Source organism: Gouania willdenowi, chromosome 20 (genome assembly GCF_900634775.1).
Source record: "Gouania willdenowi chromosome 20, fGouWil2.1, whole genome shotgun sequence".
Taxonomy (NCBI): Eukaryota; Metazoa; Chordata; class Actinopteri; order Blenniiformes; family Gobiesocidae; genus Gouania; species Gouania willdenowi.
Window position 1 is genome coordinate 18,692,720 of NC_041063.1, and position 123,731 is coordinate 18,816,450.

At 38.0% G+C, this 123,731-nt stretch overlaps 1 protein-coding gene across 1 annotated transcript; it reads left to right on the forward strand.

The window, feature by feature from the left end:
• The first annotated feature begins 9,390 nt into the window (after nucleotides 1-9,390).
• On the forward strand, nucleotides 9,391-120,464 carry kcnb2b (potassium voltage-gated channel subfamily B member 2b). The gene is made up of 3 exons (XM_028435061.1): nucleotides 9,391-9,547; nucleotides 10,620-11,312; nucleotides 115,663-120,464. The coding sequence occupies exons 2-3, from the start codon at nucleotides 10,734-10,736 to the stop codon at nucleotides 117,652-117,654; spliced, it is 2,571 nt and encodes an 856-aa protein (XP_028290862.1). The 5' UTR covers nucleotides 9,391-9,547; nucleotides 10,620-10,733; the 3' UTR covers nucleotides 117,655-120,464.
• The last annotated feature ends 3,267 nt before the right edge of the window (nucleotides 120,465-123,731 follow it).

Sequence of the window (123,731 nt, forward strand, 5' to 3'; positions counted from 1 at the left end):
CGTTATTGGTAACCCTAAAAACAAAATCTATCCACAATAATACAACAAGAAATATCACATTCTAAAACATTCATAAAACTTTATAATTCACTTTACAAAAAATGTATAATTCCGTTTCTATAAAAAGTTCAATTAAGTAAAATAAAATGCAAGATAACTCATGACTATCAGGGCTGATTATTGCAGTTCAAATTATTCAAAAGTTATTTTCTTAGCTGGGTTTTAAATGAATTATATGTGTGAATGTCCCTAATATTTACAGGTAATGCATTCCAGTAATGGGCAGCTTGAAATGCAAAGGACAACGGGCTAAATGCACTCTTTTTTTTTTTTAATTGGGATATTATAATTATAACTTGTTTATAGGTAGTAGATAATATTACTGTATGTACAGGTATATGTATGTACAGTATATATAAGTAGCCCATATATAAATTGGTTATACTGGTTATAAAAGGGGTAGGATCAAATAAGTCAGACTTCTTCCCACTCCTTTTTTGAACATGTAAATGTTTTATTGGAATCTCCTTACTTTGTGTTTTTGACTTGTCTTGTGACATTCCTTTTATTTTATATGTATTGTTTTTGTTTTTACGTTAAAAAACTAAATAAATCAACGTTTATAAGGAAAATGCACAAATAATTCATTATGGTAAGAATTTTATTGGAATAAATTAAAATCAGAGGGTCAAAACACACCGTACAGTGACCTTGTGTCATGTGTCCTAGTAATGAAGGTGATATTGATGTGTCTCTCACGCTGTCGCAGGCGGGAGCTGCAAACTGGAATTGTGTCCGTGGTGTTGTTCAGATGATGGAGTGGATGATGTTTTCTGACAAATTGAGGAGTGAAAATGAAGAAGGCAGTGACAGCTCAGGGAGACACCCTGTGGGCAGTCAGTCAAGTGTTTTTGGTCAGGGACTGATGGAACTACTTCACTTTGGAAAACATGAAGTGATGGTGGCGAGCTGCAGGCTACTGCTTTCTAATGCACATTGTTATTGTTGGACATCACGTTCAATTATGTCCTTAAAACTCTTCAGATGTAATACAGCCACGTTTTACTCATCAAGGTCATTATACCTAGTTACCACACTAGCTTGCTTTACTTAACATACTTAAATTTTCCTTTGTGTTGTTTGACCTCTGATTTGACTCCTTTAGTCAGACTGAACTGGAATAAACTTTGTAGACTTTCGCAAATCACTAGTCGACACATTTGTATGTGTATTTTAGTAATTCCAAACTCAGTTGTATCATTAGAGTAACTAAACCCAGAGGTTTTGTCTGACATGCGTCTTGGCTGGAAACTCAAAAAATGCCTTGATTATGGGTGTGGCTACTGAAGCAGTTAAGACACGCCCAGTTTATACTAAAAAAAAATCTCCAAAGAAGAATCTACGCTCTGCTAACTACTTACTCAATGCTCACTATTCATCTATATTCACAATTCTCTTAATCTTAACTTACTCGCCACAGATTACAGAGTTGACAGGTGCTAGTTCTTATAGAAGGGGCGGGACTAACAGTTGTGGTTTGTGATGTAAGAAGCCACCAACACATCACAAACCACCATTCTCAGCCAATAGTAAAATTCCATTGTAGTAGCAGGGTTTTAACCCATAGAGGGCAGTCATTCTTACATTATTTTTTTTTCCACAAAATACGCCAAATTTGACTATTTTGACTGAAACCAATCAACAACGCTACTTAATGCCCAAATCAAATACATTTGTTGTTTTCAGCTGGAAAAAAAAAGGTTTTTTGGGTTAGGGCTGTATAAATAAAGTTGAATTAAATCTTTAAATATTGAAAGCTACCTGTTGCATCTGACATCATGACCTAGCTGCATTGGGGGACAATAACTTATACAGGGGAAAAAAAGCAATTGAAATGTTTATAATATGTAAAAATAAATTATTGTCCAATAAGAACCGTATTTTCTGTCATAATCAATTAATTTCATGTGACGGAAGAGATTAACACAAACTTTCGAGGGCAATGCCTACGTGGAGGTACAATTATCAATGTTTGTAGATTTCTCAGTCCCTCAAAAAACACCATTTTAAAAACTCTACAGTATTTGCCAGGGCTCACAGCTTATATCCCACGATGAGTCATTTTTTAAGTCACAAATTGTTGCTAGAACTCTTAATTTGTCTAAAATATTGTGATTTTCCACAAATTTTTGACAAAATATTCCTGAATTGAATGAAAATTGGTCACAAAACCTTACTAACGCAGTCATTCAGTTTGTGATTGGTGCAAAAAAGAAGTACAGTCCCTGTCATTGTCCGTGATCAGGTAAATGTGAATAAAATGATTGAAATCTGGTGATATGTGCTTACATATCTTCACTGTTGGATAAACAGAAACACTATAAGTTGACTGACAGTCAACTCAGTCATTCAATCAATACGAAGCTGTTTGTATCGACTCCAACGCTCTCCCTGACCCAAACTGTTCCTTAAGCATCTTGCTACAATTTGGGTTTCTATGGTAACAGCCCACACATGCCCACATGGTGTACAGGATTTTAAAAAGCACCCCACAGCCTCATCTCCATGTCTACAAATAAACATTATACAGTTCTTGCAACCTGCTAGAAACTTAGCAATTATAGATATGAAGCTGGTAACTGGAGTTATTCCGCCCACACGAGGCCATCAACTCCCTGGAGTAGGTATGCATGCAGGTGGTGTTGGTGTAGCATCTCATGCACTTTTTACATCAGTTGGAGCGCAGATGCTCAGTGTTGCTGTGCTTTGCTGAGCCACTTTGAATCAATGTCATCCATTCTGCTGAAGCTTTACTGTTTATTAACCATTGAAATGGACACAGTCAAGTATTTCACTGCACTCCATGTAAAGAAAATTCTATCATCAGCAATTTCATCAACAACTAAAAAATATGATACATCTGACTGCTACTCAGTGTTAAATTTGACAGCGAATGTCAGTGTTTTGACAAAAATGCAACTTAGCTTTAGTCTAGTTTTAGTCATCTAAAAGAGATTAAGACTTTAGTCGACTAAATCCATTCTAGATATAAAGCACAAGAGTTTATCCATTTTTTAAATGTGTATTTATTGATTTTAAATGTTTATCAACCTGAAATGGGATGATATTAATGTTTGGAATTAATTATTAATTAATTAATAATTATTAATCCACAAACACAATCAGCTTATTCCGATTGGATCACTTAAGTTACCAGTTTGTCCCGCCTTCCACGCAACAAGTTTAGATTGGATACCTTCCAAAAATATATATATAATTCTGACTGGATTTCATCCCCTGTGAACATTATTTCATTTTTATAAGTTGACAATGTCATATTTTGAAATAGTTTTTGTTCACACAATGTTTTTGATTAGTCATAGTGTTCAAAATGGCATACAAACGTTATACACATACTAAGTCTGACGTCAAAATTAGTATGTATGAAAAGATTCAGTATGCAAGAAATACCCAGCTGTTTACTATATTGGGATATTTTTTAAGTATGCATGGTGGGCACACTAATTACACTCAACTGCCCCATGATGCATTGCGAGCGGCACATAAAATGGTCCTGGGACTAGCTTCAAGCTAAAAATCAAACATCCCCTTTTCAAAAGAAAAGCATATCTTGTCTTTTATAAGTTTTTTAACACTTTTGTAAATAGGGCTCTTGTTTTGAAGTTAACAGGAAGTTTTGTCAGTAGCACAATGGCGGGTCTCCAGAAATCTCCGAAATATCGGCATAAAATGTGTTTCTGCGAGTGATTATTTACTTGATCACTTTCTCACTTGAAATGTTTTTAGAACTTTCACAGGTGTCGAATCAATAGATATTTAGCCTGTGTGCTTCAGAATGTTTTCATTGTAGGCTATATAGTAGACAGTATATACTCATTGTGTTTGTATAGTACGGAGTGTGGCTTTTGTCACTTGAAAAAAATTAGACAACAAAAACTATGACGGAATTTTTTGGTTAACAAAATGAACATTATTGCTAATGTGCATGTATGTGCAGTTGATTCTATAAATTCCATAAACTAAAAAGTATGACTCTCATTTGGTTGTTTTGCACTCCTTGGTCACACTTGCACCAGTGATTCCTATAAGCTTTTGGTAATGTTGAAATAAATTTTGCATGAAGATGTCATCGTATAGGTGCTGCAGTGTATATGCTGACCACGGATAGAAACTCAGCTACTGTATATCTGCGTATCTTCAGATCTGAATAGAACTTAAGCCTCTGACCTTCGCACTACAGCGACACAGTTAAGACGTAAGCACACGGCCCTGCAGGGGCTTCTTATTTCATCAATGCAGCATTATTGATCACTTGTCACTGGAAGGAAGGGGACATGGCAGAGAAATCAATTACACATATGCAGCGTATAATCAAATTTCTGGAAAGTGCTGAGCTAAGGGGAAATGTTCATCCGACATATATGTAGCAAATGCAGGGGAAATATCATCGCAGACATCAGTGCTATTCATATCAACCGTAGGACAGTATGAGAAAGAGGAGAACAGCAACCTTATGAAAAGTACAGGATTAAAGATTTTTATTAAATTAGGAAACGGATTATGTATTAACAAGTAGGGAAAAAAATATTTTGATCACCTTTAGGTTTGACATTTAAGTGCGTGGATTGAAACAGAAAAGGTCAGACCATCTTCACGTCTGCGGTTTGTTTATATTTGTAACATCATGGCATTCAGGAAGGCTTAATTAACGTCCAATTTCACCAAAAAGTCAAATGTGATATTGCCAATCGAAAAATATGAAACAATCAATATCTTGTTTGTTTGGGTACTTGTTCCTATGTGTTCCATTGTTTGAACTGTCCTTCTCAAAGATGTGTTTTGTTAATCATTTAACTCAATGCTTTTCCACTGAAGCCATTTCTATAAGAGGCTGTTTGCCAAGCTACGTGGATAGAGTTCTAAATGCTCCACAAACTGCTCTAATCAATTACACTTTATCAGCTAAACATTCTACAATAGATTAAATACAACCTCTCTTGACCCCCTCAAGCAAGATACTGTAAGTGTTTAAAAATTAGAATGCGAAGAAAACAAAAATGCCCCATCAAATAAATTCATTTTGTCTAAATATTTTACAGCAAGAACAGAACTCAAAAACAATAGCCACACCTTATGTTGCAGTTTATTTTATTCACATACCATTCATTTATTGTCTGGAAAATTAGGATTAAAAACATTAAAAAAGTTTAATTTTCATTAAATGAGGCCTATAGGACTCAGCTTTGTGTCCCTCTAGTGGCCTTGGGGCTGTAAGTAGTTGAATTGTCTACATATAGCAAGAAATGGCTCTGTTTTCCACAGTTTTAGTGTTGTACAAAAAATGTATTCATTTGCCAAACATTGATAACTATCCTCTGGAATTGAATGCAGTCCTGTCTGGCTCATGTGCACCTAAATAATAGCTGACACAGAAAAATGACTAATAAATGAATAATATTTATGCACATGCAGAGCTGATTTTATTTGCATTAAAAAAAGTTATGTAATCCCTTATTATGGGGAATTTGAATGTGTGTAGCTCATGCAGCCTGGAGCTGCACTTCCATCATAAAGGGTTATTAAAACTTAAAAAATGCATTTGTGCAAAACTTGTTGCAGCTCATGAATAATCATTGGGGCTTTATTAACCCTTTTATTGACTGGATTTTTCTATGAGCTGGATTAAAATTCAGCCAAAGCTTTAGGAGTACTGTATTCATGATATTGTTTAAGCCTTAGTGCATTAAGCTCAGGCTTAAATATGAATACCAATTATGTCTATCAATCAGATTTGTAGGTCTATTCCATTCCACAGATGTTCACTGAAATTGAATTTAGTGGCCAAGTAAAAACCTTAATGAATGCACCACGTGGGTTAGCCTGGATATATATCGGAGTACAACAAATATATCAGTCGATAGCCGATATATGAAATATATGAAAACATTGACAAACACAGGATATATACTGCATATGAACACAAATTATTATTATATTATTATAACAGAAGATGATTCTAGATTTCCAGAAACAATGGAAATATGACGTATACACAAAACCAAAGTTAAGACATAAAACTCGTTTTAAAGAGCAGTTTCAAACAGAACCATACATATCCCTCTGTGCCCAGCTGAGAACTGGCAAACTACCCCTAGCAGTCTAGGTGGGCAGGTTCAAAGGCCTCCCCGAGGAGGAGCGACTCTGTACTGTGTGATTTAGAGGTGGTGGAGGACGAGTCTCATTTTGTCCTGTATTGTCCACTTTATTTTGATTTACAAAACGTGTACATTTGTCGAACCCAGAGGTTTTTTGGATGCCTGAGGGAAAATTACGAGTTGGCTTTATAGGAAAAAGGCTTTTGCTTTTGTTTTTATTTGTAAAGCGTGGGAAAGAAGACAAACAATTTTGTATCCAGTATGAGAAGTTTTGTGCAGGATGTTTGTGAAACTGGCCTGTAACCATTTGTTTTATTACTTATGTTCAGTCGGTGTCTTGTTTGCCCATGTGGTCTGGGCACGCTTGTACATGACACTTAAATAAAATCAATCATCATCACCATCAAAATACCCAAAATATGTTTCAAGACACTATTGCAAACTGTATTTCCGGATTAGAATGTAAAAAAATGTTGTTCAAATTGCAAACGGTAAATATAGATTCATCAAAAATGTAACTGAAGAATGAATTATTGCACTTCTCCCAATGTTGTAATTTTGTAATCATTACTGCTGATTCAAAAGTGCCAACTTAAGGCTCAAACATACTCGGGCGGACTGTTGGCTCTCCTTAGAGTTTACATACTTGAATGTAGTAGTTTCCATTAAAATCCTACATGTCCCATGATTTTAGCGGTTCTCTGTAGTGCTTGTATTCCGGGACGTGTTCTAAAGGTGTCGCTACTATCGTAGCTCGTCTGCCAGTCTCTCCTCTAAGCTCGTGTTAATCTCTCCTGCTCTGTTACACTAGGCGGTGAAATACAGGTCGGTGTTACATTTAATGCAGGTCAATACAATGTTGAGCAGTGTTTTGTGTGACACAACTACACGGAGAAGTCAGCGCGGTAGTGGTCGACTCTGTAAAGGCAGCTATTTATATAACACATGCATTGTGCTAACCTTGAGATCTTTTCTATTTTCTTAAAAGTATACAAACGTTCAAGAGAATGAACTGGCTGAGGCTACAGGACAGAAAGCAAGTCGACTACAGTATGTTGAAGGCCACCAAACACCATTACAGAGGTCACCAACATGGTGCCCATGGGCACCAGGTAGCCCACATGGATCATAAGATGTGCCGTCAGGCTTGTTATCAAGAGAACTATTAGCCAATGAGCTTTGTCTAAAATCTGATTTACTTGCCAGGCTTGAAACTCACAGAGATAAATACAGGTGACATATTTAGTCAGAGCTTCATAGAGTACATTTACTATATTGGCAAGTGTTGCAGAAAGAATTTTGTTAAAGAAACTTCAGATTGTGATAAGATGTGTTTTTAAACAAATGCAGTTAATTTTTGTAAAATATTGCAAAATTGTACAAATGTTACATGTCTGATTAGTTAAAAGTTGCCAGTTAGTGGCTGGTAAAATAGGAACATTAAGATTTCTTCTGAAATGTAATAAAAATCAAACAATTGCATGAAGAAAAAAAAAGTTGCCTGTTGAAACATGTCCTACCTTGTTAAGTAACTGCTAGTTTTGCTTATGATCTTACCCTTTAATCAAAGTGAACATTTAGTAGTTAAGAAGTGTTTATCAAACTGGTAGCCCTTCGGATTATTTAGTACCTTTGAAGTATAGTTTCAGAAAGGTTGGTGATTCTTGCACTAACACATCAAATCCAGGCACTCCAAATAAATAAAGGAGAAATATGGACGATGTATGAAAAAAAAACATGAAAAATCTACGGGATTGGAATATTCGTGTGGCTATACATGCAGAAAATTGCTCCCCAGCACTGCAGTGGGCTATAAAGCATTGCCTGGAAAATGAATGATATAAAATAGCAGAGGTGTAAAGAGTACTGATATATCCTACTCAAGTTGAAGTGCTTTCACTTGAATGAAATTGTACTCAAGTACAAGTAAGTCATACATAAACTACTCAGGTACAAGTAAAAAGTAGCTCAATTAAATAGTACTCAAAGTAAAAGTCACTGGTTACTTTCACTTGAACCAAAGAAAGTGACGGCATTGATCGGAAATGGCCTGACTAGAAACATATGGATTATGTTCAATGTGCCGGAAAAAAAAAAAAAAACAATTTCCACACTTGTCACCAGACTGGCTGAACTGATTACACAGCACAATATGTACAACTATGACATCACATTTCACTCTCACCATAAAACTGTCAACTCTACCCCACCCCTTCCATTTTCCAACCCTGACTCCCTCTTCCCTGTTCCTTTCCACCTCACCTAGGTGTGGCTGTCCTCTTTTTTTTTTTTTTTTTTTTTTTCTTTCATACCCTTTCTTAGAGATGGGCTGGTGAGGGTCACAATTGTGCAATAAAATACATTTATTTAATTAATCGCAATAACAAAACATTCATTGTTGTCTTAAAAAGACAACAATGACATGTGCAGACAAGGCAAAGAAAAAAAAAAGAGACAAATTAAAGGACTAATCACAAAAAAATAATGATTTACTCAGTAATGGTTGAGTGTATAAATGTAATGAATTACTTTACTACTTTTAAAACGTACAAGTAAAATTACTGATTTAGAAATATACTCAAAGTACAAGGACCCATGGAATTAACTCAGTTACAGTAACGTGGGTACTTGTAATCCGTTACTTTCACCTCTGTAGAATTGATATAGATGGTAAATGTTTGGAAAATGAGTTTGATGATAAAATAAAACAATCTAGTGTCAAAAGTCTGGATTCTGTTTGTGTTTCTATTTTGGCATCATTAACTTTCCCTTTCACTTTAAATGAACAGGACTAATTAAAAAGGGGACGTATATGGAATGATTTACTGAATGTAACTCAGTGCAGGTGTCGCATATAAAAGCCCAGCTCTGTGCTGTGGTGCAGCCCGTCCCTGCTGTGCGTCTCTGGGCTGCACCTCATGTAGTGTGCAGCGGGACGCTCCGCAGTTATACTCCGAACCTTCCCGTTTCCTTTTACGCACGACGTCCGCAGCCCTCAGTGATTCAGAGGCTGTCCACAGTCCACACGGTCTGGGATGAACACACAGGACTCACAGTCCCGCAGCACGGAGGACCAAGCGGCTCTGCTTCTGTTCGGTTGATTTTTCAAGTGAAAGAAGACGTTCAACTGTGCTTTCAACGTTTTTGTTTTGTTTTGTTTTTTTTTTTGGTTATTTATTTATTATTTTTTTTTTTTTGTCTTGACTCATTTACAACCAAAAATGTGGGACGCGCGTCCTCCGCGTGGCGCCCGCGGAGAGCTGCACTCAGCCGTGGCCGCTTGACTAACGGGGGATCCCGGCTCACATTCAGCTCCTGGTCCCTCAGGAACAAGAGGACTTTGCATGCAAACGGTGGTTTGTCGCGGCAAGGTAAGAACTCTGTTACTATTCCACGTTATATCATTATTACTTTGAAGAAAGTGTCCATGGTGAATAATATTTGGGCACCCAAAAGCAATAATCATAAGTCACTTGTAGATCATCAGAGTACAGTATATCCACTATGCAGCTCTCAGGACAATGTAGATGGTTGCCAGTTGTGTTTAAAAACTGTTGCATTGTGGCACAATAAAGTTATCATTTACAGTCCTCAAAAAATCCATCTTATTTGCTGCAATTTTATGCAAACATTGTATTCATAAAGGTATTAAAATGCATGTTTTCAGGAAAAATCTAACTTTACCCTTATTCCTGCTATTTTTGTTCATATGAAGTTTACAATAATGAAACTTGTGTGCCAAAGAATGATTTAATACAAATAAACACTATTGCAAACTGTATTTTGATATTACAATATAAAAATAAAGTTGCTCAAATTGCAAACAGTAAACATAAATTAGTCAAAACTGTATCAGTGGAAATTGAACTATTGCACTTCTCCCAGTGTTGTAATTTTGTAATCTTTACATCTGATTCACAAGTGGCAACTTAAAATGGAGAAAGCAGTGATTTGCACGCAGCAAAAAATAATAATTCCGTTCGTTACATATTATTGGCCGGATTATTGACCAACGTCGCTTAATCGTGTGATGCTAATTCCAACTATCTTCATTCATATGAAGTTTACAATAATCAAACTTGTGCCACAGAATAAATAACAAGTGGATTCCTGATGACCCTTGAATACATTTCCAGGTTTTCTGAGCCATTCTGACCAAAAGGCAGCACGAAAAGCTCCAGGCAGGAGTTCACTGTCACACTGAAGCAGTGCCGGAGTGGAGTGCAAAGCAGCCATATTGAATGTTAAAACAAAATCATTGATCGTGCCTAACACCTCCTTAGAAATGTGATGAAAGGGATCAATAACACTGCAGCTGATACTATTTTTGACTGATAAATTAAGTAACAGGTGCTGGTTGTTTTCTCTTTGAAGAGATTGGTTTATCTCACTTTAGTTTGTGCCAGGATAATTAATGCTGAGTTTGTTTGTTTTATATCCTAGCCATGGACGGACTTGCCTAAAGAAGACCCAACATAGCTCAGATTTTTCAGACTTTCCCCCCTTTTTTTGGTCCGTCATCGTACCAACTTCTTGGGAGTCTTGTTTACCATCGTCATGGCTGAGAAACTTGGATCAGCTACGGCCAACAATGCCTGGACGGCTCCCTCAATGTCCCCTGAGCCCATTGATATCATCCGCACCAAAGCTCGATCCCGCAGAGTCCGCCTTAACGTTGGAGGTCTGAACCATGAGGTCCTGTGGCGGACCCTGGATCGGCTACCCAGGACCCGACTTGGCAAGCTCCGAGAGTGCAACACTCATGAGTCGATCATGGAAGTGTGTGACGACTACAGCCTAAATGAGAATGAGTTCTTTTTCGACCGGCACCCGGGTGCCTTCACCTCTATCCTGAACTTTTACCGCACCGGCAAGCTACACATGATGGAGGAGATGTGCGCCCTGTCCTTTGGCCAGGAGTTAGACTACTGGGGAATTGACGAGATCTACCTGGAGTCTTGCTGCCAGGCGCGTTACCATCAGAAAAAAGAGCAGATGAATGAGGAGCTGCGGAGGGAAGCAGAGACAATGAGGGAAAGGGAGGGGGAGGGAGAGTTTGAGAACACCTGCTGTCCGGACAAAAGGAAGAAACTGTGGGATCTCCTGGAGAAGCCTAGCTCCTCACTGGCTGCCAAGGTAAGGATCCAAAACTAGAACTGTGATCACACCACCACCCCCGTCTCACATTTTTTCTTTCAAGGCTGAACATGCTGCCTGGATCATGACACATTGACAGCTTGCTTTAGAAAGGCCTTCTCCCATCTGTAAAAACAAGAGACACAGTTCTTCAGTTTAAACATTTGGAGTGACAACAGTCATTTGGGTTAACTGAAATGTTTCAAAAATTGGAGACTTCTCTAGATGAGAAGGAGTTTGTTTTCCTGCAAGTCATTTGATAAATTGATGGTGGAATCAGAACGGAAGTGATGCATTTCCTTACTTCCGTAGACAAACACAAGATGCAGCACTTATTCATTTTGTTTGAAAAATGTGAACTATTGACTAGATTTGTCAATGACTTGATGCAGGTTTAGAGGAAAGCACTTAAATCCCTTTTCTTTTGCAGCTCTTTAATGTGTCCATCTCATTCATTGATCAGATTTACAGTCCTTGCTATCTACATCTGGCCTAGAATCAAGAACTTCAAATGATGCTGCAGAGTTTTTTTTTTTTTCAAAGCTTTTAAAATAACCTCCGTGGGTCATGTTCTATTTTTATTGAGGCATTTTTATTATGTAGATGATCACAATGCTTCTACTCCTCATCTAAAAGTGTAACACGAGTGTGATTCCCACCCTGAACCAACACGATAAATCCTTCAGACAAAAGATGACAGGGTTTTGATGTCAAAAGCTGTGCCTGACAAAACAAGGACATCTCTATCAATTCCTCCTACTTCATTTTGGCCGTAACTCAAACCTATATTAGATACTTCAGCTTTGATGAAAACCAATCAGTGGTAAAATACATTGGGTGGCAGTGATTTTTATCTCATGATCAAGCAGTTTCATGCAGGATTATGTTTAGAAATGTTCGATTATAGCTTTTTGCAGATGTCCGATTTGCCGATGTTGCTTTACACTTTATTTCTGATATATTGCGTAAGAGTATCAAACACTGAAATCCCAATGTTTGTGTGTATGGCTCAAGACATTTTGCATAAATTACAACATATATATCACGGAATATTCAATTTTAGGTGTTTAGTCAATGCTTCTTTCTGACAAAAATGTGTATTTTAATCCAACATTATTTTGTATAAGTGCCATGTGATTTATAGGTTTCTTGAGTCTTCGTAGCGATGCTATAGATCACATAAATCAATTATAAAGTGACTGCCAATATCTAATTTAAACCCAGGTGACAGCGGTGGGGTCATTTGATACAGTGTTATATTAGAAGTGATTTAGCACTCAATACACTCCCCTTTTTCGCAAGACACACATGTACTGCTGACTTGTACACTATGGTGTTTAGGTGTGTTTGTGTGTACATGTGTGAAGGAAAGCCTGGGCAACCTTAAAGGGAAATTACACCCTAACTCAAATTGCATTGACCTACTGCTGACTGCCCTGCAAGGAACACTTGAGCAAGAGTTTAATGGCTTAGATATGTGATCTCATTGAAGTTATCTACAGCTAAAAGCACATTTGGAAAAAAAAAAGACTACCAGTTGTTTTTCACTTGTCAGCTGGTATCTCCCTGAGGTCAGGGAAGCCTTTTAACCGGAACACATCAGGCAGCTAGTTTCCTTGACAGCACTCGGCCAGGAAAATACCATTGTGTTGCCATTTGAAAGTCACACGTGACGCTCTCATACGGCGATATCCACGCCCTTTGTCAAACGGTTCTGAAATTTCCTGGCAGACAATTTCAGCTCTAGTCTGTTTCCTCTTCTCTAGATTCAGCCCTCAGCAGAAGTCCACGGACGCCCTGTGTTGCTTTTAATAAAGGTTAAGTGTGAGAAGATTGACCTATTCAACAGGACCATTGAAGCCAGAATGTCATTCATCAGCGCTAACTGTGGCGCAGCAAAAGGGAAACACACAGAGGAAACACAGCTGACTCTGCATCAAAACTAATAGAAGTAGAAAGCAATAGTGGAGGGAAGCTTGGTGGCCGAGGAAACCCCCTTCAGGGAGAGGGAGAGGGAGCGATGTAGGAGGTGCAGCTCTGCAAGTAATCCTCAAGATGCTGAGCTGGGCCTCTGCAAACATCCTTCAATGAATTATGAATGAACTGACCAAAACAAAAGTAAAAGGTTTCTGAAAAACAGTGGCTACTTTGTGTTAGAAAATAACTGTTGGTTGTCTTACTTTTTGAAGTGCTGAAAAGTGGAATTAGATGTTATGTTTCTGGTATTATCAGGTGGTTGGCAAGTGAGTAAGCAAGTAGGTGAGAGTCTGGAGGAGTGAAAGTGAGAAGTTTGGATGTTTTTGTTTGTGCTTGACTCTTTGTAGGCATAATATTAGCACCATGCATGTTTAAACTAGCCATATAACTTAAAAACTTGCTTGTAAATCTTTATTTCAAACCAAAGATGGGCAAGAAGAGCTATATTTTGTACTGTTTGCTTTTAATTTTCAATTTAAAAAGAAAGATATATATATATATATATATATATATATATATATATATACAAATCCAAAAGTGGAGAACACTCCAGAAATTTAAATACAGTAAGGCTCTAGTTGTATAAAAATTAACCAAAAGAATAACTATATCCAAGTTAAGATATGTGCTCGGTAATTTTAATAGATTGATTGGATTTTTTCTTTCTTTTTTACCATTCATACCATTATGAGATTAATGTTTTGTCTTTGTGGCAGACAGAAAGCAACAATGACTTTGTCTAAGCGTATTTAAGTGCTGTCATGGCTGGTGCCTCTCAGCCTGCCCATTCTTCTTCCTCTCACAAGGGAACACCTGAGTCCAATTGGTGATCAGGTAGAGAGGGAGGGGAATGGGAATAAAGAGCTGCGGAAACCAGGGAGAAGTTAAAAGCAGAGACCTAGCAACAGTTGTGGGGAGAGGTTCTTCCTCTCTCTCTCTAATGCACCAAACTGACCAGAGGACACTGCTTGTTTTTAATGCACTATTGCTCAAATCGTACAGCAGTCATTAGGCGTGTCCCGATCTGATATTGATATCAGCCTGAAAACCAATATCGGATTCAAATTTCTGAATTTCCAATTTTTCAATCCCCCCCAATTAATTTTTTATTTATTTTATTCAGTTGTAGAATACTGTAGATATTATGTTGAAGGTTAAAATGAATGTAACCAATTGGTTATTAATAAATGGGTCAGTTTTTCACATACCAACTGTTGCTGACTATTGTTCTCTGTTTGTATAACATAACTTGATCAAGCTTTTTCTAACATTCCGCACTACAAAATAAGTTATTTTATTAAAGAAAAAAGATAAAATAAAATAAAAGTATGCATGATTCATGCTGATATTGGATCAATATCGGTATTAGCCAATGCGCAAAGCCGCGATATCGTTATATCGTAAATGAAAAAGTTGTATCGGGACATCCCTAGTATTCATATGATTTTCAGCAGTCGGGTGAACAAGCAAAGCTAAGCAAGTATCTGTCTTTAACCAAAGCTGTAGTCTTGTACTGTTTACTCCTTCCACACCTCAGACAAGGCTGAAGTTGATAATAAAAATGGTGCAGGATGAAGCCAGGATAAGCCACTTCTGAATATCACTATTGTCATAATGTGTTGTCCTAATGTCGATCACAAAACACTTTTCCCTGGATCATTTGCAGCATCATTCACAGAGCGGAAGCGAGCCAACAGAAGTGACAGTATTTAAGCACCGCTTTAAGTGTGACATGTGCAAACTCAATTAGTATGCTGCTGAGCTCTAACTCCATGCCCTTTGGAGCTTCTCTATTGTTTCAGATCACTGCAGACAACCTCTTACTTACCAGCCATCTGTCTCCATCCAGGCTGTTACAGTGCTCAGGCAAGCATTTGGCTGTGTGTGAGTGAGTGCGTGCATGTACAACATTGGCATTTACGCCAGTGGTTAAAGGGGAAGTGGGGTGAAAAGGAAATGAGTGTCACTGTTGGTGTTTATCATTACAATTGTACATCCAGCTGATCAAATCAGCAGGTCCACGACTTGCTGTCTTTCCTTTGCATGGATGCATCTCTATATGATGTCTTGTCCAGCCTTCTTTACTTCCATCAGTCTTATATAGTGTTGTACAGGCTCACTAGAAAGAGATGTTTCCTGCTGGGCTGAATGTGGGGTGAACCCTGGATGTCAGACGGTTAAATCAATGTTTACTTGGATTTTATAGCATTCCTTGGCTTTGTTGGCGCATCTTTTAGACCAACAGTTCGCAAACTTTTCAACCCGCGACCCCCAAAATAAAGGTTCTAGAGACCAGGGACCCCCACTGTACCTGAAGGTGGGAGAGCTTTTTGGGGCCCATCCATAAAGTCAGCAAAATGATGATCCATTTTTATTGATCTGAATAATATTCACTGTTATCCAGGAAGTGTAGTATTATTTGGGCCATACTATATAGTCGTCTTAAATATGTAAATGTTTTGATCAGAAATAAAATGGTTTAAAAGAAGGGGTGTCTCGATCCAATATTGGATATCAGCCAGAAAACGATATCAGCCAGAAAACGAATATTGGATTTTGTCCCCGCCTGCAGTTGTTCCCACCATATACTGAAAAAATAACAAATGGTGGTGAAATGGGATTTTAAAAAACACAGCAACTGGTTAAAAGTTGCAAATTAAAGTGGCCAAAATTGGACAGAAAAAGTGGTAAAAAGGGTCAATATTGGCTTAAAAGTGGCAGAAAAAGTAGGAACAATTAGTTTAAACTGACAAATAATCAATCAAGTTTTATTTTCTAAAGTGCTTTACAACAACCAAAAGTTGACCGAAGCGCTGTACATGATAAAAACTACAATTTAAAAACAGCATAATTTATAATTAAAAACCGACCATTATCACATTTATAACAATTGCCACAGAACTGTGTAACAAACGCCTTTCTAAACAGGTGAGAAACAAATAATGGGCACGACAAACCATTAATGTGGTTAAATTGGCAAAAAAAAGCATGAAATATGGTGAAAAGAGGTTAAAAGTGACAATGGGTCAACATATGCGACATTAGTTGGAAAAATGGTGGAAAGGGTTTATATGTGCGGAAAAGGCATTGAAATTTGATGGTGAAGTGGCAGAAACTGAAGTATTGTAGCAAAAATGCATTAATAGGCGCAAAAATGCCAAGAAGGGATGAAAATAGGTTAAAATGTGGAAAGTTGTGTACCATTACAGAAAACTGGTAAAAATATACAAAAATGAGCTCAAATTGTTCAAAAAAGGTTCTTATTCTCTCAAATATAAAATGTACATCAATGGGTGATGATTAGCACGTGTGATTCATGGACCCTCCATTACTACTCTGTCCAGTGTCTGTAGAAACCTACATTGAGTCATTCTAATGGTAGTAATCATTGAACTGACGTGTCAGTTGGGTAACTGTAATTACCAAAAGTAAACTGATGCCAGCAATTATTCACATGCCTACTAATGCTTGAACAGTTCACAACAATTACTCTGATTTTAAATGCTCTGAAAGTTATGCGTCTGCCAGATTTATTTCTTCCCTGAGGAGGCTGACTTCCTCTCAGCAGAGATATCTGTGAATCACATTTAAAGTTATTGATCTGGGTGATGTGTTGTACCTGTGATTACATCCACGGTGCCTGGACCAGTCACTGAGGTTTCATGTAGACATGGCAGGATATATTTTCACCTTTAGTGTTTTAGCCTTTGTTTGTACGGACATCCAAGGCTTTCCCACAAGTCAGATCTGTAACTTTGGGGTAGGGATTGGCTCTCAGGGCTGGACTTGCGCCCCGGCTACAGTCTATGGGCTGGAGGAGCAGCCGCCCTCCTCTCCCCGCCGCTGGAGTCTCGGCGCTCAGCCTTTCTCGGTGGCACTCCCTCCCACTCCCTGGCCTCGCCGTCGTTGTGAGCCCCCTTCGTTGGGGGTCGGAAGGTACGGCAGACCCGTCGTGCGCGGCAAGGTGGGCTGAGCGCCGGGCTTCCAGCGGCGAGCAGGGGAGGGCGGTGGTGGCGGCTGTTCCTCCAGCCCATAGACTGAAGCAGCAGCGCGACCCAGTCCTTATCCCAAAGTTACAGGACAACTACTGTCTGCATACACTGTCAAAAGACGAAGGAAGGCTGGCCCGAATGTTTGATTTTTGCGACAGTGCTGCGGCGCTTGTGGCCACTAGGGGCACTCGACGTGAAAGTTACTGGTCTAGCGCCCCTAGGGGCCAAAAGTTAGTCTGCCTTTAAACAAGTATTTTAATACAAAATAAGTTACAAAAATATATATCTCAGAACATATAGAAACATTGTAAAGGACACTGTTTGACTGTACTTCATGAATAATATGAAATACTTGTATGTTGTGTTGATTTATACAATCACAATACAAATCACGAGTTAAATAGATATAGGCGATATTGTCATTTTCTATATTGCCAAAATGGAAAACTTGATATATTGCCCAGCTCTACCTCACATGTATGTTTTTTGTCAATATCACACATTTACATGATATTCAGTTGCTTAGTCACTCTTTGTCTGGGGAAAAATGTAAACGAAATGTAACGGAATATTTCAAATTTCGCTCTAAATCTAATTAAAAATCTCACACTATGTAATCACAAGGCTGCACAGAATTTTGTGCAAAATGAACATGTCAGATGGCTCGTGTACAACTTCCATAAATCAAATGAAGCCAGTACAGTAATCTGAATAAGGAAAGACTGAAAAGGACATACAATCATCAACGTGAGAAATTTACGTGGCACAATTTGTCTTTGTTACCCACAAAAGTCAATTAATAAAAAAAAAAGATGCAAGAAACTTTCATCAGAGTATAAACCACGTGTCAAACTCAAGGCCCGGGGGCCAAATCCGGCCCTTTTAGAGCATCAAATTCGGCCCGTTCGAAAATAAAAATGATAGAAAAAACTTAAAACATTTTGTAAACAAGAAACTAATTTGGTTGTAGACATATCAGCACCTCTAAATGCATACAAACTCTACTAAAATACACAATATTAGAGGTCAGTTTTCTAGTTCTTATATCACATCACGACGGCAGTCACTTTTAATCTCAAATTGTTGAAAAAACTCTAAATTTTTCCAAAATCTGGCATATTTTTCTCAAATTAGTCCACGATATTTCTCCAAATTCCCAGAATCAGGGAAATGTAAGTGAAGATCCTGCAGGGACTGATATACTCACATACTTTTGTTATTTATAGATGATTTATACATGGAAGTGAAAACCAGGGCACATTAATGTTGAATTTTTCACACCTAAAATCTGTGGCCCACTTAATCTAATCTTGATCCATATTTGGCCCCTGAACTAAGATGAGCTTGACACCCTTGGCATAAACACTACAGTTTGGACTAAAGGGAAGCCAGATGGTGTGAAGAAAGTTTTTTTTTTTTACTGCTCTTCTTACAAAATAGCTCACATTTACTGGCTTAACAAGGTAGTTCTAATTATCATATCCTAATTGTCTAACGTACCTTCATCATTGTTTATATCGATGTCAGTCTCTCGTTGTTGATGATGTACTTTGATGGGGTAAAGAGGGCACAGTGGTGTCGTGTTTCGTCTCATTACACATTAATAGAGGCACGATGCCTTTATTTCATCACTCATCTGTGACATTCATGGCCCAGTTTCACAAAGGATACACAATAAACATGGACGATTCAATCATTTCAAAGTTGTTTCTTTCAGAATTGTGACAAGCCTTTCAGAATTGCTGCATAGATCTGGGGTTCTCAAACGTTTTTAGCTCAAGAACCACATTCTCCTACTTTTGAATCCAAGTACCCCCTTTGTCAGGTAGCGTTCTTTGTTACCTTCATTTGATTAACACTGGCATAGATGGCTAACCCGCTCACCAAGACGACTACCCAGTTCATCCCAGAGCTGACACTCACAGTCAATGACAGACATAAACACATTCACTCCTAGAGTTAAAATACCCCAATTAACCTATTATTGAAGAAAAGTCATGAATAGTTGGAGACGGAGACAAAAGTTGACAATGAAAGCTCCAGATCTGACCAATGGAGTGGAATGGTTGTATGTAACTTTACACTATGAAGCAGCTATGCTAGCTGATACACCAGTGTGATTGACACTCTAGGTTATGAGTGTAATATGTCCCTTCCTGCTTACATTTCTATAGTTTCCTCCCTACTGGCCTCCGTCTTCCCCTCCTCCCAGGAGGCGTGAGGGAATATCTGGACGTGTAGAAGGAAAGCAGACTTAAAGAAAGTCATCCCTCCACCTTCTCCCTCAGGTCTCGTGCATCAGTAGTTCCTTTTTTTTCTTCAGCTAGTCTTTCACATCGCCGCTCACACAGAATAACTTGCATGCTCTGTGTAAGTCAAACAGTGGGCTCAAAAAATACAAAGGTCTACCCCTGAAATGCCTTCTATTGCTGCTGAATCAGCCGTTTTGTGCTTCAAAGGCTAAATCATGCGTTTTTCCCCTCCTTCCGTGCCATATTTGTTTTAATATTCTTCATTACACACATGTTCTACAAGCTTTAGGCATAGCATCATTTTTGAAAATCTGTTTTCCTACTGTTTTCCTACTAACTTTAATTATTCTTGGACCCTTCAGGAAATCCTTTTTCTTTTTAATGATTTTTTTTTTTTTTTAACCTTTTACTCGAGGATGGTTGTCTTATAGCCGTTCTCTTGCAGAAGCATGTGGGAGTGCGTCTGTATTTCTTGTGGTGTTTTTTTTTTTTACAATGGGCTCTTTATCACTCATGCCAATGATGGAGCACAAGTGGTTAGGGAAGTGCTTCCTGACCACCAGGGCCTTGTATGAGCTTCCTGTGGTCTACCAAGCGCTAGCAAAGGGATGATGGACAGTGGAGAGTGGAACAGGCCTTACTGTTCATAAACATGTTTTCAAGTGGAAAAAAGATGTCTTTTTTTTTTTTTTGTACATATTTTTTATTCAGATAAACATCTAACTATTATATGCATGTTACATAATATTCCATCGGGCAGCTCAGAGTTGGCGATTTGTGCCAATAACTTTTACTAGCAATTAGGGCTGAGTATTGGCACGAATGTTGCAATTACGATACGTATATTTGGGTCACGATACGATATTAAGGTGATATCACGATATATTGCAGTTAACATCAAAATTAAATGTAGAGATGAAAAATCAAGTTGCTGTATATGTTCATCAGAAGATATTGTTCATTCAGAGGACAAATTGAGTCAAAACTATTTACTTCAAAACATCCTATTTATTATTATTATATCTACGGCGTCATCTACCGGAGTGGAGGTGTGGAAGTGGCACAAATTTCAAGGTTTTTATGTAGTTGTCACTTCTCGGTGGAGCAGCCCAATGGCTCCAGCTGTAGAAAACACGTCCACGAAAATGTGAAAAATATATATTATATATATATTTTTTTAAATATATCGTTGAATCGATTTTTTTTTTTACACCCTACTAACAATACCCAGTAGAAAATTGGCGGCTGCTGTAGATATACTAAGTATGATGTACCTTTCCAACGAGATAAAACATAAAGACAGCCAAGAGTTTGCAGCAGCATGGAAACGTCGTCTATAATAGGTACAGTACCATATGAACAAAGCCTCCATTGAAATCTGAGCGCAAAACTAAAGATAAGTCAAGTGCCGGAAGTTATCATCACGCCACATCTATAGGTCAAAGACAACAAGTTACCAGATAGGTTCAAGGAAGACAAGTGAAAGCAAAACGTTGGGGAAAAAAACCTTTGAGAGTAAGAAGAACATAGATTAAAATAATAGCTATGCCACTTTGTTTTTGTTCATAAATCTGATTTATCACCTGTTTTCTTCTCATCTACTCAATTCTCATTTCAGCGATCTTCCTCAACGATTACTTCCCTTCCACCTGCAACTTTCTTTGTTTAGTGTCCATTGATATAAGGTAAAATTTAATTGTTTTTTTTTTTTTTTTTTTGATTACAAGTATTTTTTTTAACATTTACTGTATGGGGCGTACTATGTATAACATGTATTGTCTATAACCAAATATCCAAGATATTTTCAGTTTTAACATTTCGCCAATTCCGTTTGGTATTTTACCCATTTTTATGTCAGTTTATCCGTTTTCGTTTAGTTTCTGTTTCATTGGCTTTCCTTAATCAGATGTCATTACTGGCTTTTAAACTTTCCTACATTTGTGCCAAACATGCTCAATACAGTTAATAACTATTGTTACAAATTTCATATTTCTGTTTGCGCCAAAAACACACGTTGAAATCACTCGAGATTGCACGAGTTTTGACACCTGTGCTTTTGCAAAATATTCTGACACTTTAGGCCACTAGTTTTATAGTGAAGTTTGCATGTAAATGTGTGATATTGTCCAAGTCATATGCTGTAGCTATTTAGCTATTTTCTATTCGGGTGGTGAACTGAAAGAAATTGACTGAGAATTGACATTTCCGTCTCTATGACCACCCTTTAATAGTAAAAAAGAAACAAAATGTCCCAAAACATGAGTATATTCCTGGTTATATTACAATTTGCGCTTAGTTTTTGTTTCGACAATATTATGTAAAAAAAAAAAGCCCAATCTTGCCTTTTCCTTTCAGGAAGTACACTGTATTTTATGCAATCACAGGAAATCTGAGGCCTTATTATCCTATTCACTGTCACATGAGACTTTTATTTCCCAACATTGTTGGAGTACAATACATGCCATATAATGGACAACATTAGTTATTAGGTTTTTAGATGAATAGATGGATGAAACTAGAATCCTTTCAATGCTTACAGTATGCAAACTCTACACAGAAAAAAATGACACATGGACCACAGTGTTTGAACCCACAACCGTGAGACACCAATGCAACCCACTATACTACAGACAGGGATGATATACAGTTTAGTTTTGATAGCATTAGTAAATACATTAAATGAATCAAGGTTCCTCTCTAAAGGCTTTTAATAAATCTTCAATAAAGGGAATTTCCCTTAGAGTCCTCACATTCCTCTTCAAGTGAATAACCAATCAAAAGCTTTCAGAGATTTAAAAAAAAAAAAAAAAATAGAAAGATGACTGTGTAATCACTGTATTTTACACGTTTCCTCAGAAATGCTGTGTTTGCATTGTTTCCATGGTGACCACAGCGTGCCATGGTGACTTACTGACACCCAGGGAGCAATTCATCTTTTTGCAGGCTGTGTGCGAGGCCGAGCAGCTGGTACGTCAGCCCCCACACAGCCGCCTGATGCAAATCTAAAGGAAAACGTGTTTGCTCTGCATTATCAGCCTGCCTCGTGTCTCACTGACTGAAAGTCGCCCTCTGCTTTGACGTTATTCATTCCTCTGCATGAGTGTTTTTACTCGTTTTCTGCCTATTCCGATAAAACTGATATCAGACGTCTCACTGAGACTCTCTAATCGGGCAGCGTGCTGTTCAAACGAGTTCACAGTGGCTTTATAAGCAATACGCGCTATGAAATATTATTCGCTTGCACTGAGCTGTAATTATTGACCTCCCTGTGATATAAACAATGAGACTAGAAGGAAACAGGCAGGGAGTTAGACCTTTAGGCCAGCCTGCACATAAAGTGTCTTTACAGCATCAGCAACAGAACAGAGTTATGATTTCAGAATAAAACAGAAATCTGTTAGTCAACTTTACTCAATGAAATTGGTTTTAATTTTACAGAATGTAAAGAGTCTTATTCCTTGGATACAGAGATACAAACCTATAGTGATTGTGATTGGTGAAACTGGAATCTCTCACCCCCACCTGGGTAACACTGCCAGCTGTTTGCTGCTTCCCTGCACTGCGGGAATAGACAAAAGAAATAATTATATCTCACTGTCTTTGTGTGTATATGTGTGTGTGTGTGTGCCTCTAGTTTCCATCTTCAGCTGCACCACCACTTTCTAGCCCGTCTCCCTACATAAGAGTGAATTTTTGTAAAAAGATCAACAACTTTGGAAATATTAGGCACATATAAAACACCGACCAGTAATATACTGGAGGGCTGCCACAGTTCTTAGAGGTTATCGAATACTTGGATTACAAAAACTGATGAGTTTTTGTTGGCTCGAAGGCCTTTTAATGTTTTTAAATTCTTTTTTTGTTTTGCTATTCCTACATTTTTCTGTTTGTTTTTGTATATTTTTTCAGTCACACTTATTGGAAGTTTTATACCTAATGCGACATTACACTGTCATTATCTTTCATTAGCATGAATAAGGTGTCATGAAGGCTATCATTAAGTGTTGTTTGCTAAACAATGACACCTTTCGCTAAATTATGACACCTTTGGAGCTATGTTGGCATTTTTTGGGTTAGGTGGAGGGATCTAGTGGACTTAGGTAGAGTTAAAGCTGGGATTTTTTTTTTCAATCAATGCACTGAGCTCCAGCTCAAACTGTGCGACTCGTGCAGAGCCCGAGATGTCCGCAGCTCACGATGCATGTTGTCACACTGTACAGACCGACGCTCCGACACGATCTGACTGCTCACACTGTACGTTCATACACGACACGTTGGGGTCATGTTTCGGGAAATGCAACGTACAAATTAGAAGAAGAACTTGAAGCGTAGCCATTAAAACAAATGAAGAAGAACCCGGAAGTGGAAAGACGCTCTCAAATCTCTGCAAAAGAGCTTTAAAAAAGAAAAGACGGCGATGTGATGGACCAGGAGCTGGATGGACGGACGTGGTCAGTAGAGTCCGTCAATTTTACAGCGGTCCTATGGTGTTCGCGCATGCACAGTGTGAGAGTTTAAGATGAGCGGTCCGTGGCACTGCTTCATCTGTGAGATACCCTCACGAGGAGCGACTGGATTTCAGACATGTTTGTTTTCCTTACGACTTACGATTGCTGATCAGGAGCTGGTCGTGCGGTGTTAAAATGAATGCGTGTATATATAAAACTTGTGCATATTACATATTAAATGTGTATTGTAGAAATAGTAATGTAAGTTTTTAAGTTTTGTGCGTGATATTATCTAGAGAACCTTGTTTTGTTGTGATGGGGTAGGTACATATGTACCGGTATAAGCTTTGCTTCAACCTACAACATTTTGGCTGAAGAAATAGAAAATTGAGGGTTGATTGAATTTTTTTGAGGCAATCATCAGAAAAAACAAAACAAAACGGAACAATTTTCAAATGTTTGAGATTTAGGAAATGTTGACTTGCATCAGTTGAAGATATAAACCTATAAAACGTGATGATAACCATAAAACAATGCACGTATTGAGTTGCGCTTCAATCATGACAACGAGGTTGGCGTCATGCGTCACACCTGAAAAGTTACTTTGCCTTTATTTCATTCCAATGCTTGGTTTAGCATAAAAAGGAACATTATTGCATGGCCTTCTGAGAGACATTACTGAGCTGTTTCCTTCGTTCTTTATGTTGCGCTGATGGAAAACCAAGCCTCTGCCTTTTGCTTGCGAAGGGTCAGAAATTCCTTTTCCTGCATTAAAGTTTTACTACTTCCTTAAAAGTTGGTGCTACTTTTACAGCATATTTTCTTTATGCTTGTTTGCAATTCCTCTGCAGTTTCTTCTCTGTAAAGTTGATTCTCTTTATACCCATCTGTGATTATTCACATCTCTCCTGTGGCATATACTTGCTTTCCTCTATCTTATCTGCACTTCATCATGCCTTAGTGACTTGTAATCATTCACTCCTGCTCCCACATTACTTTTTTTTCCTCTCTGAGTTTTGCAAAGAACGTAAGAAGAATGAGCTTTAGGATGGATTAGGGAGTGATAGCTTTCTTTAAACTTGGCTTTAACTCTACTTTCACCAACTGTTGCATGGGATCATGCATACGTTGCAGTCTCCTTATAAGGTTTATGGTCAAGAAGATGAGAAGAGCAAATAATAGGTGTTTGATGAATAATGTAGCATTTTTCGGAAGCTGAATATTTCATCCTGTTGTTCCTCCGTCCAGGGTGTATTACGTGTTGGGCCTTGGGTCGGCAAAATGAGGTGCATGTGTAGTGTTAACCTTTGGCAACATGTGCAAACCAACTAGATGGGCATTGCAATACTGGATAGCTAATTGTTGATGCATTTCTTTTTAGTAGTCAACTTCAGATGGCCAGGATAGTAACCATAACTACCATTGGAAATGTATTTTAGTTTTATTAATGTGGACGCGATTAAACATATTGCAGGATGGATGGATTAGGACAATACTTAATCAATAAAGGCTACTGGTCAGAATGAGTATAAATCTAATGGATTCAGAGTTTCAAGTCATAAACATATGGTCTGGTCATGTTACAGTGAGGATGGCGGCGGGGCTTAATGCAACTAATAGGCCGATTTGATCTATGGCTCGTCTTGTCTTTATGTGTGAATTGAATTGAATGTATTACCATTGTTGGTATTTTGCATTATGTTCTTGTAGGGGTGTTGAAAAAAATAGATTCTGCGATTATATCGCGATATTACGTCGAGCGATTCTCGAATCGATTCTAAATGCATCCATGTTTTTTATTTATTTTTTAACCTTTATTTAACCAGGAAAGTCTTTTCCACTGCAGGAGACATTATAACTGCACAAAGAAGTGCTGAAACCTGGGCATGTTGACCAGCTTGTTTTTTTAATAAAATCTAAATTTGTTGTTCTAAACATACCTCAGTTAAGTTGCACTAATGTCAAAGGTGGTTTAAAAGCCACAAGCAGATTGTATGTTCTTTTTTTATTTTAAGTTGTTGGCACATGACATGTTAAAGCCAATGTTTTGAGTGTAAATAATGCCAATAAAATATATTTCATACATAATGTTCTCATGAAAGTGTACACATTGACAGATTAGTTGTTTCTTAAGTCATATATTAAAAAAAAAATTAGCAATAGTCACCTTATACTTTAATATCTGGATGTATCGTATCGTATCGTGACCTATGTATCGGGATACGAATCGTATTGCCAGATGCCAGGCAATACACACCCCTATATTCTTGTATATCTTAAGTTACTGATTATTAGTTAGTCAGTTTTTTTTTTTTATTATTATATTAATTATTGTGTATTTCTAGAAGTCCAAACAGGCAGAAGCAATATGATGAAAATTGTAAAATTTAAAATTGGGGGTGGAATTCAAAAGTATTTTTTCTTCCCACTCCTTTTCGAGCAGACATATTATTGCATTCATATGTGTACAATGTACATGTATCGTATATTATTTCAAACATCTCTGATTGTTTTCTTGTACGCAGTTTTTCTTTTGTTTATTTTTGTTATTTTTCTTTCTTGTCCCTGCTTGAAAAATACAAATAAATGAAATGAAATTATATCTATCATAACAGCACGAGAAGAATTAATGGAACAATGTAACAGTTGCATCAAAAGGATTTTCTGTGGAAATCTATTTTAACCTCTCAGAAATAAAGTGAAATATCCAAAATCATCTAAACCAGTCAATAACTACCAGTCTGGAAATGAAAATAAGGTACCAACATTAATATTTTACACCTCTGACTACTAGCTTGCACGCTACAAGTAGCTGTAGTCGTGGATGATAGAACTTTGTATTTCCACATCGAACTCACTTCTACAGCAACAAACACTACAAAGAAAGTTTTTTTTTTTTTTTTTTTTCCTTTCTACCAATAAGCCATTTAAAATATGACCTCTGTTCCTTCTTTCTCAACAATCACTCTGAACACACTTGTGTTGTTGGAATCATTTCGAACGTGTTTTCATTCTGTGTTGCTGCTACAATCAGTCAAACCCGCTGCAGGTCTGCGCAACGTCTTGCACTTGGACCAGTCGGAGCTGGACAGTCTTACTGGCAAAAACCCAAATAAGAATATTTAAAGGATAGTGGTTTTGCAATAAATCCCTGTTAGGTAGCATGACAGTATCTAAAGGCCAGTAAAGGCTGCAAAGAACCCCTATTGTTCTGCTATCAAATAATGATGTGGCTGAAAGCAAATAACGATACTAATGTTGATGGATGATTGTTAATATAAGGCGGAGAAACATTGGCCTTCGTCACATTCTCAGGGATGCTATTCTTGTCCCGTTGAGTGCTTGTTTTTCCAACTACACTGTTGGCACTCCCACTCTGTTTATTTAAAATCACACTAATTCCAACTTAAAACTGCTGTAGTGTTTCCATAAAAGTACTGTTATGCCACAGATGAACATCATAAAGCTTAGCATGTACAGTAAATGCTTTACACTTGCAGGATTTAGCGGCGGATGTGAACACACACATGCTGTCCTCAAAACTTATCAACATAGCTGTCAGCCTCCATGGAGCAATAAAAAACATCAATCTGTACTCTGCACGCGAAGTATAAAACCTGAAAATCGTATTATACTTTTCACTGGTTTTGTGTCGGGGAAAATCTGGCAAGAGATTAAAAGGGTCTCATTTAAAGATATAGCTGCATTATAAATGGGCAGGAACTAATGCGGATTATAACGTGAAACATCAAATCAGGAGGGAAAGTAATTCATCCATCCTTGGAAGCATGATTTAGCTGTTGTCACTTCAATATGTATTTATTCCTTTTCTTCATATGTCACCACTGATGAAACGCCGGCCTTTGGTCTTGACAGAGAATTAAAAGCAGATAAACTCACCTGAAAGGAATAATTTAATATTAGATGGAGAATTACTCATAAAATAGAGATATGGTTAGGGTTAAACCAGACATAGGCAACTGGCGGTGTAATTTTGTGCGGCCCCCAAAACGAATCCCCAAAAAATTGTATTTCAAGAAGTTGGAAGGAATATCAAGTCCAAAATAATGCACAAAATAACTGCCAAAACACACAAATCAACAGCAAATTGCATTAAGTACACAAAAACACAAAAATAAATTCCTAAATGACACAAAATGACTCATAAAATCACTTAAACAAACAAAATGATTACGAAAACACTAAAAAACAACACATTACAGAATAGCTCCAAAGACAGTCAAAAAAATTACACAAAATGACAGGAAAATACAGAAAGTGACCCCAAAAATGCACAGATACACAACATAAATGCAGAAAAATACACAAAATTACAACAAGAACACGGAAAATAGCAAAAAACACTCAAAATGACAAAAAAAAACACAAAGACAAAAAAACGATAACCTCCATCAAATAAGTGTTTTTACTCTTTTACTGCAGACTTCATGAAAACAATTGTTCTCAAAAATGCTAAATGCTAAATATCTGTTTGTTGCGAGAGGCAATGGTTCAAGGTTTGATAAACACGTATTTTGTTGATATTCATGTATGCGGCAGTTTAGTCACGATGCTGTGAAAAAAATCCACAAACAATTTGTTCTCAATTGAAACCCTTTGTCTGGCTTCCTACAAGGATTAGTTGTAGACGTGTAGAGGTATAAAACCCACCACCTCCTGCTCGTCTGACTAAGATACAGGCCCAGCCCCCATCCTGATGCGCTGCTACAATAATCCTCTCCAACACAGTCTATGGATGTAAAATAACAACAGCGCTTCTTGGTTTCAGCCAAGACGTCCCCTCCCACCTGTCACCGCCCCCCCCCAACCACAGAGTCTGGATGATGTTTGAATCAATTAGCATTGCTGACATATATCAGCTTAAGACCAGACGAGGCCAAAGGCGATCTCATTAAAACGGTTTTCTGTTTGGCTTGAATGGCAGAAGGAGTATTATCTCCCTAATACTTTGATTTGGCTTCATAATACCTTTTTTATCCTTAAAATGTCAATATGCAAAAATGATTTTCTCTTATTGTAGAATCTGTATTATAACTGTAGCCAGAAGGTCTAAATGTGGCAGTTAGCACTTAGCGGTGCTACTTCTGTTGCCAAAAAAAGGGTTTAAATCTCCAGTTGTGGAGCACTTTTACCAAGCACATCATACTATGGTATATATCCATTTCAATCTCTGTGGTCAAACCTCCATCTCTTAACTGGCTGGTCTGATGAGGTCTATATTTTCTGGTTTTATTAAAAAAAAATGCACATAGAATTGGGTGCACCATGGCTTAGTGGATAGCACGTCTGCCTCACAGCCAGAAGGTCTAAGGTCAATATATCATTAGGACACATATTGGCAACTGGTGGCCCCAAGTGGCTCTTGTTCTAATTTTGTGCAGCCACCAAAGTAAATGCAGAAAAAGACCAAAAACACACAAAATTACAGGAAAAAAGAGACACAATTTATGCCAAAAATAAACAAGACAACTGCAAAAATTCAGAAAAATTACTCCTTAAACTCAGAATCACAAAAATCTGCACAAATTGACTCCATAAACACAGAAAACAACATAAATTAACAAAGACTTAAAAAAAAAATTACACACAAAATGGCTTCAAAAATCAGAATTAGAATCGGAAGTACTTTATTTATCCCAGGGGCAAATGACTTGAGAAATATTACAAATGAAAAGAAAACGCGCTAAACAAAGAAGGAAAAAGAAAACGTACATAATTAAAGGTCTTATGTCATGCTATTTTTCAGGTTTATTTTCCCAAACTCGCCTGATTTCCAGAGTTTTAGGCTCTGAAAAGTCACTTTCTGAGCAACTCTACACAAACAGGCTGATTTGCGTCCGACTTATGCATATTCATGAGTGGGCGGGTCTATAGACCGGACACTGACTTCCTCCTCCCCACCCGTTGACGTAGGGCCAGAGGACGGCCCGCCCTCCTCCCACCCACTCCATAGCCGAGCTCATGCTGCTTTATAAACAGGAGACAGAGCGTGGGGGCGGGGCGTTCACAGGTACTTACATAGACTGTAGAAAATACATACATAGCACTGCGCGAAGGACGCTGAAATGCTCACCTTTGTGGGCGTGTCTGTTTACATGTCAATCACGGCAGAGAGCTTCCTGGAGGCGCGGCTTCTCCAGCTCAGTGCCACGTAAAATTCGTCATCAAAGTGGGAACGCGTCATCAAATTGGAGCGAGGTGTTTGGGCTCACCCTGTAGTAAGAAAGGAGCAAATCTCCCTCTAACTAATGATTGAGGGAATCAATGAAAAAAACACTTTGGGCATGTGTTTGAAGTCCGATTAGCTTAACATGGGTCCTTTAAGTAGAAGACTGTTAATTAAATAAGGATTAAATACAAGTGCACACATGTACAAATATAATACAGATATATGCAAGAATCAGAAATCTGTCAGGTGAAAGTGAGGAGATGACTACAAAAATAACTGAAAAAATATACAAAATGACAACAAAAATACTTAGGATCAGACGATTAGATTTTAGTTTTTTGTTACAAGGGGCAGCATTTTTATTTTTGCCAAACCAGTATTTATTAGGGGTGTGACGATATCTCGATACGGCGATATATTGCGATATTTTTTTCCGCACGATCGATTATTGATATGCTCGCGCTAAGTATCAATTTTATTTTTTTTAGTTTTTTTTTTTTTTCAAAACCTTTTTTGATTTTTCACTAAAATGTGCAGGTAGGTCTTCACAGAAATGTTGTCACTGCTGAAGCAACCAATATATTGTTTACTGGAATAATGCACTATACTGGTGTCACTGGTAAGAAAGACCCTATTTTTTGTTTACAGAAAGCACTATTGGAGATATTTATTAGTATACATTGGTATGTTGACACTTATTTACAGAAATGTTGCACTAAAATAGTGTCACTGTTCATAGGACACTTTTTCAATTTATTGTCTTTCAGAGATATAAAATCTAAAAAAAAAAAATTCACTTTATTTTTTATTTTTTAGTTATGTCATAGATTATCGTAGATTGATTTCTGACCAATATATCGATAATCGCAGTATCGTCATATGGTGAGCTTTGTATCGTGTATCATATCGTGAGGTACCCAGAGTTTCCCACCCTAGTAGTTATAGCAGTAACAAGAAAAAGGCCATCATCACTTGTTTGAAGTAGCTTTTTCCTCTCAAAAAAAAAAAAAAAAAAATAGAGGGATTGTAATAACTTAAAAAGATGTATTTCCTAACGGTCTATCCTTGTTATGGGCTATTGTGTGTCTTTGTGTGTGTGTTTCATCACACAAGCGCTGCTATTTCTGCTTGAATCCGTCAGTGTGGCCTGATTTCTTGCAGCGAGATGCAACCTAAACCTATTGGCCACTACAGTACTGTACACTGAGAAGACGCCGTGTATACAGGCTACCGATCACATTAATGCACAGAGCGTGCACACGTGTACTATAGTGGATGCGTGACTGTGAAGGAGTGCAAATGCAGCACACTGCAGGGCAGCCATGTAGAACGTTTCATGGGCTGTATCATGCAAAGGATGCTGCAATTTAAACACTTTGCAGAGAGAGCGCAGGTCCATTCACAAGAGTGCATTAAATACAATCTTAGTAGTAAATGTCAAGAAAATTTCCCCTCAGGTGTTTGGTTTTTTAATTCGAGGTTAAACATTAGCTACGGGTGAGTTAACATTTTACTGAGACAGTATTCCCTCTGTTGAAGAGTATAATAATGAATCCTCTGATCCTGTTCCACGGGTGGTTGCACTGTCTTCGTAAAAAGAAAGCACTCATTCATATTTGGTGGCTGTTTTTCTAAAGGAAGAGACAGAGAGGAGGAAGTACTTCGATATAAAATATTAATAGACATTTCCTCAAATTGCAACAAAGTGCTTGCAGAAACACTAAGTTTGGATCAGAAACAGAAAAACGAGAAAACACGGGTAAACGTAGCATTGAGCTAGTCTGATATAGTAAACATCTGCACCAGTTAAACTAATCATGTTTAATTCTTATGTTTTCATTTGATTTCTACAAAGCAGAAAAATAGACTGAACTAGGTAGATACACTGAGGTGCTGAGTTTTAATCAATAGCTGCTAAATATTTCCCCACTCAATGACTTTGTTTGGCAAAATCTAAAGGTTTCATCAATAAGGCTGTCAAGCAAATGTTATTGTAGTCTGAAATGTTTTCAGGGAGAAGCTCTGCTCTCCCTTTGCAAATTGAGGTAAATGTTTAATGCCTGTGTGTAGAGTTTGTGCCTTGAAGTGTTCTGCACTGTGCACTACTCCTGTCCATACTCCTACCTTTCTGTGGAAGCTACAGCTCTAATGGGCTTAAAAAGTCTTTTATCTTGAAATTCTTTGTTATTTCCCAAACTCTATTGAGTGCACAGTACACACACAATGACCCTTTGTTAATGTAATATGATGCCTTTAGACTGCCAGTCTTTCAGGTAGTTGATTGGCTGCTTTTATCAACAGGTTGCTGCTTTGATCTTGGCGTTTCACTTTCATGAAAGACTTGAGTCTTGATTGTCAGAAACTAGCATTGCAACTTATTTTGAGTACAAATATTTGCAGTTTGAATTTTTGTCGACTACATTTTTTTTAAATGACAATAACTATACCATAGATGGGCAACTTTGTGGGGGCCACAAAATGTTGCTTGTTTGACAATATCAGTATTTATATCAGCATTTAGAATAATAATCAATCTGAGCATGAAATCTGGTAAAAACAAAGAGTTTGTTTATTTGGGTTTTTGGATTCATTATGTTGTGATTTTTTTCTCTTGTTTTTGCATGTTTTTTGTTGTTTTGTTTATGTTTGGAATCATTTTGTGTATTTCTGTTTTGTGCTCACATTTTTTGGTCATTAGATATTATGTTTAGCTGTCATTTTTGTGGGTTTTTGTCATTTTGTATACATTTTGTTGTCATTTTTGTGTACTTTGCTCTCGTCTTGTATATTTTTCAGTTATTTTTTGTCGTCATTTTGTGTATTTTTTTGTTTTCCTTCTGTATATTATTGTTGTCCTTTTCCGTATTTTCAGTGTTTTTGTATCACTTTTTTAAGAGTCATTTTGTGTATTTTTGCTGTTAGTTTGCATAGTTTTCTGTCATTTTAATGCGTTTTTAGAGTAATTTTGTATTTTTACTTTGGGGGCTGCACAAAATTACACTGTACATGTGTATGGTAAAAACTGTATACAGTGTAACATTTATAAGCTTCATTTAAAAAAAAAAAAAGCTTCATCAACATGCCATAATGTCATTTGACATCATACTTTAAGCACAGCCTCACCAGCCTCTGACACATTGGGAATGAAAATGGTGAGTCATGTCACAGACTCCCCTGATCAGTTGCTATGAACAGTGTGAACGAATGTATCAACTGTTTACATGGCATTGTGCTGTGTGTACGTCACTACAGTTAGAAATGCCATGGCAACGTGTGTGATTTTGTGTCCTAAAAAGCTGTTTTATGCTACTATATGTAGATTACCCCAGAATTACATGTGGAAATATGATTTTGCTCTTATCTACAAGGGTTTATGAAGTCTGTGATTAGTTAATATTGTATTTTTACAGGATTATACAGTTTTTAAAGTGTTTTTACACTGCTTTGTGTTGAATCTATTTTATATATTATTTATGTGATGTCAATGGGTGCAGCACTTTGTACCCCTGGGTTTATTTCAGATGCTTTATAATAAAATTATAATGCACTGGGTTTTTTTTCAGAATTTTCTGAGTAATTTTAAATTGGATAAGTCATTATGGAGACTGAAATAATGGATTACAGTTTGTTCTGTCTCCACTTTAGTTAACTCTTGACACCGCAGTGTCAAAAGTACAAATCACCTGATTTATTCTGATAGCAAGGTGTAAAAACCTGAGCAAACTGCTGCTAATCTGATTCAAATCTCCAATTGTGCTATTAAAAGTTCTATTTCCACTGGGACAAATTTAGCACAGCCAGAGAAGTGTGTGAATATCACTTTATCATCCTGATAACCTAATCCGTCCTTTGTGTCGTCATGCTTTGGGCGGGGATTTGAAAGGGATGGAGCTCAGCGTTGGATTGGTGTGGGAGTGTTAATAATAAGCTGTGCAAACGCTCGCTTGGACGGAGCAAAAGGAAAACATCACACACAGCTGGTGACTGAGTAGGACTGAAAATGCAGGGGAGCAGCTTGTATTTAGGTTTGTGCTTTAAACAATAAGACAGAATGTGGAAGCCAATGTTGTCTTGGGTCAAAGTAGAAGCAGCTTAAGGAGGCAGAAGGATAGGCTTGTTCAGATAGTGATGTGTTTAAATGTACTCCTACACAACTGCTTCCAAGAATCTGAACAACCTGGCATGTATTTGCATTCTCAGCCTTTGTGTCTATTAGGCCTGGGCAATATATCGAGATTCAAGATACTGTATATATATATTTATTTTATTTTGATTTAAATACTAATTTTAGGAGTCTCTGTTTTCGCTACTTCTCAGAACATGATAAGAACAGTTAGAACTTCCTCTAAACAAGCCACACGTGCTGTTCTTTAAGCCCTATTTGCACAGGATTAGTTTTACCTAAAGACCACATGCAACTTGTAATAATTGCGGAGAATGTCTGTGATGTTAATCTTGTGTGAATTGGCTATGTCAGTAATTTGTAAAGTAAAAATTCCCCCGCAATTGACCTGCTATATTTTGCTGAACTAAGAGGTCCTGTGATAATACTAAACCAATGCGAATAGGCCTCTCTGTGATTTGGACAGAAATGGGCGGGATCTGACGTGTGATTACGCGTTGTTTTGTTTCCGGGATGCATTTTTATTTACTTTTGGTGAATTTTAAGGTTTCTCCCGCCATGTTGAAAACAATGTGAGCGGATGTTACACATCATATCCGGGGGATGTCTGTAAATTTCAGCAAAATCTCAGGCTTCGATTATCCCGTGTGAATGCACCACATAAAAAGCACACGTCGGGGGGTCATTTATTTACTACATGTGGTCCACAGATAATACTTATCCCATGCGAATGGGGCTTTAAAGCAGAAAAACCCTAAAGGGACACATATTGTGCAGCTGTTTAACAAATGTCCTATTGTGTACTTTTTGTCCTCCTTTTGTGTATTTTGTTGTCCTATGTATTTTAGTTGTTCTTTTGTGTATTTTTCCGGTAATTTTGGACGTCTTTCTGAGTCATTTAGTGTATCTTTTTCATGTTCTTGGATATTTGTTGTTTTTTTGTGTATTACTCAGTTTGTTGAATTTTTGTTCTTTTATGTGTTTTTGTCGTCCGTATTTTTTTCTCCTTTTGTGTATGTTGCTGTCCTTTTAAGTATTCCTGTCGTTCTGTTGTGTATTTCTCTGTCATTTTTTGTGTTTTTGTAGTAAATATTGAGATATGAATTTTGGTCTATATCACCCAGCCCTAGTGTTTGAGTTTCTGTTTCTACACACATTATTATCACCATATCACTATTTATAACTCCACTGATAAGCATTCTTTTCCTTTTTTTTTTTTTTTTAATTTCATTTGAATTTAATGAAATGACTTTTATGACCACGTGTGGGCTGTATCAGTGAAGGGTGGAGTGGGTTTAGTGGAGTGCAGAGACGCAAGGGTGGTGGAGAGGTGGAATACGGGACAGAATTGATGAGCTGTAGCGCAGAAGACGAAATGAAATGTGGGAACGTGAGACGTAAATGCAAGGGAGATCAGATAGAACAGGAGGAAGGGAAAGAGAGATGAGAGAAAGGAACAGGAGGTGGTTGGATGAAAGGTGGGGGTGGCGGTGGGGGGGGAGGACAGACTAATGTGTCCTTCATGGGGTGAGGCTGGACAAAAATGGCTCAGCGTGAAGCTAAATTGACTCCATTACAAGAGCAGCGCACTGGAAAGCACCGGTGAATCACCCACCCATACCAGACTGGCCAATCCAGCTCCCAGAGAAAACAATGGAAGCAGCCTATCCACAGGATGAGGCTGACTACTGTTTACCACCATTTTGCATGTTTTACACGTGATATATGACAAGAACAACATGTAATATGAACCACCTACAAATTAGCGTTCACTCTAAGCAGGATCTTCTCTGGCTATTCATTCAGCCGTTCCAAAGTTTGAATGTATTGGCATCAACCACAGTTCAGTAGACAATGAAGCCTGCACTTTGCACTCTAGCTAATACCAAGTACAAATGGTACATCTGTCAAGGCCTGAGGCCCCTTTTGCACAAACAATTACAGGAGCTACAGCCCAACAACAACCAGCTCAATTACTTCTATATTAACTAAAAAATTAGTCCGGCTCCTAAGTGCAACATTACTCTACATCCATCTGAGTTACAACTCTTTATATATTAAGTTGAGTTGTCAACTGCAAATGAATCTCACTGGAACTATTACATGGAAGTCAAGTGAAACTTCAAAGGATACATCAAAGGCGATCAGCAGAACTCCTCTGACAAAGACTGGCAGTTGACAGTCGAAACATGTCAGGAGATAAAAAAAGTGTCTTTAAAAACCTTGTCTGAATAAACAAAACCTCAACTTAACATACTATTCAAAAAGATGCCTTGCCTATAGATATATTATTTACAGCTAGACACAACATCTTGTTTGAGGTGTAGTGGCATTAATCAGGGCTCTTGTTTTAAAAGGGCAATCCTGATTTACAGCCACTTGTTTTTGGTTGAATAAATTAAAGGTGCATAGGGCATGATTTGAGAAAAAATAAACATTAATTTCAAGTTTTTTAATGCTAATGGATGATGAAGCACTCTAAACCAAAGAGAGTCTACACATATTTCTACCTACCTATTGCCTTGAAAAGACTGTGTGATAATTTTGTACTGCTGTTACGGGTACGAACAGCAGTACTAGTAACAAGTGAAAGTGAAACACAAACAAGAGACACGCAAGAGAACCATCAGATTTATTTATACAATCCATGTATCAAAGATAATCCATGTTATTGTGCCGTAAAAGGAATGTTTCAATGGTGTTTACCTTTAAAAATGTCCTCTGCTTCATTCTCCTTTCCCTGTGGATCACAGCTCTCACTGTGCGTTCTTCAGGGCTACATCAGCTGTGACTGCTACTGCACTCACTTCGGACTGTGCGCAAACAACACCATGTGACCGAACCCGACCACCAGTTCTAAATATCTGTCCGAACCCGACCCGTCCGGTGCCGTCAGGGTTCGGTCTGGTGTCCATCCACAGTATCAGCTGTGCTCCCGTGATAAACATACACCTGGATAACAGAGAACTACGATAACATTGGGTTGGGGAACATTACTTTTCATTATTAAATATTCAGTAATTATCAATTAAGTTATAAATAATTTCACTCTTTTGTATTATTTTTTTTAATTAAGTATTTTTCTGTTGTGTTTTATTTTAGTGCAAATACATCTTTATTTAAAAATAGCTTATTGTTTTGATACTTTGTCCCCCCACATTTCAGGGAGAGCAGATTTAGTTTCCGTGCAACACGCTGAGCTATCAACACCTACATTAAAGTCTAACTAAAGTCCAAATTCTGCCTCTAATCCTACCTGCCACACTTGATCAACAGCAACACACTGGAATCCATATCTGTGCTTGTTCAGGGTCAGGTATCTCAGACACCGGCTTAGCAGAAGGTCAAGCCTCAAACACTTCTGTTGAGGTCTTTAGGGGTTTCTCACTTGTGTAGAGTGTTTATTATTATTTATAAGGCTTCCTTATTGATACAGCCACAGCCAGTCTACGGTTTGTGGCAGTCTCTTATGTCTGGATGCTTGACACAGTTTGTGACAGTGGTATTTTTCTGCTTTCAGATGTCATTTCCAACATGTGTCGGTGTATTTTTGCTTCGCGATGCATAGCAGTGTGTTGCAACTGTTGACTCATACCAGTGGGGATTCCTCTGAGTTCTGATCTCTCAGCGTTATAAATAGAGATGGGAAGAAAAAAAAACAAAAAACAAGAAGGAAGATGTAACCAAGACAACAGCGGATACTTTCACACTAAATTGGGCCTGGATGTAAGAGAAACCATACAATTATCTCCCTTTCCTCACTGTTATACATCTGCGTAACTAACTAAGAGGCAAAACATGGGGCGCAACGATGATGCGTACAAATACAATCTATCCCAATTGCTGACAGTAACATTGTGGTTCTTTCAGGCTTTTGTCAAGCAGGGATTTCTACTCAACAAAGTCAAAAACAGTAATGTGAGAAGAGCTACTGTAATATAGAAAACACTGAACAAGGGCAGGGAAATATGGTATACACCAGTGAGCAACTGATTAGAGAAAATTAGGGGAGTCATTTTTCAGTTCTATGGAGAGGTTAATTAAAAGGTACACTTGGCAAATCAAGCAAGTTAGACTCAAAGAGCACAAGAGGAAAGCATCGCCACATCTCCTTCCCAAACAGTGGTGATTGTGCAGCTGTGGGCTTTCTGGCCCCTGTCCCAGGTTTGGGTCGTGCTTCTGTCTTCGCTCGGTCGATCAATACCCGACGTTTCTATGAAGCCAAAATTCCTGGAGATTAGTTTTCATCTTTCATTTATGAAATTTCATTGCACTTGTGTTGTCTACTCATCTTGTATTTCTGGACATTCCTCATTGCTATGTCTTTACCAGAGGCAATTCTACAAATTTTAGCTATCCTGTTTCAAACTATGTGATATATGTATAGATCTTTGGGTCTTTCTTGATGGATTTTTAATTCCCTATTTCATCCTGCTTGGTCTAAGTAAGCTAGGTTGAGATTTGGGTCTTGTGAGCAGTATTTAAAGCATCACTAAGAACTCTGCAAGACATTTGAGTCTTTAAAAATCACTTATCTGCACTAATTGGATTTGTTTTCCTCTTTATGCTCATTAGCAGTGCAATTACCAAGCAGCGCCCCAAGAAACTAAACTAGAGCACAGAATTTGGTGGACAACCACTCTGCCATCGTACCTTGGATTTCTTAAATTTATTTTTTTGTCTCAATAAGATTCCTTTTTATAGCAAAATTGCAAAAGAAAAAGAAGTTATTGTAATCTCATAATACTGAGCAAAGATATTGTGCCATTTCACCTAACAAGTACTTTAAGGTCTAATTCAGACCAATCTGCATCTTGATGCTTCTATAAAACTTACAACACTCTAACTCATCTTGTTGATTTCCGACAAAATCAATATTCCATTGCTCAGCTCTTTCAGGGCATGTCACAGGTTTTGATGAAGTACAATCTTAGCTACAGTCTTCTATAGCTTTCTAAAGCTGTAGGGGTAAAAACTGCCAGTTCAGTGAGATCTGAAGAAGTAGTTCTGAGCTCATCCACTAAGTTGCATTGAGTGCGAAACACTGTTTCTTCCTTGGGAGACAGTTTCTGCGTCCTTTGGCTGGGATTTTCTACAGGTAGTTGAAACCACGGTTACATGATGTTTTTTTTTTTTTTTTTTTAATTTATTTGGAATTAGTTATTCCAAATTAAATCATTCGGAATTCAAGTGTTCTGCTTCGTGTTTACATGGAAATAGCATTTCCCAAATTGAGGTTTTCATGGAAAACGGGTTTATTTGGCTTTATTCAATTCAGCTTTAGGTCTGGGGGTTGGGAAGGCTCTGATTGGACAAGGGGAGAATGTGACATATCACGTGTATCGGGAAAAACACAAACCTTTTATTGTCAACTGTAACAGAAGACCACTCATGAGAACTGCTTTCACTTTTATTTTTATTGTAGTTTTGAAGCAGGAACTAATCACGGTAAATAAAGTCCAGTAAAACTCAGGAAAACAATAACCAGGAATACATACATATTTGCTTTCTGGTAATGATAGTAGCGCTAACAACAACCAGTACAATGATAAACTTAGTGATATTACAGCATGTGCAGCAGTATGGGGATGCAGTTACTCCGTCTCCGGGCCTTAGTATCACCGTCCAATGAAGTCGTTCCGTTTGCTGATGTCCGTGTGTGTAATAAGTCAATATGAATGTCTGCATGTTTATGCTTTTGTCCATCCACTCTTTTCATTATATCAATGTCTTTTAAGGCTCTTATTAAATAGTGTCGGCTCTAGTTCGGGCTGCTGCCATCTTGGATTATGTCGTCACCAGCGCATCATTGCCGCAAGTCGCACGAGCGCAGAATGACCAGAATTAACTTAAAGCGGAATTAAGCAAGTTAAGTGTTTACAAGAAAGAGGAATTATCTAATTTGAAATTAAAATCGGAATAAACCAGCCACCTAATTCGGATTTAATTACTTTTAATACGGAATTAAATTAGCATTAGGAAATAAGTGTTTACAATGTCATGTTAAAGAGGAATTAACTTTTATTCTGCTTTAACACTCCCATGTAAACGTGGCCACTGTTATGAATGAGATGGTAATGAGCCCAATTTCTGGATACGATTTGATTTAGATTATCAAAGCCTCGATTTGATTACAAACCAATTTCCGATTATTATCGATTATCGATTTAATTTTTGAGTATTGCTGATAGTTGATTTTCTATTTAACATCAGTCACCTGCTGAATTATTTGACTTCTCTTTCAAGCAATGCCTCACAGCCCCTTCAATACTGTGTAGTGTAATGATTCGACAAGTACTCGCCTGGTTTGTCTTATTAAGAATATTTTTTTATTATTTGCCCAAAATTTCTCTGATGCAAAAACCTTTGATACACATTTCTACATAAAATCAGTAGTTTGATTCTAGTTTGTTAATGACACAATAATATCAACGAGAGGTGAAAATCTATTCCCTGCAAGGCAGTATTTGAAATTGATTAGTGGCCCCAGCTTAAAGAACTATTTTTGGGAACAAATAGCCTAAATACAATATGTTATGCAACACTACTTTGCACAAAAGGCAAATTCTTTGGAAATTAAAATTATTTTTAAAACACACATTTCTAAAAGTATTCCTTGTCGTTATGATAATGCACACATTGCTTTGAATTATTGCATTTAACAGTTGCAAATATCACATAATAATGTCCTTTTCTATATCTGTGATGCTGGTATGTATTTCAATTCGAAAAATACAAATCGATCTTAGGAAATGTAAGAATCAATTCATAATCGTCAATAACAAACTTGCGATCAATTAATTATTGTTTTTTTCACCACCTCTAATTATGATATTCAAAAGAATCTTGCAAAATGTTGAAAATTTGCTACATTTTTAGAAAATCGCAAGTCCCAGCTAAAATATCTTCAGTTTTTTTCATTCCACTGCTAACTTCTGTTATTATTGATTATGGTTAACTTCTCCTATATGCTTTTTAATGCATTCCTGTAGCCCTGTTGGCTTGTCTGCTTCAAAAATTGATAGAAAGTTTGCCTTTATCGCTTCATTTGCTAATAATATCACAGTGACCCTTCACATCAATGATTCCTGTGACCCCTGTCATTGTGGGGCTATGCTCAATCATCACAATTAAAGCTTTATGTTTCAGGTCAACAGGTCTTCCACTTCAGAGGAGGTGAAATGAAAGACGCTGCATGTGTAAAGGGGCTCATGGGAAAGCATTGGAAGGGAGGAATAGACGGAGGACAGGTTTGCATTTGAAGGTTAGCTGGGATTATCTGTCCTTGCATTTATGCTAATACAGAAGTATTATATATATATATATTATATATATATATATATGTATATATTTGAAGGAATAATTCAGAGGTTATTGTCCATTCTGTGAAAAAAAAAATGGCTGATGAAGGAAAATGGAAAATAAAAAGGAATACATGTTGGTCGATCCTTTGACAATAGAAAAATGGGTTTGAAAAGATAAGAAATCCTATGGAAAATGATAAGAGGTCTTTTGATGTAAAGTTTGAGATCCACAATCATCATTCAGACGCACTTACACCATATCTGAAATGGGCTGTCTGAGAATGCTCTTTGGAGATCCATCCTGCTTTATTCTTTGTTAAAGCGCAGCACGTCTTAGGAACCATGACTGCAAGTCTGGCTCACTGTCTTCCCTGTAAGTGCATTTAAATGAATCTAGCTCTTGTGAAAGGTCGGAGTTTCATGAAATTCCATAGGAAGACTCTCTGACTCAGGGTTCAAACACATTTATTGAGATGCCTGTCATTCACTTCTGCTTTACTTTCAATAAAAGCACCGTATATGACTTTAAAACTCCTGCTTATCCTTACAAACAATAACTTATGTGTCTTGGGTATGCATCATTATGTTAACCTATGAGACATCAATGTCACTGTTGACCATTCAGAGTTATCGTCAGCGCTGTTGAGCGTAGGGGCCCCCCGACGTTGTAATTTTGATCCCCTACAGAGTGATGTCGCCCCCTCTGGTGTGTTTTCAGCAGCGTAGGGAGCTTTTCTGTTTTTCTTTTTTAATCAGTACCGTTGTAATAATTGTTGCACACTTGGACACAAAAGGGACGTCCAGGCTTGCACGAGTTGTTTAAACTCTCTTTTTAATCTGCATTAAAGAGAAACGCATACATCAGCCGCGTATTTAATACAGGCGATCTGCTCGGATGCTCCCGTCTTAAACTGAGGACCCCTGCCGTCACTTAGCTGCCCCCGATGCTGCCTGTGTGCCCATAACATAAACAGTGTGCTTCAACCAGAAGTAGAGTGTAGCACACATGAAGCTGCTCGTCATGTTTATAACTTGCAACGGATCATTCTACATGCGCACGCACAGATCTGAATACGTTTGTGCGTGGGCAGGTCCCACATAATATCTCATTTAAATTTGAAAAGTGTGTCTTGGAATGAGTCTTTCGAATCAAATGTGTCTATACAGTGTCTGAGTATTTAGTGGAGGACCTATATACCAATCAACAACTTTAGCTTTACTTCCTAAATTTGGCCCTCAGAGAGCTATACGTTTCAAAATTTTCCGCAACAGTGGCAGTCGCTCACGTGCAACGCAATCCCCTATGCTGTGAAATATAGCTGGTGAGAAGTCTGTTGTAAAACTTCTACATTTGTGTCCAAATAAATTTGAGCTCCTGCTATTGCAAGCCAAACCGTTCCTACTAGTGTAAATCAGGTTAGCATTCAACTGGCACCCTAGGGTCTAAGTAAAAGTGGATATGCATCTGCCCATCCCTTTTCTATATCAATAAATGTCCTAGCCCAGGTGCAAATCAGGGTACACGTGATAAGAAAACTCCTCCCACTCTCTGTGTTCGTTTTGTGCAAGAACTTTTTTTAAACAAAGCTGAACGATATATTCACTTTTCACAGCCTGCAGTGAGTTTCCTTTACCACATAAAATGGAATTACAAGGATAAAACTGAACACACTTTGAATACCTCAGATGTTTTCTAGGGTGGAAAAAGACAGTCTGTCCTTTTGGGAGCTTCATTTTTATGTATTAAAAGCACGTCTGCTTGACTGTGCTCTACTTGTCCTGTGAATGCGGTCTTTCAGTAATCTCACCCACACAACAGAGAGCCAACGTGGCCGGAGGCGGTTACCCTTTCCACATCACCGAGGATGTACACATGAATAAAAAACGAGACTGGAAGAAGAAAACGGGTGAACAACAGAAAACCCAAACTATAACTTGTGAGCATATTGAAAGAGAAGGAGAGTGAAGAGAGAGACTAAGTGGCTATAAGCTGATATGCAAAGACAGAAAAGGGAGATGAGATGATGGGTTTGAATACAGTAGAGACAGCTGAGTCACTTGACTTCTGTCTGAATAATCAGATATTGTTATTTATATGCATCATGCTGCTCCACACTGCCAAGGGCCATGTGCAAAAGCTGAATGACTGCAAAGAAAGCAATGACAAGCTAATGGACTTGGGTGGGAGTGATAGGGAGCACTCAGAGGAAAGCTGTGTGGACTGTTCGCTGTGTCATTCTTTTCCTTTTGTTTACATTCATAGTGCATCATCATTAATATTAGGTTGTCTGGGTTTCTTTCTTACCTTGAGACCAATTTCTAGAAGACCCACAAGAAGTCAAAAACAATAGGGCCTTGCTATTGTTAACAAGTTGTCTCTCAGACTGTACACACGGTTTGACACAATCCTTAAAAACATGTTCTCTGGTTATTTTTTATATTATATCTGTGGGAGATACTTTTTCAAAAGTCTGATGAAAGACAGTAGTGTGTAATATCTAAGGGTTTAACCTTGGTCACAATAGCATTCTGATTTACAGAATAACATCTGCACTGGTCTGGTCACTAAAAAAGCTGGCAAAGAGTGGAGAGCAAAGGCGAGGCTGCCAAAACATTCCAATAAATCTAGCGTCGAAGTATGAAAGACCATAAAATTAAATGCTAACTTTGACCAGGACTTTATAACATAACAGTTTGAGGTTTGAAAGTTCATTGCTTGTTCGGTGTACAAGCTAGCTAAACGTTGTTGGCTAGTTGTTAGCATCCACCTAAAAAAGGATGTTTAACTCCAAACAAACAAAACAGACTAATTTCTTTTGCTTTAAATGTCACTTTTAAACAGATGTGAAAGTAATAGATGACAAGTACTCACGTTACTGTAATTAGGTTTGCTTTTATGTGTACTTTTTTTAAATTATATTTCTAAATCAGTCATTTTACTTGTACTTAAGTATGTTTTAAAATAAGTAAAAATCAGTACTTTTTACACCTTTGCTTTTAAAGTACATTTGCAACATGTGCACAATGTGGTGTTGAGGACATTGTTGGGAAAACTGGGATTACCAGAAATCAACAACTTCACAATGTGATGCACATTATTATCTGCCCTTAAATTGAGTATCGTTTCCATAGCAATGCCATCATTGGTATTACAATGGTAACCAGGTCACTCTCGTATGAATTTAATACCAAAACCCTCTGTCAGAGTCATTTAGAGATGATGAGTGGCTTGTTATCATTCCCTCAAGGTTATATTTGTGTTTGTGGGATGCAGATTCTTAAGAATTCTGTTGTGCAACCAATGCAGATGCCTTATCAATTCAAAAAGGGCTGCTGTGACAAAGGCTCCAATTCAGCTCTTTTACCCTCTATTAATTCATTCTCCAGGTATGGAGCAACAGTGTAGGGGTTGTTAACAGATGGAATGCCATTCTAACCTGCATTTCCTCCTCACTGAAACCATTTTTCTGTTTCATTTGTCACATGAGGCGTGCAGGACAGCGCTTTGATTAATGAGGCCTTTATGTGCATGTGCAGATCTCTTCTTTTTTACCCTCCATTCCTATCTTTAATACTACCTCTCAACTCTCTCCCGGGCTCCGCAGCTCCTCACTCATTTTTATATTCTCGTTCTTTCTGACAGAAACGACAGAACACTTTGTTAGCGATGAGTCTTTGGCTCTCTTTAGATGACACATAATATGCAAGAATGCTGAAGGCATTTGCGATTGATAGAAATTGGGAGTGTGTGGGAGTGGATGCTATCTTTGCTAAGGTTAGTGACAATGCAGATATCAGCAAATCCTCTCTATATTTTTACATAATTAATCAATAGATTTATTTTCAGGTGAATACCACTGAGCCGAAAGTTTTTGTAGCACTATTTTAATAAAAACCACGAATGATTAATGTGTCCTTGATGAAGCAGTGAGACATTTCTTAGACAGTCAAACTCATTTTAGTTCAGGGGCCAAATATGGAGCAGTTTGATTTCAAGTGGGCCACAGATTTCATGATGGAAAACGAGTAATTTCATCATTGTGCCCTAGTTTGCACTTCTACGTATACATAAAATACAAAATATATAAGAAACCGACAATATCCATGCAATAAATGATAGATATCAGTCCCAACAGGATCTTCATTTTACATTTCCTAGATTTTGTGACCAATTTCTATTTAGTTAAGATAAACATGTCATCATTTGAGGAAAATTAAAAGATTTCATAAAAATGTTCAGGTATTTCCAACTGTTTAACATTATATTTGACCACCGGAAAAAACAGTGAGTCCCTCCAAATATTGTTGAGTTTCATTTACACAATGATTCTTGTTTTATCTGTCATTTTTAATTTCTCCCATGGGCCGATTTGGATGCTCCAAAGGGCTTGATTTGGCCCCCGGGCCATGAGTCTGACACAAATGTCTTAATCCAGTGGTTTTTAACTTAAGGTGCCAGAGAGTGGGGACCCCCACTTTACCTGAAGGTGGTTGAACACAGACATGAACATTGAAGAACAGTCATGTGGAGACAGGTCCATCTGTAAGGGAGAATAAAGGAGAGAGATTTTTGGGGCCCATTCATAAAGTCAACAAAATGATGGTCCATTGTTCTAGAAATCTGTGATAACCACATTTATTTATTAATCTAGGTAATATCCACTGTTATCCAGGAGGTTTAGTGTTAGTTGGGCCTTATTATATAGTTATCTTAAAGATGTAAATCCTTGTTTTATTCAGAAATAAAAATGGTTAAAAGTGACCAAAATGGTGGAAAAAGTGGTGGGATTAAAAAAAAAAACCACAGAAAGTGGTTAACGGTTGCAAAGTAGACTTGGGGTGTCCTGATCTGATATTGATATTGGATATCGGTCTGATATTAACCAGAAAACGAATATTGGATTTTATTGGACTGCATCTAAAATCTCGTATATATAATATTTTAGAATACTGTAGATCAGTGATTCTCAACTGGTGGGTCGGACAGCTGGTCAAAAATAAATAAATGCTTCATGTTTCTCATGTTGGACTTGTCTTTTATTTTGAAAGAAACTTTTCTTTTGATAGGCATGCTGTGAAATGTGTGTTACACAGGACAATGCATAGATTTATGTCTTAAAAAAAGATCATATATGTGTGTGTTTTCAACAGCTATTTTAGAAAAAATAAATTTGGTTGGTTGAATTCTAAAAAAAATAGAACTGGGTCACGATTTAATGACTGTGGCAAAATGTGGGTCCCAGGGTGAGACCTGTTGAGAACCCCTGCTGTAGATATTATGTTGAAGGTAAAATGTATTCAATTCAATTAAAAATGTATGTAACCAATTGGTTAATAATAAATTTGTCAGTTTTTCTCATACCTACTGTAGCTGACTATTGTTCTCTGTTTGAGTAACATCACATGATCAAGCCTTTTGTTACATTCCACGCTACAAAATAAGTAATAAAAGTATGTGTGTGTATATATATATATATATATATATCAAAGTGTCAATATTACAACAATTAGTATGAACAATTAGTTTATACTGGCAAATATTAGGCATGACAAACAGTGAATGTGTTTGACTTTGCAAAAATAAGCATGAAATATGGTGAAGAGGTTAAAAGTGTGACATTTGGTGGATAAGTGGTGGAAAGGATTTATAAGTGCTGAAAATGTCTTGAAAGTGAAAAGAAAATGTGCAGAAAAGGCATTGAAATAGAGAAATGGCAGAAATGGGATTAATGTAGCAAAAATGCATTAAAAGGAGCAAAAACATGGCAAGAAAAAGTGATGACATAAGTTAAAATATTGCAAGTTTGGTGTAGTTGCAGATAATGTAAAAATAAGCAAAAATGGGCTCAAATAGTTAAAAATATATTCTTAGTTACATGAAGGCATCTGGTAACCCCTTCCCAGTGTCTCATGACCCTAAAGGGGGTCCTGAGCCCAAGGTTAAGAACCCCTGGAGAAATACCCGTACTGCTTCTTCTGCCTCTGTGTCACCTTCTTCTATCCATGGGTGCAGAGGATGCCATGAATTAACCACCCCTGCTGAAATTGAATTGACATTAGCCTTAGTCTAATTTGATGCCTGCTAATTATATGACACGCTGATACACCTGAACGGTTTCATTGCGTGATTGAATTACTCAAGTGAGTGTTTGCGATCATGCCATGATGGCCTCAGTGCGAGCGATTCTCTCATGCCAAATACCTGTTAACACTTGCTTGACTTGAACACTAGTACTAGCTGTGAACGAGAGGTGAAGGGATGTAATGAGATTTCGATGTGGAGCTTGAAATTGCCAACACATTATTTGCATACAATTATTTTCACTTGAGAGGTAACATCCACTTCGTTCAAGTCCCTCAATAAAGGAAGTTTGAATGCGTGACGTGTGTATTTGGAAGCCTGGTTAATGGTCAGGATGCCCTGCTGTGATCCCTCTATTACAATCGATTCATGTCATTTGCCGCACTCGACATGAAAGCTGTCATTAATGAAAGCAGCTGAAATAGTGTTTTGTTTGTGATGGCAGGGGAGCGCGATCTGTTGTGTTGTGTCGCAGTTTGAAGGCTTTATATAGATTCACATGGAAGCTCATCCAACACATGCCCCATATGTTCATTAGGTCCCACTGCATGATCACGTTACACGGTCAAACAAAACACACACACACGTACACATACAAAAACTTACCACAGGGATAATATGAGTACGTAGCAAAGGCCTATCCGTGTGCCGTTCGTGTGTGTCTAAGGAAATATTGACTTTATTACTGCACCATTGACGACTCCTCCCACTGTTAACCATCAGCTGCATCAGCCACTGGTCTCAGGCATGTTTCACTTCATTAACAGGACTATTACACCTGACTGTGCATATAGGGATAGCATAAAGACTGATTGTTGAAGGACATTTCTATCATTATTTTGTGTGTTTTTGGTGTCATTTAGTGCATTTTGTTTGTTTATCTGTCTGTTCTTTTTATTATTCAGTATATTTTTGCACGTTGTCGTTTTTGTGTGTTGTTGGTATTATTTCAATTGTTCTGTCTCATTTTGTGTGTTTTTGGTGTCATTTAGTGCATTTTGCTATTTGTCTCTTCTTTTTATTACTCATTATGTTGCCGTTTTTGTGTGTTTGTATGTTTCTCTGTTATTTGTGTGTATTTTGGAGTGATATGTATTTTTCTCTCAATTAGTATGTCTTTTTTTGTCATTTTGTGTGTTGCTGGTAATAGTAAGTATTTTTCTCTCTGACTGCATGTGTTTTTGGTGTTATTTTGTCGTCGTTTGTCTGTTCTTTTTATTATTCAGTATATTTTTCTCTTATTTTGTGTGTTTTTGTTGTCATTTTGTGAGTTGCTGGTAATATTGAGCATGATTATCATTTCTAACTAAAAACAAACATTACAAAACCCTATATTTTCAATGCTTTCAGTTGTTACACGTGTACCCCCATTTGAGAAACACTGATGTAGAGAATGATCTTTTTATCCAATGAGTACTGTACCATGGGTAACTACCCAGCACAGCAGGTGTGGCCCTGCGTGAAAACACGTGTTAACTGAGACAAAGAGTTTGTCCGTTTTTCTCTATCACAAGACATCATCCAAGCGCTGCTCCATTGTCCATCTTCAGCAGCAAATCGCTGCTCCATTCCAGTAGCTGGATCCAGCACGTGACTCATTGAAATCCAATTGTGATTTATTTTTCCCTGTGAAAATGATTCATAGCTCTTCGTTATCCAAACCTGTGCAGCATGCATGGAGCCTGGACTGTTTCTCATATAAGCGGCCTGCATTCATAAATCATTTCTGAACATGCATTGATTTGCTTTTATGGCAGAACTTCATCTGGTTTGTTCATCTCACAGTTCACTGTAACTTCCTTTCCTATTGTGACAGAAATACATTTATGTATTTATTCACCAATATATCACATTGTAAAGCAGCATATTAGAGTAAATCACTCTTCTTTTTTTTTTTTGGTTGGTGTTCAAACCCATTTTAGGAGGTGCATCACACCCAAGCATTAGCATCAGTCACTGGCCATTAGATCATTAATGAGGAATTTAGATATTGCAGAAGGAGGCTGTTAATTGTTTGATGTGGACAGATCTCTAGACTGTTCCGGGAAATAGAGATGGTAAAAGCTCTGAGAGAAAGCTCCCATTACACAGGAAAGCTTTTAATTCCTCGCTATGACTTTATAATGTGTTGTTGTGTGAAATGATTACTTTATACAAAACTGCAGAAAAGATTGTTGCACTTCAGGTCGGAAGCGGAATTAAAATGGACCCAAGTTGTCTAAATTTCTTCTTTTTGCTCAGTCACTTCCCTGAGCATTGATGTGAAGTCATATCCGCTAACTCGATACAAATTGATCACTTTGTATACTGTGAAAGATCTATCCTGGATTACATATTGTAATAATCTTTCAGCGCACTGGCACGTGCACAAGAAGGAATTTAGACATACACTTCTTTTCATTTTTGATTTGGAACCAGTATAAGTGAGGTTATATGCAGTAGTTGGCGTGCACAGCCTTTTCCACCTTTATGCCTTTATATAATGGCTTGGGACATTCATAATTCATTGTTTATTACATTTGTACTGGAGGATACACTCTTTGATTTTTCTCTGCGTATGTGCAAGTGTGTCCAAGACACAAATCAAAAGTTGGATTGTTTGTTGTTTTTTACCCTTTTTAAATCAGTGTTGCATGTTCAAGTGTTGGATTGAGGTTAATTTAATGAAATGGCGCCCTGTGTGTGTGTGTTTTAGCTGAAAGAACAATAACAAACCATGTACACACCATCTGTTGTTGCATGCGTGCCAGAATGTGGTTTGAGAATTAATGTACCTGAAGATAGAAGAAGAAAAAGGGCTTTGCCTAATCCCGTTCATTTGAATGGACGAGTACTTGAACAGTGATAAAAGTTTGTTTCCGTAACCCGTGAAGCATTTAATTGGGTGCTTCTGACTTGTTTGTTAGACAATAAACAGAACCTCTCACCGAACTCGCCTCCTGTGTGAAACATTACTAAAGAGATGCTGCCCTGACTTAATGAAGGGAAATTAGAATAGAGTTTAACCTACTGAGCTACCAGCTCCAACACTGAGACTCAGTAGTATAAGCAAAGCGTTGTTGTCAGGCCGTGAATCCACTTTTTGGCACTGACTTTGACTAACATTATTCAGAAATCTTGGCTCTGTATCTTTTCTGTCTACTTAATGCCAGTTTAAGCAAATTTTGTCAGAGAAAGAAGTTGGATTTGGCAATGTGTGTCAACTTGTCCATTTTTATTTACCTGCTCTGTCTATTCACTTAAAGCTGATATCCAGAGTTTCTGAGAAATCTATGTTTATGTATGATTCTTTTGAAATGCGAAAAAATACCTAATTGGTCTTTTATTATATTTATTTATAAGTCCCGCCTTCATCTATAGACCTCTATACAAATGCAAGAAAGCGCCGACTTCGCCGAGCCAATAGGCTTCGACTTCCTGGAGCGGGCCACTGTCAATCAAAGTGAATGCGCGTGCACCGTCACAACAGCAAACGGGTATCACTCTGAGCAGCGTAGCGTCATGGAGGAGCGCTCCGAAACTCCAGTTACCCATTCCACGATTGCCAACGTATAAAGCTTCTGCTGAAAAGTCAAAGAAAAGTCAGAGTACAAAGCTTGTAGATAAACGTAATCGTGACCGCAACAGAATTTATCTCTGAGCTGCTTTTCAAAGGTGGAGGGACTTTTAAAAGGATTCCGAACCGACCAGGATTTGGCAACATTTCTCATTCACAGGTAATAGACGTGTTTTAATCAAAAGTATTGGCAATCTAACAATATTTGCGTAGGTTTTGTAGTTATGAGACTTTATGTTTTGCAATGCGTGTGCACAAACGTAGAGCTTCTGGTCGAATGGCAGAGGCAGGGGAGGAAGTAGAGTTGTTGAGGGCGCGACATCGAGACGTTTTCTCAGAAACTCCGGATAGCAGCTTAAAGGTCCATCATTATGCTATTTTTCACTCATCTCCATTTGTTCTAAGAAGCCCAACAACATAGTATTTGAGGTTTATTTTCTCAAACTCGCCAGTTTTCCAGAGTTTTAGCCTCTGAAAAGTCAGTTAAATGACGCTTGCATATGCATGAGTGGGCGTGTCTGTAGACTAGACTCCACACCACTGCTGATCACCATAGTGATTGTCTTTTGCTATCCACACACTCATGTTATTGTTTTCAGCCAAAAAACTGCACATTAGAGTAAAACGCATGGCTTTTTAAGTGGCTATGGGTCCGACAAATGCTGCTTCAGCATGTGAGTTCATCACAGCAGCCGCGGTCGCTTTCTTCTCCTCCTCATATCTTTTGACCATAGGAATAGTCCATTTAAGACGATAGTCATTTGTTTTGTTTGATCGCTGCGTAACATTGGGTCACAAACACGTCAGATCATCACATAAAGGTGATACGAGGCGGTATTGGCTGCTAAAAGTGAAAATGATTCTGGGTTATCTATATACTGAACGTAAAGATATTAACTGTGATATTAACCTGTCTTCACCATGTTTGTTTTACCTGTGAGGTAGTTTGAGAGGGAGGAGCTCACATTCTTATGTAGGGTAGGCGGAGCCAGGATTTTCAGGAGAGGGAGTTTCCTTCTTATGAGTCATAAGGGGGCAAAAATCCGACTCGCTCGTTTGGAGCTGACTTTTTACAAAATGTGTAATAACAAGGGAGGCAGGGAACAGAACTTCTTCAACGTTGACCCTCTGATTGAGGGTAAAGGAATCTATATCACTTTAGCAAAACCAATATAAAGTGATTTTTTCATAATACTGCCCCTTTAAAGGAATTAACATTCAAACGTCTGTTAAAAAAAAAAATCTATAGTAGAGTATTATCTAGAGTTAGTTTTATAGATTTTAGAGGATGCTCAAACTTTACTCTGAATGGAAAGACAATCCTGAGAGTAAATGGAAGACCCATCAGTCTTCATATAAGAAGGAAGAAGGATATTGTAAAGAACTGTCTGCCCTTGTCTCAGAGGGACAAATGCTTCGTTTAGCGTGTGATTTTTGTTTTTTTTTTCTGGGGGAAAATGTGGTAGTGAGAATAAAAATGACTTTTTGAGCACAACAACAAAATAATCTTTAGTTTACTCCTTTATCGAACGCTTTGCATTTCTGTAGTATTTCCCTTAAAGCTTAAAGCTAATTATGAACAGTCCAGAAACAGAAATCTAAACTTAGTTACTGACATATACTTAACATCCTAAAATAAAGATGGCGATTTAAAAAAAAAAAAAAAAAAAAAAAAAAGATTATCCCGACTGCGCTGTAACCATATTCAGTGAGGGACAATCAAGGTCACGCTAGTGTTTTAATTGTCATTACATCGTTGGCTTGTTGGCAGAGTCACAAAGACTTCTTGGTGAGTTTTCCGGAAAGCTGCACACCCACATAACAAGAAAGGATTGCACCGGAAGTTTTGAGTGGAAAGAGAGAAACCCACTTGGATTGAATTACTTTGCCATTACTAACCACTTAACAGTGGAGGCTTTAGCTTTCTCTGCACACAGACTGTAGCATTGGGGTTGTGAAAGATTTGATGGTCGACATTCATCCACTTCCTGGAGACTGAGGTCTGAAAGCGAGGAAATCACAGCAAGTCTAGGGCTTAAGAATCACTAATGTAACACAAAAGTTGGATATATTGTACTGTTTAAATGTGATGGAGATTCAGACCAGGGGTGTGGCTGAGGGTGAAAGATGGAAAATATTCAACAAAAATAATTATCTTTTTATAACTATTATTTATGATTTTTAAATGATTTTACTGTTGATTTTAAATGATGTTCTTATAGATTTTAAGCTGTTGAATGTCTTCTTTTGCACACTTTGATCATGTAAACACATTGAGTTGCCTTGTGTATGAAATGCACTATACAAATACATTTGCCTTGCCTTGCCTTAACCAACACATCTTTCCTAAGATGGTATCTCAGTGTAGGTCGAATCCTTGAGAAAAATTGAGAACAAACAAAGGAACTTAATAGTGTTGTTTACTGATGAAGGTTTGGAGCTGTGGTTACAAAAGCATACTAGGCCCTTAGTGCTGTCCTTGTTTCAATTATTGGGAGGATAAGATAACATCAGAACCAGTCATATATTAAGGAGTCAATGTGAAAAAAGCTCTTTAGGCAGTGATTGTCAAACATTGATGGTGATGGACGCCCTCTTACAAGCTGGATGCATTTCTGATGGTTTAAATAATCCAGTAACACAGACATGGGCAAATGTGATTGTGTGATCTGAGGGCCACATTATAAACATTCATGTCAACATTTATAATAATGACCAATCTGAGCATTAATACGGAATGGATAAAGATTATTTGATGTCATTTTGAGCCATTTTGTTCTTGTTTGTGTGTTTTTGATGTAATTTTTTGGTGTTTCTATTGTCATTTTGTGTGGTTTTTGTTTATTTTTCAGGAATTATTTAGTAGATTTGTATAGTTTGTAGTTGGGGAGGCAAAATATTAGACCGAGGACTGCATGTGACACCGGGCCACCAATTGCCAATTTTTGCTGTAACACATGTAAAATGTTTAGGGACTTAAAGAGTGAATGAAAAATACTAACCTGCTTGTTATCTAGATAATATTTGCTGATGTCCTTCATATTTTAAATGTTGCTTTGTGTGCATAAGTTACGTAGTTGCTTTCCAAGTGATGCCACCAAACTTCAATATTAAGACATTTAAGCTTTACTACTCTTAAATAAACTGTTTGCCCTATTGTTAGTCTCACTGGTGCTTTATTGGGCTCTCACGCTTTTCATTCACATTAAATAATCAAGGCCTGAGCCATAAGCGTGTAAGTCATTCAATCCAATATTTGTTTATTAATAACTTTTTTTTTTCTGAAAGCGTGATTTATTATATTTAGCTTTGTCATGGATCTCATGAGTAAAAACAGTAGGTGGTTAGTAAACCTTGGAAAGCCACAGTGCCCAGTGAACCAATCCCATCGGCTTACTGTGTGTAAAAGCTGTTTTCGAGCAACGACTCACACATTGTAACTCCTCTCTGTCTACTTGATATTTATTAAGAGTTGTTTCATTATCTTTCATTATGAATATTAATAAAAGGAGCCCCTTCCATCTGTTTATTTCTTTTATTAACTGAACCTTGTGCTTTTCCTCTGAATCTTTTGATTAATTAGCTGTAATGTTTACAGGCAAAGCTTCCTCACTGCTGTAGAAGAATATCATGTGTTATGAGTGGGCCATGCCTGCTGACCCTTTGCAGGCTTCACCATTGATTGTTCTGCGCACGCGCTCAGTGTTGTTGCTATAGTCGTTCCTTTCAGTCAGGGTCAGCTTGGAGATGCACTTGTTGTATTGGTTATGTAAGTAGTGGATTTGGCGAATGAATATTTGATTGTGGCGCTTAATGCAAAGTGAGCGTTGGGATGAGGAGGCGGTCAGTGGGCGGAGAGCAGCGAGCTGCAGCTCTGTCCACAGGCTGGCAGCGTGCCAACCCTAGGAGAGCTTTCACAGTGCCCACTCTTCCACTCTTCAATCAACTCTGCAATGTTCTTCCGTGTGCGCTCCCTTCCACTCTTCTGTGCTTCCTTTCTCACTGTCCAGTTTGTGTTTGCGGCACACGAGTTGTAGGATGAAGGCAAAAATAAAGTGCATTCAATGCTTCCTGCAAAACAATTGCCTAAAGGGTTACTCAACCCAAATGACAAAGATTATATGTAACCTTTACGAGCACGGTTCTCGCCAGCGCTGTTGAGCGTAGGGGCCCCCGACGTTTTAATTTTGATCCCCTACAGAGTGACGTCGCCCCCTACGGTGCTGAAAACGCATCGTAGGGGGCGACATCACTCCGTAGATTTACTGTTGTTTTTTCCTTTTTAATCGGAACCCGGTACCGTCATAATAATTGGTGCACACGGGGACACAAAAGGGACTTCCAGGCGTACACAGGGTGTTTTAACTCTCTTTTTAACGTGCAAAACTGAGAAACACATACATCAGCCGCACTGTCTATTTAATTTAGGCAATCTGGTCGGATGCTCCCGTCTTAACCTGAGGACCCCTGCTGCCACTTTGCTGCCAGTGTGCATTCTCCGCTTGGAGCGTGAATACCGTCGAGTTGAAACGTGTTGGGCTTAAAGAGACATCAGCTTCATTCAGGTTGAACGGGTTCTGGCCATGTTCTCTCAGGCCGGGTCTTCTTCTTTCGGTTCAATTAAAGCTCTACCGTGTGCATCCTCCGCTTTGTAATACATAATCACCATCCAATATAAACAGTGTGCTATATAGCCTGTGTACATGTGTGAGTATTTATTAGTGGAGGATCTATACCAAACATGAGTAACTCTACGTTCATCATGACCCTTCACCAATTCAACAAATAACTTTTAGCTTTAAAGTCAGGCTGAAACAAAGAAAAAACTACTTTAGCTTTACTTGACTATAAATTTCCAAATTTTCCGCACAAGTGGCGCTCGCTCACACGCAACGCGATCACCCTATACAGTGAAAACTTCCTGGTAAGATACCTGGCTAGTAAGAATAGGAGGTGATTTAGAAGCTGCATATGTAAGAACAATCACTTTAAACACACACTTGTGGAGGTTGACATGTTCGATTAACTGTGATGTAAAGTTTACTCGAGTTAACAAGTGCTCCATTCACTTAACTCTAATCTGAAAAGTGCAATTTCTGATTTCTTGGTACAATTTTGTCCCTGGTGTCCTTAGACGGCTCTATGCTCTTGGCTGTGGTGGAGGTTGGACTCTTAAAAGTTAGGGTGTTCTAAGGGTAGGGCAACTGTCATCTCGTAATTTAATTTATTAAATTAATTTACTAAAACCAGGATGAAGCTCTTATTTAGTCAGTGATACTCTACATGTGGCTATTTGTTTTGATTTTGATTATTATTCCCCCAGAAAACCTTAAAAGACGTAAACTTTTAAACCCTTTTCACCTTTTTCTTTGGCTGTTTTGTAACTTCCTTTGTCCCATTTTTGCCCCTTCTCCAAAAAGTTTGACACTTTGTTTTCTCAGACTTTAACTACCTTTTTCCAATAAACATCCCTTTTTCTTCATTTTTGTCAATTTTTGCAAGTTCTTTTTGACACTTTTATCCAATTTCTGTCGATTCTTTAATTTTTTTGTGCTTAATAAATATCACTTGTTTCCCTTGTTTCCTATTTTTCCCTTCATTTTTGTTCCAATTGTTTGCCCTTTTTCACTATTGTTTGCCACATTTTGGTCATTTAAGCTACCTGTTTCCTTTTTTTTTGTCAAATTTTTTGCCAATTTTTACTGCTTTTGGCCCATTTTAGTCACTTTTCAATCTTTTCTTGTCACATTTCTGCCACTTTTGGACCATTTTTTGCCCCAGTACCTATAGACAGGTGTATTTCATACACATAACGAGTGGAGGATAGAAGAGCTTCTTAAAGAAGAAGAAATATTTTGTATAGTTTTATTGTTTTGTCTTATAGTGTATGCACTCTTGTCGCTTTTGTAAAGCACCTTGTCTCCTTTTTCCTGGGTTTTTAAAGTGCTTTATACAGTATATAATGTTGGATTGGATTGAAGAAGTAACAGGTCTGTAAGAGCCAGAATTCTTGCTTATTTGTAGGTACCAAATACTTATTTCACACAATCATTTACAAGTAAATTCTTTAATTTCTTTAATTATAAACTTGCATTCATGGAAGTTAAAGCAAGCTATTTAAGAGTTTATCATCTGCCTCTGCACTCAAAGTTGTCATATAACGCTAAAAGTAATTGATGTATGGCACTGTTAGAATAGAGTGACGTTACTGTTGTTGTTAAAACCTGAGAAGCATTCAGACAGACAGACAGTCAGAGGTTGTGTTTTGCTCAAATCAATCAATCGTTTTATTAACATATTTTAAACAAACTTTTACATCAACATTAATGTCAAGTCAATAGGGAAACAGGCACTCCTCTAATACACAGCTGTGGTCTGGAGTAAACACCCTTTCTGAATGTGCAAAGACATTGTCCGAGCCAACAGTTTTTCTCATCATTTCACCCACTCGTTGTAGTTTTCTTTCTCACTTTGGCCTGGAACATGGCTTATGCCATGTGTCTCCTTTTTGTTCTGTTACGTTAGACATTTCTGATTGTCAGTCAAAACATTAGCTGTATGTCGCACATCAAGAGATAAAGACATACACATATTTTATTATTTTATTAAAGCCAAACAGGAATTTGATCTAACATTAGTCTTTAATTAGACATTTTTTTACGGGTTTATGGTATATGTTAGGGATGTCCCGAAACACCTTTTTTTATTTCCTATATGATACCGATATTGCAGGCTTGCGTATTGGCCGATACCAATATTGATCCGATATCAGCATGAATCATACATACTTTTTTTTTTTTTTTGTAATTTCTTTTTTTTTCTCTCTCTCTCTCTCTAAAAAAACTAATTACGTATTTTGTTGTGTGGAATATTAGAAAAGGCTTGATCAAGTGATTCAAGTGATTCAAACAGAGAACAATAGTCAGCAACAGTAGGTATAAGAAAAACTGACCCATTTATTATTAACCGATTGGTTACATAAACTTTAACCTTAAACATAATATCTACAGTATTCTACAATTGAATAAAATAAATTTTAAAAAAAATAAAAAATTAGAAAATCCAGAAATTTGAATTCGATATTCATTTTCAGGCTAATATCGGACCGATATCCGATATTGTTATTGGATCGGGACACGCCTAGTATATGTATATGAGCTATTTAATATGTATTAAGGTTAGTATTTAAAAGTGGGGGGAAGACTTTTATTTGTTAATTCATTAGATTTATGCTTAGTTTCAAACTGTCCCTGAGGTTGCTTAATCTGACTTGTCTCATTACTTACGTAAAGCTTGTGTTGTTAGATTTAAATTTAGTTGAATTCAGATGTTTTAAAACGTCTTGGCTTCCCACTCTTGAAAAAGGAAGGACTTCACCAAACTCAGGAGGATTTCACTCGTTCTCACGTTTATTTTCCGAGTGACAAGAAATGTGAAAAACCTATGGACACAAAACACAATATGCAAATAAGTTCATATTTTTTCATCAAACAAGGTAAGGACAAATAAATACAATTTCTGGTGAGCACATTTAATTAGATAAAAGTATATTTTAAACTATTATTTTTGCAAAATCAATGCAGGTAAGTAAACTGTAAAATTAGGCATTGACCAAACCTGAATAATCATTTTAACTTGTATTTCATCTCAATTATAGATAGTACAATTTTCATTTAACAACAGAAGGACTTTTATATTCATACATAAATTGGATACTTTTTCTCAGAATTTAGATTACTAGATTTTAAAGCACATTTTAAACTCTTCATCTTCTCATTTAAACATCCTAATTAACTCAGTAAATTAATTAAGCGAAAGAATTATACTATGATGTCAGATCACATTTTCACAGTCGAGTCATTATAGATTCTCATGCGTTTTTTGTCCTTGTTCCAGAAAATAGGCCTCAAAAAAGTTGGCTGACAAAGGCTATATTTTATTGTGAGGATATATTAATTATAGATAGAGTTGTCACTTTAACGCGTGAATTGTGATTAATTAATTACAGGAAAAAATAACACCCTAAAATAAATAATGCCGTTAATCGTTTTTTTTTTTTTTTAGCACACTCCAAACACTCCGGAACTTTCTAATTTCAAGCTTTCCCGGTATACCCATAATACTTATGCACCGGCTACAATACAAGACGGAAGACTGCCGAGATTCTCAGCTTTGTTTTTGTTAATTTTGGCCAAAATAAAAACGGTCGATGGAAAACACAAACCTAGTTGTGTGCAAATTGAGCAACAAAGAGTTTGCCTTATCACCATCGCTTTGTAGCCCCTGTTAGCACTTCAATGCTAAACATGTAGCAGCTAGCACGGACAGCTAGCCCGGATACTCGGACAGTGCCAACTGCTACATGCTCCAAGCACGCCGTGTTGCCAAAACTGGACAAGATGACAGGGTTCAGAGCCAAAATGAATAAGTCCTGTTTTATTTCATTTGCATTTTCTCTTATTTGGAGATTGACATGACATCAATATTCCTCCTGATGGTCTAAACTAAAGGTGTCAGCAGCACTTGTTATATAATATATAATATAAAAATATAAAGGGTTACACCTGTATCTGTTCAAGTCTGTTAAAAACAATAAATGACTATAAAGACATTTTGTTATACAGGTATATCAATCTTTTGATCTGTCACAATAATGCTGGAGTTGAGTGCTTTTGTCATCAATTTTTAGGTGCGATTAAAAAAGAGATTAGTTAGAATAATCAATTACAGAGCATAATTAATCAATAGCACCAATTTTTTTTTCAAATCTCTTGACAGCACTGATTATTATAGTATGCCAAAAAATAATGAATATGAATTCACATCAACAGCACAACCTTTTATTTATGGAAGAAACAAACAGCTCATGTGTTTAAGAAAGGCGGAAAAATTGTCCAAAAGCCTTCACATTGGATGCAGCTTTTATAACCTCTATTGGTCGATTACATCTCTTTACAGAACACAACCTGCACAAGCGAGTCAGAGGGGAGACCAGGTGGTCAGATTTGCTGCAGCTGGTGCACTAACAAGGGAGGTCAGCTACATTGTAGCTTCTCTATCTGGCCCTTCCTCTTCCTCCTCTATGGATCGTAATTGTGTGATTGGTTCAGACTACAGCTATTTGTCCTCTCTTTTGTTTTCGAGGTTACAGCCTTTGGAAGACGAGGTGCAGCTGTGCACTGGCAGTATTTCAGCTCTCCTCTCCTTCTCCGCTCCGTTCCGTTCCTGTGGGGGAGGTCACAGGGGAAGGGAGGTTGGCTCACCAGTCTAATGCATCCCTAATTGAGGCTCCATGGGTGGTAGAGGCAATGATAGGAGAGGGAGAAAGGAAAACGGAAAAAGACGATAGAAGTGGAGGGTAACGAAGGGACGGCGAGGGCGAGTGCTGCCAATGAGGACACAGTAGCAGCTTGATGGTCAGTTAGGACCATGGAAATGGCCTCTCGCCCTGGAGATCAATAGTGGGCATCCCAGTGCACATACAGCAGTTTAAAGGGTACCTGTTAAGGCTGTGCAATTAATAGAAATATATATATATATATATATATATCATTTATTTGCTAAATAAAAACATCCATTATTTAGGACGAAAAGAATAAGGCTTGGCACACACGAGAAAAAACGATTATTAATAATAACTTTGAGTTGTTTAATGCATGCACATGCAAGCTCCTCCACCTTTGTGTTTACAAAAGCGAACATACTTGAATAATGTTTAATTAGAATTCTGCACCTTTTTATTTGTTTGCATTCAAATGATGTTTAGGTTTTTAATTTTTTTTTTTTTGTTTTGCTCAAAAATGAACGAAGTTGATTTTAGTGTTTGCAAGATTTTATTTACGTTTAAAGACTAACATTTTTTTTGTACAAAGAAAAATCTTGTAATTTCAATAATTGTGATTTCAATTATGACTAAAATATTTGTGATTATTATTTTTTCTATAATCGTGCACCCCTAGTACCTGTAGTGAATAGAATAGAACAGAATAGAAGGCTTTTATTGTCATCATACACGATGTACAACGAAATTAAAGGACAACTCTGGTGGTCCGAGAGTATATAATAAAATAAAAACACAATAAGCTCGTAAAAAATATGAATTGAAATAAAATAAAATAAAATATACAATAGGAGAGCTTTATAGCAGCAATGGGAATAAATATATATATTGCACATTGAAGAGTGACTGAAACAATGGAACAGGGTGTGATTATTGTAGGTTCAGTACCCTGATTGCACTCAGATAAAGTGTTAGTGAATCTGAAAGTGAGGTCCTTGATGGACCTGTATCTCTTCCCTGAGGGTAGCAGTGAGAACAGGGTGTATATAACAAAAAAATGTGTTAAATGTATTACCAATAAACAAAATATGTGCAGCTTTTTATTAAAAAAAACACATTAAAAGGGCTTTTAGTACAATTTTATACCGTCAGACATCGACTATAGAGAGTTGCCATTTTGTACAGGACATGACGCACTTTTGTTGATTACTGTTAGCTGTTGCTAGGCAACAGTGTTCTGTTGGTCTACAGTTTCTCAACATGGCGTGTAAAGCTAAAACCCCCCAAAGACAATTCGTTTGCGCCTCTAAACCAAATAACGACACTAAGTTAGAATTAGCCAGACTTAAAAAAAAAATAATTGGAAATTCAGAAATTGAATCCGATATCCGAAATTCGTTTTCAGGCTGATATCGGACCGATATCGGATCGGGACAGTCCTAGCTTTTACCTTTTCTTTACGGCTCCGTCGGGTGCTGATCCTCGGCGCTTCCTCCCGTCATTGAACCAATAACCTTTCACGCAGCTTTCATCACAATTACTAGCCTTATCTTTGCACTTCCAACACATAACGACACAGCCTTGTTTCTGCTGGGAACAACAACTGTCTGTTAGGAAAATTCTGCATGCTGAGTCGTGTAAGAAGCAGGTAGTTGGTGAGAAAGGTGATGTTAATCCTCTCCTAACATACAACCTGTATGCTGCACTTCTATCACTAAGGGAGAGTTTACGCTGCTTCATGCCAAAAGTGAAGAAAAACTACGCTTCAACACAATGTGAACCGACCTGTTGTGCCTCTACCTCCCAGAATGCAGCATTTATTTAAAGGGACAGGCCGGGCCAATGTGTGTCATATCCTGTCCAAAATGGCGACTCTCCATAGATGATGCAGGGCTGTATAAAATCGCTCTAAAAAAACCCTTTCAATGTGTTTTTTTATATAAAGGTGCATATATTTAATTTATTGGTAATACATTAAATATCTTTTTGTTATATACATTTTCACCACTTTAAGGAAACGGATCAACAAAGGATAAATAATCGCAGAATAACGAAGAATACAGAGAAAGGGGAGAGAGCTTTAGACACAAGTGTAGACAAAGTGACAGATGGCAGAAGGTCATCTTTGCTTACAGGGATTTATGTTTCTCCCACCATGAGCCCACACAGAAGGTAGCTGTTGTTATTCTTTCCCCAACAACAACTCGATGGTTTATAAATGAGCACAAACAATTCAATTCAACTTTATTTATATAGCGCCAATTACAACAATCGTCAACAAATCTTCACTTTTATTAAAATGAACCAGATTTCCAAGATAATGTTTTAAATGTGGTGTAGAGTGAATGAAATGTGTTACTGTGGTATTTAGCTGTTGCCATGCTCGTGCACTGTATTTACAGACACTCTGACTTCTTGACAGCTGTGTGTGTATACATGTGTGTTGTGCTTGTGTTTTCCTCTGTAGCCCTTATGCTCAGCACTGAATGATTCATAAAGTGCGTGAGATATGTGTTTTTTTTTTTTTTTTGCGTGAGTTTAAACTCTTGTTTCTTTGTCTACCCTTACCTCTGCCATAAATTAGAATATTTACATAAAAACAAGGGGGTCAAATTAATTCCTGCTGTTGTAATTAGAAGGGGTTTATTCTCTGCATCTTTGTTATTAGTTTTTTCAGGAATTAATCATTATGTAAATTGAAAGGGCTGCATTACATTAAAGTTAACCATGAGCATGGGAACAGCGGCTCATTAACTGGAACTGCAAAGGTTTCTTATGAATGATTTTTCTTCTCTTGCTCCAAAATTGAGTTATTCTTAGCTTTGTAGCTCCAGGCAACTGTTGCCATGCATACATATCCATAGATACGCTTGGTGGCGCAGCCTTTTTTTCTAGTAGAAGGGAAGCAGGAGTGGTAAGGAGGGTGGAGGGAAGGTGATTGAAAATCAATGGTCCCTTGGGTTCACCTATCACCAAAGAGCGTAAGATAATGCAGTTTGTTTGGTGTGTGAAAGCATGACATCACCAATGTTCAACAAGGATTGATTCATTAATCTTTTATTTTGTTTATTCTATAAAGATAGAGGTTTGAGTAGTTGTTCGTTGTTAATCCTTGTACCCTTCGTTCTATGGTTATGCCATTTTAAAACCAAATCAAAATAACAAATAAATAGTGTGGTTATTTTTGTTTTACTGATTTAAAACCAAAACTGAAACACAGAAAAATCAAAAACCAGAAAGCAGCATTTCTCTCTTTTAAAATTATTATTATTTACTTGTTCTGTTTGTGTGATATTTGGATATTTAAGGGAAACTAGGATGTGAGCTTCATGTTTTAAGCTCACCACACAGAGGGGACCCACAGAGGACTTTTTCTCTCTGGAAAAAAGGAACAATACATACATTTAAAAGAAAATGTTAGAAAAAAAGCATGTACGTGATATGTAATTAAAAGAACCAAAGGTGGTGTTATTAATCTACTGGTGCTCCTTGTTTCTTGTGATCAATTTCCCTGTGTGTTGACGGCTGCCGTCAGACGCTAGCGGTATTATAACGTGCAAAATAGATTTTTTTTACTGCCCTCAAAAAAGCTGTGTAATTGTTTTTGCAAAAAGTGTCAAATCGTAGCAGTTCTAACTCTATTGTTCCTCACACCAACCTCAGAGTCGAAAGTCAGTCACCTGTTTATTTGGATACTATTTGGACTGTAACACCAGAAAACAAAACTTAAATGTGAGCAGCTGTTACGAGCTAAAACATCCACCAACTGCATGAAAACAGGAGCAGGACCAAAAAACTACTGAGATAAATCCTGGTCCAGGACCTGTGGAGGGAAACGAGGTGCAGCGGACTTCAGTTCTTGCTCTAATATTCCTGTAAGTATCCAAATATCTCACAAACAAAACAAGATGTTTTTTTAAACAGGAAAATGCTGCTCATCTGGTTTTTGTTTTTCTGTCTTTCTGTTTTGGTTTTAAGTGTTCAATGTGTGCGTATAATTCACTTGCTGAGCGTGGAAGTACCTCATGCAGCAGCTTAGCTTCCTCACTGTTTCCTCCTGGCTTGGAGTGGGCAGATGTTAGTGAAAAGCTTCCCAGTAAAGAAAGCTTTCTCATGTAAACATTTAAACAATACCTTAAGCTTCTTATAGACTTAAATGTCAATGCTGTGTTTGACCCGCATTTTACTTTTATTGCAATCTTTGCAGCTTTCATTGAAATTCATCCATCTATTTTCCAACCCGCCTGCTGCTTTTTTCTTCTTTCTTCAGGCACTAGGCTGGGGGGTACACCCTGGATGGGGCGCCAGTCCATCGCAGTTCATTGATATCAGTGATGGGGGAAAAACACAGCTTTACAAATGTCTGTGTTTATTGTTCATTAGGATCCCCATTAGCTTTCAACTTTGAGGGTGCTAATCTTCCTGGGGTCCCTAATTAAAAGCAACAAAATATTTACAATATTTATACAATAGCAAAAACAGAATAGAATACAATTATAAATACAATTTAAAAAAAAAAAAAAAAAAAAAAAAACAGTAATACATGCCTCGATCTGACATGTACAACAGGGTTTTTGGTATTTGTTCATTTCCATGCTAATTTGTTGAGTTCCTCAGTTTTCAGGCAGTTTATTCCATAGTTGAGATGATCAGAATTTTTTTTTCCATGAGAGATTTAAGATGCCATTTTTAACACATGAATAGTTTGGGAGGAATCCAAACATGACTTTACATATGGTAAGTACTTAAAAACAATGAAAAAGAACAGCTTAGGGAAAGCAGGGGAACGCCGCTTTGCCAAATTTTAAACAGTTGATTTAATCCTTGAATCCTTAGTTTAGAGGAGTGTAAACTCACCAGATTTTACACATTGTAATACTGAATGGAATCTTTGTTATCCTGCTTTGGTTTTACAAGGAAGATTACATTTTACTAAAAGACAGAGTATGCTTTTACAAAAATAAATTGCTAATTGGCCTCTGGCACTTGTGTCTCATGGGATGCCACATGGGAGTTAAAAGAGCACAAAGCCAAAGTGACAGTGGCTTTGTCCACTTCTTAAATTGAATCACATACATGAGAGGCTTTAATATAATATAACCATATAAGTGTTTTTACAGCAAAGAAAGCACTCTATTTCTCTCTAAAGCTTGTTTGCTTGTGTCAGGAAATATAGAGGTTCATGTGAAACTCACTGTCGAAGTAGTTCATTAATCAAATGATTAATTAATTGTTGTTTGAATAAGCAAATTATCACACTATTACTTAGCTCATGTTATTTATCTCTAACAAAGAAACTACTCAAAAAAAAAAATCTATTTACGGACAGAATAAGATACAGATTGAACCCATTGTGCTAACATCCCAATGTTGAATTGGACCAAATTCATATGTGATATTGTTATTATGTGAGCAACGTTGTTGGTCAAAAATTGAGTTTTAACTTTGTTTAAAAACGGCCTATTTTTCAGCTATAGTTGGTAATGCCTCCTCTAACACATTGAGTGCTTACATTATGTACTGTACCTGTACTCCTAGAAACTGACTATGCACCATATATCTGAGTTGTGGATGGAGAAGATTTATAATGTACCTCCTTTCCAGTGACGTGCCGTGAGCACTAGGGTATGGTAGGCAGGGCGTTGCAAATCGAGACCACGAATGTCAACACCAATGACAATTTCATATGTTTCTGCTGGCAAGTGTTAATTCAATTCAACTGTATTTGTATAGCGCAATTTACAACAAAGTAATCTCAATGCGCTTATCAAAATATAAAATTCATAATAAGAAAGAAAAAACGCAACAAGATCCACATGAACAAGCATTTAGCTATCTAACAAAATCAACATCGTAAAACACCATTAAAGAATCAGGAATATTTATTTAATATAGCCTCCATACTCTCCCAACAAGATATATCTCATGACACGGCAGCGCATTCGTTGTTTGTGTTGGAAAAAGACAACAACTCAGAACAGCATCAGTGAGGAGCATTCACAAAGCCAATCTTTCCTTTTGTACCATTCACTGTGGAAAATTCGAACAATTTTCTGACCTTACCTTGGCTGAAGCTCTGGTAGCTCAGGTGTTGCTCTCCCATCTTTTAAAAGCTGTAATTTTTCCTCAAAAGGAAGTTTCTCTATCATCTCTAGCGCTGTCATCCTTCCTGTAGTGTTATCCCGCCCACTAGCTAGAGAACTTAGCAGCAGCGGCCACTTGATATCAATTCACTAATGCACTGTGAACTTAGGTATAGAATTTAGCATAGCGTGGTTATGTCCAAAGGCAGCGTAGAGAGCTGTAAATGGTTGTCATCTTGGGGAACTGACTGCGCATGCGTAAACACATAAAAACACGCTATGGGAACAGAGGCAGAGCAGCAATGTGCTTTTAGGAGGAGGTGTGGCCTCCTCCTGCCTAACAGCGGAGTGACACTTTCAAACGTATAGGTACTGTAGGCAGAAATGAAAAAATAAATAATTTGTACTTAAATGATAATTAAAACAAATAAAATATCAATTCACCCTTGGGTAGGCACTGCCTACCTTGCCTACCCTGACTGCACGTCACTGCTCCTTTTGTTTCTACTGTTATTATTTCTTATTGCTACTTAGGTTTTTTGGTTACCCTTATATCTTTATACATAATTCGATAGGGGATTTATATAATTTATCAATATATGGTAGATATGTATACATGTAATTGGATGTGTCTTAAAGACTAACTGTAATAATGCCTATTTCTAAAATGTTATTATGTTGTACTTTCTGGTTTACCCTCTTGGGTGTTTGCCAGGTTATTGTTGTTGTTTTGTTTTTTTAGGCATAGGAGATGCTTACTTCCACTATTCCTCATCTCTGTCAAATTTCCATTTTGCTGACTGTCTTGTTCAACACTTCCTCACAGTCGCGTCCCTGACGGCGTAACCTCCTGCGACCTCCCAACTTGCCAATCATTGTTAAGTCTTAGGGTTGATTTGTCCTCTGAGATCCCTCTCCGCAAACTCCCCTCCGATCTGTTTTTTTTTCCTGCAGTCTCCTTATCTTCCAGTCACCGTCTGGCCAATAGCGACATTCGTAAAATAATGTGTTTTTGGTAAAAACTAGTGCATGAGCGAGCAGCCACATTCACACGCACGCAGCACTGTGGGATAACACGTGTATTCCAGTCCCCACCTGCAGCTTGTTTCTATAGAGCAGCAATCTGTTTCTTTGTATTCAACCAGAAAAAAAGACAAGCCTGTTAGCTTTCATCCACCCAACTTCAAAGTTATGTTTCAAACTGGTTTTGTGTTTGCCCCGTGACAGAACTAATGTTTATCCTCTTTTTTTCTTATTTTTCAAACTGTTTTTTGTCAAGCATCTTATTGCCAAACAAGACTGTTTTGGGCTTAATGCTAATGCAGCTGTCATCAAAAGCATTTACTCTCTCTACCTATTTGTTGGCTTATTTATAGAGGCTGTGTATGGCATTTCTAAACACATTTTATTTACTTTAGAGGATATGCCAGCTGAATGAGAAGATGCATTGTTTCATAGGAGATCATGCAATGTTGGCAATAAAGGCATTTATCACCCACCAGTTAAACAATGTATGAGAATTGGTCAGTAGGTGCATTCAGTTGCTGATGCTGACAGAACCAGGAAGGATGATGGATCTTGTTGCTGAGTTCTGGTAATGAAAGCTGTATTGGGGTTTTGTTTGTGAAACAAGGCAGAGTCAAAAGCCTCCCTGTAAAAGTCAGCAAAGCAAGTCAATGCCACTTCCTGTCAAGCTTTAGGTAAATAGGTCGACTTAGCAGAATGCAGCATAACGGGAATCCTAAACTCTGAGAGTGGTCAAGGAATGTTGGCTCCTTGTATTTTTGTGCATTTGTTAATAATGAACATCATGCTTGATAAAGCAATCCATACATCAAGAAAATTAATCACAAAAATATACAAGATAAAAAGTCACTGTTTGGGACTATTTATCAAACTGATATCATAAGAATTGAACCAGACTCTCATTAAGTGGAATAATTTTGTTATAAGAATGAATCATGAGACTGCCAGCAATCTGAGAGGGGTCTAAAGAGCCTGTCACCTCCACTAAAAAAAAATCAGAATCAGAACCAGAAAGGTTTTTATTTGCAAAGTACAAGGAATTTAACTTGGTAGTTGGTGCGAAGAACAAAAAACAAACCAGAAATAATAATATTAATAAATATAATGGATAAAGGAAAAATAAACCAAACTGAGCTTTGTGATTGTTAATATTGCCAATAAAAGTGTGACTCAGACATGAACAGTTTGGATGTAAGCTGATTTCGAATGGTGCAAAGTTTGGCAAAAAGCAAGCGGGTCAACTTGGATCTGTTTGTGATTTTGAGGCAATAAGCTGGTTTTTAGTTTTTGGTAATGTGCTAGTAGGACATGCAAGTTGCAATAAAGCAGCTCCACATTAGACATCTAAGGTTGTAACATGATGCAATAACCACCACTCTACATACCCACAAGGTCGATGAAAAACATACTTAATAAAAAAAGAAAAAAAGCCAGGTTCAGGAGTTTAGAAGGAACAGGTGATTGACTGTAATTGAGTAAATCAGCTCTGGAATGATAATGTGCCACAACAGGTTTTGCCAATGTTATGCAACACATAACCAAAAACACACAAATTAAACAATAAGATGATTAGATCTTTGTTGAGTAGATGATAATTTAGTCCCATAGCTAATAGAAAACAAGTAAGTTTCCTTCTTTCCTATTTTTTTAAGCAAATGTGAAAACCTAAATGCATTAAAATGTGTTTTGTTTTTTTGGAGCTTTGTTTATGCACCCTGCTGCTGGAACTCTTTATCTGTAGTGTGTGTTTTTTTTTTTAATGTTTTATAATTGTAAGGATAAATGAAAAGTAGTCCTCAATGTTCTAAATTACGAAATTAGATTTCTTGTACATGTTGGCATGATGTGCATTGCTATTTATATGTTTTCTGATACTATGTAAAAAAGGCTTATTTTTAGTGATTTTGAGGCTTTCACTTCAGCATTGGCCTGAAAGCAAGAGCCCTAGGTTTGAGACATTAAAGAAAGGAATGAAAGAATGAATGAAATCATGCAGTGGCACTTGTAGCTACAATGAAACCAATTATTTTACTGTTTCACAAAAGCTGCAAGTACATTTAATTTGTGGTCTGCCAATATTGCTTTGACTTGTTTTGATGCTTTGATTCTATGGTCCGTGTTAGTTTATGGGACATCATATCGAATTACCATTTTAGCAAAAAAGTAGGCGATGTATCTTTTCAAATAAATGCGATTTATGTTGGAGGATAAAGCTCTTTGAAGCACAAAACAGCTAATATATCTCCCGCCTATATAACAAGATACTTAAGCTATGACATTTAATTTTATACGTAATAAAAGAAGAAGAAGAAGAGTCCTAACAGTAACCATTCAGCCTAATAAAGAACATAACCACTGAGCTATGCTTTTCCTATCAGCTATATTGAATGGAAAATAAGTATAGCGGGGTTGAATGTGTAAAGAAAAACGCCTATCAGAGCATATACTCCAGCCACTTGGTCGACCTTACGGATTCATAATGTCCAGCCAGCATTTCAGGCAGGACAAATTAGGCTGCTTTACTATGGAAACCTTATCCATCCCAGTGGCTGCGGACAGAGAAACTCGCCTCATTAAAATAATACATGATAAAAAAGAAGAGTTATATCAGAGGAAAGTTACCCGTACCTATAACATCAATACCAGGGTTGGGGTCAATTACATTTTTTTGTTACAATTACATCTTCAATTACCCATTTTCAATTACAACAAAATTACGATTACAGTGACCAGCATTTTTTTCAATTACAATTACATTACAATATTTTGTATCCTCAGAAATTCAATTACAATTATGTTCTCAATTACTAAAGTTCAATTACATTTAATCACAATTACTGAGCCTGAAATAAATTACCTATCCTAATTAAATCTTTTCTTCCTACTTTTCTAAATTCTAGTTGATTCTCAACATAATGAACATGTGAATTTTACTGAAAAGATAAAAATAATTGACAATGTATTATATATATTACAGTATATTTGATTTTTTTAATGGTTACACTGTCATCCTTGTCTTGCCTTTCTTCTGTGTATTTATTGTTTCATAACCCTGTTTTTCATATTGTGTAAACTAAACCTGGCAATAAAACATTTTCTAAGAAAGATATATTTATTAGAGATGAAACACAGAGTTCACAATATAATAATGATGTGTCTTGTGATGTTTTAATATGCAAATATTTCATAGTAATGATACATTTTATTTGTATCGCACTTTATATTTTGAAAATCTGAAAGTGCTACAGAGTTTAAAAGAAGAAAGGAATTGTTAAAACTTAAGAAATATCCAAAAGAGAAATTGATAGAAGGCTTTTTTAAAAAGATGAGTTTTAAGGCTTCGTTTAAAAGCAGCTGTGGGGCCTTCAGGTGGTCAGGGAGGGCATTCCACAGCCTAGGAGCAGCAGCAAAGAAGGTCCTATTGCCAGTGGTGCGTAGCTTAGTGGTAGGTTGTCTGAGGGTGTGTGTGGATGTTGAACGGAGGGTGCGTGAGGTGGTCTGGCGGGTGAGGAGCTCCTGGAGGTACTCAATTCTGAGTTTGACAGGGAGCCAGTGAAAGGATTTGAGGATGGGGGTGGTGTGTTCCTGTTTGCACACCTTCATCAGGATCCTGGGAGCACTGTTTTGAATATGCTGAAGCTTTTGGATGCGCTTGCCAGAGATCCCGATGAGGAGTGCATTACAGTAGTCCAACTTGGAAGAGACAAAGGCGTGAACGAGCTTCTTTGCATCTACCAGGGTGAGTGAAGGGCGGAGTTTGGCAAGATTTTTGAGGTGGTAGAATGCGGTCTTGCGGAGGTGATTGATGTGGGTGTCATAGTTGAGCTGCTGGTTGATTTTAACACCCAGGTTGGTAACAGAAGTAGAGAGGGGGATGTTTTGTCCAGAAAAAGTGATATTGATGATGACGGCGGAGCGGAGCTGATGTGGTGGGCCAATGAGGATGGCTTCAGTTTTTGAGCTTTTTATTTGGAGAAAGTTGAGCTTCATCCACGCCTCTATCTCCTCCAGGCAGGTGGTCAGAGTGGATGTTGGCAGGGGGGAAGAAAAAGTGGGGGTGGTTTTTATGTACTGCTGTGTGCCATCAGTATAACAGTGGTAGTCAAACCCATGCCTGCTAATGACACAGCCCAGGGGGAACATGTAGATAAAGAAAAGGATGGGGCCCAATACCAAGCCCTGGGGGACACCACAGGTGACATGGTGGGTGTGTGATTTTTTTTTTTGCCCAGGGCAACGTACTCTGTTTTGCCGGTGAGGTATGAGGTGAACCAGTTATGTCTATTTACCATGGGTCCAGTGGTGTATTGCAGAAGGTGGAGGAGGATGTCGTGATAGACTGTATCGGAAGCAGCTGTAAGATCTAAGTGGATGAGAAGTGATGGGGTTTTTGTTGCAAGATACTAAAAAAAGTTAATCTTCCTCTTGTGTTAACTTTCTGTTAGCATCTCTCTCAAGTCCTAAATCAGCTATAAAATTGACTAAAAACAAATGTATATAAACAAATTTATTTCCTATCTTTTGGTTACCATGTTAGGTTTTAATATTTTGGGTGTGTGCGTCTGTGCCTTTTGTGTGTGGTAAAATGTGGGAAAGCTTGATATGTTAACTACATATGTGTAGAAATGTACATAGAACTGTAAAATGGTTCCCCAGTTTTGCGTTGAATTATAATATACAATTTTTATTGAATTACAATTACAAAATCAATTGTCTGACATTACAATTTAATTACGATTACAACAGAAACAGAATTAAAAAAAAGAATACAATTACACCGTAATTGTAATTGATTATCAATTATGTGATTACAATTATAATCGACCTACACTTATAAGGTCCCTGAATGTCCATAAATAACTTTTATATTATTAAATGTGTGATATTCAAGCACGTCAGAAAAGATGTCACTGCAGTTTGGGTTCAGCAATATTTCCGCTGGTACTTAAGAGTTTTTTGTGTTAAAGTTTATAATGCCACTGGTGATGCGATCGTATTTGCAGTTTATTGAAATCATACATCCAGACAAGCCTTGACAAAACATTCCAGAGACACTCCTTTTCTCTTCTAACCGTAATGTCCTCGAAAACAAAATGTAGAAAATTCAATACGGATCCTTTTATCACTGTTCCTGGAATAGCCGTGGCTGCATCGATTGAGGTATTCTTTGGGTTTTTGGCAAAGAGTGCAGGCTTTTTTTCTGGAGGACACTGGAACACTTAAAAAAAAGTATTCCCCCTAATATCACCCTTCAGCTTCACCTCACTCTTTTGAAAAAATGGCATTAAAGGATACTATTGCACCATGGGAATGGACCTTTTGGACTGAAGGAGTTATATTTAAAACCATTGATTGTTTTCAGCCAGAAAGAAAGGGAGGTGATGGGTTTTATTTTGTCAATTTTTGTAAAGAAGTAGAAACATTTTTTGTGACTGCAGCACGGTTGCTGCTGAAAGGAAATGTATTTGGGTATAAGTAAAAGTAGTCCTGGAGCCCTGCCCATAATTAAGGCATTTTTTTTAATTTGCAGCCTCGACAAAACCTTGGGGTTTCGTTTCTCTTTCAATAAATAATTGAGGTGATATGGAAAATGAGGACTAGAGACTGTTACATTGATCTCTAAACCTCAATCCCTGTTAAAATAATGCCGTAATTCACTCCCACTAAGAACTTTTTTCATAAGGCAAAGGGACATAATATTAGAAATCTGTACAGAATATATTACAGTGCTGAACTAATTTTACTAATGTCAACTAATTTAACAACATATGTTCTGCCTAGGTGAATTTAGGCACAAAGCAAGCTGCTTTGAAAGGCCCACCACAGGCACACCAACTTTCACTTCAGACATTTAAGGACTTTTTTGGAACCTCATGTTTAATAGATTTTAGTAGCATCTGTTCAGTAGATGAATCAAATATTATGAAAAAGGTGTTAAATGTCCAGTATTAAGCTATTTTTCACCCATCTCCATTTGTTCTAGGAACGACTCGCCTGTTTTCTGGAGTTTTAGCCCTCTGAAAAGTCCCTTTCAGTGCTGTTTATCACAGCAGCAGCAGCAGTAAATCAATAACAGCCTTCCTTCTCCTCCTCACCTCACAGGAATAGTCCATTTTATTGTCCGACCACTGCGTCGCATTGGGTCACAAATACGACAGATCATCACATAAAGGCGATACGAGGCGGTATAACGTCTACTAAAAATGGAACTTATTATAACCGCTCACGCTGTGCCGAAGAGAAGTAAACTCTCAACTATCAGCTGACTCAGCTGTTTCAAACACTCGCATGAGCTGCTATGCGACTTTCTTGTCCTCACCTCCTATGACCACAGGAATTGTCCATTTAAGATGATAGTCAATTGTTTTGTCCAACCGCTGCGTAACATTGGGTCACTAACACGTCAGATTATCCCATAAAGGCGATACAAGATAGTATAACGGCTACTAATAGTGAAAGTGATTGTGAGGGCTCTTTGGTTTATCTATATACTGTGATATTAACTGTAATATCAACATGCCTTTGTTATGATTGTTTAACCTGTGATGTAGTTTGAGAGGGAGGAGCTCAGATTCTTATAGGGTAGGAGGAGCCAGGATTGTCAGAAGGAGGAGTTTCCGCAATGTGATGTCACAACGCGAGAAAAATCCGACTTGCCCGTTTGGAGCTGGTTGAAGGTTGAAGTTGATGCTTGAAAGTTTGTTTTGATATCCACTCTAAAAATTTAAGAAAGACTGTTGGAAAGCATTATGGGATATGGAGTCAGATATGGGATATACATCCGTTCTGTAGATGGATGCATTAGGGTGTCTTCTCTTTGCCCCCGAAAACACTGCCAAGTTAATTTTCCAAAACATTTCTCGTGTTTTCACAGACAAAACCATGTTTATTTTGGGGTTTACATGGAAAGATTGGAATCTGACCGAAGATGAATATCTCGCCAAGTGAGGCATTATCAGGGGGAATACCGGGAACTAATTATAATGGTAAGAATAAAGTCAAAACACTTAAACACTAAACTCTATATCCTACAATCCAATGCAGGAAACTATTCCAAAAAAATTTCAATAAGAACGTTTAGAATTTAGATGAAAACTCACTTTTGAGTAGCAATTTTAACTTTGTACAAAGCAAAATATCTTGGATTTATTGATCTATGAGGCCTACTCTGTCATTGTCTGATGAATCAAAAAATCTCCAGCAGCTTCAAAGGTGTCTCACATTGCTGTTAAATCAGTGATTCCACATCACAAGGGATAGATTTCCATAATTTTCCATCACATTTAAAGAAAAAGTTTTAAAAATTCAACTCAGCAGAACTCATCCCTTCACAGAACCGCTCAAAGGCTTTGATGCTTTGACCTAAATAAGGCGAATTGGTCTCACAGAAAATAAAGCAATAAACAACATGATGCAACTGAAAAGTGATTTATTGCATGGGCAAGCTTATGAGCTGAGTGCTGCTGGACATCAAACTGAATAGTTATTTCCCCCTCCATTCATACTCAATGAATGCTCATCCTGTTTAGGGTCAGAGGGAAGTCAAGGTTGAGCACAACTTTTAAATGTCTCCATTTTGTCTTCAAATGTGGCCACTGGCCATTAAAATATAAACCTTGGATTTGGAAAATCACTTTGCAAACTATTTTTAATCCTAATATTTGGTTGAATTCAGAGTTATTGACCGAATATATACTGCTTCAGATTTCCATGGAAGTGTTTTTGTCATGGGTTTGCATAAACATGAACATGTTTTTAAAATCCCAGGACACGCAGTTATCTCTCCAGTGCTGCGAGTAATTGTAACACCAGTGAAGGTCACCTTGTGTTCGGCCTCGACTGATAAGCCATAATGTTGTCTTTTATGCGATGCAACGCTCTTCAAGGTCCCTCTGCAGTGCAATACATCTGATCAATAGAATGAATCAGACAGTCTCATTAGGAGTGCCATGCAGAATGCACCTTTGCAAAGCATAATGCTTGTGTTGGGTGCATTGGAGATTCAATATTCTTTATGTGACTAGATTTAACAACAATGTCTGGTATTAGTATTGCAAACATTTGTTCACTCATTAGCCTGGCTGATAAATTAGGACAATTAAAGGGAGCTTAGCTGTATTTGTCTCAGTTGGCATTTTGAGATAATTAATGCTTCTAATATGGCATTAAATTTAGATTTTAAGACAAAATGTGATTTTTATCGGCTATGACATTTGGTATTCTTTTAAAGTGCAGCTCGTTAATCAGTAAATATCCGAACTCCGCTGTGAACCGATGACAATCAATTGATTACACGCGTTAAATGTGGTGAAAACGTTGACCTTTTTGCTGAGAGTCCAGGGTCTGTTCTGAGGCGAGAAGTTGTATTTGTTATTTGCTTTTGTGCAACGTGTATGTGTGCGTGTGCACAGATTAAGAGCCAGTAATGGTTACCTCAAAGGTTCACCTTCAAAACTTCAAATTACAAGCAAGAGTACCGTCCTCTCTCTCTTTCCTGTCCTGTTTTCCTTGCTCTTTTTATTCCATTGTTCCTAGTTATTCTGTGTCCCCAGCTCAAATGTATGCAACCTGCCTTATACTGTGTGGAAATGCCACAGAAAGCAGGGGTTTCTCTACTTTGTCCTTGGAATCTCTATTTGTACAAATACATTTTAGACCAGGGGTGTCAAATTTATTTTAGTTCAGGAGCCAAATACGGAGAAATTTGATCTCAAGCGGGCCACAGATTTAATGCGAGAAAACAAGCAATTTGAACTCTGTGCTATAGTTTGCACTTCCACGAATGAATGAGTAAATGATGTAAGGCACCATAAATGAAAGCAGTAAGTGACTGATATCAGACCCTGCAGGATACCTTGATTTTGTGAGCAATTTTTATTACATTTGGGGAAATGTTGGAGGTTTTGAGACAAAAAATTACCTGTCAAATATAAATTGTGAATTTAGAGGGGCTGAGATATTTATAACTGAATTAGTTGATAACTTACAAAAAGATTATTGGTTTTTCTGTCATTTTGGCTTTCTCCTAGAGGCTGAACTGGATGCTCTTAAAGGGGACATATCATGCTAAATCAACTTTTTTAGCCCTTAAATGCATTTTGATGTATATTTAGATTGTTTAGAAGCATAGAAAAGTTCAAATTAATCTCTTCAGGTGCTCCGTTGATATCTTTATATTCTGTTTTGGTCATATTTTTCAATCTGTTTCGATTTTTCGATTCTCTATTACCTTTTTTGAACAATAACGTCAGCGGAACTGCCAAATTAGGACATCGACTCCAGGCACAACAATTCGAGCAATCCGCCATTTTTATTTCTCGCTTTTATTTTGTAGTCCAAGCTCCAGGATGCAGAAGTTACGAGAGGAGAAATCAAAATGTTTGGTTGTTGGATGTAGTAACCCACACGCTTCATTACAACGTCTCCCAGCATCAGAACCTTTTCAAAGTGCCTGGTTGAGTTTTGTTTTTCACGGAAATGTACCCACATCTGTGGGTAAGGTCATTTTTGTGTGCGCCAGCACTTCAAGGATGACTGCTTCAGCAACCTCCGCCAGTTAAAAGAAGGATTTGTCGAAAGACTTTGTCTGATTGAGGGTTCAATTCCTTCTATCTTTGGAGACGATGAGAAGAGCACTTCGGTAAGCTGTAAATAACGCTAAAAAGTGTGATAAGACGTCCCTGTCATTGTTTTGTTAGCATTAGCAGTTGCACCGTCTTCATATGTTAGCGCTGTGTGCTCGTTTTAGATCCTTGATGATATGGCCTACGTGGTTTAATTTAAGACTAAAGTTTTCATTAGTCATTTCATTTTGCCGTTTTTGTCTCCAAAAAGACTGTATTAAAATGCATTTTGTGACGTTAGCTTGGCGCGATGTTAGCTCGGCGCGATGTTAGCTCGGTGCTTGTGTTAGCTCACTTGTTAGGGTTCTGCAGGTTCATCATCTTCATTTTCATCTCGCTCCGCCGGGTCCGACTCTGGCTCAAACATGTAAGGCTGGATGGACAAGTCTTCCGTTGTTGACATTGTGTAAATAACGTGTAAATAAACTTTTTTCTGTGCCGCTACATAGCCATATCTCTTCTATCAAACTACAAAAATGGCCGAGCAGGGTGGAGTTGAACCTGGAGAGGGGGCGGGGTATGAAGTGTCTCATTTGCATTTAAAGAGACCGAACGAGTTGCTCTTAGAAGCACATCAGAAAAGGGGTAGAAAAGGGGTGGAGCTATAATAATGAGGAATTCAGACCCAAGCAGTGCAGTTCCGCTTTATATAGACCACAACTGTATGATTTATATCTAAAAAGGAAGGATTTAAAACCATGATATGTCCCCTTTAAGGCTTGGATTTGGCCCACGGGTCTTGACTTTGAGACAGTCATTAACTCAATGTTTTGGGACTTTCAAAACAATCCAAATACTTGCATATTAGGGTAACGGTGTCTTGGGTTAACATTTTAGGGAATGGTATAGTTTAAGCTCGGAAGTTACAGTTTGTTGTCAGTTTAAAAACCTTCTTAAGTACAGCAATACAATAAACAATCTGTGCAAAATAGTCATTAATTTGTTAGCTCTGGGCAGGTTTACATGATTATAAATTCTACATGCGCATTGTGTAGTTTAAATGTCTTTTACTGCTTTACCCAGGATGCTCATGTTCCAGCCAATGAACCATCTCGCACAATGAATATGTATTTAAATCAGAGCTTTTACATCCAGGTCCTGAAGGGATGCAAATATTTTATATCTATAGATGTTGTAGGTTAAACCTGAATCATTTTTAAAATATATTTTCTTACAAAGTTTGTTAAATAAGCCAAGTAGAAAAGATGGAATGTATGTGGTACAAAACACATTTTTATATCAGCAATGTGGAAAATTAGAGCGATTCATTCTACTTCACAAACATTGAATAAGTTCTATTATGTCTACTGCATATTTTAAACCAACTTTCTAAATATGCTTTACTCAGGTAGAGCAGCGGGAGGACAAACTGGTCCACTGTTACCAATCATAGATTGAAGGTTGAGGTCCCTGCTTTTTTTTTTTTTTATCCCAATCAGTAATGCATGAAACTGAAGAATGTGACGGAGGACCGTGGCATGAACGGAGAAAAACATTTTCAACTAAAGGGTGTAAATAACAGTGAAAAGGTCCAGGAGTCAGTCATGCTAAATGAGGAAAAATCCAAATCTTCCAGTTAATCTGCTTAGCTCTCCTGTGGGCAGATGTTGGAGAGACAGCAGTAGGGCACAGGGCACAATAAAAAAAATAAAAAATAGCCAACAGGAATAAGAAAAGGAAGAAAAAAAAATCACACATTCCCTCTTTCTGTGTTGTTACACCAGCATCAGATCCTCCTCATAATCTTCTCTGTCCTTGGAGCTTGTCTTTTTAATAACCATACCAACTATCTGGTCAAAAGTGATTGCAAACATATCACCAGCAGTAATATGCAGTTGATTGTGCCCTAAATAAACTACTCCGACTGTCCATAAGCAACTGAAATAACATTCAACCTCTTCAGCCCCTCAGGACCCTCCTGCTGGGGCAGCTCCAGCCTCCGTGACACTCATGGGTCTAAATGTTGCAAAGAATGAATTAAATCACACATTCTGTACCTCTCCATAATTCTCAGAAACTCAGCTAAAACTGTAGCCAACCCAAAGTCTGAACAAAAGGCCACAGCACACACACCAAGCCATCATGTTCAAAGAGGAAAACGTCGACAACTCCAGAAATTCAGCCTTTTTCAGTCTTCTGCTTCACAAAATAAACACAGAGCTCTATAACAAGTGACAACTTGAAACTACAGGCCGAGCTGAATCCACTGATATACAGTTCAGGTATGATACGTACCAAAAAACGCTACAAAATCACCAATAGTCAGCAATGATGACAATTTGTGAAACTTGTGGAAAACTTTGGCACAGTTGTGGCAAAGTGGGCTTCCACCTTAATATTAATTATTATCACCAAACCTGCTGCAGTTGATGTCCATACATTAGTTCACTTATTTCAGCTTTTATAGCCTTCCCTACTGAGAATTAGCCTTATATTTTATGTAAATCTTGAGGCTTTTTCCTGGCAGGCTACAGATTTCTGTATTTAAAAAAGGATTTATTGTCACTCAGTATCATATACAGTATTTCCAAAATTTCACATCGTCTGTAACCACTAACTGCAATCTTAACAAAAAAAAATGCCATGTAGGTCATGTAGAAGCTTAGAAATCTTTATTTGTTAAGGTATTGGATTTTTGGGAAAAAAGTGTCTGGGGATTAAGAGGTTAAACAAACAAAGAATTCTTCCTGATGAATTAGTACGGTAATCCTTGCACATGGAACACTTTATTCCACCTTGTGTTGACTGGGATTGACTCCAGCTACTGGGGGCACATGTTTGCACCACCAAAACACACATCTCAATTTGCGATGCTGAAAGATTTGGATCAATCAGCAGGGCTTTAATCGGTCGTGGCAGGCTGCCTGCTATCTGATAAACAAGCCGACTCTATTTTAGGTGGACATTGGTGACAGGGACATCAGGTAGAGATGGAGCGATAACAAGACAGGATGCAGAGGGAATAGTGAACAGAACAGTGTGCATGTAAAGTTTTGAAACAATGCAGAATGACTGCTTGTTGTGAGTTTTTTTTTTTAAGTAAAAATGATAAACGATAATATGGTAATATGTTTTTTTTTTTTTGTTTTTTTTTGCTGTACTTACAATATGGTGCTTTGATGTAGCCTCAGTCCATCGTGAAGGATTTAAGCTCTTCTGTCATAAGCAATAAAAATGTAATAGGTGCTGAAATGGTGATTTCTTTGGCGTATATCTGCTGAAAGCTAAACGCATATGGATTATCTCTAAATATGCTGTAAAATTCTCCTTTATGGCTTTCCTTTTTACAGTGTCTGTTTCCAGACAATGCCGGATGTGTGTACCATTATTATTATTGGGAGTCAATGAATGGATTAGAGGGAAATCTCGCTTTTCAAATGAAATCTTTTCATCAGAGCTTTCTTTGCTGCGTCACATTGTAATCTTGACTCGAGTCAATCAGCCACCTTTCTCCGTCGTCACAGGAGATATCATAGTTATTTTTTTTTATTCTCAGAGGAGTATCCAATATGTCACACTCGATAGCTTTGTTACTCTGTGCAGTTTTTTATCACAGTGGAATAAAAGGCTCATCTTTTGTGGCTGATTCAATTCTGGTTCTTCTGCGCACCATCTGTCACCACATGTAGATTTATTATCTTGTAATTCCAGTCACAACAATATAAATCTACAGCTCTATTATAGTCTCTTAGTAATGCTAGAACTAGAATGCTTTGAACTCAAGGGTAATGTCAGAAAACAATAATGCTAATACAATGTACAGTTTGAATATTATGATCATGAATAATTGAAGTTAATCTCACGGAGTATGTCTTTATGATTAATGATGTGTTACAGGCTGAATAAATGGGCAAGCAAATTTTGAGCCTTTTTGACAGGAAGGAAATTGTGATGGCTTGATGATTGAATTGGAGCATTTCCCACAGCTCCTGTCGGGCCTTTGTGGTCTAGAGCAGACACGAACTGTCAGAAGTGGTCCGAAGACGGAGAGGCAGTGAACCGGCGATGGGTTCATGGGCAGTCGGCAGTCGTCGATGCATGTGTGGAGCGAGTCTGGTCCATGTGGTCTGATCGAATAGATAAGTTAGTTAGGCTTGAGATGCTAAAAAAAGGTTGTGCTGGCTTTGATGGAAAGTTTTCAGAGAACAAACTGCATCACAGTTTATGCCATACCAGCCTGTCATTACCCGATCTCGTTAGATCTTAAAAGCTAAGCAGGTCTGGGCCTTGTTAGTAGCTGGATAGGAGACCACTGAGAATACCAGGTGTGACAGTGGGGGACAGTCGCTCCAGTGGTATGTCATTGTGTGCTTCGGCAAGACACTTCACCTACATCGTCTAGTATGAATCAGCGGGACCGATGGCGCGCTGTGGCAGCTTCGCTTCCGTCAGTCTGCCTGAGGGCAGCTGTGGCTAGCTCACCACTACTAAGTGAAAGAATAATGCCTTAATTCTGTAAAGTGCTTTGAGTATCTATGATAAAGCACTATATAAAATCCAATGCATTATTATAATTATGTATATGAGACAAGAAAAGGAGGACATGGTATTTGGGAGTTGGCCATAATGTTATTACTGAAGCGTGTGTGTGTTTATTTTTCTTATTAGTGTGATGTGAATGCAGAAAGAAAACGTTTTTCAAAGTTTCACAAAAATTAAAATGGGAAAACATAAGGATTTTCAAAATCTGAAGAGATTTTTTATCTGTTACAGACCCCACACATGAAACTGTTTTGATCGTACTGAGTGTGTACCAGATCTAACAACGTGATTAAATGCTGCAATCCAATGAACTCAGGATTTTCCCACCTCCTACTTGAAAAAGTGACTTGGAATGCCACCTGAAGTTGTTGGAGTTCTTACACAGTAAAATTGGGAGGAAAACTCTAATTTTATACTAGCTAGCCATGTTTGAAATACAAAATTTCTTGAGATTGGAATTTTCAACTCAGAAATGCCGAGTTCCGAGTTGCCTGGAACGCTGCATTCGGTGTTTCTCAGTCGGCTCGCTTCTTGATTGGCTACATTTGGTTCCACGTCACAAATCGGAGTCATGAGATGGGAGTCGTCAGCTTTCCCCACACGCAAGGTTTTGGTCACATATCTTGAACAGGTTTAAATATTAACAATTGTTATTTATTTACAAATTCACGCCTCAGACCACAGGATGATCTTATAGGATAATCTTATAAAACGTGAAATTATCTGGCGTCGGTCATCCTTAGGCTGCAGGAGGGAAAATCTGGACAAAAACAGTCCAATTATATCTGTGTGTGTACCCTGCTTCACTCTACACATTTTTAAGAAAAGAAAGCCTGCTGTATGTGGTCATGGAGTGATGGAGCGTATCTCAATTTGCACAGGATCCATTACAGAGTACGCTCAGTGTTTGCCAGATTTGGTTTTCACACCTTTAGAGCAGTTAAGAACTTAGTTTCACATCTGAGTGAACAGTTTGTTAGACAGCAATCATCAGCTGTAACTGGCATCAAATGTGGAAAGGAAGTCGGTCTCTGATGTTGCTGATACACATAAACAAACAAGCAGTGGCCACCAGAAGTGCCTTACTGACGCTTGAAGATGCCATCAAAAACCAGCCACTGAAGAAATGCATTAATATCTGATAATGAAAGTGAAATCTTGTTTCTTCCAGCTCTGAAACAAGACATACACTAATGTCACAGGGAAATGACAGACAGAAGTGTAGCCCGAGCTATGCTAGAGCATGACTTTGTGGCTAGCCAGTAGCACTCGCATCTGGTCCCTCTTTTGTGTGTATGTTGCAGCCCTATCTGCACCAACACATTTGTTCTTGACACTAATTACAGCTTCACAGCAAGCAGTGGGTTAGACAAATGAAAGGCAGCAATCTCCACGTCACTGATGAAGGCCTTTTTGTTCAAAGAGACAGCAGCAGGTGTGGTGGAAGACAGAGGAAAACAATAGATCTGCTTCTTGTCATTGGGTTAAAGGTGACATCTTCAAAGAATCGAGGGGGAGGAGAAGAGAGGGGTGGGTACGATCCACAGGGGGCTTCTTTTTATCCTTGTACATGGTAAAGAAAAGTTTTAATAAGGCTTTTCCTCCATCATTATTGGAAATATAATATTTCTGTCAGTCGGTTGTCCCATGCTATTAGAAGCTCCTCTCATTCTTCAATGAGAGGAGTTTAACCACAACTACTGCGGTTCACTATCTCTGGATGTATTTCATTGCTGTTGTATGAGATCAGGCTTCATATCCCGTAATAGGCTTAAGTTGCAGCCACTATAGATGTGTGCCTGTGTTAAGTGATACACTGCGGTAAGGGCCAATGGCCTGTGACTCTGCAAGTATCTAAAAGTGGAGTAGGAAACCTGATGTCAAGCTACCCTTAACCCTTCAAACATTCACAGTGAATGCACACAGTGGCACGGTCACACATGACTTTAGAGGAATCAGGATACAGCTAAGGATGAGGAATGCATGTAGGCGTCATCCACCAAACACTGCTGCACAGATCAACAAGTGAGAAAGCAGCAGCAATTACGTGCACAGCAGTGAAGATGCCTTAATGTTACGCAAGTGTTGATAGCGATTGTTTGATTTGAATTCTGTGGCAGATGTTACCAAATTGGAACAACTCTTCTCGAAACGACGACTAATCTGAGTAGCAGAACCTTAGACAAATTGTTTCATTTCTATTCCAAGTTTTGAAAGCAACATGTGTTACATCTGAACAGAGCTGCTGGTATTCCACAAATGCCAACAAACTCTAGCAGCCCAAAGCAATCATTACAAATTATTTGAAAAGCCTTTTTTTAATCCACAGTCTACTGAACAAACAGTGTGCCTGACACTTGGCTCATCAAAAGAAAGACCAAATATGGCTTGAATGCAACCACACAGTCATGGGGATATTCCGTGGTCCTCCTCCCACACGTACTCCCATCTGTACTTATTTTTTTTGTGAGTTTCCCCTCCTCACAATCTGCAATCCCACGCACTCGTGCATATTTATGCGAGTGCATGCACGTGTTGCACGCTGCTCAGAACTGTAAATCAATATCTAAAATTTCACATCTTCCAGAGATGTGGAATGTAATGTATATAAACAAATAGGACAATGTTATGCTTTCATATCAATCCATTTAAGTCAGAGTATGTTTTATTACACAATGTATCAATCGTTTTTTTCTGTTCGCTGATAATAGTTAATATTCCGTATTGGATGATCTTTCTTGATTTGACTTTTTTGACCTTGTTAAATGTTCTTAGTGCAGATATTATCTATTAATTGACACAAAACATCAAATAAAGGGATGCTCATTTGTTCGCATGAAGAAAAATACCTAATTATCATGCATAATAATTATGTAAAACGTTAGAATCACCTCTATTTTACCCTAATGTCAACTTCATCTACTTCAACTCATTATTAAAGATCAACCTCTCACTGATCATTTCCAGTTCGATTAAACTTTGCATTAGGTGCGGAATTTATAGCAGACTCGTTGAATTGGATTGCATTATTAGATTATACGAGCTTCACTAATGAACTGGCTGGTAAAATTATATCAGTTGTTTAGCTTACTTACCTTACTAACATGAACACGTTCTGTTCTGCTGTTAAAACTGTTCTCTATTACAAATGTTTATTGAAATGATGTATGTCATAATGAAATATTGCACTAATATCCTCGAGGTATCATTCATGTCATTGTTGATTTTTGATTTAATTTGTCTTTTGACTAAAATTAAAGTTAGTTTTAATAAAAAAAAAAGAGTCATCAGAACTTTTTCATTTATAGTAAAATTTTAGCCAACAAAATTACATTAAGATTTTAGTTCACTATATTATAATAATAAAAATTTCTATTTAGTGAAAGTCTCATTAAACTAATGGGAAAATGTTTAGTCGACACTATTAACACTGTTTGATACTGTGTTTGAAAATGGAAAAAAGAAAGTTCACAAAATCATTTTCAAGCATGGATGATTTATTCAGATTGTGCATATAACTTCTATGGTCATTAATTTTTAGTGGGTTTACTCAATTTTGATTGTGAAATGAATACGCAAACGTTAGGCCATTCTTCTAACTAGATTCCCAATCATAATTTTACAAATACAGTAAACATTCAATCAGCTGGATTCTAAAGTATTTCAGTGAGTCAGCGTCTGGGACCCAGTCTTAGTTTAAACAGTTATTCTCCTTTTAATAGCCATACCTGCTCAAAGTGCTGACCCTCAACAGACAACTCCTTGAACAGATAAAGTAAGTACAGGTTTTTTATAACTTTTTTTCACAGGAACATCAGCATTTAATGTCAGTTTATCCATTAGGATCAAAGTAATGATGCACTCGGGAAACAGAAAGAAAGTTGCATCTATTTCTTTCAAGTTAATTATTAAGCGAGATTGATTATTGAAGACGAAGCACTTCTCCAATCAATGTCACGTTTTATTTTTTTAATTGGTCATTTGTCTCTAATCGTCGATGTGTGCGATGCTGGAAAGGTCCACTGGGGTCAACAAGAAGCGAGAAAAGAAACATTTACATAATTAGTGAGAAAGTGACTGTTTCAGCATATTTTCATATCCTTGTTTACGTGTCAGATGTGAGCACGTGCTTGCATGCATGCATTTGTGCTTCCGCGTACACATGCAATAAATAGGCATTGAAGTGCCTAAAATGTTGCAACCCCTGCCTCCCCATCAGCCCCCAAAGGCATACACATGTTCTATGCTCTTTGCTTAGCCTCATTCGCCCGCCTCACACATCAATGTGCAGACATGAGAGACGAAAAGAACATTACTTCTTTAGCCAGCAGCTCAGGGTGAAGCCTGTAGGACTAGCGCATTGAAGCGTATGAGAGCCGTTGCTCACAATCATTGATATCTCCTATGTGGGCATAGTACTAAGGCACACAGAATCTGTGTGGAGTCTGCATGTTGAGTGTGATTACTTCTAATCCTTTCACAGATGGCTCAGTCCACTTGTTTCTTTTTCCCTAGCAGAATAAAGACGTCATTGGAAACGTGTACCACACTGGGTGGATTTTCTGAATCATTCTGTCAGTCACACGTGGTGAGAAGGGTTTGATCCGAAAGGTTGCACACACTGGCTGAAATAAGAGGACGAATTGGTGCATCAGGATGAGAGAGTACTGTATGTGGAAGACAAAGCATAACTGCATGAAAGCTGTTATTGTTGCTGTAGGTGTAACACATCAGCAAAGTTGTCATTTGTCAAAAGAATCCATAGTGCCTTTACATTGTATATTCCTCTTGTTTAATGTTGAATGCTGTTGTTGACTTACTGTATATATCAATCACTTAGTATCCATTAGAGATTTTCGCAAAATAAAAGCGATGTTTCTAAATGTCGACAAAGTATAATTGCGCTTTGAATTGAACGTTGTTTTGGGCAGGAGCCTCGCAACTTCCGTCAAATCGGATCCCGCTAGACTTCACAGCTGGAAGACGGATACTCAGAACCTCCTTATCACACTTTGTGTTGCTTCGTTGTTTTACCTCTAATGTGGCAGTAATCATTTTTAAAGAGTATCTAAACCCCTGCTTTCTGCTGACCTGCCACTGGGAGGGAAATTCAAAAAATGATGCCTTGATTACGGGTGTTACTGCTCGAGCAGTAAGACAAGCCCGCACCGCTGTGCACAGAGACAAACGGTAATGCACACGATGACACACACACACACACACACACACACACACACACATAGCGAGTCCATAAGGTGAGATGTGTCACTACAACCACAGGCACACACAATCACAATGTGAAGCTCACACACAGCCTTACAGACACCACTCATTACACACGCGTCTGCGCACATGCAGAGACAGACAAAAAATACACACATAGCATAGATGTGTCTGTAAATACACACATAGCTTGATGAGCCCTCTGATTAGCACATAATCTGCTCTTTATAGAAGCACAGAGTCAAAAACAGCACCGCTACCGTGGGCTGTTTCAGTGGACTTCCTCATTTAGGATGTCAATCAGTGCTCACTGAGGGCTGTGATTGGAAGAAACCCTCCTTCCTCCTCTCAGCTTGTATAGGAGGGGCGGGGCCAACAGTGAAAGTGATGACACAGGGGAATCTAAAGAACAAGTTTCAGCCGATAGCAAAATTAATTTGTAATAGCCAACGTTCAACCCTTAGAGGCCAGTAACTGACATTTTACAACTACATACGCAAAATTAAAATACTTTTACTAAAATGATAAGAGTAGAACTAAGATTAATAAACAGTACTGAATACCCAAATACATATTTATTTAGCAGAAAAAAGTGGGGTTGGGGTTTAGTTACTCTATAAGTATTATTTAAAAAATGTTCCGTTCTCCACTTGTGTTTATACGTACCATGCCATGTTTACTCGGAGAGAAGTGGTCATGTGACCAGGGACCGCACATCATGTGACCACGTTCTGAAAAAGTGTTTACTTTTACGACACATTTCAAAATCAAAACGTCTGAAAGTCCTCCTCATGAAAGCGTAATAACTTTTTAGCGATATTTGAGTGTTTTATCGAAATTCAGGTGTTTCCGTTACTAGTTTATATTGCACTATTTAGATTTTGCGCATTTCCAAGGGTAATAATTATTACATAACTCTGTGAGCATGAAGAGCATATGTAATTATGGAATATAGAAGCAATATTGTTGATGAAAAAATAGAGAATCTAGTTCTTTCTGGTTCAATATTTTCAATAGCGTTTATTTTTGTGTGGATAACATCAAAATTACTTGACAGATTTTGAATAAATTTTAAGCAAGACCTTATGCCTTGGAAAATCTGATTAACTTTTTTGGGGGATCCATGTTAATATACTGATTCTGGATCTGTTTGAATTATCAAAGTAAAAAATGTCTCTCGTCATTGGCGAAATGTAAAAAAAAAATGCATATCTTGGTTCGTAATTGACCGATCTCAATTAAGTTTGACTCGGTTATGTCAGCATGGTAACTTAATTAATTAGTTTCATCATGAATAATCACAGTACCATGATCAGGATCACTGATCCAGATAACCAATATCTGGTAAAGCTCTCTGAGTGCTCTTGTTAAATAATCTTATTAAAATATTCAAGAAATGACATTTTTTTACAAACATATCCATTCCTGTTGAGTACATCGTTTTATCTGTACTTTTTGGGTACTCAGTTCTCGTTTTGTAGCTTGGTTTGTTGTTTATTGTTAGATTTGAACAGTGTGAGAAAAATGGCCTTCCTCTCACTCCAGAACAATCTCACCTACTGATATAAATAAAGCAACCTGAACCATCATTGAATCAGCGTGCTCTTTTCACTGTAGCACCGAGTTGTTGTGTCACTGTTCAGTGGATTAGTATGTGGGATATTATGAAATCGGCATTTATATGAAAACTGAAGCGAAGGCATTAGAATTCATGTTACAAAACCATTCACACAAAGAAGAATACCAACAATAAAACAGTATTTCAATGGCTTTGACAAGGTATTGGAAAAAAAAACATGTACCTTTAGAGGAAAACCTTGTTATCTTTAGATTTTACACAATCTTTTTCACAGTTATTGATGGAAGTGGTAGATCTACAGTATAGTGAGTGAAATAGAGAGGCAAACAAGAGTGCAAGTGAGTGAATACTGAATTACAACACAAAAGGAATGCTGTGATCGAATGAAATGTATTCCGATTGCCAGGCCGGGGTTAAAACCACTGATAGTCATGTAGCAACTGTTCCTATACCACCAGTGTCATCAGTGTGGCTCGCTGTTTTAAGCCTGTTTTAGCAAACAGCAGCCACAGCCATGACATCCACTGTTCATGTTCGTCAAGCAGAAAGCCAGCAATGAGATCATCAGAGAGAAACGCAGGGAAGCATTTAAAGCAAAGTCATTTAGCCTCATAAACAGCTTAGAGTGACTCCAGGAATATCATCTTTACTGTGACAAATGTTAATTGTGTTGTCATGTCACATCCAGTCTATTTTTATTTTCACGAGAGAAAGACATTGTAACAAAGGAGGAAACCATCAGGCACAAGTGATGTAATGCAACTCCTTGAGAAATTGAAAAACTCAACTAATGTTGGAAAGTTGAAATGTAATTAAGATGCTCTTGGTTGTAAGAATTTTTTGTAACACTTTACTTGAAGTTTTATGCACGAGGCTGACATTATGCTGTCATTATTATGACATGACACCTGTCATTAGCATGAATAAGGTGCCATGAAGGCTGTCATTAAGCGTTGTTTGTTGCGCTAACTCCTAACTCCTAACCTTAACCTTTACCCCACTAGATCCTTCCACTCAGAGTTGGAATGGGACAAAAATGTACCCCTGGCATTCTGTCCAGACCAGTTCACGACATTATCAGCGGACACCACGTAGAAGCAGTTATTAAGTCAGTGATGCTCAACATGTGGCTTTTTATGTCTTAATATGAATTATTATTCCCCAGAAAACATTAAAAGGGGGAAGCTTTTTTTAACCCTTTTTTACCTATTTCCTTTGGCCATTTTGCAACTTCCTTTGTCCCATTTCTGCCCCTTTTTAAAAGGTTCTGACACTTTTTTCAGACTTTAGCTTCCCTTTGCGAATAGATATCCCCTTTTCCTTATTTTTTGTTTTTGTACTTTTTGACACTCAAATCCAATTTTTGTCCTTTCTTTAAACTTTTTGGCTACTTTTCATGCCAATGAGCTAACTTTTGCCCAATAAATACCACTTGTTTTGTTTTTGGTACATTTTGCCTCTTTTTGTTCCACATTTTTGCTCTTTTTCATTATTGTTTGCCACATTTTGTCCTTTTTTACTATTGTTTGCCACATTTTGCTATCCATATATTCCTATATTATATATTTTTCAAATTACCTAGTTCTTATTTATTTGCTCATTTATTGGCCACTTGTGACTGCTTTTGGTCTGTTTTAGTCAGTTTACACTTTTCTTACCATGTTTTTACCACTTTTGGACCATTTTTGGCCACCTGGTACAATGTTTGCCTAAACTCGCTCGTAAAAAAAAATCAAAAAAACGTAGCGGATCGGACAGGCCCAAATTGGGTCAACGGCCCACTGGGTCCATGCGTGGTATGACAGATGGCCAGTCCACATCTGCCTCCGTCTAACCCAAAAAAAGCCAACGTAGCACCAAAGGTGTCATAATTTAGCAAACGACACTTAATGGCAACCTTCATGACACCTTATTCATGCTAGTGACAGATGATGAGAGCGTAATATCAGCCTTATGTAACAAGCTTCAAGTAAAGTATTACCAAATTTTTAGACTTGTGCAGGACTAAGTAATATCGAGCAAAATGTATCAAAGGTAATTTCACTCTGAACTTGTAAAAAGGCTTTTTTTAGGTTCAATGAGTGAAAGAGTTTAGGAGGATTTTCAGAGTAAAAGTAGCTCACTGAGAGGCCATGTGACTGGACTTAATGAAGAGGGATCAATGTTTGACATTGATTGTGGGTTTTCTGTTGAGCCTATGGTGTTCTGTTCCGGAACTATAAATTTTGCTTTGCGATGCGAGGTCAACCCAGGAAGTAAGAGGCTTTCAATGCTTCTCATTAATACCAGTTGCTAATGGGCCTGTCGCTAAGAGCTGCATGATCTACTGCAGGTAAATCACAGACTAACCCTAATGCAGTGGCACGTATACAAACATGTTTCCCATTTAGAAACTGGGAATCTTCATTATTTAGCAGTGTTTTGTGAATGTTGTTTTTTTTTTTAGTTCTTTCATAAAGGATAAAAGGACTTCATATCCGAGGTTTTCAATCAAGCCATTGAATTTGTATGTTCTCTGAGTAATTGTATCATTTTTTGGTAACACTTCATTTGAAGTTTTATACATATGGCTTACATTACGTCTATCATTAGCATGAATAAAGTGTCATGAAGGCTGTCATTAATTGTGTTTGCTAAATTATGAAGCCTTTGGAGTAGGACTGGGCGATATTGATCAAAACTCATATCTCAATATTTTTCTGAAAATAGCGATATACAATATAAATCTTGACAATTTTTATATAAATAAAGTCTTACCAGAAAATAATATTGTGATGCAAAATGCCGCACAGACACATTTATTAACAAACAGCTGCACAATATGTGTCCTCCCTCCTCTTAGGGACAGCACGTGTGAGTGAGTTCTGTAGTGTGGCTTGTTTAGGGGATGGTCTGAGTTTGGATGTACTCAAAAATCCATCAAACTGTGCTTTTCATTCTGTTCTGAGAAGTAGAGAAAGCAGCCACTCCAAAAATTAGTATTTTTATACAAAATGATATAGGCAATATTGTCATTTTCTATATCTCCAAAATTGAAAATTCAATATATCTTGAATCTCGATATAGCCCTACTTTGGAGCTATGTTGGCATTTTTTGAGTTTGTTGGAGGGTTAGGTAATGAAGAGTAAGGGGTTAGGGTAATGAAGCGTTAGGATAATGAAGGGTTAAGGGTTAGGTAATGAAGAGTAAGGGGTTAGGGTAATGAAGGGTTAAGGGTTAGGGTAATGAAGAGTAAGGGGTTAGGGTAATGAAGCGTTAGGATAATGAAGGGTTAAGGGTTAGGGTAATGAAGAGTAAGGGGTTAAGGTTATGAAGGGCTAGGGTAATGAAAAGTAAAGGGTTAGGGTAATGAAGGATTAGGGTTAGGATAATGAAGGGTTAGAGTAATGAAGGGTTAGGGTTTTGAAGGGGGATTAGGGTAATGAAGGTTTAGCGTTATGAAGGGGGGTTAGGGTTAGGGTAATGAAGGGTTAGCGTTATGAAGGGTTAGGGTTATGAAGGGTTAGGGTTTTGAAGGGGGGTTAGGGTTATGAAGGGTTAGGGTTATGAAGGGTTAGGGTTATGAAGGGTTAGGGTCAGGTAACTACACTTAATGACAGACTTCATGACACCTTATTCATGCTAATGACAGGTGTCATATCATAATAATGGCAGTGTAATGTCAGCCTTTATGTATAAAACTTCAAGTAAAGTGTTTTTTGTTTGTCCTGGCCTGTTGAACCTGATCTTGATGTATCCGTCCTTCCACCTGAGTAAGCTAAGATTGGTGTCAGTGATTCACGATCCAAACGGTGCATGTGTTGAAGAAAAGTCTCACCGTATGTGGAATGTTGGTGTTTAACCTTGTAGCAGCAGCAGAGATTTCCACTTATTATATTCTACATTATTCAGATTGTGTGAGGCTTTGTGTTTCCTGATGTTTGCCCCTGAGCACAGCAGCTATGTCAGGCTAAGTGTTGTGGAAGAAGTGTTATGTTTGTTTGTACTGTAAAGCATGGTTTGGTAGTGATGTGTTTTGCTTTATGTGCATCACCATCGGGGCAGGAAAGAGGCGACGTATGTTCCAAGATCTTGGATTACATTATGAGGAGCAAGAGCTTCCTGGCTGTTAAGGTGATAAGTATAATAAATAGTTTACCTGCTGCTGCACAGTCAAGTCGACTCGTTGAAAAAGAAAGAAAGATCAGTTACACTGTAAAGGACAAAGCCAATTATTTAGAACTGGGGTTCTTCTAAAGCTAAAATAGTCTCAGTCTATGTTCCATACACAAAAAAAGGCCAAATTACATCTTGAAAGCCTGAAACCTCCAAGTTTTATTTTCTTTCTTTTTCTTTTTTTTTTAACATATTCATGGGAGACTAAAACTAAAGATATAAATTATACATTTTCAGTTCACTAGAGAGAACCATTAAAAAATGCATATACTATCTTGTAAAATAAAAACTAACTAAGTTCTGCCTCATTTAACTCAATTTAATGATTTACAAACAAGCAGCTGAATTGCGTGTTCTCTGTCTTTGAATAAAAACTTTAACAAGTGTGCGTTTCATGCCTTTGTTAACATCATTACTCACCACCATTGAAATAATTTAAATTGTGTCTACACTAAATTTATCTGCAGTTTCATCCCATGTATCAAAATCGTGTGCCGGTATGCAATTTTGAATGTCCTTATGTTGGTTGATGGGGAAATGCTTGTTATTGTCAGTAACTGTGTTTTCATTTCCCTTGGAAATGCGCAAAATCTAAATGGCGCAATATAAGCTAGTAATGGAAACACCTGAATTTCGAAAAAACACTCAAATATCGCTAAAAAGTTATTACGCTTTCATGAGGAGGCATTTCAGACGTTTCGATTTTGAAATGTGTCGTAAAAGGAAACACTTTTTCAGAACGTGACATACATGGTCACATGACATGAGGTACCTGGTCACGTGACCACTTCTCTCCAAGAAAACATGGCGCGGTACGTGTAGATAGAAGCGGAGGCCGGGACTTTTCTTAGCATTATACTTAAAAATAATTAGTGCCACATTAGAAGTGAAACAACAAAAAAATACGGTGTGTTATGAAGATGTTTTGAGAGTCCATCTTTCTACAGTGAAGTCTTGCGGGATGAGATTTCACAGAAGTTACGAGCCTCCCAAGACAGCCTTCAATGGAAATACGTTCAAAGCGCAATTCTACTTTGTCGGCGTTTAGAAATATCGCTTTTATTTTGCAAAAATCTGTAATGGACCGCCAAGCTCTCCAGGGTGTACGCTTTCTTAAGCAAAGTTTATTTGCCCCAAGTTGCTGATCTGGAAATGTGCAAGATGTACATTTGAATTTCTAATCCACTATTCCTTTGAAGAAGAAAAAGACCCTGCTTCCCTAAACAAGACACTGTTCTCCAGTTATTTCCTATTAGGGTTATTTTTATTGGTTCTCTTGCTCCCTGTGACAATGAAAAAAGGAGCAAGTCGGTCAGAAAATGTTTGGATGGATGGATGGATGGGTTTTCTTGCTATCAATCATGCATCTCTATTCATCTAGAGCTATTCATTGACAGCTGAACAGCTTCATGGCTTAAAACCAGTCTTACAGTGACTTCATTGCAAAGCCATTGTTGTCCCAACGAACTGGAAACTGCAAATTGTCTGACCTGACACACGTACAGACCAGATTATCCATCTCACACTGTCTCCTGACTGTATTAGCTCTAGAGCTCATTTTCTCAACTCTATTCCCTGAGAGCTCGTGTCTGCCAATACGATCAACTTCATTGTTTAATTTTTTCTTACTACAGACTATGATTTTGAGCCAGACAGACACAGTGCAACAAATGTTGCTTTTTGTATCCTCCATTTTCAAGTGGCTCCGATCCACTGTGCACTAATGTAACACAGTAGATCTCTCAGTAATGGTATTACACTCCCAGGACGGCCAGTGCAACAATGTTTAATGTCTGTTCTTGTCTGCTTTATTCTGTGACATTCCAGCATTTTCAGCACAGTTTCAGACATTATTATATATGAAATGTCACCTTGCATCAACTTTTTTTTGTTCCAGACACAAATTTCTTAGACTAAATAACCCATTTACAAATATAATAAAAATGATAAGTAGAGATGTTCGATGTTAGCTTTTTGCCAATATCCCGATATTGTCCAACACTAGATCTCCTCCTCCAAAACCTAATTTTAGGTCGCATAAAATAATCTCTCAATGGAAATAACAAGTTAAGGCTACTTTTATGTGCTGCCCTACTGGATGTCTTCCACAAATAAACATTACATGTGCAAAAAAAAACTCACACTCGCAATCGAAAAAAGTTCCATGTTTATTTCTATTATGTTGTCGCAAAACGGCACATATCGATTTTTCAAGATTGGCGGAAAAATTGATAGCGATGTCAACAGACACATTGTATGGCTAACATTGGCCGAAAATATCAGTTGGTCGATATCACCGATAACACATTTTAAAATGGGCTTTTGGAGGCTAAAAAAGAGGTTAGTCTGTGCCACTGTTTTTGTCGTTTTTAACTAAACTATGACACATTTTTTAATGTTTTTTTAAATACATGTTAACAAAAACTATATCAAAATATATATTTTTTCTTCAACTAATAAAAGGAAAACAACTATTTCGTCACATGGGACGAAATCCAACTGGAAGTCATGTGATCATGTGGTCTGTGTGTATTTACAAACATTAATACCATCCCATATTAGGTTGATACATGGTAATTGAATTTTAAAAAATACATAGTCTTATCCTGTATATTTTAGTCAACTATATTTGTAACAGGTTTAGTCGACTACTATCTTAATGTTATTTAAGATTTTGACTAATACTAAATCAAAATTTGCTGTCAAAATTAAAACTGGTGTGGGTGATTGCCTATTTTTGTCTTATTTGAATTAATGAACATAACCATACAGTTATCAACCACATTTTGAACATTCTTTAATCCTTCAAATCATTAATCTCACATGTATTTTGATGTACCTCCAAAAAGTTTTTTTTTATTTATTACACCAATAACATTAGATACAAGATGACATTTGATGAGAGTGTGGGTGCCTTTCAGCACAGGGATTTCAGAGGTCACAGTGAGCCTGGTTGGGATTTGGTGCCTTGCTCATTCAGCAGAGAAAATGCTTGCCAACATATAGGCTTAAAGTGTGACTCCCTCTTGAAGGGCAGTGTCTCCTCGCTCTCACTAAACCACTTCATTCAGCTACATTTTTTTTTAATGTGCATTCACAAACAAATATGCCCCTGAACTTTGCTATCATAATCTCACTTTTTAATGTTTGACTATATTTTTTTCTCTAATGCCATCTCTGCCTGTGTACATCTTTGGCCTGTGAATTGTGTCTTCCCACAGACCCAGCTGCAATAATCGCTGCAGCTTATCTAGCTTGCGTACCGCAGAGTTGTCATTTCAAGCATGGTGTGTTTAGTGCGTTCACTAATCTTCAATCTTGCTTGATTCCTGAAATCTCTTGGTGTAAACATACCTTCAGTCAGGAACCTTTGGAATTTGACCTTAAGTCTTACCTAATCTAGTGGTTCCCAATTGTTTTTGTTCCGTGTAAAACTTTTGCATTTTTGTCAAATCATGCGTACTCCCTTCATATCATAAGTACCCTCTTCATAATTTCATATGCTTTTTCCTTTGTAGAACAGAAGGCTCTCCTAAACCCCTAACTGTCTCAATTATTGTGTCCCCCTTTTTTAAATACCAATGCAACACTTATGTAATAACTGCAATAGTAAGTTAATATGGTCTCCTTCGTAAAATGTTGCTAATTATTGTGTCCTATTGTCAGAAGTGATATAAAACAGCCTCTACAGCATAAAATAATCCTTTTTTAATAAATTACAAGAAAATGTAGTATTTTATTGAGCACTAGTACTGTTAGTTTGTGGTGAATCTGTCCAAAAAATAGCCTTAAAAGGAACTGAAAACATTTCCTGATTATTTCTAAAGTAATTGTTAAATCTTTCCGAGTACCCCCTGCAATGTGGTCCTGTAGCCCAAAGGGTACACGTACCCCTGTTTGCAGACCACTGACCTAAACAATGATCTGTGGAAGTTTTATTGATCTCATCTGGAAACAGTGATAAGAAGTGCTGCTTCACTGCTGTAGGGTTATGTGTTTGTGCCCAACTCAGTCCAGTGGTTTCCCATCACAATCCAAAAACATGTTATCTCAGCATCCAATTGTGCTTGCTTGGACAGTCATCCTGCGAAGGGTGAATTCGACCTGGCACATACTGTATGTCAGGATAGTTCCCACTACCTGACACTAGATAGGAATAGAAAATAAACAAATAAAGCAACAGCTGCATTTCCTTTACTCAAGAACAGGTAGAAAAATAACCATATACACCCGAAGCTTTTTCTCAGCCTCTGTCCCAAGGACACACTTATTGTGTCATTGAAAACGTATTTCGGTCTTATCATCTCCTACCTGCACTGCCCATTAACGGTTTTGATAGAGCTATAAAGAGAATAGTCCCACTGATGGAACACGTACAAGTTTGTATATCGGTTGAAGCAATTGTCAATACAAAAGTAATTGTTGTTTGCACAAGAACACAGGCTTTTTTTTCTTCTTAGTACCATCAGATTGAAAAATTATTTAAATCTTTTTCACCTTTTTCCTCTTTCTAGTACTTTTTTTCCAGTGTGTCATCAAAAGTAGCTACTTGCAAGCTAAGGTTTTTTTTTTTTTTTTAACGAATGCAATTAGTTACAAAAACGATAATATTTTTTCTACAATAATCTTGATACTTTTTGTTTGATGTGTAAAAAGGATGTTTGAATAAGGTATGTTTTAAAAAAATTCCTAACAAGGCAAGATTAACAAGCCTTTAACCTTACGTTGTTAGCTCCTTGCATGTTAGCTATGTTATCATTGGTTCCGAGTACATTGGAACTTATTAACTGATATTAAAAGTGCAATATAAATTGAGTCAATTTACAGTTAGTTTGCTTAAATGTAGACATTCAAATGGAAAAAGTTCCAAAATCCCCTCCCTCCAACAATTTGTGTTACGACCAAAAAACATTTTTGTCAAACGAGACTCATTAAAAAAAACTGACACACAGTGAAACACATGGAGATTTGCCTGCTGGTGATTCCTTGAATCAACACTGCATAAACTTATTTGGCAAGAGCTTGATTGCAACAGATGTAGAAGAGAAATTATCCGCTGCGGATTTGAAATGACAAGTATTATTGTTTGTATTTGGCTCAAAGCACCACAGAGTTAGTATGCCCTCAACATGCCTCCTACTGTGGCAACACTCACTATTTAAGTTATAAAATATTAATTTTTATGTGGAATGGGGGGGGAGTCATATCTCTTTCCTCACTGCTTTACACATAAATTGTCTCTGCTGCAGTCTTGCTTGCTTGCAGTCAAGCGTGTTTGGATGTGTTTGCATGTGTGTGTGTGTGCGTGCGTGCGTGTGCGTGTCCTCATTTGGATTAATTAAAGCAAATCTTCCGTGAAGAGTGGAGGCGTCCCAATCTGGCTTTGTCAAGGACATGCAACCTATCAATAATGCCCCGGCCTCCTCCCCAACCTATAATACCACCCACTCAGATGTACCAGCAGACACACACAGGCGTAGTTCATTGTGACGCCATGGAAACGGTCATCTGGTGCCGCTCCCAGGCCCACTGATCATCCCTCTCATTTGCAGTAGAACAAAAGCTGTGAAAGTCCATCTTTTATTCCAGCTTTCTTATCAGGGCTCTCTGCTCTCCCTCTGCACTGACTTTTATTGCTCAGTCATTCATTCCACTTATTCTTGAAAGTCACATTTCTAATGCAGTCCGCTGGCTGTTTCCTCGCTTCTGACAACCTCGGATTATGATGAAGCATTAATCATTACTGAAGTAAACCTCATGGCAAGAGAGCAGCTTGCGTTGCTCTGCGTAAGGGTTGCCCTTGCTTAGATAATTACTGAAATCATGCTAAAGGTGTGTATTTATGTACGCCTGAGTGGGTGTGTGACTTAAACTCTCAATAGCAAGAAGGTCAAAATATTAGAGGCTTAAAAGTTCCCGTAATATTTCTTTCACCATCACGAATGTCTTTCACAAGTAAAGTCTGGGGAATCCATTCACAGGTTTCTATGGTTACAGAGACAGGCGTCAATGTTATTTATACCATTGGTGCTAATAAGCTCTTGCTATCCGATAACAAATAGCAAAAGTGGTTTCTCGTTATCGGGGTAAGATCCAAAACAAAATAAACTCCAGAATTGAAGTTTGTCAGATGTGTTTACTGGTTCAGTAAATTAAACACGAGACAATGTGTTGTAATGTAATTATTCAATTGTAGCTTTTATATCTATAATTTAATTGTTGGTTTTCTTAAATGTTTTCATGCATGGTTTGCATGTTTACCGGCTCACTTTCTTAGTTGGGTTCTTCCTCGTCTCCCTCGTCAGACTCACTCATGCATTTATTCATGCAAACATCTTCAGTGTGAATCTCATTAGAAATAAAAACCTTGTTGTTAGTTGGCCAACGGTAAACAAAGTTTGGCTCAAGATAACCCTGTTTCCCCAGAGGTGAGGCTGGAAGAGGTCAAAGTGGTTTGAACATCCAAGTTACAGACAAATGTAAGTGCCATACAAGCCATCAGACGAGTTTCACATTTTGGTGTCGTAGATTAACAAAAGTAAAACGGTCACGTCCACGAACTTTGTCAGTCGATGTGTTTGCTGTGTTTGGGATAAGATCAGCTCAGGGCTTTGATGTCTTCTTTATCCTTGATTAGGATGAGTCCTCAGTGACCACTCGTTTCGGCCCTTATCCAGTCAAGAATCAGAGGAGAATAAAGAGGGTAGGATAGAAGTTTGAAGTTACAAATGTAACTGCCATACAAACCATCAGTTGAGTTCTCCATTTTTTGGATTGTCATTAAACTTTGGTGTCGTCGATTAAGAAAAAGTGTTATTAATGAGAAAGACCAGAGAACAGAAAGAATAAAAGTCAATATGACCCCTGAATTGACATTGGTACCCTAGCCTAGATCCTGGATTACAATATCAATAAAAACAAAATCTAAAAGCATCTTGAAAGAAAGTTGTTTTCAACTATCTTCTATCTTTCCTATCTATGATTGGTAGTTGCAGTTGTTTCTAAAATGTTTGAAAAGCACAAATTTGTCTTTAAACATGAAATAAAAAAAAGCTGAAATTCTGCCAAATTTGAACTGTAAACTAGTGTAAATGGACTTGGTAAATGGACTTGATTTTATATAGCGCTTTATCACCACACTGAAGCAGTCTCAAAGCGCTTTACATAGCAGTTCATTCACCCAATCACACTCACATTCACACACCAGTGGGACAGGACTGCCATGCAAGGCGCTAGTCGACCACTGGGAGCAACTTAGGGTTCAGTGTCTTGCCCAAGGACACTTCGACACATAGTCAGGTACTGGGATCGAACCCCCAACCTCTCGATCAGAAGACGACCCACTACCACCTGAGCCACGGTCGCCCTCAGTGTTGTTCCGATGCCCTTTTTTGGTTCCGATGCCGATACCAATACCCAGTTGCATAGTATCAGTCGAGACTTATACATGCCGATACTGCTGCAGGGGGGGAAGAGGGTGAGACCGGAAACCCCCCGCAGGGAGCAGGGCGGCCCTTGACCCTTCGGTGAAGGGGGGGGTGCCGAGTTAAGCTGTAACGCAAAACCTTTCGTTGGATTTTAGTGCCATATCGGGACTCCTACCGATACCAGTATCGGTATCGACACATTACTGTAAACAAAAGTCACACTGTCATGTCCACAAACTTTGTCAGTGGATGTGTTTGCTGTGGATAATATGGGGATAAGATGAGCTCAGGGCTTTGATGTCTTCTTTCTTCTTTATGCTTGATTAGGATGAGTCAGTGACCAGAGAATAGGGGCTGAAGGATTGAAGGAAATTAGAAAAAGCCAAGAGTTTATGCTGTAAAAACTTGTCTAACAACAACTACACTCTCATGCAACAAAATTACATAAAGACATCACAATAACCTTTCTGGGATTTTGGCTCCTCAGGGAGAAGGAAGTTCCTCTAGTAAGAGGCATGCTTTAAGTTAGGTCCCAGAGAGCCTACAAATGACTAAAATATCCTTAATATTCTAAACATTGATTGACATTCACAATGATGTATACATTCTGGCAGGTTTTAAATTTTAATGCACCATGTAGCCTCTGTTTACCCTAAAAACCTGTCTCCCACTTCTTCAAAGAGCTCCCAAGGGAGGTAAAAGTTTCAGCATCACAATGAAAAAGAAAGAACTTGTTTTAAAAGCAGGACTTGGTCTAAGTAGTACTGGAAGACATCTCCATGGTTACACAGTTTGACTCGGACAGCTAGGTGATATGTAGTCATTGAGGATAACAGATCTAGGTACTAGAAGAGAGAGAAGGAAAGAGTGAACTCTCCTCGTCCTGTCATGGTAAATGTACCGCTGCGAGCTATATGCGCCTGCTGAGACCAGATGAATGTGACACTGTGTGTGTTTTGGTTGGAGAGGATAAGGAAAAAGTGAAACAGAATGAGGCATGGAAGGATATTTTAGAAGCATTTGTACTGTGTGCTCGGGTGTTTTTTTGTGAGTGTGCATATGTGTGTGGGAGGTGTGGGAGAAGAGAGCTTTTCCAGTGAGGTTTTCCCAGTTTTTATCTGTGAGGAAAATGCTTTACTGAGAGGTGACAGGAGTAAATTTCTGGAAAGCACCACACACACACACTACTGGTACCCCACCTTCTCATCCGTCCCTTAAGCCTTCGAGCGCAGATGGATGATGTTATCAAGAGACTCGGGGGTAGGGGGGAGTAGGGGAGCTTGTAGGATATCTTTTACCGTGTTATCTGCATACAGGCAAGCCAAGGATCAGCAAAGCTCACTGCAAGATACTTGGAGCCTTCAATGCTTCATGAATATTAACTGTTACATGGTCTGCAAGTCGTGTTTGTTTCTCATTCCTTCCTCTGCTCTGTGGCTCGAGGAAGTGTTGATTACGGTGCTTTGGTTGGTGTGATTAACATAGTGATCACCACTCAGGCGCAAAGGGCTGGCGCACTTAGTGGTAATTAGAATTTGCCCTGCTGACAGCGCTCTGTGGCTCTTTCTCTGTCATACAAGAGGACATATCCCTGCAGGAAAACAGAACTTTTGAAACTATTTATTTTATGTTTTCAAATTAGTAACTGGAGAATTTGGAAAAAGCTTCCTTGTTTATGTTGTGCGAGAATCTGACCGTCTGTTTCTCTCTCCTGGATAAGACTTAAGAAGCAAATAGGTTAATGTTGTCACGCTATAATGGCTGAAGGCTTGTTCTTTGATGCAATACACACAAATAAAAGCAGAAAACACATTTACATGCCATGAGGTGTGTGCGCGCACACTGGCACAAGCTGTACATGCACACATGTTTAAAACGACTTCCCATATGCACAAACTAGAGTGGTACATAGATTTATTTTTACTGCAAAGTAGTGGTTACGGTAGACGAAGGCTGAGACAGCAGAATAAAAAGTTTCCACAAGCACTCATTGAAATCCGCCACAACATTATGACCACTAAAAGTAGTCAAAGTACTTAACTTGCTACATACTTTTGTCACGTGAAGTTCATCTCCTGAAATTAACCAATCCCTGATAAGCACTAGGCAGCAGTTGCTAAGGTGCATTGCAGATTCCGGGCCTTGCCCAAAGGCCCACGGTGGGTGTAAATTTGTGTTGGCAGGTGTTGACTTTTCTTATCTAACCCAGTCTACCTGCCTTTACCTGCCTGGGAATAATGACCTGTTCTATGGAGAGAGAAAAACAGCCAGCACATGGATACGTAGTTAATGTTTTTGAAGCCGAAAAAATCCTTGATACTGCCAGTGTCATGTGGGTTTCCACAGGGTTCAATTATAGGGTCCTTGCTTTTTTCAATCTGTTTATTTTGACAGATGCAAACTTCCTCTTGATGTCTTAATGACATCAAAGCATGAATGACATTTAAGTTATTTAATGGTAAATAAAAGACAACCAAGTTACTCAAGGACTCCATTGACACCACTGTTGTTTTTGGTCCCAGGCACTGTATATACGATCAATCTTCAAACACCCAGTTGGACACTTGGGTTCCTTTGTGTGTGGAGTTTACATGTTGTCCCTGTTCTTGTGTGGATATTCTGCAGTTATTTTGGCTCAGTCGTTTCATTGTCCATAGAAGTATGTGTGAATAGTTTTGTCTATTAATGTTTGCCTTGCAATGGACTGGCCCCCTGTCCATGGTGTACCCCTGCCTAAGGCCTGTTGAGAGCTGAATATAGACACTGGCGGACCCCTGTTACCCTAAACAAGAAACACTGCGTCGGAAGATGTTTATTTGCAGTTTTTTTTTTTTTTTTTTTAGAAGTGCAACACACACAACTCTTGACAACAGCTTGCTCAACAAAGTTGAGCATTTGTGTGATGGTTCTACTGTTTTACATTCTGGTCATGCACTGCCAGGTTTGCTCATCACCATCCTTGCCCGATCCCACATACTCACCCACCCACCCCTCTCCTCTCTCTTTCTCCCTCTTTCTGTTTTCTCTGCTGACATTTGTGTGAGAAAGTGAAGAGCCATGATTGGCTGCAAAGTGGTGAAAAGGTCAAAATAAAAAAATAGCTGAACAAATTACAAAGGACAGGCATAGAGAGACAGATGGAAAGTACATCAAAGATTGGCTCAGTTTGAAGTCTGTCTGAAGGGAAATGGTTCCAAGTGCTGATACCACCTAAACTAATCAAGACATTGACCCAAAATTCACTTTATTCTTTGCGTTAACTTCTCAGAGGTACATTGTGCCATGACTTTCCTGGCTTGTCCTTCCTGGGAGGACTGGTCTCAGCGGGAAGCCTTTTTACAGTGAGTGATTAATTCAGCAAAGCTGCTGAGTCAACTGGAATAGCACCCCCACACTATAGGATGTCTTTTTTTAACTGACTGATTAAGTATTGTTCAACTGCAAACGTTTCTGTCAGGCTATTGAATTTAGAAATTTGATAGAGGAAAAGGATGAAACGGAGGGAAGAGCAGCCATTAGGTTTCTATTTCAGTCATCGGATGGCCCAAGGATTCTATTGGATCTTTAAATAATCTTATCAATACAGTCGATTGAAACCAAGAATAGCTAGGTTTCTCTCAGGGTTGAAGTCCGGGAAGGGCCTGTTGATACATGATGTAGTGCTTAATATTTGGAGCGCCGCTGCCGTAAAAAGTGGGTTTATTTTATGACCGCTCTCTCATGAATGATTAAGTTCACTTGAGTGCTGCTGCTGCTGCTTGGTGCTGCCTTGACCTAAAAAAAGCTACACAGGTCGTCATTGCTGCCTGTCACTCAAACTTTATCATGCTTCGAATTTAGGTAAGGATGGAGGAGTATGTTTAGTAAGCATTGACACAAAAATATCAAATACTTTCGTTATTTGATGTTCTACAAATCACAAAAATGTCTTTTACGATTTTTAAAAAGTGAATTTTCATTTGAAAGCTCTGTCAAAAGATCATATATATATATATATACACAAGAGGTCATTGGGGCAAATCTTTATGTTCTGATCACTGAAGTTCGCCACCTTTTGTTAGCCATCATCAACCATTGAAGCTGGCGACTGATAGTGGTTCCGCGGAAGCAACCGGAATCACCATGTTGTCGGGTCACGGATTGTGTCACAACTCCTCCTACGACAAGGTTTCAAGCATGTCTGATGAAAGGGCAGGTTTAATTAACTCCTGGCGGCTTGAAAAGGACTTTCGCAGAAAAAAACTTGCAATTGAAATTTACTACAGGTCCCCCCTTAAGATTTGTCTCTGAAATTCCATTATCCAATCCTCGCCACAAAATGTGGAAGGGGGATATAGGTTTGAGCTCCGTGCTTCCGTCCGTCCGAGTTAAAGGGGACAGCTTTTCTCAGAAACTGTTTAAGATAGGATAAGCAAATCCGGTGTGTGGCTTCAGGGTATCAATACCTTGATGGAATTCAAAAATGAGAAGTGCGCAAATATTTTTTCGAAAGTTATTGCCCTTGTGCCATTTTTTTTTAACTCTGTTCGTGGTATCTTCAAAGGGGACAGTTTTTCTTAAAAAACATTTTAGATAGTAATTTTATATTCTGGTGTGATAATATTTTCTTATGTATACATCTAAGTTAGATTAAGGACACTTAGGATAAGGTTGTGAGTTATAATGAGAACCAGTGTGGCGGGGGATGTTGATGACTTATTTTAATAAATAGGCGCAGATTGTTTGTAGAAAAAAACAACAAAAAAAGCATTTCATAATATCAATATTTCTTTGTAACATTGAAAGCCATTTTTAGAGATTTTCCTTTCATACCATCCAATAATGTGAGAGTTTTGGTTTGGGAACAAAGCACAGAAATATTATCTGTTATAATACTGATATACTATGTTGGGATGTCAGAAAGACTCATAATAGGCCAGGACTGAATAAACTCTTGTGCCATCCCTTATGACTTCAGACACTGGCACTTTTGCCCTTTATTCTTCTTGTTACAATGACTTTAAAATGCTCCTAAAGGGATTTGGAGTAATCCGTGATTTCAAAATCCACCAAAGGGGGCTTTGTCATTGTAGTATGTACGGTAATATGAGTATTTTTGTTTAATATTGCTGTCTACTATTAATGAGCAAGCCACTTCGACCCCACGCCTCTGAGCTGTAATAGAGCACCACACACTAACATATTGTAATCGCATTTCCTGTTCTGTGCAGGCGTGTTTGTGTGACAACTGCCCTATTAATATTTCATACTAGCCCACTTAACTCTCGCTGGCTGTATCAAAAAAAGACACCCCACAAACAAACTTGGATATAAAGCCAGCAAAATAAGTGAGACAATGGGTGTTGTGAGAATAAAAAGGGGAAGCGATGACGCGTCGGGCAAAAAATAAGTACATTACATAGTTTGCAAGTCAATCGTTGAAGGAAATATCTAAATAATTTAGAAGTTTCATTTACAGAGTCTTCTGTTACTTACTCATCAGGTTTTTTTTTCACCTGTTGTGTTGTTGATCCTTCTCTGCGTCTACAAAAAAGTGCAGGTGGTGCCAGCAAATGAGAAATGCCTATTGATCAAACTTTCTCTTATAGTTTCAGCCCACTCAAACCGTTTTTTGGTGCCGCTGAGTGATCCTCACACCATCTGCATATCACAGTGCCTCAATCTCCATCATTTCTGCTCTTTCTTGCGGCCAGCAAAGATTAGATGAAAGCGCATATGTGTGAGATTTCCATTTCTTATCGATCTGACCACAAGCTTAACAAAAGAATTACTAGAAGATTTAATGAACATGTCAAGCTCACTTCCCACACTGAAATTGAGATATCATACTCGGATTGAATTTGTTACATTGAGCATGTCATAGCAATCACTACTTGGTAAAGTACAGGTCTTTGTTTAATAGTAGATGCAGATTTGTTGATGGTAGTCTATATTTTAAAGAATAAAACTAAATTCTACTTTGCTTCCCAAATTTAATATAGTAAAAGTACATTTGTGTTCATGGAACAATGAAGCGTACAATGAAGGACAAAGGACAGCCACATTAGTATGGGTTAAATATGCAAACTTCACATATAAATGGTAATGGTAAATGGACTAGATTTTATATAGCGCTTTATCACCACACTGAAGCAGTCTCAAAGTGCTTTATATATCAGCTCATTCACCCAATCACTCTCACATTCACACACCAGTGGGACAGGACTGCCATGCAAGGCGCTAGTCGACCACTAGGAGCAACTTAGGGTTCAGTGTCTTGCCCAAGGACACTTCGACACATAGTCAGGTACTGGGATCAAACCCCCAACCTACCGATCAGAAGACGACCCACTCCCACCTGAGCCACGGTCGCCCTGTATAAAAGTCCCGTTAATCTTTTTTTTTTTCACCAAAAAAATTAATATTGTACATTTTGCACCTGATTAAATTTGCCAAACGCTTTATAAAGTGGTTTCTGTCAGCGGGTTTAGTTGCTTTGTTGCATTCTCAAAGACTTTGGGATAAATCTTTAATTAAAACAAAGTGTTACTGAATCCAGTTTGTATTTTATGAGCTCAGTTGTATTCATAACCATGGAATGAATGCTGCACATGGTAGCAACCAGTTGATTAATCATTTACCGCAGTACGTACATGCTGACGTTCAACTGTCTGTTTACTAATTTAATGAATGGTGTGAGACATAATTAGTCTTTCTGGTCGGCTGCATTGTCGATAAATGTGGAGTGGAAATGTAAGCTGTGAGGCAGACAGTACCGTGGGGACAGTAATATTTATTTGTTGTATAGTGATATATATATATATATATATAATGTTTTTCTTGCTACTGTATTGTTGAAACATTGAATAGATTAAAGCATAATCAAAAGCTTTTTAAACAACAAAATGTGTCAAAAAGGGTCGAAATTGAAATATAATCAGAATCATAATGTTTATTGTAAATTATATTCAAACTTATACAATTTCAGTGCAAGAACATACAAGAGTTACATATGTAAGAATATCTTGTTGCTATTTAGAAATATAATGACGTTAAAAATGAATAAATGTTGCATATTTAAGCTTCTATTAGGTTAATAAATGTGTACGTCCAACTCCAGAGGGGTGAGTACCTCACCAGTCATGCACCACACTGCACATCACACACACTTATCCCTCATTCTATCCCTGTTTCTTTCTGTAAAGTTATTGGAAACCGGCCATGGTAAGGGCACTCAACCAGCAGTCCTAACAAAGTAATGCAAGGGGGAGGAGGTCTATTTTTGCTTTATTATAGATTAATGTTAGGTTCTTTCAAGGTTGTACTCAAGTCATTCTCCAACCATCCATGCGATATAAATCTTGTTAAATTACCTCTGCCAGATGTCCTAACATTGCCGTATTTGTTTAGTGCTATTTATTTACTGTTGGTAATGGTTCAAGAACATAAATATTGAACTAGTCAGTCTTTTTAAACATGTTCCAAGCATACAGTGCCAGTGATTTAAGACACACAGCTATTTTCACTTGACATTACTTGTAAACTTAAAACAAGAGCACTCGGAGAGCACAATCCTCCACCAAGCTCCAATTATCCTTTTTGCAAGGTACTCAAGTTATCTGGATTAGTGATCCTGATCATGGTACCATGACATTTCTATCTCCATTAATAACGATACAGTTGGTCAATCAGTTGGAAAAATCACAAAGAAAAGCGCAATCCGGATGTAACTTGTTGGGTTAATTGATGAACCAACCTGATATAACTGATTCAAATCACCAAGATATGAATGCGAGATAGTGGTTTTTAGATTTATCAAATAAACTGATCCAGAATCAGTATCAGTATAAAAATTAAATAGAATCTTACATAGCATAAAGCAGGGGTCACCAACATGGTGCCCGTGGACCGCAGGTAGGCTGCATGGACCATGTGAGGTGCCCTCAGGAGCTCTAGTCACCAATATGCTCCATCTAAAACCTGATTTACTTTCCAGGATTCCAACTCACTAAGGTAATTACATATGACAGATGTAGTTAGTACTTAGTAGAGTTAAATATTTCTGCATGTGACAAAGTTTTAGTATTAAATTAACCATCTTTAAATGTGTATTTTCACTAAAACATTGGGACTAATGTTTTCAAGTGTTGCAGAAATGGCTATCATCAGTGGTATGTTATATTTATTATAATGTGCATAAGATATATTTTTGGGATTTTGGATTTTCTCTAAAATGTAATGAAAATCAAATAGTTGCATAAATGAGGAGAAATAAAGTGTTGCACGTACTTGAATTCTCAACATTTCCTATCTTTTTAAGTTACTGCTAATCTTCCTTATTATTATACCCGGTTTTAAAGTGAAACCATTAGAATATAGTATTTAAGAAATGCTTTTCTAACTGGTAGCCCTTGGGGCTATGCAGTACCTATAGTTTCAGAAAGGTTGGTGACCCCTGGCATAAGGTCTGTCTTTGGTTTAAAATTAGGTCAATATCCCTTAAGTACTTTTTACGTAATCATGCTAACAAGCAAACAAATAAATAAATAAATAAATGCTGTTCAAAAAAAAAATATTACCTCCACCAAGAAGGTAAAATTTTTACCAGCGTTTATTTTTAGGATTATGATTGATTGCTTTTTGTAGAAATGCATAATGAAAAGATCTGTCTTTCTCCAACACACGTGCATGCCTTGATGAGTTCATCAGGCTGGAAGAAACGTGGTCTAGGAAGATGTAACACATCACTGGTCCTGGAATCAATCCACATTACCATGGCAATAATCACCTGGATTGATTCTGCAGGAAAAAATTATCATACCTGAGGAATAGCTCAATCTGGGCAGAACAGGCTAACAACACAAATGTGGGAGGGGGGGTTAGTATGGAAAGTGGAGGAGCACAAATATCAATAGTAGCTCACTGGGCTTGGCTCAGTGAATATAATCTAATGTGTATACAATCACTAACCTCCCCAAGCTGGCAAATGGGCCAGACTCGTGGTACAGGTTATTTTTCTTCCTCACAATGGTTTTCCTTCCACAAAGTGAGGAATTAAATAGAAGAGGTGATGCCAGGAGTAGGAAGTGACTGTGTGACCTCAGAGCTTTCACTGTTGACATTTAGAGTGGATTTACTGCCCCTTGTGACTCATGTGGGAACGAAGAACAGAAAGGTGATTCCCACAAATTTAAGAGTGTTGTTGAAGATGTCAGGTGACTGAAGATGGAAATCAAGAGACACTTGGATCAGGGACTCAAGACAGCTCTTAAGGCTGTGAGTTTTCTAATGGCTCTTTCCTGCTGGATCAACTTGACACTTTCTACTCGGGTTGCAAAGGAAGTTGTTCTACTTCTTTAAAGAAGCTATGGAATCAAATTGTAAAGATAGTGTGGGTGTTGATAGCTAATGCAAGTTCACTTCCATCGTAGTCAGTAGATATTATTCCTTAATGTGGCCAGCATAGATAATTTAGCCATCTTCTCAGCTTTATAGTGTGCTCAGGGGAAGTCATAAATGTACTTTAGAGAAAGAAAGAAAAGAAAAAAAAATCAATAAAGCCATTAAAACATTCTTCAGTTTAGTCCATTGGAGAATTTAGCTCATTATAAATGTCAACATGCAAAGAGAAACACTGTCATCCCTTCTAAGCTAATCAGCTTTAATGACTGGACTGACAATGAACTAAAAATGGTGTGACGATACTGAGGTCAAAACCCTTCCAGGAGGAGGAAGAAAAATTTTAGACACAACCATTCCAAAAAACACTTTTTTTACAGATGTATATAAAAATTAAAATGATAATTGGTATTAGGGGTTGAACGACTTCATAATTTTAAAAGTCGACTTTATGTTCATACTAGTTGAGTCGACGACAAATAGTAGATGACTTCACCAAAAGCCGAAGCCAAGCCCAGTGGCAGCCAAGTGGCAACCGGGTGCCGGTGTTGTGCCAAAATCCGTGACCGCATGTGGCGACATTTCCATCTCCGGCAGCTTCTCGGTGGACATTTACTCCCCCTTAAACGCATTTGTAATTCTTCTCCAGTTTGCATTTACTTCATCCACTGGAGCGTCATGTTTAAGGAGGAGTAAATAGCTCCTTACGAGCTCTGAAGAGGTTTACACAGTTCCCGTAGCACTCTTCTTCTCTATCGCCGAGAAGCCACAGCGGTCACAGATTTTTTTGGGTCACAGATTTTCGTACAACACCGGTTTCGGTGAAGGAAGCCAAAGCTACCGTAAAACAGCCCAAACAAAGTCTAAAGGCCCGGCCCTGAGGACGCCTCGGGGGTTAACAGTTACTGTAGACTCATGTTAGGCAAAGCAGCAGTGCTGATGTTTTCCAGATCTACTTATTACACAGACATGTTACCGCTACAGCTAACGTTAGCATGTAAATTAGCCGTAGTATCTGCCTACCAGCTGCAGTTTGAGCACAAACAAGGAAGGAGCGGTAAACGCTTGATGTTGTGCTGCCTTGCCGTGCAGGGGTACTAGGACCCTCGTTTGTTGTGTTGTGCCGCCATCTTGGGCAAAGGTTAGGTACTGCAACAGAGTCGTGACACAACATTAAAGTCGACTCGTTTGTTCAACCCCTAATTGGTATTAAATATTATATTTATTTAGATTTTTTCTTTTCCTCCAAAATATACAACACACGTGCTATTAGTTTATACAGGTGTGTTTTACATAATCAAAAATACATTAAAAAGAAAACAAATCATAATGATGATTTTTAATTCAACTTTAATCCTACTGTTTCATTATATATCAAGCAAAGTTTTGAAAGGCTTTACAAATAAAAAACAAATGGCAATTTAAAACAGTCTTTACATAGTATGAAAGATAGGAATGTGAAAGAATAGAAAATGTATGTATGATTTAGTAGATTTGATGGAAAGATGTAAAAGAGTGCCAACTCAATGGGATGAGAGGCAACGATTAGCTAGAGTGAGATGTAGAAAGGACAAGTAGGACTGTTCAGTGTAACATTTTACAGCTAATTTGTTACACTTAGACTTATATATTTGGAATATTTTAATTAAGTTGAAGGTTGAAGTTTGGTCTCCACTGTAAGCACTGTCTTCTCGACATTTTTAAATTGGGATGTAGAGTCCTATAGACGGATGGATGCATAGAAGTGTTTTAATTTCGTTCTTACTGTGATTTCTCATGTTTGCCCCCCAAAAAACTGCCTTCCCAACACATTTCTGGTGTTTTCATGGACTGAATGACAGATGTTTATTTTCGAGGTTTACAAGGAAAGATCCAAATGTCTTGTGAAGTGAGTTGATATCACCGGGAATACCAAAAACTATGGATGCACCGATACTGATTTTGGGTATTGTTCGATACTGCACCAATATACTTGTACTGGTTAAAGTTCAACGTTAAGGAATGATACCATTGTATCCAATGGCTTTCAATGGTGGACTGTCATGTCTTCTGTTGCATTTTTTGGGGCATTTTACAGAAAATGTTTTGAAATGCCAGTTTTGTAGTTAATTTTGAAATTATTTTTTTTATCTTATATATATATATATGTTGTAACAAGCATAAAATAAAATTCAATATGTCTTCAAATTCATTGCATTTTGCCTAATACTTTTTTTGCATGGGTGACCGTGGCTCAGGTGGTAGAGGGTCGTCTTCTGATCGAGAGGTTGGGGGTTTAATCCCCGTACCTGACTATGTGTCGAAGTGTCCTTGGGCAAGACACTGAACCCTAAGTTGCTCCCAGTGGTCGACTAGTGCCTTGCATGGCAGTCCTGTCCCATTGGTGTGTGAATGTGAGAGTGATTGGGTGAATGAGCTGATATATAAAGCGCTTTGGGACTGCTTCAGAGTGGTTATAAAGCGCTATATAAATCAAGTCCTTTTACCATGAGTATATACAGTATATGGGTATAAGTATTGGTACTCGGGATCGGCAAGTACACACACCCAAGTATCGGTATTGTATCATTTTTTGGGAAAAGTGGTATTGATGGATTCCTACCGGAAACAAACTAGAACAAATATGGTGTCAAGCGAATCACTGTCCTCCTTGTCACGCAAAAACCCAATAAAACAAGTAAAAACACCTCAATATATTGGTTTTTCAGGACTCCACATCCCACAATGCAATACGTAAAACTTTTCCGAAAATGTTTAGTGAGAGAGTGTTTACAGAGCAGAACAAAACAAACTTTTGAGCTGTAATTTTCACCATTTTCCTTTTTTTTGGGAGTAAATGAGGTTAAATTAATTATTCTATACCCTATGATTCTATCTAATGAAAAATGATCATGGGTAGCAGCTTTAAGTGAACTGGTAAACTTCCTATGATCCACCTATTGTTGTGTCAAAGCTGATCATAATAATAATAATAATGCATCAATTTTATATAGCGCTTTCTCATAGACACTCAAAGTCGCTTTACAGAATTAAGGGATTATTCTTTCACCCAACACTTAGTGGTGGTACACTACGATTGTAGCCACAGCTACCCTGGGGCAGACTGACGGAAGCAAGGCTGTCATAGCGAAGCTGTCATAGTGCACCTTCGACCACCACCAACATTCACTGACACACAACATTCATACTAGGCAATGCAGGTGAAGTGCCTTGCCCAAGAACACAATGACAGATACCACTGGGGTGACTGCCACCCCACTGTGGCACCTGGAATTCTCCCTGGTCTCCCATCCAACTACGAACCAGGCTCAGGCCTGCTTAGCTTCCGAGATCTAACAGGATTGGTCAATGACAGACTGGTATGGCCACAGCGTTAGTGTTTTTGATGGGTTTTTTGTTGATTTTTCTAAATGCTGCACCTTCAACCCTTATGGAATGTGCAAATCAAGAGCAAAGAAGAGTCAACAATAATTGATCTTCTTTACTACTCCCCCTCAATTACAGTAGATTAATGTGAGCCACTTGGTAATTACTCATCCCGCATGGTCAAACGCCCTCTGTGGTGTCCATGAGGTGTGTAGAATGTACACTGCGGAGGTGTGGGTCAGAGAAAATGTTAATTAGTTTATGTGTGAAGGTGATGGTGTCCACACACTCATCCCATATGGTGTTCGTTGAACAGTTTTAAAAGTGGGGAGCAGGGGAGATAATGATGTCTTTTATAGCCTCCCTTGTCATATTCTTATCTGTACTTATCTGCCCTGTGATCAATCATTTTTAACTACACTGAAAATCCAGCTTCGTAAACTGTGTCATTTACCAATGGTGAGCTCGTAAACCTGAGGAAAGTGGGTGTTTCATCCTCTTATCTTCTCTATATCGTTGATGTTCAGCAGCAGGAGCACAAGCAAAGGTCTTCTGATTCGAGTGTGCTGCGTGTGAGCTTGCCAAACAAAAGTTAAAGAGTTTTTCAAGCAATCTGTCTGCTTACTATGACTCCCTAGTCTTCCAGCTCAGTGCCAGGCCTGTGCCACACTTAGCTGCTAATAGGTTTAACCTAATCAACATTCATTTAGTGATAACATCTCCTCCTCGAGCTATGACACTGACATCTCTATGTTCTTTCACTATCTCTTTCTGTTTTAAAGAGATATATTCGTTAGAGCTGTATCCATTTCTTTTAAACCTTTCTGTCTAATTGATAGCCCACAGAAACCAAAACTTTAAAGAGCAGCTAAAACCCAAAACCACTATGTATTTTTGATATGAAGTAATGTTAATAATTGATCCTAGTCCAACTCTTGACATTTTAGTCCAAGTATTTCAATTTGACATACTGTATGTTGTTATAAAAATGTAAGAGTAACTGCTCTCTAGGGGTTGAAACTTGGCTGTTACAATCGAATTTTGCTATTGGCTGAGAATGGTGGTTTGTGACCTTTTGGTGGCTTTTTACGTCACAGTTGGCCCCACCCCCTCCTATGAAAACTAGTACCTGTCGACTCTGAAATCTGTGGCAAGTAGGTAAGATTGAGAGAGTTGTGAATGGAGAGGTATAGTGAGTATTGAGTTGGTAGTTAGCATAGCATAGATTGTTTTTTGGAGATTTTATAGTATACACTGGGCGTGTCTTAACTGCTCCAGGTGCCCCGCCCATACTCAAGTAATTTTTTGAGTTTCAAGCCTAGATGCACGTCAGATGAAACCTCGGGGTTTTGTTACTCATTGACCTTTTTTTAAGTCAATTTTTTTTTGTCATTTCTTTCATTTTCATTTCTCGATGGCAGAAAGTTATGAGTTTGAATCAAGACTTTACCTTTCACTCAAAATTATAGCATAACAACGTATTTTGACAGAACAATAGTCTTAGAACCTTTAATGTTGCTCCAGGGTCAGAGAGTACCCTTCCTTGGATGCATTTGATCCAAATTTAAAAACCAACCACATCCACCTTCTTGGAGATGCTCTGACCTGATCACAGCTGGTGTCATGATTACTACAAGTGTCAATTGTGATCATATTTAGGTGTGTAGAATGTGTATAGAATCAGTGAATTCTGCAGCTGAGTTACTTCAGTCAACGATTAGTATTCTAAATATCCGTTTTCTGATCCTGACTGAGACTTCAATCTTTTGTTCATTAGATTTTAATGGATGTTTCATTTCTGAGGTCATTTCTGTTCACAAAAAGTTGTGGAGGTGTCGTGGACTCTCCACTCAGTTTGAGACTCAGACATTTTACCTGTGACTTAATTATCTCATCCCAAGAGGATGGTTTAGAATTTCATTTGTAGTTGGGGTGCATGAGTTGATTTCATCACCTCCTTTGACACAATGAGGCAAATAGAAGATGTCTACTTCTCCTCTGTATGCTGTGCCTATGACAAAGTATTCCTTAAAATGTCAAACACCAGTCAGAACATCAAAGGCCAGATTTTATAGTTTGAAGGTCAAGGTCAGAAGGTGTGGCTGCGCTGCCAAGCATTAGGTATTCCTACCAGTTTATAAGTTTCTTGTTTGAATTTTTTAAAGTTTTACATGTCCACTTGGTATACTTGTACAAACATTGATTGGTGTTGTTTTATGTGACTGAAAAATGTTGAGCTAAAACCCTTTAATCTAACTTGTCTTCCCATCAAATCAAAAGTATTCTTTAATTATACAATTTAAAAAGATGATTGTGGTTGATTCATATCTTCTTATTCTGATACTTTCTACTTGTTTAATACTTTCGTTTGGAGCTATGATTTTTCTTAACATCAATCACCCATTGGTTCCCTCTGTTGTTTTTGGATCAGGTTTCCACCATGTAATTGACCTGTGTTCATGACTGGAGAATGTGTTATACTCCGTGCATGATCAAATGGGCACTCATTGATATTCAGGAACTCATCCACTGAGCAATATAAGCAAAAGCATAAGCTGTATTATCATATTATTTATTATTTTCAACACCTCTCAGTCTTCATTTATGCAGCCTTCGCTGCCCTTTATGCAAAGTGGAAAAGATTATTCAGTGCATCTTGGATCAGTTTTGAAAAATTGAGTGATGAAGTACTGACTTTTAATCACAAGATGATGCATTTAACCAAGGAGGTGAAACATGTTGTGTATTTAGTAAACATATTTCTTGGGGTAAAGTTATTCATTTTTTGTGTTTTCTTTTACAGGCTCTTGCCATCATCTCCATACTGTTCATCATCCTCTCTACCATCGCCCTGTCGCTCAACACCTTACCGGACCTTCAGGTCAAAGATGACTTTGGTCACGCCAACGACAACCCCCAGCTGGCACACGTGGAGGCTGTTTGTATCGCCTGGTTCACCATGGAGTATCTCCTACGTTTCCTCTCCTCGCCAAATAAATGGAAGTTTTTCAAAGGTCCTCTGAATGTCATAGACTTGCTGGCCATTCTGCCCTACTATGTCACCATCTTCCTAACAGAATCCAATAAGAGTGTGTTGCAGTTCCAAAATGTACGCCGTGTGGTGCAGATATTCAGGATTATGAGAATATTGAGGATCCTGAAGTTGGCCCGGCACTCCACTGGACTCCAGTCTTTAGGATTTACCTTAAGAAGGAGCTACAATGAACTGGGGTTGCTCATTTTATTTCTTGCCATGGGCATCATGATATTTTCCAGCTTGGTCTTCTTTGCAGAGAAAGATGAAGATGCCACAAAATTCACGAGTATTCCTGCCTCATTCTGGTGGGCCACCATTACTATGACAACGGTGGGCTACGGTGACATTTACCCACAGACATTACTTGGAAAAATAGTCGGTGGTCTCTGCTGCATTGCAGGCGTGCTTGTTATTGCTTTGCCAATCCCCATTATTGTCAACAACTTCTCTGAGTTTTACAAGGAGCAGAAAAGGCAAGAGAAAGCTATTAAGCGGAGGGAAGCCCTCGAGAGAGCCAAGAGAAATGGCAGCATTGTGTCCATGAACCTTAAGGATGCCTTTGCCCGCAGCATGGAGCTGATGGATGTAGTTGTAGAGAAAGAAGAGGAGAAAACCTCCCTTGATAACCACCTGTCCCCTAGCCGCTGGGGCAGCTCAACCAGGCATGCGACCTCTGCAACCAGTTTAAAGTCACCAGATAAACGAAACTCTGAGTTTCTGCCTCAGAGCTCCCCACGTCGCATTACCATCACCACCACTGGGAGTCCACAGCGGACAAGTAGGACGCCACAGCACCTTAATGTTCAGAAACTGGAGGAGATGTACAACCAGATGACCAAGTCCCAGTCTTTCAGTAATTTCAACACCACAAGCTCCATTAGCACCCTGAGCACAACTATGACTGGCCTTGCCTCATCGAAGAAATTTCATAGCACTGAATTTGTATCAAAGGAGGAAGTAAAACTGGAGATGAAGGAGGTCCAGCCCCCAGCAAAAGATAATTTAACCAGCTCTTCAACAGGTCTCAGAAAGCAAGGCTCAAACTCAGGGGAGGATAATACCAAGCCATATCAGACCACTCACCCCAGAGCCCCACCCTATTTAGATCTAAGTTATCTGAGAGGGAATAATGACCAGAGCTCTCCTCACATGATCCTAAAAGATGGCTTTCATCAACCTCACAGGCTGGAAGGAGGATCAGAGCTCCATCTAGAGAAAGGGAGGAGCTTTACCAGTGCTGCAGAGAATATTCAAACTTCTCCAAGAGGTTTAAATATTCTAAAGATTACAGAGTTGAACGTTAGCCAAGCCAAGACTTCAGCTGAAGGCCCATTGACACCACCCAGCACTACCTCTCCTGGAGAAATCAGTTCCAGCATCCTGGAAGACGACTCCCCAGAAGGTGAGACGTCCCCGTTAATCCTCTGTTCAGAAGACTTGCTCCCAGCCACAGAGGAAGACATCGGGCCCCTCTCCCCGAAGAGGCTGCTTGTTGACACGCCTCCCGGTGATGACAATCAATCCATGGAGGACCTTGAGGAAAAGCATCTGATGGAGGTGGCAGGAGCTGCAGTGGCTCCTCAGTCTCCAAAAGCAGCAGCACAAAATTGCAACCAGAGCGCAGTAGGCACTGGTGATGAGGTCAAGGCCGACAGCAACCAAAGTGGACACAAAGTGGAGAATCACGTATTTACTACCGACATCCACCTGATTCCTGGGGAGAGCAGCCTTTCCCCCACCCTTGAAACCAGCATGTGATCATAAGAGAAGCTTTTTAGGACAAATACAGCTTGGGTGAGCCAAATACAGTAAAGCTTCAAGGTACAGTTATAGTGAAAGATATTTTTGCATGGCATGACAAGTCTCTTTTACTTGTGTACGGGAGTTGTGTTGCTAAAAGGGAAACTGCAGTAACTCTTGCAGATTTAAAGAACATGAATGACAGCATCTGAAAGAAGGCTCTGAGAAAAACTTGCAATTCATCAACAAACGTTGACATGTGTCCTCCCTATGTACATAGTTACCGTCTCCTTTTCTAGTGAGAAAAAGGAAATGCACAGAGGAACTCATCTGTACAAAGCATGCACTTAACAACAGACTGGTATTTTCCGGTGCTTAGTTTGCAGAAAGCGCTCAACTGTAAATACATGGACATGTAAGGCAATGATAATGCGCGGGATGGCAGAAGAAAACTGTCACTGAAGGTACAAATATCCAATATAAGCGAGGGGTGTCCCCTGGGTGCGGGTGTTGCATTGTAGCGACCTATTTTTTTTCTAAAAAAACATATCATTATCTTCTGTGGAAATGCAAAGTGTTCCAATCTTAATCCTGTATTTTATTTTATTTTTTACTTTTCTGGTAAATGTTCAAAAAGACTCTAATCATAACATTATTGCATTTGTTTTTCAATGCTGAATCTTTGAATACATGGCAAAGATGGATCAGAACATCTTGGGCTTCAGTTTGACAGCACAAAACATAGAATTAAATTCACAATGCACACACTGTTGAAATAAAAGTTTGAAACTGACTGAGGTCAGACCAACTCATCAAAAAACTAGATGTTGAGGTCAGATGTCATTTCTAGCGCAGTGCTATTTCAACAATGATGCAAGTGGCCACAAGGGGGATAAAGTTTAAATCTGCCTAACCACATAAATCCCATATTTTAAATTGTACCTGTGTCATCCAGATCTTGTTTTTTTTACACTACTGATGCCAGTGCGACGCCAAAACATGACATTTGTGGTATTTTCGCAGACTGAAAGTTATTGACAAAACAATGGCAGATGTTGAAATTTGGCTTACACAGAAACATGCCAATACTGCTTAAATTGGAGTGACATCATATCACAGAAAACTGCGAAAACAAACCAGAACAAAAACGTCATCAGGAGAACAATTGTCTTGTCTAGTAGCGAAGAAACACAAGAAATCACTATAAGGATAAAATAAAAACACAAGACACATGACCATTTGTTTTTGGTGGAGACGGTGACAAATTTTTGAGTGGAAATTTATACTTTTGACATTTGTTTTTGACTATAGGATTTATCAGCACAACTTTTTGATGACATAAAGGTCAGCCCAGTTTCAACAAGTTTGCGACAATGACACAAAAAAGACGTTGATTCATTTTGCGCATCTTGCAACATGATTTCCTTATGTCACGTAATGTTATAGTGGGGACGACAAAGCAATGCATTTTAATGTGAGTTATAACCCTAGCCATAACCCAAACCCTGATTGAAGTGTGTAATGAGATGAAATCACAGTAAATTACTTCCAGTCAAAACTGATTGAGTTTAAAATAATGTGGAATTTGCGTTGAAATGCATGAAAAGTGAGTTATATGGTTAGGCAGCTTTAAATTGAACAAGAGGTCTTTTATGCATGTAATAGAATAATTTTAGGTCAAAGCAGGGTCACAAAGACTTGTCCTGAATCACAATATATCTTTCTTCTGTTTTCTCACCACTTAAACCTAGCAGTTCATTTTGTACCTAGTGTATACCTGATGTAGAAAATAATCAAAGAAATAAAATATTCTAAAAATATAGGATTACATTAAACCTCAAAAAAATCACCCACACATTCCTATGAATTAATGTGGGAATTAGACCGGGCTGTGTAACTGCATACCTACTTTTATTGTCCTCTTCTCAAGAGTTTAGGGATCAACGTGGCCACTCATTCAACAAATCAAAATCACACTGCGTCTGACGTTCCCACTGTCTATTGTTAAAATAGAGCCCAAAAAATGCTCTGAACTCAGAAATCTGCAGCTGCCAAACACTTATGGAAGAATGCAGGCTGTCTGATATATCACACCAAACTACAGAAAATGCTAAAGTAAAAATATGCCATTTCAGTCCCTAAGGACAAGGTTTAAGATGTACTTTTTCAATTTTTACTTCCATCAAACTCATGAAGAACAACCAATATTTACATTTATAGAAGTTTTAAGACATTTTTCTTAGATAACTACTGTATGTCTAAGATAGCCATGAAACAATCTACAGTAGTCAATAATTATTATATCAAAGGACAGCACAGCAGATCTTTGCTTTTACTTTTTATTTTTTTGACAAGTTAAAGAAATAACAAAATACAGCATAGCCGTATACCTTCTGAGATAAGGACCAAATCAAGCACACACACAAGCGTTTATAAATCCCAGCTGCATCCCTACATTAATGTTGATATTATATATATTATATAGAGTTTGTTTTTTTTCTGACAGTCTCTACCTGCATTGAGTTCACTGTCCTCTCCTCTGAGCCCCAGTGTTCACTAAAAACTGTGCTACTGCAACTTTTTCAGAACCTGCTGATGATATTTAAGCATTTTTGTACACATGTTGTTTTTATTTAATTATAATTTATTACGTTTTTTTTTTTTTGTGAACAGAAATATTTTTAGTCAAACTTGAACCCAAAGGAGTGGACTTTTCTGTCTCTCGTCATCTTTCTCTTTCCTTTTACACTGACTGATGATTTCTGTTGTATGTTGCCTTTGTTTCCAATCACTGGGTGGAATATATATTTATAATTTGCAGCATGATACAGGCGAGCGTTACACAAACCAGGAAGGCAATTAGATGAAAAAAAAAAATGCTTTGTTGGTCATTTTATAGTTTTCTGTCTTTTGTTTTTTTTTTTACTATTCTCATCATGTTTTGTCTGTTTGAGGGATGTGGAATGTGCAATACCGCATACTGCTATCTATGCAGGCCAAAAATTGTGGCACTTTATTTAATCTTTATGGGGATTTATAAATGTACAGGCAGAAATTATTCGTATTTTTAAAATGTAATATCTGCTATTAGATTAACAGTATTATGAGTAACGGAGATGGGCAAGTAATGCAAACAGGATCTGGGCATTTGATTTTTCTTCTACCATAGCTGATAAAATGCTGTTAAGCACATTAATGCCAAGCATTAAGAAACAGCAAATTTGATCATCTGTTGAAAGGGGATCCAAATTGACAAGAAGCTTTTATAATTCTGCTAGATTTATGTAATTGTGTGCGTAATTATAATTTATTGGTCGCAAACCAAGGATTTTATTATTTTTGTGGATTAACAGTAAGAATGATTCTATTTTTTCTAAACCAAAATCGAGCACGACCACAAAATCCTGCCATATGGTGGTTGAAATGATGCGTGCCTTTTCATAACATCAACGCTTATGAGAAGGTAGCCGGTCATTTTTTTTTGTTTTTGTTTTTTGTTCATAAGCACTGTACAGAAAAATCTAATTTTATAGGAGAAATCAGGTCTTTATGTAATAGATACGAGTAATGTTAGTGAGTTCTCAGGTTTTCTATATAACTCTCTGATGTTCTGATTGGATTGGTTAATTTTTTATTTCTTTATTAGCTTAAAAAAAAAAAAAAAAAATCACTTCTGTAATTTGTGAGAAAATGATGTTGTCAAAATTCACACTGATGTCTTTTGGCTCCAGGTTGGAGCTGCCATGTTTCTCCGTACTCCTGGTCAATCTGTGTACCGTGTTCAGTGTCCACTCCCATCAGTCTTCATTGAAAGGCAAGAGCAGATATTTTATGAAATGGGAATAATGACAGCCGTCTGCTGTTCTCCAGCATTAAGTGCTTCACAATCTGTGGTCTGCAGGCTTTCAGGGATGGTGATGAATGGGGTTGAAATCCTACAGAAAGAAAACAGTCCTTCCGTGTAATTAACTTGTGTCAGTGACTGGGAAGGGTCCATTTTTCTTTTGTGTACATACTGTACGCCAGCAGTAGCATTGCCTGCTTCAGTATTTAGATATTTATGGGTTACCTCGTGAGTTTATTGTCATGGGATGACATCAGAGTTCAATGCGAGGTCGGGGGCGGGAGTTGAATTTGGGGTTTGTTTTTTTTTTTGTTTTTTTTCCCCTCTAAAAGGACGTTAGATGATAACCTATTTACTTTCAGTTCCTTTCATCCCATGTTTGGTAGTAATCACATCTATGCTTGAGCCTTGAGTAATCCTTCATTCTGACAGGTAGGATAGAGAAACATACGGTTTGAATTGATCAGACTCTGTAAATCCCGTTGGGATGAAGTTTGTGTGGAGGCTAGAATTAATTCCGTGAGTTAAAAGCTGCAGGACTGTGCTCTGTCTTCCAGTCTGGTGACGGGAAACTTCATCTGTGACGGAGTAGAAAAGGTTGTGTCATTATTTTCTCTGAGAGAATGGGTAATGTATATGCCACTCATGCTTATAAGCCATTGCTCGTCCTCTTGTCTCTGTATATTCTGCCTCTTACGGTTCCTCTGTTTGGTTTCAGTACAGCTACGAGAGAACATTACCATTAGACACAATATAAGCTACAGACTGTTTCTGTGCAAAAGCGACATCTTTGTATGCATGTATTAGTCTGAACAATTATGTGACCACGGAACACTTTGTTATGGTTCACGTATGTCAACATTTCTGTAGAGCATTGTTCCCCATTACGTCTGTTAGCATATGCAGAGTAACAAATAAATGTGTATATAATGACTGTATTTTTCCCTTTTCTTTCTTTAGACATTTATCGAATCTGTATTTATTCTTCCTGTTTCTCCTATGTATGTGTGTTGGCATGACATGCATGGAATTTCATTTGTTACGTTGCTCATAGGGATACACCAAAGCAATCACCTCTAAGGAAGACTGGCAGTTGACAGTCGAAACATGTTAAAGGATGAAATTGTCTGAAAAAAACTTGTCTGAATAAGCGAAAACCTTAATAAATATATATATATATATATATATATATATATATATAGGATAAAACAGCAAACTTATATTCAAAAACAATAGCTAGTTTAACAAAATATATACATAATGCAATATATATAAATGAAGCCAAAAATTAAAAAAAAAAAAAAGTTTAGATGTTTAGTAGCTTGGTTAAGGCAACATTGACTTGTTTTTTTTGTTTTTTTTGCACCTTTTATCCAAGAAGCTTCCAAGCAATGATTGAATAAAAGAAGAAGCTTATGAGAAATGGACAATACTTAAAAAAAAATCATCTCCTTAGCTTGTTCCTGTCATTATGTCTGATTAACCTTTTTGAAGTTGCCTGAACTTTACTGAACAAATTTCTCTCTCTTCAAAAAGACAAATTGCATTGATATTCAGAGGTGTTTCTGAACGCGAAGCCTCTGAAGTCTGGATAGAAAATTCTGAGTGGGATTTAAAGTTAAACCCACACCATCAGATGTGACGGCAATCTCTTTGATGAATTTCAGTTTCAATCAATTTGTTTCTCATTTTCAAAAAGGAAGATAGATGGTTTTGTAAATCAATCAATTTAGAGTTGGGTTGGTACACACATTTGGGCCTCTCCGGTGGGGGCCTGGCCCCTCTGTTGGTGGCTGGGCCACTGCATAGAGTAAAAATACATCACGATGGTGCGGTCGGGCGTGGCGGTGGGTCTCGGAGGGGCTTTGCCGGGGTCTCTCCTTGCGGGGTCTTTCCGGGCGGTGTCGGCCTGGTGGGGCGCGGGGGTGCCTCTCCCCCTTGGGTGTGGCTTGGTGCTTGTTTCGTCTCCTGGTGGCCTTGGGGGCGGGCCCCGCGGTGTGCGGGCCCGGGGCGGCCTGCCTCGCCGGTTTGGGGGGGGGGTGTGCTGGGGGGGTGCTGGTGTCCTCACCGGGGTTGGGGCGGGGTTGTTTGGCGCCTCGGGATGATGCTGTTTACTGGGGGGGCGGCGCTAGCTGTTCCGGTGGTTGAGGTTGCTTTCGGCCGCCTGGTGGGTACGTCCTGCCATCTGCGGACTGGTGGGTGGGTCCGGGGCATCTTTGGCTGGGGGCTGCTGTCCCTTACTTGATGTGTG

Bases quoted from the DNA above. Each gene is read 5' to 3' on its own strand.
- kcnb2b (XM_028435061.1), top strand. From the start codon at position 10,734: ATGGCTGAGAAACTTGGATCAGCTACGGCCAACAATGCCTGGACGGCT. The intron at 11,313-115,662 runs GTAAGGATCCAA...TTTCTTTTACAG, and splicing joins GCTCCTCACTGGCTGCCAAG to GCTCTTGCCATCATCTCCAT.